Source organism: Scyliorhinus torazame, chromosome 12 (assembly GCF_047496885.1).
Source record: "Scyliorhinus torazame isolate Kashiwa2021f chromosome 12, sScyTor2.1, whole genome shotgun sequence".
NCBI classification, from domain to species: domain Eukaryota; kingdom Metazoa; phylum Chordata; class Chondrichthyes; order Carcharhiniformes; family Scyliorhinidae; genus Scyliorhinus; species Scyliorhinus torazame.
Genome location: NC_092718.1, coordinates 22,202,039 through 22,326,493, shown reverse-complemented (window position 1 = coordinate 22,326,493; position 124,455 = coordinate 22,202,039). Strand labels below are relative to the sequence as shown.

At 48.8% G+C, this 124,455-nt stretch overlaps 1 protein-coding gene and 1 long non-coding RNA gene across 2 annotated transcripts; one reads left to right on the top strand and one right to left on the bottom strand.

The window, feature by feature from the left end:
- Positions 1 to 3,215: 3,215 nt before the first annotated feature.
- On the bottom strand, positions 3,216 to 79,355 carry LOC140387431 (uncharacterized). Its single transcript, XR_011933862.1, has 4 exons — positions 79,222 to 79,355; positions 48,583 to 48,984; positions 9,978 to 10,218; positions 3,216 to 3,915 (listed from the first exon to the last, which is right to left on the bottom strand). It is a non-coding gene; the product is annotated as an uncharacterized lncRNA (long non-coding RNA).
- Positions 55,904 to 85,564, top strand: gnrhr4 (gonadotropin releasing hormone receptor 4). Its single transcript, XM_072470530.1, has 4 exons — positions 55,904 to 56,033; positions 60,104 to 60,817; positions 81,244 to 81,448; positions 82,072 to 85,564. The coding sequence occupies exons 2-4, from the start codon at positions 60,266 to 60,268 to the stop codon at positions 82,590 to 82,592; spliced, it is 1,278 nt and encodes a 425-aa protein (XP_072326631.1). The 5' UTR covers positions 55,904 to 56,033; positions 60,104 to 60,265; the 3' UTR covers positions 82,593 to 85,564.
- The last annotated feature ends 38,891 nt before the right edge of the window (positions 85,565 to 124,455 follow it).

Sequence of the window (124,455 nt, the reverse complement as noted above, 5' to 3'; positions counted from 1 at the left end):
ATATTAAGAAAGAAAGAAATGGTAAAAGACAGTTAAAATGAAATGGGATGAAAACAAATGGGTCGAGGTGGGGTAGAGCTGATCATCTGAAGTTGTTGAATTCGATGTTCAGGCCTGAAGGCTGTAGCCTGCCTAACTGGAAGATGAGATGTTGTTTCTCCAGTTTGCGTTGAGATTCACTGGAACATTGCAGCAGGCCGAGAACAGACATGTGGGCATGGGAGCAGGGTCTTTTGTTAAAATGGCAAGCAACAGGAAGGTCAGGGTCCTGAATGCGCACAGACCGAAGATGCTCAGCAAAGCGATCACCCAGTCTGCGTTTAGTCTCTCCGATATAGAGGAGTCCACAACGTAGATATGTCTACGTTGGATTATCCCAAGGCTCAGGATCGAAGGCGTGTGCCCGAGAGACCTCACAGTTTGCCGTTTAGTACTGATCCACACAAACGTGGACCAGGTGTAACGGCACCTGTGGGATCTCCCAGGACACTGGACGCCCCCAGGTGGCCAGGGTCCGGACAGGGTGGTACCCTGACATTGTTGCTGTCACCTGGGCAACCTGGCAGTGCCACTCGGGCACCCTGGCAGTGCCACCTGGGTATTGCTAGAGTGCCAGGCCAGCAGTGCCCTGGCGCCAGGTTGCTTGGGCCCGGGGGTGCCCTGCCCTTATGAGGTGGGTTGAGGGAGCTTTGAGGACCCCCTAAGAAGTAAATTGGGGCATTGGGGGAGTCCGGAAGCCATGGTGGGAGATTGAGAGTTCTGGGTGGCATTTAGAAGTGATGCCCCAATCTCTTCCTGTACTGGCGAGCTTATTGAATGTAAGTGAGGCCTTGGTGGGGTGTTCCTCACAGAAGCCCAAATAAAAACAAAGTGCTGTTTGATAGCAGGGTTGTTCTCAACGCTGCAGGTGCCCAAGGGTTCAAATCCCAGCAAAGCATGTGCTGGAATTTAACTTCAGTTAATAAACCTGGAATATAAAACTAGTCTCAATAATAGTCATCTTTAAACTATCATCAATTGTCATTTAAAAAAAAATTAAACTCAGTTTCACTAATGTCCTTTAGGGAAGGAAATCTGCCACCCTTACCCGGTCTGGCCTACATGTGACTCCAGATCCACAGCAATGTGGTTGACTCTTAACTACCCTCTGAAATGGCCCAGTAACCCACTTAGTTCAAGGGTAATTAAGGATGGGCCATAATGCGGGCCTTGCCATTGACTCTCACAACGCAAGTTTTTTTAAAAATGAGTTGTGTAGCTCAGATCTGGAGTTTGAAAATGGAGAATTGGTCAGTGAGAGAAAGGTTTAAGATGAATGTTGCGACCGAACAATACAAAGTAAGTGGGCTAGAAGAATTAACATTTCACCAGCTCATGATGCTATGAAGAGGTTCAGACAGCACATTCACCCATCATTGGTGATACCCCATTCAAGCGCACTGGTTTTTCGATTCATATATGAGGCATTAACCGGTTATCAATCACATTTACTGTTTGTGGGACCTTGTTGTGTAAATTGACTGCCATATTTTGTGATATTAAAAACAATGGCTGTGCTTCAGTGGTATTTCCAATGGGACAACTGGACAATATGGAAAGTATTATATAAATGCCAGTCTTTCTTAATGATCAAAACTGTTCATATTTCCGTATAAAGCAGATCTCCCGCCCCATCATTACAATTGCCAAATCCGGACGGAGGCTGGGAATTTCTGCCTTCCTCATCCCACGGGGTGGGTTTTCTGCTGTTGGAAGCAGGTCACCATTGGCCATTGGGGTCCCCAGGGCCCAGCCGATGGGCCACGGAAAGTGTCATCCTTTTCAGCGAGACCGGAAGATTCCGATGGTGCCGACCGGAGTAACCGGGGAGCCAGAAAATCCCGGCTAGAGTCGTTAATCTCAGAAGCTGAAAAATAAATATTTCACAGAACCCAGATTCCCTAGAGTTGACTTAGATGATTTTTTTCCCTGACATATATCGCTTTGCATTTGTCAAACTTGCAACAGAACCGTGAGCCCTCGCATGTCAATGTGAAAAATCATCTTGCAGGGCTGCTGTTCTTTCAAATGATAATCGTTTGCATTGGGCTCAATTCCAGTTCGACGTGGCACCCAGATAGAATTATGTTGCCGCTTCTCACTCTCTCCGCCCTCCCTTTATTCAAGATTCTTGACACCATTTCTGACTCTAGTTCTTCCCCAAGACCTGGACAGAGTGAAACTCCTCAACTCCTCTGTTCTCTCTCCTGTGCCATGCAGGCTTTCAATACCCAAGCCTGGTGTCACTCAATCGAGGTGGAATTTATTAATGATCTCCCCCAAGGAGAGTTTGGAGACGGGGGGTGTTTAATCGTGTGGTGGGGAAGCCACCAGTTTTCCACGTCTGCCTCGACTAAATCCAAGGCGGGGGTGGGGGGAGGTTCATGACCTGCCACCATTTGAGGCCCGTAAGTGGGCAAGTAATTGAAGGATCTCATCTACTGCCGCTGGTATTGAACCAATGTGTTTGCTTGTTGGTTCCTGGGGAGGGTGTTCCTCAGTGCTGGGTGGGATGAGGCATCAGGAAGTGGGAAGGCCCACTGACAGCCACAATGCTACCTTTGCCTCTGACCCTGCCCTCTCCAATGACCCCCAAACCACAACCCCGACCTGCTCTGACTCACCTGAGGCCTGGTTCCCATGGTGATCCTTTGCCTCTGGTGGACGCTTTTCCAGCAGCTATCATGGGTCCCCTGGCAGTGCTAATGGCGTTGCACAGCTGGCAGCTCTCAGTGGGCAGGATTTCCATTCCCAGTGTCCTTGACTGCAAGGGAGGCACAATGTTGACTGCTGAACCTGCCTGACTGGTGCTTAATACGGCAGGCCTTTCCCTCCCAGCTATTGGACAAGACTCTTGTTGCCTGAATTCAATTAACTAATAGATAGAATTTACATCCTACACACCCCCTATTCTTTCCCTACTTATTAATGTCCTGCACTGTGACAGCCATGGCTCATTCAGTAGCTCCCTTGCCTAGAAGCTGGTGGGTTCTCGGCCCAATACAAAAACTGTAATCCGGGCGAAAGCTCCAGTGCGGTACTGATGGAATGCTGCACTCAGGAAGTGCTGTATTTTGGAAAAGATATTAAACTGAGGCTCCATCTGCCCTATCAGGTGGATATAAAAGGACCCATGCCATTATTTCAAAGAGCAGGGAGTTATTCCCAATGTTCTGAACAATATTTATTCTTCAGCCAACTTCACAAAAAAAAAATTTGTGGGAGCTTGCTGTGCACAAATTAGTTATCACGTTTACTAACTTACAACAGCAATTCATAGGTTGCAAAGTATTTTGGGGGCATCCTGAAATCAGGAAAGGTGTTACAGAAATGCAAGTCTCGCTTTGCCTTTGCTGGAATTCTCATCAACAAATTTTCTGTCAACATCTCCGAGCAGAATTCTCCCAAGTGGGTCTAACTCCTGTGGTGGGGGCGGGGCATGAGGAATATTTCCACTGCAGAGGCCAATAGGAAAGTATGCCATTTCTTCCAGCCCCCGACCTCATTAATTATGCAGCCGGAGAGTTTAGAGGCGGATTCCGTGGTGGGGCGGGTTTGATTGCACGCGTCACGCCATCATATCTGGGTGTCATATTTAACAGGCACACAATGTCACTGAACCACCGCTGAAGAAAGAAGATGGACCTCTTGAAGAAGAAGACGGATCTCCTGGAACACTCTGAGGCTGCAAGTTGACCTCCTCGATGAAGCTGAAAGTTCCACCCGATGGATGCTCCCCTGACCCGCTGCTGTGGCATTTCACGAACCTGGGTCACTGGCAGCCTCGATCCCAAACTCCAGAGGCAGCCCCAGGCATTCTTCAGGTAAGAAACAAAAACAGAAAATACTGGCCAATCTCAGCAGGTCTGACAGCATCTGTGGAGAGAGAAGGGAGCTAACGTTTCGAGACTGGGTGATTCTTTATCAAAGATGGAGAGAACTGGAAATACAATGCAATTTATACTGTTGTGAGTTGGAGGGGTGGGGGGGGGGAGCATGGAACAGTGGGGCTGGATAGAGTGCCAGCGATAGGTGGAGATTGACAAAGATGTTGTGGACAAAAGGACAAAGGGAATGTGAATGGTGGTGACAATGACTAAGAAGAAGAGGGCTGATAGTGGTACATTAAGAGATCAGAATGTGTTAATGGCAGAATAGAGGTAAGCGGTGTGTCAAAGGACAACTTGGAACTGGGAACAGATGGCCCCAGTGGGGTTGGGTGGGATGGAGGGAAAGGGAGACAATGGTGAGGGAAAAACGGGTCAGTGGGAGAAATGAAAATATATTGATAGAAATAAAAATGGGGTGAAGGTGGAGGAGAGAGTTCACAGTCTGAAGTTGTTGAACTCAAAATCCGGAAGGCTGCAGTATGCCTAATTGGAAGATGAGGTGCTGTTCCTCTAGTTTGCTCTGGGCTTCACTGGAACATTGCAGCAGGACAAGGACGGACATGTGGATATGAGAGCAGGCCGGTGAGTTGAAATGGCAAGTAACAGGAAGGTTTGGATCCTACTTGTGGACGGAGCAAAGATGTTCTGCAAAGTGGTCACCCAGCACTTCAGTAAATCCACATAGCTTCTCAATGAGTTGAGGATTTCGGTCTCAACCATCAACTTACGTAGTGAATTCCAGACACCCACCACCCTCTGGTGAAAAAGTTGTTCCTCATGTTCCCTCTAATCCTTCTGCCAATCACCTAAAATGTATGTCCCATAGTAATTGATCACTCAGTTTGCGGAAACAAGTCTTCCCTGTCTACTCTGTCTAGGCCCCTCATAATTGTGTACACTGCAATTAAGTCACCCTCTAACCTTCTCTGTTTTAGGGAAAAAGACCTAGCCTATCCAATCTCTCCTCTTGCTGCAATTTTCAAGGTCAGACAACATTCTTGTAAATCTCCTCTGCACTCTCTCCAGAGCAATGGTGTCCTTCTGTAATGTGGTGACCAGAACATAGAACATAGAACATAGAAAATACAGCACAGAACAGGCCCTTCGGCCCACGATGTTGTGCCGAACCTTTGTCCTAGATTAATCATAGATTATCATTGAATTTACAGTGCAGAACTGTACACAATTCCAGCTGTGGCCTAACCACCATTTTATATAGTTCCATCATTACATCCCTGCTTTGGTATCCAATGCCCAGTAAGGGAAAGAATTCCATATGCTTTCCTGACCACCTTGTCCACCTGTCCTGCCATCTTCATGGACCTTTGGAGATGCACTTGAAGATCACTCACTTCTTCAACCCCTGTCAATATCCTCCCGTTTATTGGGTATTCCCTTGGTTTGTTTGCAAACCCCCCCCCCCCCCCCCCCACCTACCACCGCCACCAAGGCATCATCTCACACTTTTCCAGGGTGAATTCCATTTGCCATTTCTCTGCCCACCAGACCAAAGCATTGAAACTCTGGCGTCAACAGCTACCTTCTTCACTATCAATTGCACAACCAATTTTTCCCAATTATGCCATTCACATTTAAGCCTAAATCCTTAATATATACAATAAACAGCAAGAGCCCCAAGACTGAGCCATGTGGACCACCACTGTTTTCCCTTTGCAAAAACATCAGTTGACCATTCCCCTTTGATTCCTGTCACTGAGCCAATTTTCGATCCAACCAGCCAGTTGTGTCCCATGAGATCTCACTTTTCTGACCAGTCTGCCATATGGGACCTTGTCAAATGCCTTACTGAAATCCATGTTGACAACAGCCACTGCACTTCCCTCATCATTCCTCCTTGTTACTTCCTCAAAAAACTCTCTTAAGTTAGTAAGACCCAATCTTCCCCTAACAAAACCATGTTGGCTATCCCTGATCAATCCGTACCCTTCTAAGTGACAATTTATCCTGTCTCGCTGAATTGTTTCCAATAATTTGCCCACAATTGAAGTCAGACTGACTGGCCTATAGATTTATGGTCTGTCCCTCGCACCCTTTTAAAATAATGATTTGCTCTTATAGCCGCAGTATTTATATGGCTAGTCCAGTCCAGTTTCTGGTCAATGGTAGCCCCTAGGATGTTGACATTGATGATAATGCCACTGATGTCAAGGAGGGATGGTCAGATTATCTTTGTTGGAGATGGTTCTTTACCTGGCACTTGTGTGGCACAAATGTTACTTGCTATTCATCAACCTAAACCTGAATGTTGACAAAGTCTTGCTGCTCATGGACATGGACGACTTTGGTATCTGACGAGTTGGGAATGGTGCTGAACATCATTCAGTCAATAGTAAACATGCCCACTTCCAGTGTTGAGGTCAGAGGCCGTAGAGGGAAGGTCATTAATTTTTTTAATTATTCATTCCTGGAATGTGGGCATCACTCGCATGGTCACCATCTCTTCCCCATTCCTAATGGTCCTTGAAAGCAGTTAAGAGTCAACCACATTGCCATGGGTCTGGAATCACATGTAGGCCAGCTATGGATGGCAGATTTCCTTCCCTAAAGAACATTAGTGAACCAGATGGGCTTTTAAAACAATTGCTGAATGTTTTCATGCTTACCATTACTGAGACAAGCTTTATAATCCACTTTTACGAATTGAGTTTACATTCCACCAGCTACCGTTGTGAGATTGGAACCCATGTCCCACAGAGCATTCGCCTCGCCTCTGGACTCTCGTCCAATGACAATAATCAAACTGTTTCCCCCAAGATGAAGCAGCTGATGATGGTTGGGCCAGGGACACCACCCCGAGGAACTTGATCTGCAACAATAACCTAGGACTTATGTTTATACATAAGCAGCAGTGTTTCCGACATTACAAACAGTGACCACACTTCAGATGTAATTCATTGGCTAGAGACAATTTTGGAGTTCCTGAGGTTGTGGCAGGTGAAATGCAAATCTATCTTGCTTTACTCCTTATCATATTGAAACCAAATAGGGTTAGGGTTAGTAGTAATACCCCTTACAGGACCCACAGGGTGGGTATGATTATCTTCCCCATGCTCCTTGTAGAGGATGAGCTCTCCGCTAGGGGTGGGGTATGTTGTTAATCACTAATAAGAGGTCGGCCAGTAAGGGGAGATCTACCCAATTCCATACATATCGTTCTTGTAAATGAACTTTGTTCCTTATTTTACTCAGCGTGGATTCCCTGTCCTTATTAAAGTTGGCCTAATTTGGTGTGAAGGGCTTTGCTCCCATTTCCTCCAAGATGTACGCTTATTGGAGCCAGTTTCAAAAAGGTCTGAAAATGAAAGCTTTACAGTTTTTACACTCAGACACATCAGCTAATGTTTGTAGCTGGTCATGTGAGAGTACCTTTAAGAAATGGGTGTTTATAAATGGGTGTGTATATACATATCTGTAGTGAGAGTACCTTTAAGAAATGGGTGTTTATTACTGCAGTGATGTCAGAGAGTGGGTGGAGCTGGGCTGTCTGTCAGCTTTTTACTTTCGTTTTAGGCTGTTTGCTGCAGGGTGTGTTTTAGTTTCGTTTTCAGAGCTGGATAGCTGCAGTCACAGCCACAAGGTGTATGAATCTCTCTCTGTAATCTAAAGACTGTAAATCGATCCTGGTGATTTAAAACTAATAACAGTAGTGACTTTAACCTGATGTGCTTCTGGTAAAAGGTGTTTTAAGTTGTATGGATGTTAAAAGGAAAGCTTAAAGGATTACTTAGTGTTGTATTCTTTGGGGGTTGTATTGGAATTAATGGTTGCTAAGATGTTCACTGTATGTTTTAAAAAGGTTAACTTGAGTTCATAGAATAAACATTGTTTTGCTTTAAAAAATACTTTTCCATTTCTGCTGTACCACACCTGTAGAGTGGGCCGTGTGCTCCCCATACCACAATCTATTAAAAGTTGCGGGTCAGGTGAACTCCATGATACACTTTGGGGTTCTCTAAACCCTAGCCCATAATAAGCCCCACAGGCCTGTACTTGTAGGAGGAGCTCCACAGACAGCACATGGGAACTGCTTCTTGTCTGTCCATCTATTTCTACTACAGGTTCCATTCTCCCAATGACTGATTGCAAAATCCCGTTTTCAAGGGCGACTCCATCAGTCCCAGTGCAAGCTGGTTTTGATTACTTCCTGAAGCATAGCTATTGGAGGAAGACCTCAGGGCTTGAATTTCCTTCAAGCTGCTGCCACTCCACCAATGAGGGAGATAGAGAACCTAGTGGAGTGGTGCAATGACAACAATCTATCCCTCAATGCCAGCAAAACTAAAGAGCTGGTCATTGACTTCAGGAAGCAAAGTACTGTCTGCACCCCTGTCTGCATCAACAGGGCCGAGGTGAAGATGGTTAACAGTTTCAAATTCCGAGGGGTGCACATCACCAAAAATCTGCCCTGGTCCACCCACGTCGATGCTACCACCAAGAAAGCACAACAGCGCATATACTCCCGCAGGAAACTAAGGAAATTCAGCATGTCCATATTGACTCTTACCAACTTTTACAGTTGCACCATAGAAAGCATCCTATCTGGCCTGCATCACAGCCTGGTATGGTAACTGCTTGGCCCAAGACGCCAAGAAACTTCAGAGAGTCGTGAACACAGCCCAGTCCATCACACAAACCTGCCTCCCATCCATTGACTCCATCTACACCTCCCGCTGCCTGTGGAAAGCGGGCAGCATAATCAAAGACCCCTCCCACCCGGCTTACTCACTCTTCCAACTTCTTCCATCGGGCAGGAAATACAAAAGTCTCAGAACACGCACACAAAAGTCTGAGAACACGCACGAATGTTAATGTATTAAATTGTGTACCTTGTGTTGCCCTATTATGTATTTTCTTTTCATGTACTTAATGACCTGTTGAGCTGCTCACAGAAAAATACTTTTCACTGTACCTCGGTACACCATTCCCCTTTGGGCCAGGGGCTGGTTTAGCACAGGGCTAAATCGCTGGCTTTGAAAGCAGACCAAGGCAGGCCAGCAGCACGGTTCAATTCCCGTAGCAGCCTCCCGAACAGGCGCCGGAATGTGGCGATTAGGGGCTTTTCACAGTAACTTCATTTGAAGTCTACTTGTGACAATAAGTGATTTTCATTTCATTTCATTTCACATGACAATAAACAAATCCAAATCCAAAATGTTAGGGTCATCCATCATTATGTCAAAATTATGTTGTCTGTGGATTGGGCATGTAGATCAGTAGTTAGCGGTGTTCAGTGAGTTAAAGCATCTTGAGTTTGGGAAACAAAGAGTTAATGGGGTCTCGCATTGAAGTGATACCACTGGTCACCCGAGTAACAGATTTAGATGTGGGCAGTGATTGGTTAGACATTGATGCGTCATTGAAAGCATTGGACTGGCACAGGGGCAGATACGAACGTTCAGTTGCTTAAATGGTGCAATGCAGTCAAATGTTGAGAACAGCAAAGTCACCTGAATGGAATTTGTCTGCATCAAGTACCTCATGGTAATGCAAGACGTTTTCTTTGAGCTTGAGGGCTGGCACTCGTGGGCCAGAATCTGAGCGGATAGAACTTTGGGTAAAGATCAGTATTTGTGGGGAAATAGTTTCTGTAAAATACTGATTTTAGCATATATGCCAGTAAACTAAGGGTTAATATATTTATACAGAGAGCCACTAGAGGGAGCTAGTCTCAGAGGTATATAAGAGAAGATGCAGAGCCTTGTGGGACAGAAGGTTGGAGCAAGTGGCAGGAGCTGAGCTAGGAGTATTGAAGATAGTGAGAGAAGTTAATGAGTTAGATGTTAGATGAGTATAGTTTATGTGTGTTTAATCAACTGCTAGTTCTTAGGGATATGTGTCAAATCCAATTGTAGTGTTAAATAAATAGTTTTGTTAGTTTACAAGACTCGTTGTTCTCTGATCAACACTACACATCAAAGTCATCTGGATAGAGCAAGACAGCGAACAACACTCAGGTGGTAATCAGAGACTGGAATGAACAAATCAGCTAAACGTTTTTTCGTGTCAACCCTCACAGTCATATCTTACCAAGCGTAATTTTGATGAATTCATAAGTGCAGATTCCTTGACTATGCTAATAGTCAGGAATATATCGTAGAATATGATTCCCTCCTCTCCTGAAGATGGAGACTCATTTTAGATTGGTGTTCCGGGGCACCAGCAATCCTGTAGTATTTCCCTTCAGTGTTTATTCTTGACCGGAGTCTAAATGTAAGCATTGGCATATGGAGGCACCAGGGCAGAGCTGAATATTGGGCGATGGTTTTCTCTGTAACAGATTAGTAAATCCACATATAAAGTAAAAACAAGGCATAATGAGAAAAATTAAATCTCCCCATTGACTTTCCCAATATCCACAGGTATACCTGCTAACAGAATTAGATTGCACTGTAATAATCTAAAGTTCGAGCCTCAGTTGACTTGATTTCTCTTGTATCTGGAGAACACGGAGGCCAACCTTGTTTCATGTTGTCGTCAGCTACCTCAGTGCAGAGATTGTACATGGGAGAACTGGGAGTTTTGAAAGTATGAAGAGGCCCTTTTCTCCAGAAAGGAGAAGGCCGAGTGGTGACCTGATAAGAGATCGTTAAGATTATGAAAGGGCTTGATCTAGAAAAATGCCCCACTCATGGAGCAAAGCAAAACATCGAGCCACAGATATAAGATAGCCAGTGGTAAATCTATTAGAGAATTCACGATCAGGAATTAAAGAAAGGCAGAGTTTCATGAAGGGAAGGCAGATGCTACATGTCCTCATCGGAATGTGAAGTGGAATTGTGATCACTGGTTTACTCATTAGTTGCTTCCTCAAGGGGTCCCACCGGGGCGTCCCGTTGCCTTAATTATCTGCTCTGTGGCCAGTTCGTCAAACTTAATTATGAATCTCCATGTTTAACCTGCTTTCTTTACCCAGAGAGTGGTTAGAATGTGGAACTCATCATGCCAAAGAGTGGTTGAGGTGAATAGCATAGATACGTTAAAGGAATGCTGGGTTAACGCATCAGATAGAAAGGAAGAAAGGTTAGTGGCGATACATTAAAATGAAGTTGGCTGGGAAGGGACTTGTATGGTGTCGCAACATCATCATGGTGGAATAGCCTGTTTTCTGTGTTGTAAATTCTATGTAACATTACGATCCCAGTTGATGTTATAACTAAACAGGAAGATCCAAAAATGACTCCAAAGACTGTATTTGACTTTTTTTTAGGAATCGTGGAGGAACAGAATCACAGTCTTAACAACAAGTAAAAAAACATTTAAACGTGAAAAGTTGGGTTATTATACAATACTCCTTCACTCCCACCTTAGTTTAACAAATACATGCCGATTTTATGTTTAATATGTATACGGACTTCCGGTTGCGGCCATGCCCGGGTAGGTCGCACGTTCGACAGCTCCCGCCGAGATCGGACATGTGGGCCCGTTAACGGACCTTTAGTGGCACTTTGGCGGCGATCCCCAGGGGGGACAGCAAACGCTGGTGAGGCTCCCCCCAGCGCTGTATGGAGTGGACCAGGAGTTGGGCAGCAAAGAAGGCTGGATCGGTGAAACGAGGGGAACGGACGCGAAACAACAAAATGGCGGCCGCGCGGACCAGGAGGCATGGGCTCAGTGGTCGCGGGAGCAGCAGGAGTTCCTGAGAAACTGCTTCACAGAGCTCAAGATGGAGATGCTGGCCCCCATGAAGGCTTCCATGGAAAGGATGGTGGAGACTCAGAAGATGCAGGAGAAGGCGATCAAAGAGGTGGAAAAAAAGGTCTCTGAAAGTGAGGATGAGATCTTGGGCTTGGCGGTCAGGGTGGAGGCGCACGAGGCCCTGCTCAAAAGATGGCAGGAGAAACTGGAAGACCTTGAAAATAGGTCGAGGAGGCAGAACCTGCGAATCCTGGGCCTCCCCGAAGGAGTGGAGGGGTCGGATGCGAGCGCATTTGTGACCACGATGCTGGGGTCGCTGATGGGCGCGGGGGCCTTCCCGCGGCCCCTGGAACTGGACAGAGTTCTGGCAAGGAAGCCTAGAGCGAACGAACCACCGAGGGCTATGGTGATAAGATTCCACCGCTTCATAGACAAGGAACGTGTCCTGCGGTGGGCAAAGAAGGAGCGAAGCAGTAAACGGGAGAACTGTGAGATTCGAATTTACCAGTACTGGGGAGCAGATCTGGCGAAGAGGCTTGCGGGGTTCAACCGGGCCAAGACAGCCCCCCACAACAAAGGGGTGAAGTTCTGGCTGCTACATCCGGCGAGGCTGAGGGTCACGTACCAAGGCCGGCACCACTATTTTGATACGCCGGACGAGGCGTGGACATTCATTAGGAATGAGAAGTTGGACTTGAACTAATGGGCAGCTGCACGTTGTTGGAATGCCCGGGTGAAGAGGTGTAACCGGGTGCTGTCCTAATGTAAGATTGGAAGCAGAGTGTAAGTTGTATGGGGGTTGGGGAGGCGGCTGGAGGGGGCTATGTTATGTTGGTTTGTCCCGTTCTCTTTTTGTTTTTGCCCTCGGGGTCCTTTGCCAGTTCTCTGCTTTCGCGGAGCCACGCCGCAGAAGGGGGAGATTGGCCCGTCAGTTAGGGCAGCTCGCCAGGTGGGGGGGGGGGGGGGATCGTTCGTTGTTCGGGGCAATGCCCGGAGTTTGTTCGTTGTTTTCCTTTTTTTTTTTCCTTTTGTTTTCTTTGTCTTGTTACACGGGAAGAATGAGGTGGATCTCTCTCTCTTACCCTGTGGAGAGGGCAGGTTGGGGGCCCGAAGAGGGAGACAACAGTAGGATTGGAGGTAGAGGCGGGAGCGGCTGGGGTCAGCATGGGTCAGCTGACTTGCGGAAGTGCAATGGGGGGAGAGTTAGTGTTAAGCGGGGGCTTGACATGGGGGATTGGGATTGAGGGGTTGGGTGGAGGGGGGGGGAGGGGGGGATGCTGCTTTGCTGGCTGAAGGGGAGCCAACTTTCGGGAACAGACGGAGAGCCTCCGGCGGGAGGGCTTGAGTGAGTGGGGGAAAAAGGAGATGGCTAGTCGGCAGGGGGGGGGGGGGGGTGGTCAACTCCCCAACGAGGCTGATCACGTGGAATGTAAGGGGCCTAAACGGGCCGGTCAAAAGGGCCCGCGTGTTCTCGCACTTAAAGGGATTAAAGGCAAACGTAGCCATGCTACAGGAGACGCACTTAAAACTCGCTGACCAAACTAGACTGAGGAAGGGATGGGTGGGCCAAGTGTTCCACTCGGGGTTGGGCGCAAAGACCAGGGGGGTCGCAATCCTGGTAAGCAAACGGGTGGCATTTGAGGCGGGAAGTATTGTGGCGGACAAAGGGGGCAGGTACATTATGGTGAGTGGTAAGCTACAGGGGGCCCGGGTGGTGCTAGTGAACGTTTATGCCCCAAATTGGAATGTCGCGGAATTCATGAGGCGCATGCTGAGTAAAATACCGGACTTGGAGTCAAACAATTTGATAATGGGCGGGGACTTCAACACAGTCCTGGACCCGGCTCTGGACCGGTCTAAGTCCAGGTCGGGGAGGAGGCCGGAAGCGGCCAAGGTCCTGAGGGGTTTCATGGACCAGATGGGGGGGAGTGGATCCGTGGAGATTCGCTCGGCCAAGGGCGAAGGAGTTCTCTTTCTTCTCCCACGTCCACAAGGTGTACTCTCGGATTGATTTTTTCGTGTTGAGCAGGGCGCTAATCCCAGGAGTGGAGGGGGTAGAGTGCTCGGCCATTGCGGTCTCGGATCATGCTCCGCACTGGGCGGACTTGAGACTGGGGGTGGAGAGAGGGCAGAACCCTCTCTGGAGATTGGACGTGGGACTGTTGGCGGACGAGGAGGTCTGTGGGCGGATTAGGAGGACCATCCAAAACTATGTGACAACAAACGATACGGGAGAAGTAACAGTGAGTACGGTCTGGGGGGCCTTGAAGGCAGTTATCAGAGGGGAGTTAATCTCTATCAGGTCCCACAGAGAGAAGAAGGATAGGGCGGAGAGGGAGAGGTTAAGGGGAGAGATACTCAGGGTAGACAGGAGGTACGCGGAGACCCCCAAAGAGGGGCTGCTAAAGGAGCGCCGGAGTTTGCAGGCGGAGTTTGACCTGCTGACCACAGGGAAAGCAGAGGCACAGCTGAGGAAGGTGAAAGGAGCAATATATGAGTATGGGGAGAAAGCAAGTAGGATGTTGACGCACCAACTTCGAAAGAGGGAGGCGGCCAGGGAAATTGGGGGAGTTAGGAATAAGGGGGGTAACATGGTCCTGAGCCCGGAAGAGATCAACAAAGTCTTCAAGGAGTTCTACTGTAAGCTGTATGAGTCAGAGCCCCCGGAGGGGAGGGAAGGGGTGAAGCAATTTATAGACCGATTGAGGTTCCCAAGGGTGGACGAGGAGCTGGTGGAGGGATTGGGGGCCCCGATTGAGCTGGAGGAGATAGTTAAGGGCTTGGAGAATATGCAGTCGGGCAAGGCCCCGGGACCGGACGGCTACCCTGTAGAATTCTACAAGAAATTCTCAGAGCTGCTGAGCCCACTCCTACTAAAAACCTTTAACAAGACCAAGGGGAGGGGAACCCTCCCCCCCCCCCGTCGATGTCGCGGGCTTCGATCTCGCTCATCCTTAAGCGGGACAAGGATCCGTTGCAGTGTGCGTCCTACAGGCCGATATCGCTCCTAAATGTGGATGCCAAACTGCTGGCTAAGATCTTGGCCACCAGAATAGAGGACTGTGTCCCGGGGGTGATTGACTAGGATCAGACAGGGTTCGTCAAGGGCAGGCAATTGAACATGAACGTGCGGAGGCTCCTAAATATTATTATGATGCCCTCAGAAGGAGGGGATGCAGAAGTAGTAGCTACAATGGATGCATGAGAAAGCCTTTGATCAGGTGGAGTGGGAGTACCTGTGGGAAGCGTTAAGTAGATTTGGATTTGGTGAGGAATACATAGGGTGGGTCAAGCAACTGTACCAGGCCCCCGTAGAAAGCGTGTCCACGAACCGACTGAGGTCGGTGTATTTTTGGCTGCACCGAGGGACAAGGCAGGGGTGCCCCCTGTCCCCGCTGCTATTTGCCCTGGCAATTGAGCCGTTGGCCATGGCGTTGAGGACGTCAAGAAACTGAAAGGGGCTGGTTCGGGGCGGGGGGGGGGGGAAGAGGAGCATCGTGTTTCGCTCTACGCAGACGACCTGCTCCTGTATATTTCGGACCCACTAGAGGGGATGGGGGAGATCATGCGCATCCTAAAGGACTTCGGGAGTTTCTCGGGGTACAAGTTGAACGTGGGGAAAAGTGAGCTATTTGTGATCCTTGCGAGGGGCCAGGAGGAGAGACTGGGGGAGCTCCCGCTCAAGAGGGTGGCGAGGAGCTTTCGGTACCTGGGTATACAGGTGGCTAGGAATTGGGATGCCCTACACAAGCTCAATCTATCTTGGCTGGTAGTGCAGATGGAGGGAGACTTCAATAGGTGGGACATGCTCCCGCTTTCCCTGGCGGGTAGGGTGCAGGCCGTGAAAATGACGGTCCTTCCCAGGTTTCTGTTCGTCTTCCAGTGCCTTCCCATCTTCATCCCCAAATCTTTCTTCAAGCGGGTGAACAGGATTATCACGGGATTTGTGTGGGCAAACAAGATCCCGCGAGTTAAAAGGCTGTTCTTATTGCGCAGCCGGGGGGAGGAGGGCTGGCACTGCCGAACTTCTGCAGTTATCACGGGGCGGCTAATACAGCGATGATTAGGAAATGGGTCATGAACGAGGGAACGGCATGGAAGCGGCTAGAGGTGGCGTCATGCGAGGACACCAGCTTAGGGGCACTGATAATGGCACCGCTGCCGTTCTCGCCGGCACGGTACGCTACAAGTCCGGTGATGACGGCAGCGGTGGGCAAGATAGACGGAGGGTTTCAAAGTTGGCATAGGGTGGGTATCAAAAGGATGGGGGACCTGTTTATAGATGGGACTTTTCCTAGCCTGAATGCGCTAGAGGAGAAATTTCGTCTGCCCCCTGTTGCTAACTTTGCCTTAGTTTAATTACTCTGTTTTATCACCTTTGCTCTTGAGTCGCCAGGTATCTTTATGATACAGCCACGTGGTTCAAGTCCGAGTAATGATCAATAATCCAATACACCGCTTAGTAAGATTTAAATCAAAGCACATTTATTATACACAGTAATCGCTACTCATGCACAAATTCTACGTCTAAGCTACTTCTACAGCTAACAGGCGAATACTTAACTTGGAACTGGCCCACCAGGTCAGGGAAACAAATGGCCTTTCTATCGGGTTCTGAGCCTGCGGGATTCGAAGTTGGTACAGATTGGTAGCTAGGAGCGCCTATCTCGTAGCGAGCGTTGAAGTAAGACTTACAGTTTTGATCGGCTGCTGAAGAGTGAAGAGAGCTGGAAAAGAGCGCCTTGAACTTGGGGCTCAATTCTTATAGTCCCCAGGGGCTTCCCGCCTTTCTGGGTGGACCATGTACCTGGTCCCAAGTGATTGGACTTTGTCCCAATCACTTGGTTCGATTTTCTCCAATGCTGGAGCGGTTCCCTGATCGATGGGTGGTCTTGAGGTGGTCGTTCACCTCCCTTTGTGTAGGCTTCTGCTGGCGCCGAGGAGTCTGGTTTTGCTTTATGTGTCTAAATGTTGCTTATTGTTCCTGGGGATTGCTCATTAGTATGCAGATGGCTGGTGTTTTGTTATGCTGATGGTTGCTGGTATCGATCTTGTCTGGCCTTTCCAGAGGTAAATACACAGCCAACCTGCAGCTGCTCATTTTTGTCCTGTTGGCTGACTTTCCCATCAGCCTTTGCCGTTCAGCATTTTGAATCGGGAGTTGGCCATTTTAAGTGGCTACACCCCGGGTAATGCCTTTAGATACCTCCAAGTCCGAGCTTTTCTGAAGAAACGGGTGGTGGCATTCCTGCTACTCCCCCCCCCCCCCCCCCCGCTACACCCCCCTGCTACTCCCCCCCCTCCGCTACTCCCCCCCCCCCCCGCTACTCCCCCCCCCCTCGGCTACACCCCCCCCCCCTCGGCTACACCCCCCCCCTCTACTCCCCACCCCTCCCGCAGGATACAGGACAGGATGGTCTCTGGCATCTGGGTAGGGGAGGGGAAGGTGTCAGACATATACCAAGAACTGCAGGAGACAGAGGAAGTCTCGGCGGAGGAGCTGAAGGACAAGTGGGAGGAGGAGCTGGGCGAGGAGCTGGATGAGTGCCAGTGGGCTGATGCCGTAGGCAGTGTTAATTCCTCCTCATCTTGTGCCAGGCTTAGCTTAATTCAGTTTAAGGTGGTCCAGCGGGCACACATGACGACAGCGAGAATGAGCAAGTTCTTTGGGGTGGAGGACAGGTCTGCAAGATGCTCAGGGAGCCCAGCAAACCATGTCCATATGTTCTGGGCATGCCCGGCGCTTAAAGAATTCTGGCAGGGCTTTGCAAAGGCAATGTCCAAGGTTTTGGACGCTTGGGTAAAGCTGAGTCCGGAGATTGCGATACTTGGTGTGTCGGAAGATCCGGGAGTGCAGGAAGCGAAGGAGGCCGATGTCCTGGCCTTTGCCTCCTTGGTAGCCCGGAGACGGATCTTGTTAATGTGGAGGGACTCAAAGCCCCCGAGTGCAGAGACCTGGGTTAGTGACATGGCTGGGTTTCTCAGTCTTGAGAGGTTAAAATTTGCCTTGAGAGGGTCCTTGCTGGGGTTCTCCAGGCCGTGGCAGCCATTCCTTGACTTTCTGGCAGAACGTTGAGCAATCCGGGGGGGGGGGGGGGGAGACAGGTGGGGGGGGACAGGTGGGAACAGTGTATGGAATGTGTACTCTTCTTTTGTAAATGGACTATAACCACCTGTTTGTTAAATTTTCTCCTTTTTGATATTGGCTATCATAGAATCAAGAATCATAGAATTTACAGTGCAGAAGGAGGCCATTCGGCCCATCGAGTCTGCACCAGCTCTTGGAAAGAGCACCCTACCCAAGGTCAACACCTCCACCCTATCCCCATAACCCAGTAACCCCACCCAACACTAAGGGCAATTTTGGACACTAAGGGAAATTTATCATGGCCAATCCACCTAACCTGCACATCTTTGGACTGTGGGAGGAAACCGGAGCACCCGGAGGAAACCCACGCACACACGGGGAGGATGTGCAGACTCCACACAGACACTGGCCCAAACGGAATCGAACCTGAGACCCTGGAGCTGTGAAGCAATTGTGCTATCCAAAATGCTACTGTGCTGCCCCCCAAAATTTATGTAAAATTTTGTTTAAGAAATACTTGAATAAAAACAATTTTAATAAAAAAATATGTATACGAAATGCATCTGAAGCTGCAGTGGTCTCATGAAAACAAAAAATCCCTTTTAAACACACAAGATTACTGTGGTCAAATACACACATTCCACTCTGAACCCAAATTATTGTCTTTGGATTTCTCCACAGAATTCCCTCAGATGATGATCACATGGCAGTTTCCAAACTTCACTCCCCAAAACACACTTTAAAATCTTCTCTTACTTTTTTCCCTTAGCGGTTTGCATTCCGAAACCAGGTTTTACAAATGGCACTTTTAAACAAAGCTTCAGCCCCACTTTTAACAGGGAACCCAGACCAGGATTTTACACCAACCCCATTATGCCTTCTTTGTCTTGACTGCTGTGCAAGCTGCTCACAATTGCATTAACTCCAGGTTCCCAGACTGTATTAAAATGGCATCAGACATTTGATTTACCTTTGAAGGCTGCTATCCCACTTTAATTCTGGTTACTGCAATTGTCTTTTTAACTCAGAAAATTTTGTTTAGTCTTCCTCGAGTTATTTTGAACCATACCTTGGTCTCTGATCACTTAACTCCAGACTTCTTGGACACTTCTCTAGTTTTCATAACCAATTGAACTTTAGATTTTCAGAATCTGTTTTCTTTACCATTATTCCATAGTATGGATTTTCTTCCAGCGAAGCTGAAAGAGATGCTCCCTCTGTAAAATTCTAAACCAACTGCTTCTTGCAGAGCTGTGAGGGCTGCATTGTCTCTCACTACCGATCTCCAGCTTCCCACAAATTAGTTAAACTAAGACTTAAAAGCTTCTCTACCTTACAAGGCACCAGTTCCTAAGCAACTTCAACTGATTTATTTATTTTTCACACTGTAGCCCTCTCTAAGCACAGTAGAAACACAGTTGGAACTTAAGCAACCCCCATACATACGTTTGTCTAGCATGAATCTACCTATAGGTTTTACCCTTCCAGCCACCGAAACATTAAATTAAACCCACTTAAAACTATACCTTATTTTTAATTGGTATCAATACAAATATAAATCCCTTAAAACTACCTATATTTTCCTAACAGTGACTTGGAATGACTTGGTCAGTCTAACTGACAGTGGAGTGGTTACAATGTATTTATCTGCTGAACCACTAATTGTATGACTTTATTTTTCATATAATTGGATAAGATTATAACAAAATTGATTTCATAGCACTGCAGCCAGTAACTACATACGATGCACTTTTTAAATGCATCCTGTCGACAACTATATAGATTACAATTAATTTTGCAGAGATGCTCTGTAGCTTTCCACTGTGTCAAGAATTAAATGCAAAATTCAGTAAAACCTTTTAAAACAAAGATGTTCTCCCAGTGTGGTGAATTGAAAGGTCAGGGAAAACTGATATGTTTTATTCATGATGGAATAAATCAGTTCCATACGCAGAAGCTGTGTCTACTTCACTGGATTGGACCAGTATAATTGTTGGGATGAAGACACACTTGATGCTAACCAATGGGAAAGGGTCAGATAATAAGGTTGTTATGCATACTGAGAGGTGATTATTTCTATGAAACTCCATTCAAAGCATTATCTCCTTGATAACTATGTTAACGTTTTGGTTGGCTCTTTCACAACGGGTAGTCCTGATCATCAGGGCAGTGTTTATCACTGAGCTGAACCCTATTCTCCCACTCTTCAAAACGTTATGGCATGCTAAGCTTATTTTGTCTTACCTTTTCCATAAGACCATAAGACATAGGAGAAGAAGTAGACCATTCGGCCCATCGAGTCTGCTCTGCCATTCAATCATGGCTGATATGTTTCTCATTCCCATTCTCCTGCCTTCTCCCCCAACCCCTGATCCCCTCATTAATCAAAAACTATCTATCTCTGTTTTAAAGACACTCAGTGATTTGGCCTCCACAACCTTCTGCGGCAAAAAGTTCCACAGATTCACCACCCTCTGGCAGAAGAAATTCCTCCTCATCTCAGTTTTGAAGGATCGTCCCTTCATAGAACATACAGTGCAGAAGGAGGCCATTCGGCCCATCGAGTCTGCACCGACCCACTTAAGCCCTCGCTTCCACCCTATCCCCGTAACCCAATAACTCCTCCTAAACTTTTTGGTCACTAAGGGAAATTTATCATGGCCAATCCACCTAACTAGCATGCCCTTGGACTGTGGGAGGAAACTGGAGCACCCGGAAGAAACCCACGCAGACACGGGGAGAACGTGCATACTCCGCACAGACAGACAGTGACCCAGCGGGGAATCGAACCTGGGACCCTGGTGCTGTGAAGCCACAGTGCTAGCCACTTGTGCTACTTCAGTCTGGGGCTCTGGCCTCAGGTTCTAGTTTTTCCTACTAGAGTAAACATCTTCTCCATTTCCACTCTATCCAGGCCTCTCAGTATCCTATAAATTTCAATAAGATCCCCCCCCCCTCATCCTTCTAAACTCCAATGAGTACTCAATCGCTCCTCAAATGACAAGCTCTTCATTCCAGGGATCATTCTTGTGAACCTCCTCTGGATCCTTTCCAAGGCCAGCACATCCTTCCTTAGATATGGGGCCCAAAACCGCTCACAATACTACAAATGAAGTTGGACCAGAGCCTTATACAGCCTCATAAATACATCCCTGCTCTTATATTCTAACCCACGCAACATGAATGCTAACATTGCATTTGCCTTCCTAACTGTCAACTGAACCTGAGCCTTAAGAGAATCTTGAACGAGGACTCCTAAGTTCCTTTGTGCCTCTGATTTCCAAAGCCTTTTCCCATTTAGAAAATAGTCTATGTCTTCTGACCAAAGTGTATAACCTCACACTTTTACACATTGTATTTTATCTGCCACTTGTTTGCACACTCTCCTCGCCTGTCCAAGTCCTTCTGCAGCCTCCCTGCTTCCTCAATGCTACTAATCCCTCTGCATATCTTTGTATCATCTTCAAACTTAGCAATAATGCCCTCAGTTCCTTCTTCCAGATCATTAATGTATATCGTGAAAGGTTGTGGTTCCAACACCGACCCTGAGGCACACCACTAGTCACCGGCTGCCATCCTGAAAAAGACCCCTTTATCCCCACTCTCTGCCTTCTGCCAGTCAGCCAATCCTCTATCCATGCCAGGATCTTACCCTGAAAACTATGAGCTCTTAACTTATTTAGCAGTCTCCCATGGGGCGCCTTGTTATTCCTAATGTTACTGGCTAGCCTTCCTTCATATTTGATCCTCTCTTTCCTTATTTCTCTCTTTGTTAACCTCTGTTTGTTTTTGTAGCCTTCCCAATCTTCTGACTTCCCACTACTGAGGGCATTTAAAAGTTTATTGGATAAACATATGGATGATAATGGCATAGTGTAGGTTAGATGGCTTTTGTTTCGGTGCAACATCGTGGGCCGAAGGGCCTGTACTGCGCTGTATTGTTCTATGTTCTATGTTCTATGTACACTTTGCCACATTGTAGGCTTTCTCTTTTGCTTTGATGCATTCCCTAACTTCCTTTGTCAGCCATGACTGCCTAATCCCCCCTCTGATAACCTTTCTTTTCTTTGGGATGAACCTCTGTACTGTGTCCTCAATTACTCCCAGAAACTCCTGCCATTGCTGTTCTACTGTCTTTCCCACTAGGCTCTGCTCCCAGTCGATTTTCGTCAGTTCCTCCCTCATTCCCCTGTAGTTACCTTTATTTAACTGTAACACCTTTACATCTGATTCTACCTTCTTTCTTTCAAATTGGAGATTGAATTCTACCATATTATGATCACTGCCTCCTAAGTGCTCCCTTACTTTAAGATCTTTCATCAAGTCTGGCTCATTACATAACGCTAAGTCCAGAATGGCCTGTTCCCTCGTGGGCTCCATCACAAGCTGTTCCCAAAAGCCCTCCTGTAAACATTCAATGAATTCCCTTTCCTTGGGTCCACTGGCAGCATTATTTACCCAGTCCACCTGCATATTGAAGTCCCCCATGATCACTGTGACCTTGCCTTTCTGACATGCGCTTTCTATTTCGTGGTGCATTTTGTGCCCCCAGTCCTGACCACTGTTAGGAGGCCTGTACATATGGTTTTTTTGCCTTTGTGGTTCCTCAACTCTACCCACACAGACTCCACATCATCTGACCCTATGTCGTTTAGTGCTATTGATTTAATTTCATTTCTAATTAACAAGGCAACCCCGCCCCCTCTGCCAACCTCTCTGTCTTTTCGATAGGTTGTGAATCCCTGGATGTTTAAATGCCAGTCCTGAACCCCCTGCAACCATGTCTCTGTGATGCCTACCACATCATACCTGCCAGTCACAATCTGGGCCACAAGCTCATCTACCTTGTTCCGTACACTGCGCACATTTAAATATAGCACCTTTAATTCTCTATTGACCGTCCCTTTTTGTTTTCTTAGTGTGGTGGACCTTGGTTTACTGAGCCTTTCCATACACTGTGTCATATTTTGTGGGATGGGGACAATCGTAACCACTCTTGAGTTTTGTCTGTTCGTGTTTTTTTTGTATTCCTAAGCTGCTACGCTTCCCACTGATTACTTCACCTCTTGGTTCCCTGACTTTCCCTTCCCCCCCAATCTTTAGTTTAAAGTCCTATTGACCACCCTATTTACTCTTTTCGCCAGAACACTGGTCCCAGCTCGGTTCAGGTGGAGACCATCCCAACGGTATAGGTCCCCCCTGTCCCAAAATTGATGCCAGTGTCCCATGAAAAGTAACCCCTCTTTCCCACACCACTCTTTCAGCCACGTGTTAACTTCCCTTATTCTTGCCTCCCTATGCCAATTTGCACGTGGCTCGGGCAGTAATCCGGAGATTATGAAACTTGAGGACCTGTTTTTTAATTTGAATCCTAGCTCTTTATAATCTCTAAACAGGTCCTCTTTCCTAGACTTGCCTATGTTGTTGGTACCGACATGGACCACAACAACTGGATCCTCCCCCTCCCTCTCCAATATCCTTTCAAGCCGGTCAGAGATGTCCCGCACCCGAGCACCGGGCAGGCAACATACCATGCGGGACTCTTTATCCTGCTCACAAAGGATACTATTTTTCCCCCTGATAATAGAATCCCCTACAACTACAACTTGCCTATTTACTCCCTCCCCTTGAATGGCCTGCTGAACCATGGTGCCTTGGTCAGCTGACTCATCCTTCCTGCAGCCCTGTTCACCATCCACACAGGGAGCAAGCGCCTCAAACCTGTTGGACAGGGTCAAGGGCTGAGGCTCCTGAGTTCCTGACTGCTGGTTCCCTTTACCTGCCTGACTTGCAGTCACACCCTGCTGTCCCTGGCCACTGGCAGGGTTTAAACTACTTACTCTGACAGGTGTGACTGCCTCCTGAAACACAGTGTCCAGGTAAGTCTCCCCCTCCCGGATGTGCCTCAGTGTTTGAAGCTCAGACTCCAGCTTATCAACTCTGAGCCGGAGCTCTTCGAGCAGCCAACACTTACTGCAGATGTGGTCGCTGCAGCTCGCAATGGGATCTGCCAGCTCCCACATCAAGCAGCTCAAGCACATCACCTGACCAGCCATCTCTAATTAATTAATTAGTTTAATTTGAGTTTACGAGTTTAGCTGTGTTTTTTTTTTAAATTTGGGGCAGATTTGCTATCAACCAATCAGATCACAGCTTCCCTCTGACGTCACTTTTGGAAAAAAAACAGGAAGTTACCGTTAGGTTTTTATACTCACAGAGACTGCTCCTCCTCCGCTTGCGTCTGGCTTTTATACCCGCCAGTGCTGCCCCCTAGTGATCTTTCAATTTCCCATTAACCCCTTATGTACATACCCATGTAAAGATCACTACAACAGCATTTGGAGGAGATGGGTTTTATAGCTGTCATATGATGAAGAGGAGAAGATTTTCATCTTGCTGCCTGGGAAAAGTTGGTACAATGAATCATTCATGGAATTGAAGTTCAAGTGGTTTCTATAAGGGGCGGACACTGCTTAATGCCAGTTCCATGCCGAGGGACTAAGTTCAAAATCTACCGCATTGTTTTTGGAAAAACACTGAGGAAATTCAGCATCCAATAAATTAAACTTTCCTTAATTTCCACCTTGCCGTGCCTTCTGAGGATGTGCTCCCAATAGTGCCTTCAGCAGTTTGTGGGCTGGATTCTCTGATTTTGAGGCTATGTCCGGAGAAATTGTCTGGTTTTATGACAAAAAGATCGGCAAGGCCCCAGCACCGATGCTCCGACCGGTGAGAGGCTAGCAGCTGCGCCACGTAAATCGCACGACCTTCCGGACATAAACGCCTGGAGAATTGCCAGGTCCGTTGCCGAGCATTCACACAGTGACGACCCGCAGCGGTCGCGCCATGCAACATGGCGCCGGCCGCCCTCGGACCCGACCTGCCAGATACTACCCCCCTGGATACGCCCTCGCCACCCCAGGCCGCCCCCCACTAGTTGCCCCCAGCTCTCGCCGAAGCCCCACCGGCCAGCAGCATGGCTCCCCCCCCCCCCCCCCCCCGACTGTGGCAGCATTGGACACAGTCCGCAGCTTCCACGCCGGGTTCAAGGAAACTGAGAGCCCACATGTCCCACGCGGGCGGGAACTCAGCCCATCAGGGGTGGAGCATCGGGGGAGGGCCTTCAGGTAACGTCCTGAGGCCGTCCCTACGGCTTGCGGTGTACTCACCGATGACGCCGTTTTGGAGGGGGCGAAGCATCTGAAAACATGTGCCGATCCCGATTTGGTCGTAAACAGGGATTCTCCGCCCAATCGCTGATGAGTCGGGCAACAGAGAACCCCGCCCTGTATCTCTACCAAGGGGCTCATCCTATGGTGTAAGTCTAGAAAGCAAGCCTCAAATGCACCAAACAGCACCACTAAAGACCAATCTGTTCTTATCCTTGCCCGTCGGATACACGTGGGAATTAATGGTTGGAGGAAATCAGGAGCTGGAAGCCTGACCGAATTCCTCTTCTCCCTCACCAGGGGTGTGAAGGTAAATTGTTGGGCCCGTTTGTTGCCTCATCTGATGTAGTATAATGGAGCATGTTGGACTAAGTCGTGTAAAGGGTTAACTACAATAGCCTGTGGTGCCATAGAAGGAAGTGACATGTACTCGTGCTCTGGGAGAGAGTCCAGGAGAAAGCAACAAGGAAAGGAGCGAGTGTAAGGGTTTGGTGATCTTGCTTGCTGAACGTCTGGCCGATTACGGGTAATGGAAGTCACGCCTTTGCTCCACACCACCCACAAATTTGGTGAGTGCTCCCTCCGTGAAACATGGTGCCTTCCTGGCAGCCAGCTCCCCTCTGACTGGACTTGGAACAGGTGCTGGGGAGGCGGTTAAAAGGAGCGTCCCATTAACGGAGATTTAAGGTTTCCCGGGGTGAACTAAACAGGCAAGAAGCCAAGAGCGGCGAGTTAAACATGGGGAAAAAATATGTTAAGGAGGCTGAATATGAGTTTTCCCGCTGACGCCAATGGGATTCTCCCTGGTTTTAGCACCGAGACTGACACTTGGAAACAATATCAGAAAATTCCACCCTTTATCTGAAAGGCTTTTCCTTCTTGAAAGTTGATCCGTCAGGAATGAGGAAGTGAATATTAGGCTCCCAACGTCTGCCTGTTTGAAACAAGTACGAAGTCTTACAACACCAGGTTAAAGTCCAACAGGTTTGTTTCGATGTCACTAGCTTTCGGAGCGCTGCTCCTTCCTCAGGTGAATGAAGAGGTCTGTTCCAGAAACACATATATAGACAAATTCAAAGATGCCAAACAATGCTTGTAATGCAAGCATTAGCAGGTGATTAAATCTTTACAGATCCATGGCACTCGACTCATCGATCGACAGTTCCAACGCGCTTAGCGAAAAACCGGACCGACCTCCTCAGAAGACAAACATCAATGACGTGTTGAAGGCTGTGAAGAAGATGACGTAGTTTCTCCGCTCCGGGGAAGTACTGGACGACGAAGGGTATTCTGTCGGTTGTGTCCCATGTTTGTCTTCTGAGGAGGTCGGTCCGGTTTTTCGCTGTGGCGCGTTGGAACTGTCGATCGATGAGTCGAGTGCCATATCCTGTTCGTACGAGGGCATCTTTCAACGTCTGTAGATGTCTGTTACGCTCCTCCTCGTCTGAGCAGATCCTGTGTATACGGAGCGCTTGTCCATAGGGGATGGCTTCTTTAATGTGTTTAGGGTGGAAGCTGGAGAAGTGGACCATCATGAGGTTATCCGTGGGTTTGCGGTAAAGCGAAGTGCTGAGGTGACTGTCCTTGATGGAGACGAGTGTGTCCAAGAATGCAACTGATTTTGGAGAGCCTTCAACACGTCATTGATGACGATGAACATCTTGCCAAGGTCATCCCCACACCCCCACTACTTGCCTTCAAACAACCGCGCAACCTCAAACGAACCATTGTTTGCAGCAAACTACCTAGTCTTCAGAACAGTGACCACGACACCACACAACCCTGTCATGGCAATCTCTGCAAGACGTGCCAGATCATCGACATGGATACCACTATTACACGTGAGAACACCACCCACCAGGTATGCGGTACATACTCGTGCGACTCGGCCAACGTTGTCTACCTCATACGCTGCAGGAAAGGATGTCCCGAAGCGTGGTACATTGGCGAGACCATGCAGACGCTGCGACAACGAATGAACGGACATCGCGCAACAATCACCAGGCAGGAATGTTCCCTTCCAGTCGGGGAACACTTCAGCAGTCAAGGGCATTCAGCCTCTGATCTCCGGGTAAGCGTTCTCCAAGGCGGCCTTCAGGACCCGCGACAACGCAGAATCGCCGAGCAGAAACTTATAGCCAAGTTCCGCACACATGAGTGCGGCCTCAACCGGGACCTGGGATTCATGTCACATTACATTCATCCCCCACCATCTGGCCTGCAAAATCCTACCAACTGTCCTGGCTTGAGACAATTCACACCTCTTTAACCTGGGGTTATCCCATCTCTGGATCTGTAAAGATTTAATCACCTGCTAATGCTCGCATTCCAAGCATTGTTTGGCATCTTTGAATTTGTCTATATATGTGTTTCTGGAACAGACCTCTTCATTCACCTGAGGAAGGAGCAGCGCTCCGAAAGCTAGTGACATCGAAACAAACCTGTTGGACTTTAACCTGGTGTTGTAAGACTCCGTACTGTGCTCACCCCAGTCCAACGCCGGCATCTCCACATCATGTTTGAAACAATACTGACACAGTATAGATGTAGCCTAACCCTGTATCTAACATTTACCAAACTCCATGGATAGGGTAAGACATCTGACCAATAGAACATAGAACTTAGAAAATACAGCACAGAACAGGCCCTTCGGCCCACGATGTTGTGCCGAACCTTTGTCCTAGATTAATCATAGATTATCATTGAATTTACAGTGCAGAAGGAGGCCATTCGGCCCTTTGAGTCTGCACCGGCTCTTGGAAAGAGCACCCTACCCAAACTCAACACCTTCACCCAACACCAAGGGCAATTTGGACATTAAGGGCAATTTATCATTGGCCAATTCACCTAACCCGCACATCTTTGGATTGTGGGAGGAAACCGGAGCACCCGGAGGAAACCCACGCAGACACGGGGAGGACGTGCAGACTCCGCACAGTCAGTGACCCAAGCCGGAATCGAACCTGAGACCCTGGAGCTGTGAAGCAATTGTGCTATCCACAATGCTACCGTGCTGCCCTTGAGAACAAATAAATCTACACTATATCATTTAACCGTAATCCATGTACCTATCCAATAGCTGCTTGAAGGTCCCTAATGTTTCCGACTCAACTACTTCCACAGGCAGTGCATTCCAATAGTGTACCCTGTGTGTATTACCATATCATAGCTAGCCCGTGAGTGCTTGATAGAACAGTTGAGAGGGACTTCATTTTGGCCAAAACCAAAGTTGTATCTAATGTTCGTACTGGATTCCTGAATTGCGAGATTTTATGATTTCTCTGTAATAGCACCATCTGCCTTGACAAACACAAGAACAGGCTGTTCTATTCATTTGTTGCCACAAAGAGAAAACGTATGGAGGTGCCCACACTCTGCATCCTTGGAAGACACGATGAGGGGTTTATTAAGCATGTTGCTCAATACAATCAAGATAGTGGTCTACTCAAAGCCCATGCAAACACTCTGCTGACGATACTACACATCACGTAACGCAGAACCAGCAGGAACGTATTCTCTGATTTAAAATTTTTTTATTTACGGGATGTGCACATTGTTGGTTAGGCCAGCATTTATTCCCCATCCCTAGTTGCCCTTCACAAGGTGGTGGTGAGTTGCCTTCTTGAACATCTGCAGTTCTTGAGGTGCAGGTACACCCATTGTGCTGTCAGGGAGGGAGTTCCATTATGCTGCCCCAACAACAGTGAAGGAACGGCGATATATTTCCAGGTCAGGGTGGTGAGTGACTTGGAGGGGAACCTCCAGGTGATGGGATTTCCACGTATATGTTGCTCTTGTCCTTCCAGATGGTAGTGGTCGTGGGTTTGGAAGGTGCTGCCTAAGGAACCTTGGTGAGTTACTTCAGTGCATCTTGAAGATGGTACACACGGCTGCCACTGTTCGTCGATGGTGGAGGGTTTGAACGTTTATGGAAGGGGGAGCAATCAAGCGGGCTGCTTTCTCCTGGATGGTGTTGAGCTTCTTGAGTGTTGTTGGAGCTGCACTCATCCAGGCAAGTGGAGAGTATTCCATTACACTCCTGACCTGTGCCTTGGAGATGGTGGACAGGCTTTGGGGGGCCAGGAGATGAGTTACTCACCTCGGATTCCTAGCCTTTGACCTGCAATGGTGGCCACAGTATTAATGTGGCTAGTCCAGTTCAGTTTCTGATCAATGGTAACCCCCAGGATGTAGATTGTGGGGGATTCAGTGATGGTAAATGCCATTGAATGTCAAGGGGCGGTGGTTAAATCCTCTCTTGTAGGAAATTGCCTGGCACTTGTGTAACTTCCCAATTGTCAGCCTGAGCCTGGATATTGACTGTGCAGCACTCCCTCCAGTGCTCTAGTCCTGGAGTGGGACTTGAGTCCACACGTTTCTGACTTAAGAGGCACGAAGGCCACCAACTGAGACATAGCTGAAATGTAAAGGAAAGAAAAATCAAAAATGCGAACAGTACGTTTTGGAAAGCTAAAATGCAGCAACACGTCATGACCAACAAAACATTCTGCCTCACCACTTCCTACTCCATATTAAGCTGATCTGCTCCAAGTAATTCATCAAGCTTGGCATTGAATATCTTCAAGGTGCTGGGGTTTCTGAAGTGCTTGTTCCATTCACAAGCAGTCGAGGACTAATCAAATGAATGTATTTTCACAAAATGTATTGCGCAGTCAAGACAACAATGTTCTTGGGTTTACTTATTTTATTCTCCCTGTAATTTTCTCTCCTTTTCTGTTAACCCTGCTGGGTCCTCCAGGCTTCCCTAATGCAGAATATCTCACACAACTTTGTCAGTGAAATGAAATGAAATGAAAATCGCTTATTGTCACAAGTAGGCTTCAAATGAAGTTACTGTGAAAAGCCCCTAGTCGCCACATTCTGGCGCCTGTTCGGGGAGGCTGGTACGGAATTGAACCGTGCTGCTGGCGTGCCTTGGTCTGCTTTAAAAGCCAGCGATTTAGCCGTCATAGTGGGTATTATGTGGCTATCTATCCATGGGACTGCATTGAAAAGGAAAGACCAGTATTTCTATACCAATTTTATATATATATATCAATTGTATTGGTGGCACAGCAGGACAGTGGTTAGCACTATTGCTTTACAGCTCCAGCGTCCCGGGTTCGATCCCCGCCTTGAGTCATTGTCTGTGCGGAGTCTGCACGTTCTCCCCGTGTCTGCGTGGGTTTCCTCCGGGTGCTCCAGTTTCCTCCCACAAGTCCCGAAAGACGTGCTTGTTAGGCAATTTGGACATTCTGAATTCTCCCTCTGTGTACCCGAACAGACGCAGGAATGTGGCGACTAGGGGATTTTCACAGTAACTTCATTTGTTAATGGAAGCCTACTTGTGACAATAAAAGATGATTATTATTATTGTAAAACGGTCACATCTTCAGGATATCCAAGGTACTTTTTAAAAATAAATCTAAACTACCCTCTTATTGACTGACCTGATTAACACTACACCCCTGTATGCTTCACCCGATGCCGTGTTGTGTAGTTACATTGTGTACCTTGTGTTACCCTATTATGTATTTTCTTTTCTTTTCTTTTCATGTACTTATCTGTTGATCTGCTGTTGAGCTGTTCTGATTTGTAGAGCTGATCTGTTGAGGTGCTCGCAGAAAAATGCTTTTCACTGTACCTCGGTACACGTAACAGTAAACAAAATACAAATACAAAGCACCCAATTCATTTTATTTTCAATTAAAAGGCAATTTGGAGCGGCCAATCCACCTACCCTGCACATCTTTGGGTTGTGGGGGCGAGACCCACGCGGACACGGGGAGAATGTGCAAATTCCACAAGGATAGTGACCCGGGGCTGGGATCGAACCCGGGTCCTCGGCGCCGCGAGGCAGCAGTGCTAACCGCTGCGCCACCGTGCCGCCCCAATATCCAAGGCACTTTACAGCTGGTAAGTCAATGTTATAATGTCAGAAACGTGACAGCCAATTTGCATGCAGCAAGATCCCACAAACAGAAATGTGATAATGATCAGAAACTACTTGAGCAATGTTTGGTTGAAGCATAATTGTTGGCCAACACACTAGGATGAACTCCCCACGACCAATTTCCCTGCACTTGTTCACTGCTGCACTGAAACATCAGTCTCGTTTTCTATGCTCAAATTCCTGGAGTTGGACATGAACACAAAACCTTCTGAGGTGAAAACCAAGGCTTATTTGACCCTGGACGCGATCTAGAAGGCTAATTCCTGCACTTCAAGCAGAGAAACCGTGCTTGCATCAATCATGAGGAAGTGGAAGGACATTGTAACCATAACTTGTGAGCCCATTCTCCCTGTCAGTATGGTTCCCCGCTGGAAGTACCACATTGCAGACTTAGCTCAATATTCCATCTGATCGTGTTCAGGCCCTGACTTTCTTTATTCATTTATGGGATGTGGATGTTGCTGGGTCAGCATTTATTGCCTGTGTCACCAGACCACGTAAGGATGACAGATTTCCTTCCCTAAAGTGGGCATGAATGGAACAGGTGGGTTTTTATGATAATCATCAATGGTTTCATGGTCATCATTAGACTTTTGATTCCTGATTTTTATTGAATTCAAATTTCACCTTCTGCCCTTGTGGGATTCGAGCCCAGGTCCCCAGAGCATTTCCCTGGGTCTCTGGATTATTAGTCCAGTGGCAATACCGCTACCCCACTGCGTCTCCAAGAGTTATAGAAGGCATTTTAACCTATCCACCCAACAAACATTTAGCAGTTTCACAGTGGGCCACTGGCTTAATATCTTGTCCAATTTTACTCCCCGATTGAAGTTCTTGGAGGATAATATTGCGCTTTGTACAAACATTCTACTCCAAAGTTTCCTACTTGCCAGATCGGCTTAAAATTAACAACACCAATGTGATTAACTCTTAACTCTGAAATGGCCAACATACCACTCAGTTACAGGTGGCTACCCGCTCAAGAGCAATTCGGAATGGACAGTAAATGGTGGCCTTGCCAGCAACACTCGCATCCTAAAAATACGTTTTTTAAAAAATACTTCCCGCATATCACCTCTTTCATGGCGCTGTGAGGTTGCCTCACAGCAATGGTAAAGTGTCGCCGTGACCTAACTCTCAATCTCAATTGTCAGGTCCCTCCATGGCCTCACCCCCACCTCTCTCTGTCATCCCCTCTATAGTGATCTCTGTATATGAATATACATGATCAATGTATGTAAATGAAATGAAAATGAAAAAAAAATGAAAATCGCTTATTGTCACAAGTAGGCTTCAAATGAAGTTACTGTGAAAAGCCCCTAGTCGCCACATTCCGACGCCTGTTCGGGGAGGCTGTTACGGGAATGTAGTACAGTCATTTCAACACTAGATGTCTCACTATCAGGTGGCATAAGAAAGACTTTCCCGCTCTTTCTGGGAGAGTGTGCTTCAGGAGAGTGAACATACAAGACCTAGAATATCTAGAGAGAGAGAAGTTATAAGTTATTTCATTATTACATTGTTAGTTAGTTATCTTTATTGTATTTTATTTCTTTTACTAGTTGAGTATTAAGTACAAAGGACTCACAGAATATTATTCATATTACTCATTAAATTAGTTCATGTTTAAAAGAAGACTACTGTTTACTTCATCAACTCGGCTGGTTCAAAGAGTAATATATAACACATCCGGCCTCCGAGGTATCGGTGCTCATCTAATTCTGATCTCTAGAGTTCCCTGATTTCAGTCACGGTGGCAGACACTTCAGCTGCCTCGGTCCCAGGCTCAGAAATTCCATCTCTCAAATTCTCAACATCTTCCTTTAAAGATGCTCATTAGAACCTATCTCTGTGACCAGGCCTTTGGTCATCTTTGCCCGATGTGGCTCCGGGCCAGAGTTTAATGAAGCATCTTGCGGGGTGGGGGGGTGGGGGGGTTGTTACTTAAAAGGTGTGAGAAAATGGCAGCTGTTGCTCACGTCAAACAAAAGGCTTGCGACCAAGCGGCATAAATTCGCGCAAGTAATAATTTACTTACGTTCTCTAATGACTGTGGGCAGATGTTCTCAAAATGTAATTGCAGTTGCTAAGCTCCGACCGACATTTGAGTTCAATGGGTTGGCAATCAGTCAGGCTGAACTTTCTGATTTGCAGGAGGTGGGACACTCCACAGAACAGGATGTTTAGAATTCTTCCAATGCGCTCAGAACATACTTTACCAATAAAGCGCTATCATAAAAAAGGAAAAGTAGGCTGAAATATCAGTAATGTATGAAATATTTATGCACATGACAGAATTCAATTCCATTAATCTCTTCAGTTATAAATGGGTTTGCTCCATGAGGTTAATAAATATGCTAATGCAGCAGGAGATTAATCTCCATTGACTCCAGTGGCTAAGCTTATTTTTCATAAGAATTGCCCCACACTCTTCAGTTTTCACCTCTCTCTGGAAGGCAATTGATACCTGCTGAGTTATAATTTCACTGGCACTCTATTCCTCAATGACCACTATTTGCATGTGAACCTAGAGCATTTCCTTTATTACACTCTGACCATGAATGACTGTTTAGATTTCCCCCACCCCCGTCTTACACAAAAAAAACATGAAGCCCAATTGTAAGGCCACACATGGCAGTAAACAACTGTCATCAGCTAAATCAGAACCAGGACCCTGCCTCCCTCTGGTCTATTTGGCTCAGTTTCACAGTCAGTGGGTCACTACAAGGAAACCTCAGAGTGGCTTTTCAATGTAATGCACTCCACGCTATATGGATAAGATGACTGTGGCTGTGAGGAAAGAGAAAAAACAACATAATTTACGAGTGTCTGTGCCTTGGCAATGGACCCTGACAATCTATTATCCTACGGGTATTTTTAGACATGACCCTCTCTCTATGTTGTGTCACCATGAGTTCCCGCACTGTTTCTAGAGGCCCCCTCTGCACTAATGTCAGCTGTCAGCTCCACCAACGTGAAAATGTTTGATTCATTTTCAATGAGGGAATTAAAATTCCCCGTCTATCGTTCACCTGTAACCTTACATCAGGATCCCTGCTACAAACTAGTACTTGGTGTTGAAGAGTTGCTCCTGCTTGCATTCCTGAGCAGGTTGCAGACTTAGGTTGACACTAAAGAGACGATAAAGTAAGAGAGGAAGACTTGCATTGATATAGTACCTTTTATGAGCTCAGGATAAATGCACTTTGCATTATTTACAGGGCACGATCTTCCATTGGCCGGCGGTGGGGTTTCCTGGTGCAAAGATGTGCAGGTGAGGTGGATTGGCCATTCCGAATTGCCCCAATGTGGGGACGGAGTGGGGGATTGGAACCAGGTAAGATGCTATTTCAGAGTGTTGGGGCGGATATGATAGGTCGAAAGTCCTACTTCTGACTGTAGGAATTGCATGATAAACCATACGATATAGTAGCAGAATTACGCCTTTCGGCCCATCGAGTCTGCTCCGCCATTCAATCATGGCTGATATTTTTCTCATCCCCATTCTCCTGCCTTCTCCCCATAACCCCTGATTGCCTTATTCATCAAGAACCTATCTACCTCTGTCTTAAACACACTCAGTGATTTAGCCTCCACAGCCTTCTGCGGCAAAGAGTTCCACAGATTCACCACCCTCTGGCTGAAGAGGTGGTGCCTGTGAGAGCTGGGAGTGTGACCAGGAGGACTGGCCTCAAGTGCAAAAAAAAGATCAACGACCGACACCGGCAGCTTGAGTGAGTAGACTCCAAAGCCCACCTCCCCCCCGAGGACCTTCCGCCCCAATGGGATCGTCCACCACCTCCTCTTCATGCAACTGTCTACCCTCCTTCCGCCCCCCACCCCCCCCCCCCCCCCGACACCCACCACAGTTAACCACGCGTGTGTCTAACGATGCCCTCTTTGTGTTTCCTCAGGAAAAGCTCTTCCACAATCGCCAGAGAGGGAGCAGATTGGCCTGGGTGCCGGACATAAGAATCCTCACGACCTTCAAGGAGCAGGCCCTGGAGGTGACCGGAGTGGCTGAGGACATGGCGGTCACCAGGCGGAGGGTGGGGGATGCTGCAAAGATCCACCCGGAGGACCTGTCAAACGCGGGTTGTCATTGCCTTACTGACCTGCCCGTCCCTCCCACACTTGTCCATGCTCCCACAGGTCCTCCAGCTGAACTGCTGGCCCATCCTGGGCGGCCCCCTCTCCAGCCTCCCATGAGACCACCTCAGAGGAGAGTTCCGAGGATGCCACCATAATAGTCGCGTCACAGCTGTCATCCCCACCCTCCACCAGCGCAGATGCACACACCTCGGTGGGACATGTTAGTGGGCAGGCTTCTGGGGCACAATTTGGTGAGCACCACAACGCTGCTGATGTACATCAGGTGGAGACAGAAACCCCCTCGCGAGACAGCAGTCGGAGGGCTGCTGGGTCCCAGCCTGATGCTGAACCTGTGGAAGGGGTCATCACAGAGCTGATGGAGACATTAGGGTGCGGCCGGGATATTCAGATGGAGACGTCACTCCAGCAGATCCATAGCAGCTTGGAGGAGTCCCAGAGGCTATGGGCACAGGAGATGTCACTGGCAATGCGTGGCACCAAGGCCAACACTGCCAGTGTGGTGACCGCGGTGGAGAGCCTGGTGCAAAATGTCGGCACCATTAGTGAAGGTGTCCAAGGCATCATGCAGTCGGTCACGGCTATGGCTGAGGGTCTCAGCCATGTCTGCCTTGCTGGGGAGTGTGACCCAGTATCAGGCTGACTTTGATCAGGTTCTACAGGACATGTCCCGCTCCCAGATGGGCATAGCCGAGGCACTGTAGAGTTTGTCCCAGTCGCTGAGGAGCATCGCCGAGGGCGTCAACGCCATGGTGTCAACCATGGGGAACCGCCAGGGCTGGCAGAGCCAGATGATGCAGGGGCAGCCGGGGCTCGAACCAGCTGCCCCTCCGTCTCAAGATGAAGCCCAGGCCCTATGGACACCGAGCGGGAGGAGGGGGCGCCAGGTGGCAATCCCTGTCCCATAGAGTGGCGACGGTGGCCACCAGCGTGCCCGAATTCTGATGAGGCCGCATCTTACAGCCAGCAAACAGGACAGGGTGGCACAGCTGTGCATGTGCCGCTGACAAGTGAGCCCAGAGGACACCCGCCAAGGACATCGAAGGCCATGGGATGAGGTAAACAGCTGGCTGCCTCCACCTCAGATGTGCATCCTAGGGACACACCTAGATGTAGTTGTAGAGCTAGGAGAGCCAAACACATCGAGGATCACTGAGGGTATTGGGGGTGGGGGCGGTAGGTAGGGGTTGAGGGGGGTGGGGGAGCGGCCATCACCATCGGGACAGTGGAGAATTGTAAAACATAATAAACACCCTTGTACACAACCAGTATGATGCCTCTGTCACTTTCTTCTAGTATGGGGCCCGACCTTCAAATACAGCCCACCTCTCCAAGCTACCCCTCCCCTCCCCGTAGCACTCACCCATCCTCCAGCCGTGTCCCCGGAACTGTGTCTCACCCCCCCCGGGTGTTTGGATGTCGGCTGCTGCGTGTGTGGTGATGTCTCTGGCAGTGTTCAGGCACAGTGTCCAGGCATCAAGGTGTGATTGGGATGCGAGGCAATGACTCCCACATGCTACATGGCCCACCCACCCACGGGAATCCACTTGGGTTGTGTGAAGGGTTCACGTAACCACGATTGCCAAATCCCTATCAGCAATAGCCTACACCTGCATGGCCAGAAGCCTCAGCAGTCGGCGGGGGTTATGTGTTGTTGGGTGGGGACAGGGTTTGCCCCCTGAACTGTAGACACAATTCAGGGGTTGACATGGTGGTGCCACACACGGTTGCCCCCGGTTGCCCCCCCAGCACCTTCCCCCCCCTCACCCTCCAATGGCGATCCACTCCTACAGAATGTCCCCTGCCCCCAGCCGTAGGTCCCCCAACACCTGCGGAGCACTGTGGTGGCAAGCCCAGCACCCCCAGGCTCTTTGCCTGTGAGAAAAGATCGCTACTCACCTCCTCGGCTTCCTGACCCACAGACTGCAATAAGTAAGGATAAACAACAACACGTCCTCCACCATAGTCCTCAATACCAGTGCCCGCAAGGCTGCGTACTTAGCCCCCTACTATATTCCCTATGCACACATGACTGGCAAACTTCAGCTCCCACTCCATCTACAGGTTTGCTGATGACACGACCGTACTGGGTCAGGTCAAACATCGATGAGTCAGAGTACAGGAGGGAGATAGAGAACCTCCGTGGAGTGGTGTAATGACAACATTCTCTCCCTCAATGTCAGCAAAAGTAAGGAGCTGGTCATTTACTTCAAGAAGCAAAGTGACATACACGCCCTTGTCTGTATCAATGGTGCCGAGGTGGAGATGGTTGACAGTTTCAAATTCCTAGGTGTGCACATCACCAACAGTCTATCAAAGACCCCTCCCACCCGGGTTATTCTCTCTTCCAACCTCTTCCATCGGGCAGAAGGTAGAAAAGCTAGAGAACGCTTACCATTAGATTCAAAAACAGCTTCTTCCCTGCTGTTATCAGACTCCTGAATGGCCCTCTTATGGATTGACCAGATCTTATGGACGGAGCTGATCTTTCTACGCATCTTCTCTACAGTTGTAGCATTATAGCATCGGGCAGCACGGTAGCATTGTGGATAGCACAATTGCTTCACAGCTCTAGGGTCCCAGGTTCGATTCCGGCTTGGGTCACTGTCTGTGCGGAGTCTGCATATCCTCCCCGTGTGTGCGTGGGTTTCCTCCAGGTGCTCCGGTTTCCTCCCACAGTCCAAAGATGTGTAGGTTAGGTGGATTGGCCATGATAAATTGCCCTTAGTGTCCAAAGTTTCCTTTAATGTTGGGTGGGGTTACTGGGTTATGGGGATAGGGTGGAGGTGTTGACCATGGGTAGGGTGCTCTTTCCAAGAGCCGGTGCAGACTCGATGGGCCGAATGGCCTCCTTCTGCACTGTAAATTCTATGATTCTATATACTGTATACTTCACCCGCTGTACTGTATCCTCATGTATTTATTGTATATTTTATGTTTTCATGTATGGAGCAATCTGCCTAGACTGCACACAGAACAGGCGCTACACAAGAAGTGGGCGGGAAGACTCGAAGACCTGGAGAACAGGTCGAGGAGAAATAATCTGAGGATCCTGGGTCTCCCAGAAGGAGTGGAGGGGGCCGATGCCGCGGCATACGCGGGCACGATGATCGGGGCGATGATGGGCGCGGAGGCCCCTTCGAGGGCGCTGGAGCTGGACGGGGCGCACCGGGTGCTGGCGAGGAAGCCCAAGGCAACTGAGCCGCCAAGGGCGATGGTGGTGAGATTTCACCGGTTTACAGACAGAGAGAGGCTCCTGAAATGGGCATAGAAGGAGCGGAGCAGCAAGTGGGACAATGCAGGGATCCGAATATACCCGGACTGGAGCACGGAGTTTGCCAAGCGAAGAGCGGGTTTCAACCGGGCCAAAGCGGTGCTGCATCGGAAAGGAGTGAAATTTGGAATGCTGCAGCCAGCGCGACTGTGGGTTACACACAAGGACCAACACTACTACTTTGAAACGCCTGAAGAGGCGTGGACCTTTATACAAGCTGAAAAGTTGGACTCTAACTGAGGGTTTGTGAGGGTGGGGGGTGTTTGAGGGTTGAAGTATGATGGTTGTATATAGGGGGTCAATCACGCGCAGGAAATGTTATATGGGCTGGGGGAGAGAGACAAGGCCGCGACAGGAGCTGTGCCAGAGGGGGCGGGGCAGGCTTTGGAAAGCACGGGGGTTTTTTTTTCCCGCGTGCGGGAAGAAAGGCGGGAAGGGGAACGAACGATTGATTGGGAGACTCCCATACGGGGGGGTCAAAGGGATGGCGGGGGAAGCCGGGGTCAGCAGATGTCAGCTGACTTACGGGAGTGATATGGGGGGAGCAAAAAAGCTAGACAGGGGTCTGGGGGGGGGGGGAAGGGAGAGGGGAGGGGGGGGGAAGAGGGGGAGGGGAGGGGGAAGGGGGGGGCAAAAGGGTTGCTGCTGCACTGGCCGAAAGGGAAGGGGAGACAGAAGAGGTGGTCGGGTCGGAGGTCCCCCGGCTGGGGGACTGGAGGGCGAGGGAGACGCGGACACGGGACTGGCCCAGAAAAGGAGATGGCTAGTCGGCAGGGGTGGGGGATGGGGGTGGGGGGGGGGGGGGGGGGCTGTGTGAGAGCCCCTCCAATCCGGCTGACAACGTGGAACATGAGGGGCCTGAACGGGCCGGTGAAGAGGGCCCAAGTGTTCACGCACTTGAAGGGACTGAAGGCAGACGTGGTCATGCTCCAAGAGACACATCTGAAGGTGGCGGACCAGGTCAGGTTAAGAAGGGGATGGGTAGGACAGGTATTTCACTCAGGACTGGACGCGAAGAATAGAGGGGTGGCAATATTGGTGGGAAAGCATGTGTCATTTGAGGCCAAGACTATCGTAGTGGATAATGGAGGGAGATATGTAATGGTGAGCGGTAGGTTGCAAGGGACGTGGTTGGTGTTGGTAAATGTATACGCCCCGAACTGGGATGATGCTGGATTCATGAAGCGCATGTTGGGGCGCATTCCGGACCTGGAGGTAGGAGGCCTGATAATGGGAGGGGACTTCAATACAGTGCTGGACCCAGCACTGGACCGTTCCAGATCAAGGACAGGAACGAGGCCGACGGCGGCCAAGGTGCTCGGGGGGTTTATGGATCAGATGTGGGGAGTGGACCCGTGGAGGTTTGCAAGACCGCAGGCCAGGGAATTTTCTTCCTTCTCCCACGTGCAGAAAGCCTACTCCCGGATAGATTTCTTTGTTCTGGGCAGGGCGCTCATCCCGAGGGTGGAGGGGACGGAGTATTTGGCCATAGCCGTTTCGGACCATGCCCTGCACTGGGTGGAAATGGGGCTGGGAGAGGAGAGGGACCAACGCCCGCTGTGGCGGCTGGATGTGGGATTGCTGGCAGATGAGGTGGTGTGTGGGAAGGTGAGGGGGTGTATCGAAAGGTATTTGGAGGCCAACGACAACGGGGAGGTGCGAGTGGGGGTGGTATGGGAGGCGTTGAAGGCGGTGATCAGGGGAGAGCTAATCTCCATCAGGGCTCATAGGGAGAAGACAGAGGGCATGGAAAGGGAGAGGTTAGTGGGGGAGATTTTGAGAGTGGACAGGAGATACGCAGAGACCCCGGAGGAAAGATGACTTGGGGAAAGACGACGGCTCCAGACGGAGTTTGACCTGTTGAACACGGGGAAGGCGGAGGCACAGTGGAGGAAGGCGCAGGGGGCGACCTACGAGTACGGGGAAAAGGTAGTCGGATGCTGGCACACCAGCTCCGTAAGAGGATGGCAGCGAGGGAAATAGGGGGAATCAAAGATGGAAGGGGAGCCACGGTTCGGAGTGTAATGAAAATAAACAAGGTATTCAAGGCCTTTTATGAAGAGCTGTACAGATCCCAGCCCCCAGGGGGGGAAGAGGGGATGAGACGATTCCTAGACCAACTGAGGTTCCCGAGGGTGGAGGAGCAAGAGGTGGCTGGTTTGGGAGCACCAATTGGGTTGGAGGAGCTGAGCAAGGGTTTGGGGAGTATGCAGGCGGGGAAGGCCCCGGGGCCGGACGGGTTCCCGGTGGAGTTCTACAGAAAGTACGTAGACCTGTTGGCCTCGCTACTAGTGAGGACCTTTAACAAGGCAAGAGAGGAGGGGACCCTGCCCCCGACAATGTCGTAGGCGACAATTTCCTTGATTCTAAAGCGAGACAAGGACCCACTGCAATGTGGATCGTACAGGCCGATCTCGCTCCTCAATGTGGACGCTAAGTTATTGGCAAAAGTGCTGGCCACGAGGATTGAGGATTGTGTCCCGGGGGTGATTCATGAGGACCAGACGGGATTCGTAAAGGGCAGGCAATTAAACACGAATGTGCGGCGGCTCTTAAACGTGATAATGATGCCATCGGAAGAGGGAGAGGCGGAGATAGTGGCAGCTATGGACGCGGAAAAGGCCTTTGACTGAGTAGAGTGGGAGTACCTCTGGGAGGTGTTGCGTAGGTTTGGGTTCGGGGGAGGGTTTATCAGCTGGGTTAAGCTCCTTTACAGAGCCCCGGTGGCGAGTGTAGTGACGAACCGGCGGAGGTCGGAGTACTTTCGGCTGTACCGAGGAACGAGGCAGGGGTGCCCCCTGTCCCCCCTGTTGTTTGCATTGGCGATCGAACCCTTGGCCATATCACTGAGGGAGTCTAATAAATGGAGGGGGGGTGGTCCGAGGGGAAGAGCATTGGGTGTCGCTATACGCGATGACCTGTTGCTGTATGTGGCGGACCCAATGGAGGAGATGGTGGAGGTCATGCAGACTCTCAGGGAGTTTGGGGAGTTCTCGGGCTATAAGCTCAATGTAGGGAAGAGTGAGCTTTTTGTATTACAGGCAGGGGACCAAGAAAGAGGGATAGGGGACCTACCGCTGAGGAGGGCGGTGGGGAGTTTTCTGTATCTGGGGATCCAGATAGCCAGGAGTTGGGGGGCCCTACATAAACTGAATCTGACGAGGTTGGTGGACCAAATGGAGGAGGACTTCAAAAGATGGGACATGTTACCACTCTCGCTGGCGGGTAGAGTGTAGTCGGTCAAAATGGTGGTCCTTCCGAGGTTTTTGTTTGTGTTTCAGTGCCTTCCCATCGTGATCACCAAGGGCTTTTTCAAGAGATTAGGTAGGAGTACTATGGGGTTTGTGTGGGCGAATAAGACCCCGAGGGTAAGGAGAGGGTTCCTGGAACGCAGCAAGGACCGAGGAGGGTTGGCGCTGCCAAACCTAGGGAGCTACTACTGGGCAGCAAATGTGGCGATGATCCGCAAGTGGGTTATGGAGGGAGAAGGGGCAGCATGGAAGAGGATGGAGATGGCGTCCTGTAAAAGAACGAGCTTGGGGGCGTTGGTGACGGCACCACTGCCGTTCTCGGCAGCAAAGTATACCACGAGCCCGGTGGTGGCGGCAACGTTAAGGATCTGGGGCCAGTGGAGACGGCACCGGGGTGCAGTGGGAGCCTCAGTGTGGTCCCCGATCAGGGGTAACCACTGGTTTGTCCCGGGGAAGATGGACAGGGGGTTCCAGGGCTGGCATCGGGCGGGGATTAGAAGAATGGGGGACCTGTTCATTGACGGGACATTTGCGAGCCTAGGGGCACTGGAGGAGAAGTTTGAGTTACCCCCGGGAAATGCTTTTAGATATATGCAGGTGAGGGCCTTTGTGAGGCGACAGGTCAGGGAATTCCCGTTGCTCCCGGCACAAGACAGTTGTGTTATTCAAAGATGCCAGACAATGGCTAGGAATGCGAGCATTAGCAGGTGGTTAAATCTTTACAGATCCAGAGATGGGGTAACCCTAGGTTAAAGAGGTGTGAATTGTGTCAAGCCAGGACAGTTGGTAGGATTTCGCAGGCCAGATGGTGGGGGATGAATGTAATGCGACATGTATCCCAGGTCCCGGTTGAGGCCGCACTCATGTGTGCGGAACTTGGCTATAAGTTTCTGCTCGGCGATTCGGCGTTGTTGCGTAGCCTGAAGGCCGCCTTGGAGAACGCTTACCCGGAGATCAGAGGCTGAATGCCCTTGACTGCTGAAGTGTTCCCCGACTGGAAGGGAACGAACGGACATCGCGCGAAAATCACCAGGAAGGAATGTTCCCTTCCAGTCGGGGAACACTTCAGCAGTCAAGGGCATTCAGCCTCTGATCTCCGGGTAAGCGTTCTCCAAGGCGGCCTTCAGGACCCGCGACAACGCAGAATCGCCGAGCAGAAACTTATAGCCAAGTTCCGCACACATGAGTGCGGCCTCAACCGGGACCTGGGATTCATGTCGCATTACATTCATCCCCCACCATCTGGCCTGCGAAATCCTACCAACTGTCCTGGCTTGAGACAATTCACACCTCTTTAACCTGGGGTTACCCCTATCTCTGGATCTGTAAAGATTTAATCACCTGCTAATGCTCGCATTCCTAGCATTGTTTGGATTCTTTGAATTTGTCTATATATGTGTTTCTGGATCAGACCTCTTCATTCACCTGAGGAAGGAGCAGCGCTCCGAAAGCTAGTGACATCGAAACAAACCTGTTGGACTTTAACCTGGTGTTGTAAGACTTCGTACTGTGCTCACCCCAGTCCAACGCCGGCATCTCCACATCATGGCTTTTAATGAAGTATGGCAGCAAACTGTATTTTTACGATGCGCCTCGGTGCAGTCAGCATCTTACCCACGCTGAAAAATTTGCAGTTTGCTGACATTATTCAGCTTTGTTCCTTCTACAAAGAGGTTTTTGCAGGAAAATAGTGGGCATGTCGCTAGTTTGCTTTCAGCTGGTTATTATTAGATCTCCCATTATCTGGCGTTTCAGCGCTCACTGACAACACAGAGCTGCAGAAGCAGTCCTCTTCAAAGAAAACTTGTGTTTGCTTGCAAAGAGGAAAAGCTTGAAGAAAAGTTATATTTGATAAAACTGGCTTGCATATTTCCCAGAGGAAAGTTGTTCATCACAGGGTCGCCCAAATTGAAAATATCTGAATTCTTTGTCAATCTTGTATTTTCCGCTGGAATCCTTTACACCACAGCCTCATAATCAATTAGACAATCGCCCCCTCAACTCGAGTCGCCAGTCTTTCTCCCTCCATCACAGCCCTCCTCATCTTACTCGATTTTATCAATATGATTATGGTCATTCCTAATGTACAGGAGCTTCAATACATTGTTTATTCATTACAACGTAGTGGGTAGCGCAACCCATCATCATGTGAACCTGTCCTCTTTCCTCAGTTCCTCATCGAGGGAATAAATATTCCTTGAGGTCAATTATAAATAAAAATTCGCCCTTTCACTCCCCGACCCTGAAAATTGGACTGGCTTACCATTCTCAATCTTCATTCCTCTTTCAATCTGTCGGGTATGATTTATCTCATTGCCTCCTCTATTCACTTCGATCAGATGATGTGTGGCACTACGAGCCTTGGCTCTTCATCAAGAATATGGTTTCGAGAACCAGACAATCAGGTGGTTCCACTAATTTCCAATGTTGGACATAATTCTCTTTCAAGAAAAAACAATAGTTGAGCACCTTATCCTATCACCTTTTGAGGTCTGGCTCAAAATCAATCTCACTGCAATGGGTGGTTCTGCACTCAGGGTCTCAGGTGAAATAGTTTTCCTTTGACCAAAATTCTAGTCACATTGAAAAAACTGTTCCTCGCCTTTCTATGCTTTGATTACTCCATGATTGGCATTTTCGTACAGGGTTGCCACAAGGAATGGTTGGTCGCACATTGGCTCGGACACACATCCGAACAAAATGGAACACTCTCATTGTTGCTTTGATTTCGCTGAGCCTTGCAGTTATGTAACGGCTGAACACACCTCTCAGAAATGTTGCTTGCAGGGGCTGGTTTTGCACAGGGCTAAATAGCTGGCTTTTAAAGCAGACCGAGGCAGGTCAGCAGCGCAGGTACCAGCCTCCCCGAACAGGCGCCGGAATGTGGCGACTAGGGGCTTTTCACAGTAACTTCATTTGAAGCCTACTTGTGACAATAAGCGATTTTCATTCATTTTATACGGATCGGGTTGTTTAGTATTTCTGCTCAAGTCAATAGGAAAGGAAAGCGAAAGGATGGCCAGGAAATTAGTTGACTAAAAGAAGGCCTGAAGAACAAGCTATGTTTGCGGAGTTAACAAAAATACCAGGTAGAATAGAAGCAAGACTTAGGGAACTGGGAGCAACATCAAACAATCATAAACAAGGTAACAGAATGCCTTGAGATAGAGTCGGCAAATGGAAAGAAGAGGAAAGTCAGAAAAGTAACTGAAGGTTAGAACAAAATGGAGAGGATGAGATGGAATAATAGAGAATGGGGATGAGAAAAATATCAGCCATGATTGAATGGCGGAGCAAACTCGATGGGCCAAGTGGCCTAATTCTGCTCCTATGTCTTATGGTCTTATGATAAGAGGCAGAATTATAAAATGTGCATTTGACGGTGTTGTGAGGGAGCAGAGAGGTGGTGATGTAGGCGTGGTTACTTTTGAGTGGAATCAACTCAAGGGTGTAGTGGTATTGTCACTGGATTAGTAATCCTGAGACCAAGATTAATGCTCTGGGGACTCGGGTTCGAAATTTGAATTCAATAATAATCTGGAATTAAAAGTCTAACGATGACCATAACACCATTGTTGATTGTCGTTAAAAAAAGCCCACCTGGTTCACTAATGTCCTTTAGAGAAGGAAATCTGTCGTCCTTACCTGGTGTGGCCTTCGCGTGATCCACAGCAATGCAGTGCACATTAAATTCCCCTCGGTATGGCTGTAGTCAAATACACTCTCCATTCTGACCATCAAGTGAATGACTGTATATTCCTCCGGATGGTTGTCGCATGAGAGTTTCCAAGCTCCAATCCAAAAAAACATGTTTTAAATTCTTTGTTCATAGTAGTCCTTTCTATTAAAGCTTTAAATTCTGAAATCCAGTCCACATTTTCCAAATGACACTTTTAAACAAAGCTGCCTCTCTACTTTTAACACTGTATACAGTCCAGGATTTTACACAAACTCCTTTAGAATTTCTTTGTCTTGGCTGCTTTGCAAACTACTTACAATTCCTTTAACTCTCGATTCCCAGGCTGCACTAAAATGACATCAAACATTTTGGGCGCGATTTAATGGAAAGGTTTATGAGTGTGGTGGCAAGCAGGAACTGCCGCGAGTTTCTGGATGCGTGACCTGGTGAGGCCGTCACCAGTTTCAAACATTAATTGGATCAATTAACACGGCCCCAAGGAAATTCACGTCGCAGATGATGGTCCTGCTGGCTGACTCGCCGGGACCGCACCTGTTAGCTCCCTGCCACTCAACGGGATGCAGCACTTAGACCGATCCCGCAGAGCAAACCTCACACAGCTCACAACCATGCCATTGAGGAGACCAGCCCTACGGTTGCCGACCTGGCCAGATTATAAGACATGGTTGAGGGATGCCCTATTCCCCCGAGGGGCTAGGAGGATCAGCCACAGGGCAGCCAGTGTTGCCTGGGAGGAGGTGGCAGAGGCTGTCAGCTCAGGGAGCATCATCAGGAGGACTGGCACCAGCTGCCGTAAGTAGATCAACAACCTCCACCGGGCCGCACGGGTGGGTTGGCACCGGCCCAACTATCACCTTCTCCCAATGACCATGCACCTGGCACCGACCCCGGCCAGCACCATACCATGCCCCGGCCCACCCATGTCCAGCATAACCCTCCACCCTCCTAACCCCCCCCATTCCCCCCATCCCCCCCAACCCGTCCCCATCCCTCCTCCTAGTTTGCCCACAACAGATTGGAGAGGGCCCAGACTGGCGCCGGAGTGCGAGACATCAGAGTCTTCAACCCCTATGAGGAACAGGCCCTGGAGATCCCGGGGTGGCCGAGGGCATATTGGTCACCGATGTAGAGGTTAGCATACAGCGCAGATGTGAGGAACCATCAACCCCTGCCCAGATGGCCTGTCCCACGTAAGACTGACCCATCCGTCCCACAGACCAAATGGATCTCTATCCGTCGGTGCAAGTCCATCCAGGGTGGTTTCCCCGTGCCTCCTCCCCCCCCCCCCCCCCGGCTTCCCATGAGAACACCTTGGCGGGGAGCTCCAAGGAGACTACCATATTCGTAGCACATCTGTCATCCCCACCCTCCACCAGTGCAGAGACTCACACCTCGGTGGGCGACAATAGTGGTCAGGCTTCTGGGGGACGCTTGGGTGCGGCCGTGATATTCAGAGGGAGATGTCAGCAACACTCCAGCAGGTCCATAGTCAATTGGAGGAGTCCCAGAGGCTACGGGCACAGGAGATGTCGCCAGCAACGTGTGGCACTGAGGACAACACTGCGAGGGTGGCGACCGCAGTGGAGCGCCTGGTGCACGTCAAAATCATGAGTGGTGGTGTCCAAGGCATGGCTCAGTTAGTGATGGCCATGGCTACGCGCCTCGGCAGCATCACCGGCTCACTGGGAGCCGTGTCCGCGTCCCAGTATGAGGCGCTGCGGAGCATGTCCCAGTCTCAAGTGGGCATTGCCGAAGCACTCCAGACGTAGGCTGGCATTGCCGGGGCGCTCCAGTCACTGAGGAGCATCACCGAGGGCATCAACACCGTGCTGCAGACATTGGGGAGCCGCCAGAGCTGGCAGACCCAGATGGCACAGGGGCAGCCAGGAGTCGAGCCAGTTCCCCTGCATCCCAAGGTGAACCTCAGGGCCCCATGGACACCGACTGGGAGGAGGTGATGCTGGGTTCATAATCTTTATTGTCACAAGTAGGCATACATTAACACTGCAATGAAGTTACTGTAAAAAGCCCCTAGTCACCACATTCCGGCGCCTGTTCGGGTACACAGAGGGAGAATTCAGAATGTCCAAATTACCAAACAGCACGTCTTTCGGGACTTGTGGGAGGAAACCGGAGCACCCGGAGGAAACCCACGCAGACCTGGGGAAAACGTGCAGACTCCGCACAGAGTGATCCACGCCGGGAATCGAATCTGGCACCCTGGCGCTGTGAAGTAACTGTTCTAACCGCTGTGCTACCGTTTAACTACTGTTCAACCCGGAACCACCCTACTGAGTGGCGACAGCGGCCACCAGATCCCCCGTGTTCCACCCCTCTTGCAATGGCGCGTCTCAGAGTCAGCCCCCGGAACAGGGTAGCACGCGGCATGTGCCAGTCAGCCAAGGCCCTCCGACCCCATGGCCCTCAGAGAATGCCCGCCAGGGGCATCGAAGTTCACAGGATGTGTTAAGCAGCTGGCTGCCTCCAATCCTGATGTGCATCCTGGGCACACACCTGGACTCAACGGTAGAGCTAGGAAGGCAAAGCACATCGAGGATCACTGAGAGGGCACTGGGGGGGAAGGGGAAGCGTGGATAGGGGGAGCTGAACGGGAAAATGGGGGAGGGTGGGATGAGTTGGGAATGGATGGGATGACGGACAAAGCCACATCCTATTCGAAGCAGGTGAGGATGAAGGCCTTTCTGGCCCCCCGGGCTTGCCGGACCCTCACTACTACCGCCTATCCTCCATCTTCTGGCTGGTCCTGCAGGTCCTCCCCGGGCTCATCCTCCAACCCCTCCTGGTCCGGCACCTCTGCGTCCTCCTCCTCCGAGCTGGCTGCATGATCCTCCACCTACAGCACGCCGCCCCACTGCTGTGCCAGGTTATGAAGGGCACAGCAGAGCACTACGAAGCGGGCGACCCTCTGGGGAGTGTACGGCAGGGCACCACCAGAGTGGTGGAGGCATCGGAAATGCATTTTGAGGACTCCGCTGCATGGCTCAATGATAGCCCCAGGTGGCCAATTGGACCTCGTTGTATCGGGTCTTCCCATCGGTCACTGGCCTCCCTACTGGCGTCATTAGCCAACTCCTCAGCGGGTACCCTTTATCTCCCAAGAGCCAACTGGTCATCCTGGGGTGGTCCTTGAAGAGGCTGGGGATGTCCAACTGCCTCAGGATGTAGCTGTCATGCACACTCCCTGGGAAGCGTGCACACACATGCATGACCTTCATGTGATGATCGCACATGAGTTGGATGCTCAGGGAGTAGAACCCCTTCCTGTTAATGTAGGGCACTCTCAGTGCACGCAAGGCGACATGCATGCCATCCACTACCCCTGGACCTGGTCCATGTCAAAGTTTATATAGTTCGCTGCCCTGGAAAACATTGTATCTGTGACCTGATGGTTGCACTTATGGGCTGTAGCTTGTGAAATGCCACACAAATACCTGCTCGAACTCTGGAATGACCCTGAGGCGTAGAAGTTCAGGGCTGCGGTGACCTTGATGGCTGCTGGGAGCATGTATCCTCCTCCTCCACGAGGTGCCAAGTTCATGAGGACATGACACATTGTCCCCTTGCTGATGCACACGCTGTCTGTCACATGTTCAAAGGACCAGCGACACCTGTGCACCTTGGGCCATCGCCGGCCTCCCTCTCTGGGCCCCTCCCTCGCCTGATGGGTGGTCGGTTCCTCAGGATGTGGGGGGGACTACTGCACATGGGCCGCTGCCTCCAGTCTCTATCGGCGCTGCTACCACCGTCTCCTCCATGTCTGTCCACCTGGCCTGCCAGCAGCACCGCGAGGGCAGCTTCGCGGGGTCCAAGATATCATCCACCTCATGAAATATCTGTAAGGAATTGAAGCGGGTGAGAGACTGACAACTAGCGGTTTCTGCTACCGCAGGACCCTCCAGCCCCTCATTGCTTCCCCCTCCCCCACATCCCCTGCCATCCAACACACCCTGCTCACACAGCCTTGCCGCAGCGGGGGTCTCTGGTCACCGGGCCCCAGACCCTGTACCCTAGACCCTCGCATGTAACGTTACCTGGACCAGGTGCCAGTCTCATCCCTGGTGCACACAACCACCCTATGGTCACAGAAATGTCCCCGGTAGTGGGGCCCAGCCCTTAGGTGTTTGGATATTGGCTGCTGTGGTGTTGCTTCCTGCAGTGTTCAGGCACAGTGTCCAGGCATCATGATTGGGATGCTAGGCATAGCTCCTACATGCTACATGTCACGCCTACCTACGGGAATCCACTTGAAGGGGATTGAAGTGCTCACTTAACTACGTTTGCCAATCCCTATTAGCAATAACCTTTAGTCGCGTGGCCAGAGGCTTCCAGGGGTCAGTGCCCCCCCCCCCCCGAGGCTCCCCCATCACCCGCCCCGAGCACGGAGGCAGCAACCCCAGTGCCCCTGGGTTCATTGCATAGGCGCCAAGATGGTTGCTCACCTCTTCGGATCCCCACACGAGCTATTCCACCAGCTTCACGTTTTTAAAAGGTGTGCTAATCAGCGCCCACGTGACCACCTGCTGTGGAGGCGGTTAGATCACGGGAGATGGTTAGATAGTGATTATTGGTTTTTCACTATGCTACGCCGAGATCTAGATTATGCCAATGGGAGCAGGCTGGTGAGATTGCAAACCAATCAGCGCCCTAAGCAGTTCTCAATTTTGGTCTGTCCCGCAATCTAATGGCCACGTTGTACTCTCACTCAAGCACGACACGGCCGTAAAATCACGTCCTCCGTCTATCTCTCAAGTCTGATGGCTCACTTTAAATTTACTGCAATTGTCTCTTCAGCCCAGAACACTTTGTTTGCTCTTCCTTGAATTCTTCTAAACAATACCTTGACTCTATGCTCCTAACTTCAGTTGTCTTATACATTGGGCATGATCTACTAGCCGCGTTGTGCCCAAACAGGAGTGGAAGGCGTCCAATAGATGCCGGTAAAAGTCTCGCATGGACTTCCCATCAGACAAGACACCTCGCGAGATACACCCAGGTCTTGCAAGGCGTCATGATAAAGGTCCCGCCCACAGTGGGGGGGCCAAGCTTCACATGCCTAAGAAGATTTTAAATCCACTGAGGCATGCTGACCCAGGATCTGTTAGTCTCCTGGCAAATATTAGCCTCTCCAGCGCGTTCCCAGCCTGGATCCCAGCTCTCCTGGGTCACGTGAGGCCCCTGGGTGGTAAGGGACAGGGCAGGATGGACCCCTGACCCTCCCCCTGGAATGCTGGCACCATGGCACTGCCAGGCTGGCACTTTGGCAATGTCACCCCGGCACTGCAAAGGCAGCAGAAGCACTGCCAGGGTGCCAGTGTGGCATGGCCAAAGATCAGGGCTTGAGGGGGACTATGCCCATGAAAGTAGGGTAAAAACGTGAAGCTGGTGGAGAGCTAGTGTGGGGATCCGAGGAGCAAAGTAATCATCTTGGCGCCTATGCAATGAGCCCAGGGGCACTGGGGTTGCTGCCTCAGTGCTCGGGCGGGTGATGGGGGGTGCAGGGTGGGTATGAAGGGGCCTCCAGAAGGTTGGGAGGGTGAAGGGCAGTGATCCTGGAAGAGGAGGACCCAAAAGGGGGTGAGGGAAGGCAAGAAGTGGGGTGGCCTTAATGACCCCATAACAGGGTGTTATCACTTGGTGGGGGTGTGGGGTACTGCCCATATGTATGGGGGTGTGACATTGCCTGTGGATAGGGGGTGTGGCTGACCCTCAAGCCCACCTAGAGCACAGGGCACCCATTCAAAATGGTGTCCCGATCTCTGAGGAGCCAGTCTGACCACTGAATTCAGCTCCCCAGTGATGGAAATAATCCTAAGAGTGGGCCTGCTGCTTCGCTGCCTCACGGCGTCGAGGTCCCAGGTTCGATCCTGGTTCTGGGTCATTGCCCATGTGGAGTTTGCACATTCTCCCCGTGTTTGCGTGGGTTTCGTCCCCACAACCCAAAGATGTGCAGGGTAGGTGGATTTGCCACGCTAAATTGCCCCTTCACTGGAAAAATGAATTGGGTACTCTAAATTTATTTTTTTAAATGCTAAGAGTGGGCTAGCCCAGTGAGAGATTCCCCAGGGCCCAGAAAAGTGACTATGTTTGGTTTGATAGCGGTGAGGAGCTCGCAGATGGGGCTGACGGGAAACTCCCAGCAAAACCCGCCACAGGTGATACTTTTCCGTTAGATCGCGCCCATTATTTCTGTTCCAATGTCTGAGTTATCTGGATTGTATCTTGTTTCTCAGGAAACCTGCATCTTTGCAGCTTCCCTGTCCTGTCCAGCTTCTCCTGACTGTGTTCAGAGAAGATCACTCCCTAGTGTCCTGTCTCCAACTGCAATACATCTAGCTAAGACGGAAACTTTAAAAGCTTTTTCTCTTAAAAGGGCCTCCAGTTGTGAAGCAACCCCTGCTAGTTTTGTGTTCTTCACGCTGTAACCTTCACTAGAACAGCTGGAACTTAACCAACCCCCACACATACAAACACCTTGGTCCAGCATGAATCTAATTATAGATTTTACCCTTCCAGGCAGAGAAACATTAAATTAAACCTACTTAAAACTATATCTTATTTCTAATGTTTACCAATACAAATATAAATTCCTAACACAGCCTGTGAGTCAGTGTATCTTTTTACATATGTGAACATGGTAACTCCAAATGTGATACGGCCAGGAATTGAATTGAAACCTTATCATTGTATTTAGCTCACTGGATATGATCTCCTAGACTTCATGAAAGTGGCATGGTAATCATTGCACTGGACTGTGCCTTAGATTTCAAAACTACAGAAGTTTTATTAACAAGATAAGCAACATGTAAGGCAGTGCAATAGATGACAGTAATTTACAGAACATATCCTTTCCACCTTGTGCACGGAAAATACAGAGAAGGAACCTTCTTTTAATGCCGCTATTAAGACCAAACCCTGGACAATAACGTGATTACTTTCACTTATCCTCCCTTTTCCTTGATAGCTTCGGCAGAGCTGATGAACCGAAACACGTTAGCTGCCACTCTTTAAAGTTCACACCAGCAACAAAATAAATTGAAAATATACCTTGCGGAATCAAACCTATCTGCCAATCAAGCAGCAATTGTGATGCCATATATATGTGCGATTCCAGTGATCAACTGTTGGAGTGACAGCATTGTCCATCTAATGTGTCAGACCCAAATCCATTTGACACGCCGCTCAAAATTCCTTTTGACTTAATGGACCGTACCCAGAAGTAAAGCATTATTTGCGACGGGTGGTTAATCATTGGAGTACATTTGGTCCTCGCAATATGTTCAAACAAAATATATTTGGACGGGAAGAGAGGTTTATTTATTTAACTGTAGATAAATACCAGGGAACTAGAGAAAAAACAAAACACTACAGATCTGGAAATCTGGAACGTAGAAAAAAAGATAGTCAGGCATAGCATCCTGCAATCAGTCACAGAGTGACCTAAGACAGAGGGAGGTTATCCACCCTACTGTATCTGTACTGGTGCTTTGATATAGTTGTCTCACTGCCAGTTCCCCATCGCCCTGTATTTTCTTTCCACTTGAAGTACTTATCCAGTGCTCTCTGCTGGATGATGCTTCTGAATCTGCTCCTGTCACCCTTTCAGGCAACGCATTCCAGTTCGCAACTCACTCGGAACCAGTGCAACGAGGCCACTGATTATTTTGCCAGTCACCTTAACTTTCTGTCCTCCCGTTACTGATGCTTTTGCTACAGTGGAGACAGGTGACAAATTAACATTTCGAGCCCCTCATCACCTCTAAAAGATATCGCAGGTGAATCTCTGCACCTTTCCCTCCCCCTATCAGCCGAAGGAAGGTTATGCCTGAAACCTATGAACAGACATACGAACTGGGAGCTGGAATAGGCCATTCAGCTCCCCCGAAAATAAGATTCAAGGAACTAGTTATTGGAACAAGGAAATGGCAGAGGAGTTAAACAGTTATTTTGTGCAGGACTTTATGGTGGAAGATACTTCGAACTAAAGAATACGGAGGAGGAAGTAAATACCATCACCACCACTAGAAAAGTAGTCTTACACACACTAATGGGGCTATAGGCAGATAGGTCTCCCTGGTCCTGATGACTTGCATCCTTGGATCTTGAAAGCAGAAGCTTGAGACGTAGTGGATGCATTGGTTGTAATTTTCCAAAAATCCTCGGATTCTGGCGAAGTACCAGATGATTAGAAAACTACCAATGTGACACCCCGCTCCAAAAAGGGAGGGGTAACTATAGGCTGATTAGCTTAACATCTATTGTGGGAAAAATGTTGGAATCAATTATTAAGGAAGTAATAGCAGCATATTTGGAAAATCAAAATCTAATCAAGCAGAGTCAACATGGCTTCATCAAAGGGAAATCGTGTCTGACTGATTTATTAGAGTTTTTCGGGGAAGTCTCAAACAGAGTATATAGAGGGGAACCAGTAGATGTGTTGTATTTGGACCTCCAGAAGGTGTTCGACGACAACGTACCTCACAAAAGGTTGAGTCATAAGATAAGAGCCCATGGTGTTGGAGGTGGTATATTAGCATGGATAGAGAATTGGCTAATGGGCAGGAAACAGCGAGTGGGGATAAAGGGTTCATTTTCAGGTTGGTGACCTGTGACCAATGGGGTTCCACACGGATCAGTGCTGGGACCACAACTGGTTACAATATATAGTAATGACTTGGAGGAAGAAAGCGAATGTACTGTAGCCAAATTTGCAGACAACACAAAACTGGGTGGAAAGGCAAGTTGGGAGAGGGATACAAACAATTGGCAAAGATATATTGATCGGTTAAGTAAGTGAGCAAAAAGTTGGCAAATGGAGTATAATGTAGGAAAAGTTGTTGAAAGGGATAACAAAAGAACGGAGTTTTGTTTAAATGGAGAAAAACTTCGGAAAGCTGCAACACAAAGGGACTTGGGGATACTTATGCACGAATCACAGGAAGCTAGCACATAGTGCAGCAGGAAATCAGGAGGGTTAATGGAATGTTCACCACTATTTCAAGGGGGTTGGAGAAGAAGAGTTGGGAAGTCTTGCTGCAACTATACAAGGTACTGGAGAGGCCACATCTGGAGCACTGCGAGCAAAGAACAAAGAAAAGTACAGCACAGGAACAGGCCCTTCGGCCCTCCAGGTCTGTGCCGACCATGCTGCCCGACTAAACTAAAATCTTCTACACTTCCTGGATCCGTATCCCTCTTTTCCCATCCTATTTATGTATTTGTAAATGTCACTATCGTCCCTGCTTCCACCACCTCCTCCGGCAGCGGGTTCCAGGCACCCACTACCCTCTGTGTAAAAAACTTGCCTCGTACATCTCCTCTAAACCTTGCCCCTCGCACCTTAAACCTATGCCCCCTAGTAATTGACCCCTCTACCCTGGGGAAAAGCCTCTGACTATCCACTCTGTCTATGCCCCTCATAATTTTGTCGACCTCTATCAGGTCGCCCCTCAACCTCCGTCGTTCCAGTGAGAACAAACGGGGTTTATTCAACCGCAGTGGCGAAGTTTATTCTTTAGTTTATTCAAACCGAGTCTATTCAAACAATGTGGCAGTTTTGGTCTCCTTATTTAAGGAAAGATATCAATGGGCTGGAATCCCTGGTTCCCGGCTACGTGTTTCTCGGCAGTGCACCATCCACTGGGGGTGGGATTCTTTACTCCCTCCGCTTGTCCCCGGGATTTTCCATTGAAGCCAAACCACGCCACTGGGAAACCTGGGGACAGGGGGGAGGGGGTTGCTGTCAGAGGGAACAGAGAATCCCAACGCAAGAAAAATTCCGGCCATTATTTCATCGGAGGAGGTTCAGAGAAGGTTCTCTGGGATGATCCTCGGGATGGAGGGATTGTCTTATGAGGAAAGGTTAAACAGGTTGGGACTTTACTCATTCGAATTTAGAAGAATAGGAGGTAATCTCATTGACACATGTAAGGTTCTTAAGGGGCCTGACAAGGTAAATGCTGGAGAGGATGTTTCCTTTCATGGAGAGAGTCTAGGACCAGAGGGCACAGTCTCAAGATAAAGGGGTTCCTAGTTAAGACTGAGATGAGTTGTGAAGGTTGTCAGTCTTTGGAACACCTTGCCACAGGGAGCTGTGGGGGCAGAGTCCATGAGTATATTTAAGGCTGAGATAGATTCTTGATCAGTAAGGGAATCAAGGGTTACGGGTAAAGGGCAGGAAAGTGGACGTGCGGAATACCGGATCAGCTCCAATCTTAGTGAATGGAGGAGCAGGCTCGAGGGGACGGACAACCTATTTCTTACAGTCTTAGGAGTTTTGTATATTCTGAATGCAATATGGAATGTGGTATTAACCGCAATGTAAACAGCCTGGGCGTAGATACTAATCATATAGATGTAGCATCTACATTTATCAATACAACTGTGACAGATTCTCCATATCCCTCAGCCTGGACCGCTCAGCAAAAGCCCAACAGCCCTAATAACCTTAGGTTCTGAGGGTTGGGGTAAGTGTTTCACTGAGGGCAGTGTGTGTTTGGCTTCAAAATTAGATGAAGGGAAAGTGGGCTTTGTCAGCAGTGGGGGGGGGGGGGGGGGCGCTCAGGGATTGGGAAGGTTGGGGAGTGATCAGGTCTCCCAAAACCTGGCTAACATGCTGAGGAATCATGACTGGTGTCAAGGAGAGAGGCTAGATGCAGGGTTGGGACGGGGGGCGGGGGCGGGGGGATGTGTTCTGCAGTGCTGTTCACTGTGTGTGTGTGTTTGAGACGCACTGTCGGTCTGATCCTCTCACGCTGCACTCCCTCACTGCAGCCAGCCAGCCTGACCTGAGCACCGAGTCTCTGTCTCCGACACCTGCTCTCCCCACTGCAGCAAAGCTCAGCATCTGACCATCTCGTCTCTCACTTTTCCCTCCCATCGCACGGTAAGAGAGCGTTAAGCGGGATATAAAAGGAGAAGGGGGGATTTTATTTTTTGAAGTGAAGAGCGAGTTAATTGAAGAAGTGAGGGGGGAGAGGGGGGATAACGCCATCGTGCTTTTAAACGCATGTAAACTTTTCAGTTATTTTCTAACCTTGTATTTTATAATTCCGTGGCAGTAAATTGACTGGACAGATACATTAACTGACTACAGTGGTGTATTCGTGCCTAGATTGGAGACAGCTACACTTCCTCAGACCATTGAGTCTCAGCCTTCAATGTTAAATAGTCCCACTACCCCATCTGTATAAATAGTGGGCTAATCGGTAACTTGTCTGGGCGCGACTGAGTTAATTGTCATGTAATAATGGTGATTAGATCCTAGCTCTAATATACCCTCCATAAATCCCTCTGCCTCTCTCCCTCTTGCTTTATGCAGCTTCTTAAAACTACCTCATGGACCAAACCTATGATCACCACATACCCACTTTGTGTTTTCTGTGGCTCTCGGGGTCAAATGTTGTCTGTTCGTGTCCATAAACCCCACTGGGACATTTTACTCTGCCAAAGTTGCTATTTAAATGCAAGTTGTTGTTGTTACACATTGGATTCTCCAGTTCCCCCGGCCGCGTGTTTCTCGGGGGCTGCACCGTTCGCTGGCGGCGGGATCCTCTACTCCCGCCGCTTGTCAATGGGATTTCCCATTGAAGCCACATGGGGTGTCCCGTTGCTGCCAGGAAACGAGATTCCCAACGGTCGGAGAATTCCGGCCCAGAGCTGTAACCTCGCCAGGAAAAGTTTGGATGGATTCATTAGGATCTCCTCTGACTCTCAGCAGTCCGACTGGGCAGTGCGGTAGCACAAGTGGATTGCACAACTCAAGGGTCCCAAGTGCGATTCCCGGCTTGGGTCACTGTCTGTGCGGAGTCTGCACGTTCTCCCCCCCCCCCCCCGTGTCTGCGTGAGTTTCCTCCGGGTGCTCCGGTTTCCTCCCACAGTCCAAAGACGTGCAGGTTCGGTGGATTGGCCATGATAAATTGACCTTAGTGACCAAAAATGTTATTGGGTTACGGGGATAGGGTGGAAGTGAGGGCTTATGTGGGTCAGTGCAGACTCGATGGGCCGAATGGCCTCCTTCTGCCCTGTATGTTCTATGATGTATCCTAACTGATTTCCCTCCTATTTGGTCACCTCTTGTTCTTCCTTCATTGCTTGATTTGCGTCTCAGAGGATATTTTTGCAGCCAGCATCATCCCCAATCGCTTTAACTTTCACCATCCACGATTTTACTGCTTGTCCTCTAAATCCATCCCTTGCTCTCCTTGTTGATTCTCAAAAGTTGCTACGGTCCTCTTTTCACTCCTGAAGCCCCTTACAAACCTCCCATTGTGCTGCGACTTTCCTCAAAGGGCTGCTGTCTACAAGAAAATATGATGAATCGCCCCCATGTGTTATTCTCATCCTCAACAACATTCTTGACCCAGAATCTAATTTAGCCACAGGGTCAAGTTAGAGAAGCCGGGGGTCCTTCTCCTTAGAGTGAAATTGATTGAGGGGAGATTTGATAAATGTGTGCATTATGACAGGTTTAGGTTACGGTAAGCAAAGAAAAGAAAAGCTATTTCTGTTGACTGAAGGTACAAGGACGAGGAGCAACAGATTGGGGATGAGATGTCGAGTGCAGGTGAAGAAGAAGTTTATTTTAATGCAGTGAGTGGTCATGACTTGGAACTCGCTGCCTATGACGGTGCTGGTAGTGGAGATGTTCGATGATTCAAAAAGGAAATTGGATGGGCACTTGAAGGAAATCACCTTGCAGGACTGAGGGGACAGATTGGGGAAATGGGGTTGATTTGATTGTTCCACAAAGAACTAGCACAGACTCATAGAAATCATAGAATTTACAGTGCAAAAGGGGGCCATTCAGCCCATCGAGTCTGCACCGGCCCTTGAAAAGAGCACCCTACTTAAGCCTACAGCTCCACCCTATCCCCATAACCCCACCTAACCTTTTTGGATAGTAAGGACAATTTAGCATGGCCAATCCATCTAACCCGCACATATTTGGAGGAAACGGAGCACCCGGAGGAAACCCACGCAGACACGGGGAGAACATGCAGACTCAGCACAGACAGTGGTCCAAGCCGGGAATGGAACCTAGGTCCCTGGCTTTGGGTCAAATGGCCTCTTTCTGTGCAGTTATGTTCCTTTCACCAAGCTTGATTATTTCTCGAGCCCTCATTTATTCCATCATATGCTTTGTTTATTTCATTGCATGATCTCCATTCCTCAGTTGCTGTTGTTTCATCATTGTTTAATCATTGTGCTGCTACTTTTCAAGTGTTTCTTCAAAAACCTGGCTTTGTATAGCGTTAGGATCCAAAGATAAATTTCAGTGAGCTTATTGAATGAGATACTCCCTTCACCCTATCCATGGAGTCGTGTCAAGATTGCTTGGATATGTTGCTGTCTGATTTTTGAAGTTTCTCCCCTGATTTTCTTCCCTTCCTTTGATGGCGATCTGACCCATGCTTAGATATGATCCCATGGAACAAGAAGTTGATTTTTGCTTGAGTTAGCCATGGCTCAGTGAGTTAGCACTCCTGTCTCTCAATGCAAATCCCACTTGAGAGACTCAAGTACAAAATCTAAGCTGATACTTCTGTGCTGCACTGTTAGAGGTGCTATCTTTCAGTTCAAGATGTTCGCCTGCACTCTCTGGTGGCCATAAAGATCCCTATGCCCTGGCTGATATTCATCCCTCAATTAACATCACTAGAACATATTTTCTGGTGTTTATCATATTGCTGTTTGTGGGATATTGGTTGCACGCAGTTTGGCTGCTGTATCAGTGCCGCTACCTCAAAAGAGGCTAAATAGGCGTCAAGCATTTTGAGGTTGCGAAAGACTCCTATACATACAGGCAACTCTTTCCTTGAGGAATGGCACCTTTGGTGAAGTTGTTGACCTACAGGGAAGGGTATATGGAATTAGGCATCTCTCTGAAACTTCCTCAAGTAACCTATTTATTGTCAGGCTTGATTCTGTCTCCATCTGACCACCATATTCATGCACACCTTGCTGAAGTCATGAGGGGGGAGAACCTGACCGTGCTTGCAGCAACACTGAGTCTAATTCTAGCAATGCTATCACTGAAAACAAGCCTGCAGGTACAGCAAGCAGTTAAGAAGGCAAATGGTATGTTGGCCTTCATTGCAAGAAGGCCATGGTGAGACTGCACCTGGAGTAGTATGCGCAGTATTCTGGTCTCCCAGCCTAAGAAAGGATATACTTGCCATGGAGGGAGTGCAGCGACAGTTCACCAGACAGATTCCTGAGATGACAGGATTGGCGTATGAGGAGAGATTGGTCCGACTGGGCCTATTTTCACTTGAATTTAGAAGAATGAGAGGGGATTTAATTGAAATGTATAAAATTCTGACAGAATTGGACAGACTGGATGCAGGGATGTTGTTTTCTCTGGCTGGTGGTTGGGGGTGGGGGGGGGGGGGGGGGAGTGGGGGGCAGGGTGGCGGGCGGTGTGGAACAAAGGGATCACAGAATGGCCCATTTAGGACTCAAATGGACCATTTAGGACTCAAATGAGGAGAAATCTCTTCACTCAGAGGATGGCAAACCTGTGGAATTCTCTGCCACAGAAGGGTGTGGACGCAAGTTGCTAAATATATTTCAGAAGGAAATAAATAGATTCCTAGACTCTAAAGGTGTCAAGGGGTATGGGGAGAGCGCAGGTGTATGGCACTGAAATTGAAATGAAAAATGAAATGAAATGAAATGAAAATCGCTTATTGTCACAAGTAGGCTTCAAATGAAGTTACTGTGAAAAGCCCCTAGTCGCCACGTTCCAGCGCCTGTTCGGGGAGGCTGGTTGAGGATTAGCTGTGATCATATTGAATGGCGGAGCAGGTTCGAAGGGCTCCTGCCCCTATTTTCTATTTTTATGGTGACTCAGCCTGAGATCTGCTTTATAGCAGAGACAAGTGGTCATGATCTATTTTGCCTCTGTCCACATTTCTTGATTCAATGTGTCATGTACTTCTCATTTGCTTGCAGGTTGGATTGGGGCACTTCCTCATCTTAATATTGAAGCCAAACAATATGTGCTTTTCCAGTTTTAAGAACCACAGGACCACCCACCAGTCACAGAAGAATTCCGACTGTGTTTGATCCTGTCCAACAATACCTTATTAACTGCTCGACAGTATAGCATTGAGGATGAATGCAAGTTCTGAAGATGTTATCAAGCCTTTCCTAGGACAGATTCTCCTCTGTGACTACAATGGGACGTGTGAGGACACCTCCTTGGGGCATACTTGCAACAAAAGCTGCACCCGTCACTTTCAGCTGCCAGTCTTCTCCAGCGCAGCTAAAGTTAGAGTGGGGATCACCATTCTTGTTTTCACTGTTTCTGCTGTCTGCAACCTGGCCGTGCTCTGGACGGCCACCCAGAATCGCAAGAGGAAATCTCACGTCAGAATTTTGATCCTGAACCTGGCTGCCGCAGACCTCCTGGTGACTTTCGTCGTGATGCCGCTGGATGCCACCTGGAATATCACGGTGCAGTGGAAGGCTGGGGATCTCGCCTGTCGGCTGCTCATGTTCCTGAAGCTGATGGCTATGTATTCCTGTGCTTTTGTCACTGTGGTGATTAGTGTAGACCGTCAGTCTGCTATCCTAAATCCTCTGAGCATCAGTGAAGCCAAGGTGAAGAATAAGATCATGTTGACAGTAGCTTGGATATTGAGTGCCATCTTGTCCATTCCACAGGTAAGAGCGAATTAGTCAGTGAGCGTGCAGGTCGCTTAATATTTGCCCCTCTGGTTTCATCCTGGGGTGGTCCATTGCAACGCAAATCTGGACTGATTAAGCAGCTGCATTCAGTTGCCAGAGGCTTTGAGTCCGACAACTACAAAGGGCATTTTGTGACACCTTAGTGCTCTGTTACGTCATGGAGATCCCACTAACAGAAGAACAGAATTCGTGAATGCCCAATCAAAATTCTATTCTAAAACTATTGACAAAACTGACGTAAATGCAGCAGAAGCAGTTCAGAGAAGGTTTAACAGACCGATACCATGAACGTGTGGGTTGGCTCAAGAGGAAAGGTTGGAGAGGTTAGGTTTGTATCCATTAGAGTTTAGAAGAGTAAGAGGAGACTTTAAGATCCTGAGGGGTATCGACAGAGTGGATGTGGAGAGGATGTTTTCTCTTGTGGGAGAATCTAGAACTCGGGGTCACTGTTTAAAAATAAGGGATTGTTTCTGTAAGATGGACAGTTTTGAGTCTCAAAAGGCAGGGGAAGCAGTCTTTGAATATTTTTAACGCCGAGCTCGATAGATTCTTTTTAAAAAAATAATTTTTATTAAAGGTTTTCATAAAATATCAATAACAAAATAAGAAAGAAAAACGAACCCAACAGGGGTAAGTACAAAACACAATCTAAAAAAGCAACCCCCCAAACCCCTCCCCCCCCGTACATAAATAATAAATTAACATTAACACCCCGACTTAAGACAACAGGTGTATACACCCCCTCAGACCCTTCCAGTGTAAATAACATAAACAAAAATAAAGTAAACCCCCCCACCCCCCACCCCCCCCACCCCCCGAGCTGCTGCTGCCATTGACCAATGTCTAGCGTTCTGCCAGAAAGTCTAAGAACGGTTGCCACCGCCTAAAGAACCCTTGTACCGACCCTCTCAAGGCGAATTTCACCCTCTCCAATTTAATGAACCCTGCCATATCGCTGATCCAGGATTCCACACTTGGGGGCCTCGTACCTTTCCACTGAAGGAGAATCCTCCGCCGGGCTACCAGGGACGCAAAGGCCAGAATTCCAACCACTTTCGCCTCCTGCACTCCCGGCTCCTCTGCCACCCCAAATATTGCGAGCCCCCAGCCCGGTTTGACCCTGGATCCTACCACCCTCGACACCGTCCTCGCTACGCCCTTCCAAAATTCCTCCAGCGCTGGGCATGCCCAGAACATATGGGTGTGATTTGCTGGGCTCCCTGAGCACCTAACACACCTGTCCTCACCCCCAAAGAACCTGCTCATCCTTGTCCCGGTCATGTGTGCCCTGTGCAGCACCTTAAACTGTATGAGGCTGAGCCTCGTGCATGAAGAGGAAGAGTTCACCCTCCCTAGGGCATCTGCCCACGTCCCCTCTTCGATCTCCTCTCCCAACTCCTCCTCCCACTTACCAGGTGATGCAGGAGGAGGAGGAGGCCTCGGTGGTGGAGTTGAAAGGTAAGTTTCCGAGATCTTCCCCAATCCCACCCACCCCCCCGAGAGCACCCTGTCCTGTACTGTGTGTGGCAGTAGCCGTGGGAATTCCACCACCTGCCGTCTGGCAAACGCCCTTACCTGTAAGTACCTGAAGGTGTTCCCCGGGGGGAGCCCGTACTTCTCCTCCAGCTCACCCAAGCTCGCGAACTTCCCGTCCACAAACAGGTCCCCTAACTTTCGTATGCCTGCCCTGTGCCACCCCGAAAACCCTCCACCAGTTCTTCCTGGGGCGAACCGGTGGTTCCCCCGTAATGGGGTCCACGCCAAGGCCCTAACTTCCCCCCTATGCCGCCTCCACTGCCCCCAGATTTTGAGGGCCGCCACCACCACCGGGCTCGTGGTATACCTCCTTGGAGGGAGCGGCAGCGGCGCCGTTGCCAGCGCCCCCAGACTCGCACCAAACAGGACGCCGTCTCCAGCCTCTTCCATGCAGCCCCCTATCCCTCCATCACCCACTTGCGCACCATTGTCGCATTGGCGGCCCAGTAGTACCCACAGAGGTTGGGCAGCGCCAGCCCCCCCCTATCTCTACTCCGCTCCAGGAACACCCTTCTCACCCTCGGAGTCCCTCGCGCCCACACAAACCCCATTATACTCCTGTTAACCCGCCTGAAAAAAGCCTTCGGGATAAACACGGGGAGGCACTGGAACAGGAACAAAAACCTTGGGAGCACCGTCATTTTGATTGACTGCACCCTACCCGCCAGGGACAGCGGCAACGCGTCCCACCTCTTGAACTCCTCCTCCATTTGCTCCACCAGCCTTGTAAAGTTAAGCCTATGCAGGGCCCCCCAGCTCCTGGCCACCTGGACCCCCAAATATCTGAAACTCCTCTCCGCCCTTTTTAGTGGGAGCTCGCCAATCCCCCTCTCCTGGTCCCCTAGCTGAACTACGAACAGCTCGCTCTTCCCCATATTGAGCTTGTACCCCGAAAAGTCCCCGAATTCCCTAAGCATCCTCATTACCTCTGGCATTCCTCCCACCGGGTCCACCACATACAGCAGCAGGTCGTCCGCATAAAGCGACACCCTGTGCTCCTCCCCACCCCGCACCAACCCCCTCCAGTTCCTCGACTCTCTCAGTGCCATAGCCAGGGGTTCAATCACCAGTGCGAAGAGCAGGGGGGACAGGGTCACCCCTGTCTCGTCCCTCGGTGCAACCGAAAGTACTCGAACCTCCTCCTATTTGTGGCCACACTCGCCATCGGGACATCGTACAACAGCCTAACCCACCTGAAAAACCCCTCCCCAAACCCGAACATCTTCAGCACCTCCCACAGGTACCCCCACTCTACCCTATCGAAGGCTTTCTCAGCGTCCATCGCCACCACTATCTCCGCCTCCCCCTCCCTCGCCGGCATCATGATAACGTTCAAAAGCCTCCGCACATTCGCGTTCAACTGTCTCCCCTTCACAAACCCCATCTGGTCCTCATGGATGATCTGCGGCACACAATCCTCAATCCTCGTGGCTAAGACCTTCGCCAGCACCTTGGCATCTACATTTAGCAAGGAAATCGGTCTGTAAGACCCACATTGCAGGGGATCCTTGTCCCGCTTCAGGATCAAGGAGATCAGTGCCCGGGACATTGTCGGGGGTAAAGCCCCCCCCTCCCTTGCCTCATTAAAGGTCCTAACTAACAGGGGGCCCAACAGGTCCATATATTTTTTATAAAACTCGACCGGGAAACCGTCCGGCCCCGGTGCCTTCCCCGCCTGCATGCTTCCTATCCCTTTGATCAGCTCCTCCAGCCCAATCGGGGCCCCCGGTCCTGCCACCAGTCCCTCTTCCACCTTTGGAAACCTCAATTGGTCCAGGAAACGGCCCATACCTCCCTCCTCCCGTGGGGGCTCGGATCGGTACAATTCCTCGTAAAAGTCGCTGAAGACCCCATTGATGCCAACCCCACTCCGCACCACGCTCCCTCCCCTGTCCTTAACTCCCCCGATCTCCCTAGCTGCGTCCCGTTTCCGAAGCTGATGCGCCAGCATCCGGTTTGCCTTTTCCCCATACTCGTAGACCGCCCCCTGGGCCTTCCTCCACTGCACCTCCGCCTTCCTGGTGGTCACCAGGTCGAATTCGGCCTGGAGGCTGCGCCTCTTCCTCAACAATCCTTCCTCAGGTTCTTCCGCATACCTCCTGTCTACCCTCACCATTTCCCCCACCAGCCTCTCCCTCTCCCTCCACTCCCTCCGCTCCTTGTGGGCCCTGATGGAGATCAGCTCTCCCCTCACCACCGCCTTCAGTGCCTCCCATACCATCCCCACTCACTCCTCCCCGTTGTTGTTGGTCTCCAAGTACCTCTCTATACTTCCTCGGACCCGCTCGCTCACCTCCTCGTCCACCAACAGCCCCACCTCCAAGCGCCACAGCGGGCGCTGGTCCCTCTTCTCCCTCATCTCCAAGTCCACCCAATGTAGGACGTGGTCCGAAATGGCTATTGCTGAATACTCGGTATCCTCTACTCTCGCTATCAACGCCCTACTCAAAATGAAAAAGTCGATTCGAGAATAAGCCTTATGGACATGTGAGAAGAATTAAAATTCCCTAGCCCCCGGCCTTGCAAATCTCCAAGGGTCCACCCCTCCCATTTGGTCCATAAATCCCCTCAACACTCTAGCCGCCGCCGGCGTCCTACCCGTCCTAGACCTGGAGCGATCCAGTGCCGGATCCAACACCGTGTTAAAGTCTCCCCCCATTATCAGGCCCCCCACTTCCAAGTCTGCGATCCGACCCAACATACGCCGCATAAAACCCGCATCGTCCCAGTTCGGAGCATACACATTGACCAGTACCACCCTCTCTCCCTGCAACTTACCACTTACCATTATGTACCTACCGCCATTATCTGCCACAATGCTCGACGCCTCGAATAACACCTTCTTTCCCACCAAGATCGCCACCCCTCGATTTTTGGCATCTAGCCCCGAGTGAAACACCTGGCCTACCCACCCTTTCCTCAGTCTTACCTGGCCTGCCACCTTCAGGTGTGTCTCCTGGAGCATAACCACATCCACCTTCAGCCCCTTCAGGTGCGCGAACACGCGGGCCCGCTTAACCGACCCATTCAGTCCCCTTACATTCCAGGTTATCAGCCGGATTAGGGGGCTACCCGCCCCCCCTCCCCCGCTGACTAGCCATGACCCCTCCTCGGCCAGCCACGCGCCCGCACCCCACACCCGGCCCGTTCCCCACAGCGTCATACCCCCGTCTTGATCCACCCCACTCGCTCCAGCTCCTCCTTGATCTTAGCAGCAGCAACTCGATTCCCCCCCCCCCCCCCCCCGGCTAGGACCCATCCTAGCTGGTTTACTCCCCCCATTGCACTTCCGCAAGTCAGCTGACTCCTGCTGACCCCGGCCACTCCCGCCTCCCCTTCGACTCCTCCCATTGTGAGGCACACCCTCCTCTCCCGCTCCCCATTCACAGGCTCTCCCCCCTCCGATCTAAGTGCGGGAAACAATCCTCGCTTCCCCGCCCCGGTCCCGTCCCCCCCAGTCTTCGGCGCGGGAAAAAAATCCCGCGCTCTCCCCCTACCAGGCCCCGCCACCAACCAAAACAGTGCCCAACCTGCCCCATCCACCCTCCCCAACCCGAAAGAGAAAAACACAGAGAAAAAGAAACCCAAAACAATGCAAAGGCCCCCCCCCGCAGCGAACCAAAATTCGGCATAACATATCCACCGCAGTCCCCAATCGCCCATCCCGACCCTCAGTCTGTGTCCAGCTTCTCGGCCTGAACAAAGGCCCACGCCTCCTCCGGAGACTCAAAATAATGGTGCCGGTCCTTGTAGGTAACCCACAATCGCGCCGGCTGCAACATGCCAAACTTCACCCCCTTCCTGTGCAGCACCGCCTTCGCTCGATTGTACCTGGCCCTCCTCTTCGCCACCTCCGCACTCCAGTCCTGATATATCCGAACCTCCGCGTTCTCCCACCTGCTGCTCCTCTCCTTCTTGGCCCACCTGAGCACACACTCCCGATCGACGAACCGATGGAACCGCACCAGCACCGCCCGCGGAGACTCATTAGCCTTGGGCCTCCTCGCCAACACTCTATGGGCCCGTTCCAGCTCCAGGGGCCCCTGGAAGGACCCCGCTCCCATCAGCGAGTTTAACATGGTGACCACATAGGCCCCCACGTCCGGCCCCTCCAGCCCCTCCGGGAGGCCCAGAATCCGCAGAATCTTCCGCCTCGACTGATTCTCCATCTCCTCGAACCGCTCCTGCCATTTCTTGTGGAGCGCCTCGTGCGCCTCCACCTTTACCGCCAGGACGAAGATCTCGTCCTCATTGACAGAGATCTTTTGTTGAGCCTCTCGGATCGCCACCCCCTGGGCCGTCTGTGTCTCCAGCAGCTTATCAACAGAAGCCTTCATCGGCTCTAGCAGGTCCTTTTTAATCTCTCTGAGGCAGCGCTGGATACCCTCCTGTTGCTCCTCCGCCCACTGCCTCCACGCTGCCTGGTCTCCGCCCGCCGCCATTTTGTCCTTCTTTCCTCACTTCTTCTGGTCCACCACCACCTTTTTTGTCACCCCGCTCCTAGTTAAAGCCATATACTGACGGGAAACTATTATTAACTCCTTCCCACACCGGGAAACGTTGAAAAAGTGCCCTTGGGGGCCCTGAAAAGTGCCCAAAAGTCTCGAGAGGGAATCCTTTTGGCAGTGTTCGCATCACCAATCTGCCCCAAAATGTCCGTGGAAACTCCTGAAAAAGGTCTAAGTGTCCGTTCCAGGTGGGAGCTGCCGAATGCGTGACCTACTCCTCCATGGCCGCTACCGGAAGCCTCGTCCCCGCTTCTTCAGTGGCCCTGGTGAGATCTTTTCACAGTTGTTCCCTCTGCTGTTAGAATTCACTTTTGATAAAGGTCCTCAGGACTGTTTGCAGCTTTAAGCTTGCCCTTCCCCCGCTTGCATGCTGCAAACTGCTGCAAATGCTGTTTATCCTGTTGCAGCCAAATCTTCCACTGCTTCTGCCGGGCCTGGCAGCCAAAAGACACAACACTCCTGGGGGACACTGTCAGGGGAGTGTTGCAGTCCTCTTGCCACACCGGGAAATGTCAAACAAATGCCGTGGGGGCCCTGCAAAAGAGCCCAAAAGCCCGTTCCAAGCGGGAGCTACCGAATATGCGACCTAGCTCTGCATAGCCGCACCCGGAAGTCCGAGCTCGATAGATTCTTGATTAACAAGGGAGTGAAAGGTTATCAGGAATGTGAGGCTGAGCTCACAATCAGATCAGCCACGATCTTATTGAATGGCGGAATAGGCTCGAGATGCCGAGTGGCCTCCTCTTGATCCTAATTTGTATGTTCGTATTCCGTGATTCAATTCTTAGACCAGTCAGCAATGATGGTCCTTCATTACTTAAAGGGGGTGTGACAGTAAGATTTCCATTGGCAACACCATCCAATTGGCCCATGTGATATTTGGAGTTTGGGTTTAGTTTCTATCGTTGTGCTTTTCCACAAGGCAGCATCCTGCACAATCAGCTTGAGACTGAGAATCTTGCAGGCAAGGCTTGTTCGATGTTGACAATCCTGAGTATATAAGACAGATTGGGAAAAGAAAAGTGTATATGTTTTTTTAAGGGCCTCTCTGTCTTCATGAACAAACGTTTATGGTTTAAAAATTAAATGGGTGTGAAAGGATGAGAGAGATGGTTAAAGGGGTAACACGTGATTTTCCTAAAGCAGATGCAGCCTGACGTAGGCTATGAACTTGTTTTAAACAATTGTTTTTTCTTCAGTGCATCTCAAAGCGAAGGGCTAAGTACTGGAGAACAGAACACTTGGGTCCTCATGGCAACAGGGACAATAAGCTCAGGGCCAAGCATTCCCTACTTTGATGATGCACAGGTTTACTCACCATAAAGAATCCCTAGACTCGTTGCAACACGAATTAGCTGCAGACTGAAGTTCCTTCCTTCTATGGTACTTAAGCCCACTACTTCATCCGTGTGATATTCCTCTATTTGCTACGTTTTCCGTCCATTTTCCCCGCTCCATGGGATGAAAGGGCTGAAACGACCCAAGTGTCACTCATGCAGTCACATCGAAAAGAATTTCATTTCATCAGTTTATGTTGGATTTGGACCTACAAACATTTGAAATAGGAGCAGAAGTCGGCTATTCTGCGGCACGGTGGCGCAGCGGTTAGCACTTTTGCCTCACGGCGCCGAGGTCCCAGGTTCGATCCCGGTCCTGGGTCACTGTCCGTGTGGCGTTTGCACATTCTCACCCGTGTCTGTGTGGGTCGCACTCCCACAACCCAAAGATGGGCTGGGTAGGTGAATTGGCCACGCTAAATTGCCCTTTTAAAAAAAGTTGCGATTAAAGTAAATCTTTAGGGCGGCACAGTGGAGCAGTGGTCAGCGCTGCTGCCTCACGGCGCTGAGGACCTGAGTTCGGTCCTGGCCCCAGGTCACTGTCCGTGTGGAGTTTGCACATTCTCCCCGTGTCTATGTGGGTCTCACCCCCACAACCCAAAGATGTGCAGCGTAGGTGGATTGGCTACGCTAAATTGCCCCATAATTGGAAAAAAAGAATTGAGTACTATAAAAAAATTTTTAGAAGTAGGCAATCGACCCCGCACTGCCATTAAATAAGATCATGGGTGATCTGATTGTGTTGAGTTCCACATTCCCCAGCTATCCTCGATAATCTACGATTCCCTTTCTCAACAAGAATAAAGGACCTATGTTATTAAAACATGAAGAACAGGAGTAGGCACATTTCTGCCCTGTCTCCTTATTCTCATGTCCTCAAAATGAAGAGTTAAAGATCTAACCATTTGCATCATGCATTCTGTCCCCGAGAAAACAATTTGAGCTGAAGTTTTGACATTTTTTTTAACAAAGTCTCTTCTTTGAATGAAGCATGCAGAATTGAAAATACAAATTGTTCAGAGACTCAAACGACCTTTCCGACAGTTTGCAAAGAATCAAAGAAAATGCAGCAGAGAAGGAGTACCTAGGGTAGGCTGAGTTAGTGTAAGAGGTGGTGCACTGAGCATTGATTTAACCGCCGTGAGAAGGCTCTTGTGTTTTTGGATCAAGAGGAGAAAGTTCGCCAGAAGCATAATCGATACAGCGGGAGAAGACAGACTACAAGATGAAGAGAGAGATTGCAGGCTAGAGTTGAGGAAAGGATCACTCAGCAGATTCTCATTTTTGTACCCCTTCATCCTGTCCAGGAGCATTTCGAAATGTTGGAAAAGCTTTCCCAGATTAAAGAGCAGCATTTAAGCCTTGGCCAGGCTTGAGTTATCCAGAGAGATATTGTAAAAAAAGAAGTGTTACCAAAGCAGGCAGACTCCAATTTAATCAGTGAAAGGGGCTTACACAATATCGATGGAAAATTTACTTTCTGGTGTTCAGGTCAAACACCCAGATTACGCCTTAAAAAAACGAGATTAGACATTATATCGGACTCAGTATTAATGTCATTCGTAATGAAAGAGTCATCTCCGCCTCTGTTCTCCGTTTAGCGACACTGGAATCGCAAATTGCGATTGGGTGGAGAATCAGACGTCAGGTGAATATCATAGCATCGCAGAAAAGTTACAGCATAGAAGGAGGCTATTCGGCCCATCTCGTACGTGCAAGCCTGAGGACACACCGGTGCTCTTTCTAATCCACCCTCCTGCACCCAGGCCATAGCCCTGTATCTTAGAGCAGTTAAGGTGCAGATCCAGGTACCTTTCAAAAGAGTTTGGGGTCTCTGCCAATCCGGGCAGCGAATTCCAGATTCCCACTATCCACTGTGTAAAAAATGTTTTCCTCTTGTCCCCTCTACACTTTCTGACTCGTAGCTTGAATCTATATCCCCTGGTTCTAGAATTCTTCACCGAGGGAAACAATTTTATCCTGCCCACTCAATCGCTTCCCCTCGTAATTTTGCACAGCTCAATTAAGTCACCCCTCAGCCTTCCTTGTTCCAAGGAAAATAACCCCAACCTATCCAATCTCTCCTCGAGGTCTGTGGTAGCCGGCCAACGGACCGTCATGCTCCGGTGCCTCGATGAGAGGGTGAACGCATTCCATGCCCTACACCGGCATGGGCATACAAAACATACAGTAGCATGCATTAACCTATCATTAACAGGCTTGACCCAGTACTGTTCGGCCTCCCTCGATGCTCTGCGCCCGCAAGGTGGAAGTGACGGCAGCATGGTTCATTTGTGGTTTTGAAAAGCGAGGACCGGGTGCCTTGGCTGCTGAGGGAGAGAGAGAGGAGGTGCCAAAAGTGTCTGAAATTGCAATAGGCTGACATTTGTGCCCTGGCTCGGGGGTGTCTGCCAGGGCCGGGTGGAGTAGCGGGGCATGACCAGGAGATGGACCATGGGCTTGGGGTCTCCCCCAGGACCGGGGTAGCTGGCCACAGAACACCATTGCCGTGACCTGCAAGGCAGCCGTCTGTCTGCGCACTCCGCTGATTGCCCGCTATGTCGGTAAATGTGCAGAGCGCCACTGGCCGTATGGGTGCTCACCCCCAGGCCACCCCCCCAGGAACCCTCAGACCCCAGCTGACCCACCAACGGGATGGGCATGGTCTGGCGCAGCCAATGGCCCACCAGGTATTGGCACCCCTCAGTTCACCCAACCAAGGTGCTGCCCCTCTGCAGGGGAAGAGCAAAGCGGACCATGCACCGTGGCATTTGGAACCACCCTGGCACACTGCCCCTACTGGGGCGGATGCCCCATCAGTGACACTATCAGCTTTCCCACCCCACAGGACCACCAGCCGTCACCGAGCTCTGCCTGCCCACTGCACCTCCTGCTCCCATCCACCCCACCCCCAGACAGGTAAGCACAACCCACAGCACGTGGCAGCTGTGGTCCCAATAGGTGCCCACCCTCCTTTGCCGAGCCCCATCTGCAGGCGCTCCCCACATTTGTGCCACCAAGCATGGAGCCAGACGGGTCACGCCGTCGCACTCGGCGTCACGCCGGTGCTGGCCCTTCCGGGGCAGCGGATTCCGCTACTTCCGATCGGTCCAACGCCAGAGTGCTTCACGCCATTTTTGATGCCAGCGTCGGGTCATTGCGCCGATTTCGGAGAATCCTGCTGACAATGTTCTGACCTCACTTCTTCCTGTGGTAATGAATTCCACAGGCCGACCACTCTCTGGGTGAACAAATGTCTGCTCATTTCTGTCCTAAATGGTCTACCCCGTATCCTCAGACTGTGACCCCTGGTTCTGGACACACCCACCATCAAGAACATCCTTCCTGCATCTACTCTGTCTAGTCCTGTTCGGATTTTATAGGTTTCTATGAGATCCTCCCTCATTCTTCTGAACTCCAGTGAATATAATCCTAGTAGCGCATTAGTGAGGGGGAGGCAAGTGGTTAGTGGTATGTCGCTGGACTAATCATCCAGAGATCCAGAGTCGTACTCGGGGGGACCCCAAGTTCGAATCCTGCCAAGGCAGATGGTGAAATTTGAATTCAATAAAAATCTGGAACTAAAAATCCAAAGGTGAACATGAAAACATTGCCGCAAAATCCCATCTGGTTCACTAATGCCCTTTAGGGAAGGAACTCTGTCGTCCTTACCTTGTCTGGCCTACATGTGACTCCAGACCCACACCAATGTGATTGACTCTCAAATACCCTCAGGGATGGGCAACAAATTTTGGCCCAGCCAGCGACGCCCACATTCCATAAACAAATTTTTAAAAATTAGTTTGTATTGCATGATAGTCCTTCTTGTTGTGTGTTTTTCTTTTAAGTTAATAAATATTCTTTATTAATTTACAAAGCGACTGAACTATTCCTCCCTGGTTTGCATATTTTTTTCTCACAGTATACCAAATTCAAAATATACACCACTGAGAACCAATGTTCCAAGTTATCCTTCTGAGATTTGGGATACCCTCACATTTAACATCTGCGGAGTTCTTAACAAAATTGAGGGAACTTTAGCAAGATTTTGAAAAGCATTAAAACATTTTTTTGAAAAGCCAAATCTAAGGAGTTGGTGAGTACATTACAATTCGGGTTACCTGCAGGGACTGGTGCCGAGGAAATGAGGGATACGAGGAGAGTTAGATGCTTTCATCGCAATAAACTGGGCCATACAAAATCCTGATTCTGTGGGGCTCTTAGCACACCATAAAGACTAAAAAGGCGGGATTCTCCCACACTTGGCGGGATGGCCCGACGCTGGCACCAAGAACGGCGCAAACCACTCCGGCGTCGGGCCACCTGGAAGTGGCGGAATCCTCCGCACTTCCGGGGGCTAGGCCGGCGGCGGACGGGTTGGCGCCGAATCAACCGGCGCCGAAGGGCCGCTGTGGTCCCGTGCATGTGCAGAACTGCCGGCGTGTTCTGGTGCATGCGCAGGGGTATCTTCTCCGCGCCGGCCATGGCGGAGCCCTACAGAGGCCGGCGCAGAAGGAATGAGTGCCCCCATGGCAAAGGCCCACCCGCAGATCGGTGGGCTCCGATCGCGGGCCGGGCCACCGTGGGCCCCCCCCCCCACCCCCCCACCGGGGCCGGATCCCCAGCACCCCCCCCCCCCCCCCCGCCCCCCCGAGGACTCCATAGACGGCCTCCAAACCAGGTCCTGCCGAGTAGGACCGTGTCCATTTCACGTTGGCGGGACTGGGCGAAAACGGCCGGCCGCTCGGCCCATCGGGGCCCGGAGAATTGCCGGGGGGGGGGGCGCTGCAACTGCACCCGACCGGCGTGGCGTGATCCCGGCCCTGCCCAAAAAACGGCAGCTGGCATCGGAGTGGCGGGGTGGGATTCACGCCGCCCCCTCCCCGGCGATTCTCCGACCTGGCGGGGGGTTTGGAGAATCCCGCCCAAAATGTCTGAAATTCAATCCATGGTCTTTGGTGACATCTGCAGCGGTGAAATTGAGAGTTCAACAATTGACCTCCGCACCGCAGGTTATACAGTGCGAGTGAGTTAATGCCATCTGTCTTTACTATTTGAAAATTGCAGACTTTAAGCTGAATTTTCCCAAACAAATGACATAACGTGATTTTCGGTGTGAAAATCGATGCGATTCCTGTGGCCTCATTGGGGCTCAATCGAGCATTTCAGCTGCATTTAAACGGCTCTGAAGCACTTGATCTGATTCAAGTCAGGATGATGGCAGCTGGCAAACCAGTGTCTGGGTCAGGATTTTTCCAAGTGCATGTCGCGACCCGCAGGTAGGCCATGGAGCAAACAGTCGCGCATTTCCCGATCGCGTGAGAAGCGCCTCTTGGCCGTGACTGGCACAAATAACCTCTTACATGGTAGCTCATGAGAAAATTCCCCATACTATTTCAGAGAGATTAATTCCCCCTGCAACATTAGACATGGCTCGCACAGTTCTAGAGGAGAAGTCAAGCTGAAATGCATCTCACTTAGTGATAACACAGTGGCTCGCCGAATTTGTGACATTACTGAGAATTCAGAAACCCAGCTTATTTCTCATTTAAAGTCAGCACAGAAGTTCTCAATACAACTGGATGAAAGTACATTTCAGATTGTGCAACCTTGCTAGTTTATATTTAGGTATGCTTGGCACAATGACATTGTTGAGGATTTGCTGTGCTGTCTGACATTACCAACCAGCACGATTGATGTACAGATTTTGAAAGCATTGAATAGTTGCGTGGTTGGAAAGTACGGGCTGTACTGAGTTCATTGCAAAGCAATGGGGCAGCCAACATGACTGAGAAAAACAGCAAAGTTATAATAAGGATAAAGGAGGCAGCTGGACACTGTTTAATCTCTCCTCATATGTCAACCCCCTCATCCCCGGAATCAATCTGGTGAACCTCATCTGAACTGCTTCCAATGCCACCACATCCTTCCTCAAATAAGGAGACCAAAACTGGACACAATATACCAGATGTGGCCTCACCAACACTCTGTACAATTGTAACAACACTTCTCTAGTTTTATACTCCAGTCCTTTTGCAATAAACGCTAACATTCCATTTGTCTTTTTGATTACATGCTATATCTGCATACCGACTTTCTGCGATTCATGGACAAAGACACCCAGATTCCTCTGTCCAGACGCATTATGAATCTGCTTTCCATTTAGATCATAACTTGCCTGACTATTTTTTCAGCCAAAATGGATAATCTCACACTTATCCATATTAAACTCCATCTGCGAAATTTTGGTCCAATCTCCTAGACTATCTATATCCATCTGTAAAATCTGCATCTCCTCTTCACTGCCTGATTTTCCACCTATTTTAGTATCAACCACAAATTTTGCGATGTTACACTCTGTCCCTGCTTGCAGATCATTTATATAGATTGTAAACAGTTACGGTCCGAGGATTGACACCCGGCTAGTTACAGTTCGCCAGCCAGAGACGGACCCATTTACCCCAACCCTCTGCATTCTGTCAGTCAGTCAATCCTCAATCCAGTCTAGTACTCTACCCCCAATCCCCTGCGATCTGACCTTCTGGATCAAACTTTTATGTTATGTTTCGCATTACATTCATCCCCCACCATCTGGCCTGCAAAATCCTACCAACTGTCCTGGCTTGACACAATTCACACCTCTTTAACCTGGGGTTACCCCATCTCTGGATCTGTAAAGATTTAATCACCTGCTAATGCTCGCATTCCAAGCATTGTCTGGCATCTTTGAATCTGTCTATATATATGTTTCTGGAACATACCTCTTCATTCACCTGAGGAAGGTGCAGTGCTCCGAAATCTAGTGACATCGAAACAAACCTGTTGGACTTTAACCTGGTGTTGCAAGACTTCTTACTGTGCTCACCCCAGTCCAACGCCGGCATCACCACATCAAACTTTTATGTGGCACCTTGTCAATGCCTTCTGGAAATCTAGATATACCACATCCACAGGTTCTCAATTATCCACTTTGCTGGTTACATCATCAAAGAACTCAAGCAAGTTTGTCACGCATGACTTACCCTTCATAAAACCGTGCTGACAATGGTGGATTGAGCTTTCTCTTTCCAAATGTTCAGTCATCCCCTCCTTAATGATTGGCTCCAGCAACTTCCCCACCACAGAGGTCAAGCTAACCAGTCTATAGTTTCCTACTTTTTACCTCTCTCCCTTTTTGAATAGAGATGTCACATTAGTGTGCTTCCAATCCACCAGGACTCTTCCAGAATCCAGGGAATTCCAAAATATCATAACCGATGCACCCATTATCTCCGCTGTCACCTCCCTTAATACTCTAAGGTGCAGACCATCAGGTCCTGGAGGCTTATCTGCCTTTAATACCGTTGGTTTGTTCAATACCATGTCCTTAGGGCGGGTTATTGCACCAAGTTCCTCTTCATTAACTGCAGGGGCGGGATTCTCTCAGCCCGGGCCGGAGAATCGCCACGACCGGGGCGAATCGAGCCACGCCGCCCCGGCACCGGGATGCGATTCTGAGTGGAGAATTGGCACCATTGGCACCGGCGCAGTCGGCACGGCGCCAGCCGGGAGCCGCTCTACGGGCCCCCCCCCGGCGATTCTCCGCCGGGATGGGCCAAGCGGCCGTACCAAAAACCCGAGTCCCGACGGCGCCATTCTATCCTGGTCTTACCCGGTGGGATCTCGACGTGGAAGGATCCGGGGATGGCCTGTGGGGTGGGTCCGACCCTGGGGGGGCCTTCGCTGTGCCCTGGCCCGCGATTGGGGCCCACCGATCGTCGGGCCAGCCTCTCGGGCTGAGGGCCTCCTTTGTTCCACGCCGGCCCCTGTAGCCCTACGCCATGTTGCGTCGGGGCTGGCGCGGAGAAGGGAGACAACGCACATGTGAGGAAATCGCAGCGGTCCCACCGCGCATGCACGGACCGGCAGCGCCCATCTGATGCCGGGATCGGCAGCTGTAGCAGCGTGGGTCACTCCAGTGCCGTGCTGGCCCCCTGTATGGGCCAGAATTGCTTATCCTGAGGCAATGTTGACGCCGCCGGGAAACGCAATGGCGTTTACGACAGCATCAACACTTAGCCTCAGGATCAAAGAATCCTGCCCCAGTTTTTGGAAAATTTTAATTATCCTCTACCGTGAAAACAGAGGCAAAATATTGGTCCAGTGCCTCCGTCATCTCTGTGTTCCCCATTATTATGTCATCAATATCGTCCTCTGAAGGGCCAACATTTACTTTTCCTCATATACTTATAGAAGGTTTTAGTAACTTTTAGTGTTTTCTGATAGTTTCCTTTTGTAGTTCATCTCAGCTCTTTTGATTTTATTTTTAATATCCTTTTGCTGAACCTAAAGTTCTCCCAATCCTCCAGTTTACCACTAGCTTTTGCAGTATGGTATGCCCTAGTTTTTGCCTTTATGTCTTCTTTGACTTCCTTGTTTAGTTATGGAACATTTTCTCCCTTTCACAATTCCGCTTCTCTCAGGAATATACTTCAATTGAATGGTACTTAATATATCCTAGAACATCCGTCATTGTTCCTCAACTGTCCTACCCTCAATTATTTGTGTCCAGTCTACTTGGGCCAACTCTTTCCTCAGGCCTGTATAATTCCTCTGCCCAATGCTGAAACTCTAGTATGGCACTCTGTCTTCTCTCGCTCAATCTGAATTTAGAATTCTAGCATGCTGTGATCACTTCTTCCAAGAAGATTCTTAACGACAAGACTATTTCTCAACCTTTCTTTGTTACATAATACTAAATCTAAAATAGCCTGCTCCCTGTTTGGCTCAATAAAATATTGCTCCAAGAAACAATCCCTCATACACTCTATGAAATCTCTCTCGAGGCTACCCTTGCCAATTTGATTAATCCAGTCAATATGCATGTTTAAATCACCCATGATTACCGTTCTGTCCTGCTAACATTCCCTCATTATTTCTTGGTTCATTTTACACCCCCAATTTGGAAATATTGCTTGGGGGCCTGTGAGGAGATTTTCCCATTGTTTTTTATTTCCACTCAGATCGATTCAACATTTTGACCTTTAGTGCCAATATAATTTCTTAATACAGCCGTGATGTTACCTTTAACCAATAAAGCATCTCTGCCTCCTGTTCCATCCTGTCTGTCCTTTTGGAATACTGAGTACCCTTGGATATTCAACTCCCAGTTTCGGTCCTCCTGCAACCATGTTTCAGTCATCCCCACCTATTAATACCCATTTGTCTCTATTTGTGCCGTCGGCTGATTGACCTTATTCTGAATACTGCGTGCATTTAGGTACAAGGTTTTTAAATATGTCCTACTGATTTGTCTTTCTCTTGTAGGATTTTCTTGTGCACTCCACTTTTCACACATTGGGACCTCCTTTATTAACCTCTGATAACACTCAGCCTCATCCCCAACTTTCACTCCCACATTCACCTTACATTTTGATTTTTTTATGTTTCCTTTCCCCTCCGTAGTGGTTAGATTGGCCCAGCCTGGTCATAGCCATGTGTTTACTTCCCTAATTTTCTCATCCCTAAGCTAATTTGCACATGGTTTGCGCCGTAATCCAGAGGTTATAACCCTTGAGGACCTATTCTTTAGTTTTGCTCCTAGTTCCTGATAATCCCCAAACAGGTTCTCATTCCTAGTCTGGTCTATCTTGCTTGTCCCAATGTAGACCACAACAACTGGATCCTCCCCCTCTCACGCCAATATACTTTCAAGCCAGTTAGAGATGTCCCTCACCCTGGGACCAGGCAGGCAACATACCATGCGGGACCCTTGGTCCTGCTTACAAAGGATGCTATCAGTTCCCCTAATTATAGAATCCCCTACAACCACTACTTGTCTTTTATCTCCCCCCACTCGAATGGCCCCCTGTACCATGGTGCAGTGGTCAACTAGCTCATCCTCCCTACAGTGCTGTTCCTCATCCACACAGGGAGCAAGTACTTCATACCTGTTGTACAAGGCCAAGAGCAGAGGCTCCTCCATTTCTGATTTCAGGATCTCTCTACCTGCCTCACTCGCAGCCGCACCCTACTATCCCTGATCACTGGCCGAATTTAAGCTACGGGGTGTGACCGCTTGCTGAAACAAAGCATCCAGGTAACCCTCCCCCTCCCGGTTATGCCGCAGTGTCCACAGCTCAGATTCCAGCTCATAAATCCGGAGACAAAATTCCTCGAGCAACAAACACTCGCTACAGATGTGGTCTCTCCAGCTCGCAATGGCATCTGCCAGCTCCCATATCGTACAGCTTCACCACATCGCCTACACAGCCACAGCTAACTATTCAGTTAGTTAATTCGTTTTGCAGTCTTTCCTTCAAATTTAACATAGATTTCCTACCAGTCAATCAGGTCACAGATTTCCTGGGACATCAGTTTTTCTCAGCTTTATGGAATCCCCAATACTCACCAGAGCCCTTGGAGACTCTTCTCCGGAGACTAGGCCGCAAATCCCCAAGGTAGGTTACTTTATAAACTCACCCCTCCGATGCTCCACCCTCCGAGACTGCTCTCTGGAGACTAGGCCGCAAATCCCCAAGGTAATAATAATCTTTTACTGTCACAAATATGAAGTTACTGTGAAAAGCCCCTCGTCGCCACATTCCAGAGCCTGTTCAGGTAAGCCAGTACGGGAATTGAACCTACGCTGCTGGCCTTGTTCTGCATCACAAACCAGCTGTCTAGTCCACTGAGCTAAACCAGCCCATAATAATCTTTATTGTCACAAGTAGGCTTACATTAACACCAATGCAGTTACTGTGAAAAGCCCCTAGTTGCCACATTCCGGCACCTGTTCGGGTACATGGAGGGAGCATTCAGAATTCTCAGCTGGTACGGGAATTGAACCTGCACTGCTGGACAGGTTCTGCATCACGGACCAGCTGTCTAGCCCACTGAGCTAAACCAGCCAACCTGGTAAGTTTCTTTATAAACTCACCCCTCTGATGCTCCACCTTACAAGACTGCTCCTTGGAGACTTGGCCGCGAATCCCTGAGGTAAGTTACTTTATATACTCACTATTCCGATTCTCCGCCCTTAGAGACTGCCCTCTGGAGACCCTCGGTCTCTTTCACCTTCGAGCTCCTTCTTTGGATGGTGCAGCCTCCACCTTTTCAGCCTGCCCTACAGCCCCTTGGTCTCTTGGCACTGGGTTCTCCCTGGGCACTGCTGCTCGTTGCTGCTGGAGTCTGCACTCCTCCAATACTGTAGTTAGCAGATTTGCCATCTCCATTGGCACCATACCGATATCTCTCAGTAAGCTGCAAGGAATGAGAGAGTGAGGGGCAGTCAGGTTGGTGTTGCAACTTCAGTACCTCCCCTCACACATTGATCTGCCGATCCCGAGAGCAGCCAGCCCTACACCTTATCCAGTGGCTACTGGTCACTCACATCTCAGGTGTCCATCCATCTCTATTGTATGACCAGCCCCGGTCAATGCCCTTGCTCCGTCAGAGTCACCGTCTGGCTGTCCCCTTCCTGTTTAATTCCTTTGATCCCATTTATTTTATTTTATTTTATTATTTTGTTCCATGGACCCATTATTGGGATGTGCTTTAAGCAGAAGATTCAAACCTGAAGCAGTCTGCTTCCAGGACACTATTCACAGGTTTTGTATTTTGGAGAGGAGAAACCAGACTCCTCGGCACTGAGTGGATCTTAGGAACCAGCTTTGGAGGGACTTGGTTCGATTGATTAACGAGCATCCAGTCGATTGCCCAGGGACAATTCTCTGCCTGACAACGGTCAGTGATAGGTTCCCGCCTGATGCTTTCTGAAAGAACTGGGCAGAAGTGTTTGGACCTTGGAATTGAAAGGAACTCTCTCTACCCTCCCCCTCCACCCCCCCCCCCCCCACCCCGCCCCCCTTGCTGAAGCGAAAGAACTGCACTATTGTTCTGAAAGCAGTGAGTGCCTGGCATATCCTTTGCTGTAAACCTGAAATGATGCGGAGTCTGCAGAGCAAGTCGACAAACTTGCCAGAGAAAACCATCTCAGCCCAGGAAGAAGTACCAAAATGAAAGCTTGAACTTCAGAAAGACATTGACTGCATCAAAGATCCTTATCCTTTAATTTTTATTAATATTTTCTTTCCCTTTCCACCACCCTGTCCCCTATGTGTTGTTTGTCTTTGTGTTTGTGCAGAGATAGTGGGACTAGTTAGAAAGTGGGGTTGGGGAAGGGGTAACAATCAGTTACATTTTCTGTCTGTTTGATTGTAATACTGTATCATAGAATTTACTGTGGAATAGGAGGCCATTTGGCCCATTGAGTCTGCACCGGCCCTTCGGAAGAGCACCTCACCTAGGCCAACACCTCCACCCCATCCCCGTAACATCATCTAACCTTTTTTTGGACACTAAAGGCAATTTAGCACGGCCAATCCACCTAACCTGCACATCTTTGGACTGCGAGAGGAAACCGGAGCACCCGGAGGAAACCCACGTAGACACGGAGAGAAAGTGCAGACTTCACACAGACAGTGACCCAAGCCGGGAATCGAACCTGGGACCCTGGAGCTGTGAAGCGACAATGCTAACCGCTGTGCTACCGTGCAGCCACACTGTACATAATAAAAGGTTACTTGTGTTTTAAGTTACAAACCTGGTGACTGCCATTAATTGGAGCTCAACCAAGGACCTCGGGGTATTTTAAATAAACTCTAATTTCACCTGTGTTTCGACTCCGGGTCAAGTGGGGCTGGATTTGGCCATGCACCAGCCCAGGGGATTGTGACATAAAGAATAATCAACTTTTGTATATTGTAAGTGTCAATGCCTCATGTGTTGTAAAGAACTGTTTTTTTACCAAACTTCAGTCATGATTGGTCGCAATTGATTAGTCATTTCTTTCCTGTGACATATTTGGTGATAGCTTTAGCAATTATTTAAAGAGGTTTCTGACAACATGTACAAAGATGCATTACAATTAATACGACACAGAAAGCAGCAATCCATAAAGCATTCATTTTTACTGAGGCAGTTGGGGTGCCTGCGAGCAAGATGGAACACTGCATTAGCAACTTCACTTTCTCTGTTACAGATTCTCCTGTTTCACACTGTGAGTATTACTGAGCCTCAGAACTTCACGCAGTGCTCCACGATGGGGAGTTTCAAAGCACACTGGCAGGAGACCTCATACAACATGTTCACTTTTGTTTTCCTGTTCCTCGTGCCATTGGTGATCATGATATTTTGCTATAGCCGAATCCTAATGGAGATATCAAAGAGGATGAACAAGGGAAATTGTAAGTTGAATATTTAGATATTTACTGTGTTAAAATTAAGGTGGCCTGCTGTAACTCATTCTTTCTCAGAATGTCAAACCTGTGGAATTGTGTAGATCCTTCCGTCTTTCCTAGCTCCCACAATTTGCAGACTTTTTGATTCAATCCACAACTTGTTGATTTACTTCAGTTGCTCCCTTATATGATTGATCTTATTGGTGGCCTGTACTCAGTCCTCGGAGAATATTTTACATATTCCCAATGAAAATGTTGTTTCTCTTCCAGCACATAGTGGTGCCCAAGACAGATATTACCAGTTCCCAGAATGAGTTTTACCTGGAACAGGTCCCAAGCCTGCCACCAAAGGCTTATAGCTTGAGGGGCGCCTCTCCACATCAAGCATGGCTACCAGGAGTCTCTCCCACACTTACTATCTGCTGTTGGCGTGTTGGACGGTTTTTGCAGGTTGATACTCAATGTGTTTCCCACGTTATGAATGCACCTTCCTTGGCCAACAAGTCCTGGGGTGGGACTTGAACCGGGAGCCTCTGGCTCAGAGACAGGGGCACTACCGACTATGCCACAAGGCCTCCCTCGATGATGGTGCTGTAGATCATATTATTCTGTTTTGTGTCCTCTTCCAGTGTCATCAAAAGAAGTGCATTTAAGGCGATCAACGAACAACATACCAAAGGCACGGATGAAGACTTTGAAAATGAGCATCATTATTGTAACCTCCTTCATAGTTTGCTGGACCCCGTATTACCTCCTGGGACTCTGGTACTGGTTCTCACCAGAAATGCTTTCAGAAGGAAAGGTCTCTCAAGCATTGAGCCACATACTCTTCATTTTTGGCCTCCTCAACACAGTGTTGGATCCCATCACCTACGGACTTTTCACCATCCCTTTCCGAAGAGGCTTGCAACGCTGTTGCCATTCTGCGAAGATGGCATCCAATTCAGATCTCAATTCTACACTAACTGGATCATTCCGATGTTCTGCATCATCCTTTCGCCTCAGGAGGTTAACTGCCCTTGCTCAAGAAGGTCAAAGATCGATTCGGGAGACTGAACCTCAGAGCAGAGACAATTGCTGCAGCAATGGTTATCCTGATGTGCACAGGGATGATGCCAAGAAAAGCATCAACAGGAGTGCAGAAGTCTGATTACAATCACCATGCAATATTGCAATACATGTCAGGACAGTTGCAGTACTGCAAGTAATGACTTAGGTGGACATATGCATGATTTAATTTTTCCAGTTCTCCCAATGGTTTTCCTTTTAACTTTTTTCTTTCCAATTTTTTTCAAAACTAAATTGCTTCTCTATCTGCAAAAACTAGAAACAAAGCTAATTGTTTTCTCCATTGATAGCACCATTGATATCACATAAAATACTTGTATTCAGACAGAATGATTGCCAGAAACACAAGACCATAAGAGCAGAATTAGGCCACTCGGCCCATCGAGTCTGCTCCGCCATTCAATCATGGCTGATATTTTTCTCATCCCCATTCTCCTGCCTCCTCCCCATAACCCCTGATCCCCTTATTACCAAGAACTAAACATCTCCAAGTAATTTCAACTCTTGAAGACATCAGACAATGTGAAATCTTTTAAAGCCTTGAAATTCCAAATGTTTGGGTTGGCTATCTTGCAGAACACCATGATAGCTACTTTTAGCTTCACTGATTGAGGAAGGATAATATATGTTGGAACTTCTTGATCAGAGAGGAAGACCTGACAGAGGAGTGTTGAAGAACGGAGAAGCTTCAGGACTCCAGCCAACCAACATCTATGGAATTAGATTTGCTGACCTGTGGCAACAGGGCATCAGCCTCTGCAGCAAACACTGACTCTTCCGACATGTTTAATGGATTAGATTGATTGTTGAAGTTGGCGACGAGTACAGAGATATTGAGAGGGCAGGAAAGGGACCTTTGTTATTAGTGAACAGAATGACAAGTGGAGGTGCATATGTGCTGAATATCCTTTTCTTTATTTATGAACTTTTAACTTTTACTTCTACATCTGGGGACTTAACAAGGAACGGAAAAGGCCTGAATGCTCAGTCACAACAGGGCCTCGGGTTGATTTGGTTTAGTTGACAACAGCAGACTGAGATTCGCATTACAAGACTGTTTTATTGCACTCGTTCTGAGATGACTACACATTGTGATGTATTACACACAGTGTACAGAATACAAGATGCACTGAATATGGCATTATGATATATTACATACACAGTGTATAGAGTACAAGATGCAGTGAATATGGCATTGTCATGTATTACACATGTAGTGTACAGAATACAAGATACATTGAATATGCTGAAAAATGTTCACAAGCAAACCTTGAATTTAGCTTGTAGCCCTGAATGATGGCGGCTTCTTGCTGATTTTGTAGCTTATGACTTGTAGTTGCATGGCTACCTACCTTAGTTTTCCTCAGTTTCATTAAATGCGCTAGTGTTAATGTTATTGCTGCCGAAGGATAAGCGGCAAGATATCTCAGTTAACCCACAGGTCTTAACACCTGTTCTACATGCAGTCCTGCAATCTGCACTGATGCAAATCAGGCCTCCAACTCAGTCACTGTCCAAAACCAATCCCTACCACCCATGATTTACTGACTGGGCTATAAGCCTATTGTGAGAGTGTGCAGGAACTCAGTTCAGCATGTCCCATGCAAATGAGATCCTGGTGCAGAAGTGTCTGGTTTCTGGATTAGCTTCACGCAGTGGTAAACCTAATTATGCGCAGTGTCAGCTATAGATGACTTTTTTACAGACAGAATCTGTTAAAAAGGACCGAATTGGGGATTTGGGGCTTCTTTTTGGAGGGGTTAGGGTTTAATTTTGAGATGATGCTGGAGAGGGAAGTACATAAATATGTGAAAAGATAAATATCAAAAGGGCATGGGGAAAAAGCTGTGAAATGGGACAAAGTGGCTCGCCCTATATGGGCAAGCACAGACACAAGAGGTAAAATATCTCCAGTTGTGCTGTGGAGAATTCAATAGTTCTAAGTAGATTTGCACTGTAGACAAAGTGGACTGAATGGGTAAAAAATGCTCCTATGTACTCCTGTGGTGTTCACCAGAACAGATACCAGTGAGAGATTTTAAATCCACATAATGGAGTATTGGTAGGTTCTGAAAGTCTGAAAATGAACCCCAATCCAATCTGAATGCACATAATTTTGATTTAAGTGGTATTGGTTTAGTGGGTGAAGACAACGAACCTGCTCTAAAAAGGTGGATCAGTAATTTAAATGCACTTAATTGGTAGCATACCTTAAATTTTAGCAGATTTATACATTTAATGGTTGCATGCTGGGTTTCCAAGACCTCAGAAACAAGGCAACTCAATGGAGAAAGGATCAGGTTAACCTAGCAGATACGTGCTTTTACAGCACTTCTTGTGGGTCAAGAGGAGTAGCATTAAGAGTGCCCCTAACAATTTCATCCCTGCAATCTCTCTCCTAAATGAATTCAACCTGCTCAATCCTGAAATCTCACCCATCCCCTCATCTTCCCCCAACCCATCTCTCCTTCCATCCCTCTCTCTTCATTCCACCCCCAAACTGTTGGTCATCTGGTGCAGGTCTAGACCGCCACTCAGCCTCTGCAAGGCTCCCAGTTGCTGGGAAACAGCATAAAAAGAATCAACTGATGCCGTGCTACTAAACTCAGCCAGTCCTTGGGTTTCTCGACCACTCTGATACTCCCCCATTGACACCTCATAATTTGGGGGGGGGGGGGCAGAGGTTTTCTTCAAATCATTTTCTCCTGTTCCGTTTCATACACAATCTGCACTTTCATCTTTCTGATGCATTTTGTGAAGTAGCAGTGTGAATAATTATGCTTTCGCAACAATTTACAGACTATAAATAAACATCACACAACTGTAACAACCTATGTACGGTTGAATAAAATGGGAAATACAATCTCACATTTGCAAAATCTTGCCTCACCCACATTTACAAACCCGGCATAAAATGTTTTGCGTTGATACAAATTTTCTTTTTTACTTGTGGAAATGAGTTGTGTCCTTCATTGCTTCGTTTTTCTGCAATTAATGGTTAATTGAATTTACCCTGGCTTTGTAAATGAAGTATTGCTTTTCCTCAATATAGTGCCAAAATACTCATTTAATAAAATGATGCTTAAATGTATTTGACCTTGTGTACATTATTCTTATGTGAGAATTCTGTGGCAGCCTTCAGAAGATGGTTTGTGCCTTATTGGTCAGTCCCGTGCCAAGCACTGTCTGGTGTGACCCACGTGTCCCACTCTGGCATATTAAGCCTCTGCCGCATTTGCTCTGCTGAGCTTTCTGTTTCCACTCGCCTCTTCCAATGCTCTTCCAAACAGTCAGCCTCCAGAGGTCATGTTCATCAGTGACTGTTTCCCCAGTTGCCTGCATCAATCTAGCCATCATCAAATCCCACTTGCAGGTGTCCTTGAAGTGAAGGGCATTGATGAGGTCACACCTCTGTGTGTTTGCACGTTCTCCCCGTGTCTGCGTGGGTTTCCTCCGGGTGTTCCGGTTTCCTCCCACGGTCCAAAGATGTGCAGGTTAGGTGAATTGGCCATGCTAAATTGCCCTTAGGTTAGATGGGGTTGCTGGATTACGGGGATAGACTGGAGGTGTGGGCTTAAGTAGGGTGCTCTTTCCAAGAGCCGGTGCAGACTCGATGGGCCAAATGGCCTCCTTCTGCACTGTAAATTCTATGATTCTACCTGGTGTACTGTGTGCAGTTTTGGTGTCCTTATTTGAGCAAGGATGTTCTTGCTATGGAGCAAGTGCAGCGAAGGTTTACTAGGCTGATTCCTGGGATGGCGAGACTGAGGAGAAACTAAATCAGTTAGGATTAAATTCATTGGAGTTTAGAAGAGTGAGAGGGGATTTCATAGAAACTTATAAAATTCTAACAGGATTAGACAAAGTAAATTCAGAAAGAATGTTCCCAATGGTGGGGCAGTCCAGAACTAGGGGTCATTCTTTGAGGATAAGGGGGAAATCTTTTAGGACTGAGGTGAGGAGAAATAGCTTCACCCAGAGAATGGTGGATCTGTGGAATTCGTTACCACGGAAAGTAGTTGAGGCCAAAACGTTGTGTAAGTTTCATCAAGAAAGAATTAGATATAACTCTTGGGGGCTAAAGGGATCAAGAGATATGATGGGGAAGGTGGGATCAGGGTATTGAACTTGATGATCAGCCATGATCATAATAAATGGCAAAGCAGGCTCGAAGTGCCTAATGGTCCCCTCTTGCTTATTTTCTATGTTTCCACATGGTTGTGAACTTCAAGCAGGTCATGACCCAGTGTCTGTTCACTGTACAGAAGGTCCTGGGGTATACTGCCGTCATCCATCAATGTGGCGTGGCTGGGTCAGCGCAGATCGCCACTGGATTACTGATGAGAATTATGTGCCATAAATTGTCTCCAGTAGCAATTGCCCAGATATCTCAGTGGGTAAGTGTTCAGGTCAAGGTCACATCTGACGACTGGGGAAGACAGTAGTGTCAGCAGAATTGCTGGGCAGAACACACACCGGTGAATCAGAGGAGACTGCAATGCATTCTCACGAAGGTAACATTGTCGAATCCCTTTCGACCAGCAAAGTCCTTCCTCCCCTGATTGAGCAGCAGTGTCAACTTTGAGAGTACAGAAACTGCTGGCTCGAGCTGAAAGGGAAAGGGACACGCTGATATTGAGCCGGAGCCGGCAATTATTGATCGGCCATGAGCTTGAAATATTCATGAATTCCCAGTGAAGTAGCAAATGACCTCGATACAAATGCAAGTGTTGGCTGTCCTCTGGTAACATTAAACTGCCAGCCCCCAAAATGAAGCACTTGAGTGGAATCTGCCAGAAGTATGAGTTAAATCCAGGCTCTAAGTTGCCAATTTAATAACAAAATTGCCTTTCTTTTCTCATGAGCTTAATTAAACCTTGAATATAACAATTTATGCCTGCATCTGACACACAAAGTGATTTAAAATCAATGGCTTTCCAAATTTACTCAGTTGTGGGACCCCTTTTCAAATGGATTAGTAATCATGGATATTCCCCATTTAATAATAGATAATACTCCGAACGAAGTTCGGGGCTTTTCACAGTAACTTCGTTGAAGCCTACTTGTGATAATAAGCGATTATTATTATTAATATATTATTATTAATGTGAGGATTCTGCACGTGAAGATTGTTTTAAAAGGCTTTTGAGGAAGCAGGAATTTATTGCAGCTGTCAGCGAAATCAGTGCCTGGAGGAATATAAGTAAATTCCCCTCTCTTGAATAGGGTTGAACTCACCTGGCGCCCGCCTTGGTAACTGGGTAGTCTACCAGTCGATCTTCATGCCACACTCCGCACTTCTTCATCTGCACTTCCCTCCTCGGTGGGACAGTCAGCCCCCCCCCCCCCCCCGCACACACACACAGCAGTGATTGTCAGCCTTGGAGGATGTCGGGCAGGGGATTTGGTTACCCTGGGGAGTTCCCCTTGGGACAATAGCCAAAGAACTTTCAAAACATGAGGGAGGGGCCTAAGTCAGGAGTGTACATAGAACATAGAACATAGAACAATACAGCGCAGTACAGGCCCTTCGGCCCACGATGTTGCACCGAAACAAAAGCCATCTAACCTACACTATGCCATTATCATCCATATGTTTATCCAATAAACTTTTAAATGCCCTCAATGTTGGCGAGTTCACTACTGTAGCAGGTAGGGCATTCCACGGCCTCACTACTCTTTGCGTAAAGAACCTACCTCTGACCTCTGTCCTATATCTATTACCCCTCAGTTTAAAGTTATGTCCCCTCGTGCCAGCCATATCCATCCGCGGGAGAAGGCTCTCACTGTCCACCCTATCCAACCCCCTGATCATTTTGTATGCCTCTATTAAGTCTCCTCTTAATCTTCTTCTCTCCAACGAAAACAACCTCAAGTCCGTCAGCCTTTCCTCATAAGATTTTCCCTCCATACCAGGCAACATCCTGGTAAATCTCCTCTGCACCCGCTCCAAAGCCTCCACGTCCTTCCTATAATGCGGTGACCAGAACTGTACGCAATACTCCAAATGCGGCCGGACCAGAGTTCTGTACAGCTGCAACATGACCTCCCGACTCCGGAACTCAATCCCTCTACCAATAAAGGCCAACACTCCATAGGCCTTCTTCACAACCCTATCAACCTGGGTGGCAACTTTCAGGGATCTATGTACATGGACACCTAGATCCCTCTGCTCAGCCACACTTTCAAGAACTTTACCATTAGCCAAATATTCCACATTCCTGTTATTCCTTCCAAAGTGAATCACCTCACACTTCTCTACATTAAACTCCATTTGCCACCTCTCAGCCCAGCTCTGCAGCTTATCTATATCCCTCTGTAACCTGCTACATCCTTCCACACTATCGACAACACCACCGACTTTAGTATCGTCTGCAAATTTACTCACCCACCCTTCTGCGCCTTCCTCTAGGTCATTGATAAAAATGACAAACAGCAACGGCCCCAGAACAGATCCTTGTGGTACTCCACTTGTGACTGTACTCCATTCTGAACATTTCCCATCAACCACCACCCTCTGTCTTCTTTCAGCTAGCCAATTTCTGATCCACATCTCTAAATCACCCTCAATCCCCAGCCTCCGTATTTTTTGCAATAGCCTACCGTGGGGAAACTTATCAAACGCTTTGCTGAAATCCATATACACCACATCAACTGCTCTCCCCTCGTCTACCTGTTCAGTCACCTTCTCAAAGAACTCAATAAGGTTTGTGAGGCATGACCTACCCTTCACAAAGCCATGCTGACTATCCCTGATCATATTATTCCTATCTAGATGATTATAAATCTTGTCCCTTATAATCCCCTCCAAGACTTTACCCACTACAGACGTGAGGCTCACCGGTCTATAGTTGCCGGGGTTGTCTCTGCTCCCCTTTTTGAACAAAGGGACCACATTTGCTGTCCTCCAGTCCTCTGGCACTATTCCTGTAGCCAATGATGACATAAAAATCAAAGCCAAAGGTCCAGCAATCTCTTCCCTGGCCTCCCATAGAATCCTAGGATAAATCCCATCAGGTCCCGGGGACTTATCTATTTTCAGCCTGTCCAGAATTGCCAACACCTCTTCCCTACGTACCTCAATGCCATCTATTCTATTAGCCTGGGGCTCAGCATTCTCCTCCACAACATTATCTTTTTCCTGAGTGAATACTGACGAAAAATATTCATTTAGTATCTCGCCTATCTCTTCAGACTCCACACACAATTTCCCATCCCTGTCCTTGACTGGTCCTACTCTTTCCCTAGTCATTCGCTTATTCCTGACATACCTATAGAAAGCTTTTGGGTTTTCCTTGATCCTTCCTGCCAAATACTTCTCATGTCCCCTCCTTGCTCGTCTTAGCTCTCTCTTTAGATCCTTCCTCGCTACCTTGTAACTATCCATCGCCCCAACCGAAACTTCACACTTCATCTTCACATAGGCCTTCTTCTTCCTCTTAACAAGAGATTCCACTTCCTTGGTAAACCACGGTTCCCTCGCTCGACGCCTTCCTCCCTGTCTGACCGGTACATACTTATCAAGAACACGCAGTAGCTGATCCTTGAACAAGCCCCACTTATCCAGTGTGCCCAACACTTGCAGCCTACTTCTCCACCTTATCCCCCCCAAGTCACGTCTAATGGCATCATAATTGCCCTTCCCCCAGCTATAACTCTTGCCCTGCGGTGTATACTTATCCCTTTCCATCATTAACGTAAACGTCACCGAATTGTGGTCACTGTCCCCAAAGTGCTCTCCTACCTCCAAATCCAACACCTGGCCTGGTTCATTACCCAAAACCAAATCCAACGTGGCCTCGCCTCTTGTTGGCCTGTCAACATATTGTTTCAGGAAACCCTCCTGCACACACTGTACAAAAAACGACCCATCTATTGTACTCGAACTATATATATTTTCCAGTCAATTTTCCAGTGTGGACTGAAGGAGAAGGAGGAGAAGCCTTTGTGAAGGCGGGGAGGGAGGAGAGAGAGAGAAAGAGAGTAGGACTGCAGCCAGGAGCTGGAGCAGCAGTTTAAGGCTGGTGTGACAGTGCTTCGAGGAGCTGAGTCCACAAGTAAGGATGACCGAGGAGACCTCTGATGGTGCTGGAGAGCTGGGAAGTGGCAGAGGGGAGCGACCAGGTGAACAGCAGCTGTGGACCTAGGTGGACCACCTGAACAGCATCTCTGGGTTTGAGAGGAGGGGAAGACTCCCTTTGTGCCCAGGGGACCAAATAATTGGGTTTACTTGGTCAGGGGAAGTTAGCAATTAGAGCTCCACCAATGGAACTCTGCTATCCCACTGACTAGGGATCAGGAGGTATGCTCTCAACAATATCTGATTGGATCTGGAGCATCGGCCCTGAGCATTCACTGTAAATAGGTCCTTTAAGCTTTTTATTGAGTTTACACATTTTATTTTAAATAAATTTAGAGTACCCAATTATTTTTGTTCCAATTTTAGGGGCAATGTAGCGTGGCCAATCCACCTAACCTTTGGGTTGTGGGGGTGAAACCCACGCAGACATGGGGAGAATGTGCAAATTCCACACGGACAGTGACCCAGGGCCGGGATTCGAACCTGGGTCCTCAGTACCGCAGTCCCAGTGCTAACCACTGCACCACATGCTACCCTGAGTTTACACAGATTTGATGCCAGTTGACTGAAGGAACACTGTTTTATAACCCTGACCTGGTCCATGCGCTGGTCATCAAGAGAGAAGATGTAGACACTGGATGCACGAGGGAATGCAGGGAATAACTGCACCTGTTGTGAGGTGACCGAATTCTGGGTTTGGGGAGACATATTGGAAATCCTGAACTTTTAAGCACGGTAGCACAGTGGGTAGCACTGTTGCTTCACAGCTCCAGGGTCCCAGGTTCGATTCCCGACTTGGGTCACTGTCTGTGCGGAGTCTGCACGTTCTCCCCGTGTCTGCGTGGGTTTCCTCCGGGTGCTCCAGTTTCCTCCCACAAGTCCCGAAAGACGTGCTTGTTAGGTAATTTGGACATTCTGAATTCTCCCTCCGTGTACCCGAACAGGCGCCGGAATGTGGCGACGAGGGGATTTTCTCAGTAACTTCAAAGTCACTGTCTGTGTGAAGTCTGCACGTTCTCCCCGTGTCTGCGTGGGTTTCCTCCGGGTGCTCCAGTTTCCTCCCACAGTCCAAAGATGTGCAGATGTGCAGGTTAGCTGGATTGGCCATGCTAAATTGCCCTTGGTATCCAAAAAGGTTAAGTGGGGTTACTGGGTTACGGGGATAGGGTGGTGGGGTAGCCTTGAGTAGGGTGCTCTTTCCAAGGGCTGGTGGAAACTTGATGGGCCGAATGACCTTATTCTGCACTGTAAATTCTATGATTGCAGTGCTAATGTAAGTCTACTTGTGACAATAAAGATTATTATTATTATTAAAAGGCCATCTTATTGAGCTGCATAAGTTATTCAAAAGGGAAATCTGGCCAATAATTTTAAGCTAAATTGTGGGAATAAGTAAATGGTTCAAGTCATAAAAGGAAAATTTAGAACTAATATTAGGAACCGAGAAGGAGAGGAATCTGGACACAAAATGAGCTTCCAGATGCATGAAAATGGTCATAATGCGGCAATCGTTGAAGGAAGAATTCATTGTGGCACCAGGAGTACATAGGGATCTTTCAGAACAGCTGTGCAAATAGTGCGATACGGTGGCGCATTGGCTAGCACTGTGCCGAGGACCCAGGGTCGCTCCCGGCCCCAGGTCACTGTCCGTGTGGAGTTTGCACATTCTCCCCCTGTCTGTGTGGCTCTTATCCCCACAACCCAACGATGTGCAGTGTAGGTGGACTGGCCACGCTAAATTGCCCCTTGATTGGGAAGAAAAATAGTTGAACAAAGATAGGACAAATGAAATTCGCTTCTGTGACTATTTTGTGATTGAGTGATGGGAATTAAGCACAAAAATCGTGCTCACCTTCGAATGCAGTACTGAGAGTGTTCCATTGTCAGAAATATTGATATTCGATGTGGATTAATCTAAGGCCACTCCTGGGTGCTCAAGTCGACATAAAAGAAGACAGGAGATTTCAGTGTCAAGGCCATTTACCTTTCAACAGAAAAAAAAACAGATGTTCCTTTACAAGTGACATTTTGCTGGCTGCTGTATGGGTTTGTCTACAAGATCACAATTCAAAAATAATTACTTGTCTGTGAAACTCTTTGAGACATTGAGGGTGTAAAAAGCACAATATCAATAAAAGTTTTTCGTTTCTAAGCATGGGACCTGCATTGGCACTGAGCTAAAAATAAACTGTTGCGGTGAAGGCATTCAGTGAATACAGATGCTGGAAGATTGGTTAGCTAGATTAGATAGTTAATGGTTTGGGTAATCTGTTAAATAATAGCCTGAGGCGCTTTCTGTTGAAAATTTGTTAATGTTCTCTTCACCTACCTTCCGATGCTGAAAACCTGACTCATGCTAAAATAAAGTTCCGAGGCTGTGAACATCTTTACAATGCCTGCCACCAAGAAAGAAGCTATTCTGCGTGAACAGCCGATGACGGAATAAACACAGAAAATGCGGGAGATACCAACACATCTGGCAGCACCTGTGGAGAGAGGATTCTCCATTGGCTGACGCCGAAATCGCGGAAAGAGGAGGATTTAATTTTGATTTAGTCCTTCTGCAAGTGCATTCAAGTGTATAATTAGCAATAAAGTTGAATTTTGGACACCTCCAATCAACTGGACAATCGGCCCTAATTAGAAGATAGAATGAGAGATCGTACGCATGGTTTGGGGCCGCAGGTCCAGCAGTCCCCTTCCTGTCGTCTCCCGCTCCCGGCGGCTTTGTGCGGCCCTACTCCTGGCAGCGGGGGGAGTGGGGGGAGAGGAACAGAAGACACAGTGTTGGACAGTCCGACTCATGCAGCCCAGGGGGTGGATACCTGATGGTCTCAGTGGCCAGGGAGGCCGATATGGCTTCAGGCATGTGGTGCAGGGTGGGGATTTGGCTGCACTCCGGGCAATGCTTTCAAGCATTGTGAAAAAGACAAATTAAAGGCTCTGTGCCTTAATGCACGGAGCATTTGCAATAAAGTGGATGAACTAATCGTGCAGATAGATATAAATGGGTATGATATAATTGGGATTACGGAGACACGGCTGCAGGGTGAACAGGGATGGGAACTGAATGTCCCAGGGTTTTCAGTATTTAGGAAGGACAGGCATAAAAGGTGGTGGCATGGCACTGCTGGTTCAAGAGGAAATTAACACAATAGTGAGAAAGGATATTAGCTCTGACAATGTGGAATATGTATGGGTAGAGTTGAGAAATACCAAGGGACAAAAAACATTAGTGGGTGTCATATATAGACCCGCAAACTGCACTGATGAGATTGGGAATGGCATTAAACAAGGAATTAGTGATGCATGTAATAAGGGAATATCGGTGATCATGGGTGATTTTAATTTTCACATAGATTGGGCAAATCAAATTAGCCACAATGCCATAGAGGAGGAATTCCTGGAGTGTATACGGGATGGTTTTCTTGACCAATATGTGGAGAAACCAACTAGAGAGCAGGCCATCTTAGACTGGGTACTGTGTAATGAGCAGGGAATTATTGCCAATCTGGCTGTACGAGACCCCTTGGGGATGAGTGACCATAACATGTTGAAATTTTTTATCAAGGTGGAGAGTGAAGTAGTTGATTCGGAGACTAGGGTGCTGAATCTTAATAAAGGGAACTATGAGGCGTGAGTTGGCCTTGATTGATTGGGGAGAGTTATTAAAGGGATGACAGTGGATAGACAGTGGCAAACATTCAAGGAACGCATGGGGGAACTACAGCAACTGTTCATTCCTGTCTGGCATAAAAGCAAAGGGGCTAAGAGGGCCAATCCATGGCTTACAAAGGAAATTAGAAATAGTATCCGATCCAAGGATTGGCCAAATAAAATAATAAGTCTGAAGATTGGGGGCAGTTTAGAATTCAGCAAAGAAGGACAAAGGGATTGATTAAGAAGGGGAAAGTATAGTATGAAAGGAAGCTTGCAGGGAACATAAAGACTGACACACAGATATGTGAAGAGAAAGAGATTGGTAAAGAGAAATGTAGGCCCACTGCAGACAGAAACAGGGGAATGCATAATAAGGGAGAAAGAAATGGCTGAGCAATTAAATACATACTTTGGTTCTGTCTTCACAAATGAGGACAAAAATCAGGGGCAAAATTCTCCGTAATCGGCGCGATGTCCGCCGACCTGCGCCCAAAACGGTGCAAATCAGTCCGGCATCGCGCCGCCCCAAAGGTGCGGAATCCTCCGCATCTTGAGCGGCCAAGCCCTAACCTTGAGGGGCTAGGCCCGCGCCGGACTGATTTCCGCCCCGCCAGCTAGCGGGAAAGGCCTTTGGTGCCCCGCCAGCTGGTGCGGAAATGACATTGCCGGGCGGCGCATGCGCAGGAGTGTTAGCGGCTGCTCATGGCATCCCCGCACATGCGCAGTGGAGGGTGTCTCTTCCGCCTCCGCCATGGTGGAGACCGTGGCGAAGGCAGAAGGAAAAGAGTGCCCCCACGGCACAGGCCCGCCCGCGGATCGGTGGGCCCCGATCGCGGGCCAGGCCACCATGGGGGCACCCCCCGGGGCCAGATAGCCCCGCGCCCCCCTCCAGGACCTCGGAGCCCACCCACGCCGCCTTGTCCCGCCGGTAAGAGAGGTGGTTTAATCCACACCGGCGGGACAGGCATTCTAGCAGCGGGACTTCGGCCCATCCGGGCCGGAGAATCGCCGGGGGGGGGGGGGCTGCCAACAGGCGCAGCGCGATTCCCGCCCCCGCCGAATCTCTGGTGCCGGAGAATTCGACAGGTCAAAGAGAAGCATTGCGCAGGTCAAACAGACACAGCCTGAGTGAGACACATCCAGAGTGGGAATTTGGAACTTGGTAATTTGGTGTAGTGAGGTAATCAGGAAAGGTAAGTGGTAAGTCTAATTCTGCTGTTTATCAGTCAAAAGTGCAGTGTGTAGATTAGTGTCTGATTGGCTGAAGCTGCCCCCACCCTAATTGCTGAGAGGCAGTTATCTGTCAGTCACCTGAGGCCTGTTTAGGGGCACAAAGGTGCACATTGTATTCATCTCTTTGAAATTTAAGTAGTATGAGTCATCCTGGTCAGCTGAAGTCTGTATAAAAGACAGACAGAAAGCGCACTCAGTAAGCGTTGCGCAGGTCAAAGAGACACATCCAGAGTGGGAATTTGGAACTTGGTAATTTGGTGCAGTGAGGTAATTCGGTGCAGAGTGGGAGCAGGTGCTTTCTCCCTACTGTTTTGTTCTCTCTCTTTCTTCTGGCCTGTAACTTTTAATCTGCAGGGAGAGACCAGAGAGCATCTGAGACCGTCAGAAGGTAAGTAAGTGATTTTTACTCATTTTTACTTTTATTACCTTTTCAAATTGTGTGTGTGGGGGGGAAACTGAAGTGACATCACAGAAAAGCTGTTACCTGATTGGCTGGTTGGGAATCTACACTAAATTAAAAAAATTAAGCATTAGTAAACTAATTAAACATAATTACTTAATTATAATTTAGAGGGGTATCTAAGCCAGAGATCGGAGAGTACTGTATTTAGCTTTCACATTTATAGTAGAAATCTAGTGCTAGGAAACATATAGTTAACAGTAACTTTTTAAAAAAACTTTTAAATTTAATTTACTAATTAATTGACGCAATGTCAGTTAGAGGGGTGCAGTGCTCTGACTGTGAGATGTGGCAGGTCCGGGAGGCTTCAAGCGTCCCGGATGGCTTCATCTGCAGAAAGTGCACCCAATTGGAGCTCCTCACAGACCGCATGGTTCAGTTGGAGCACCAGTTGGATGCACTTAGGAGCATGCAGGTGGCAGAAAGCGTCATAGATAGCAGTTATATAAATGTGGTCACACCCAAGGTGCAGGCAGAGAAATGGGTGACCACCAGAAAGGGCAGGCAGTCAGTGCAGGAATCCCCTGTGGTTGTCTCCCTCTCGAACAGGTATACCCCTTTGGATACTGTCGGGGGGGATAGCCTATCAGGGGAAAGTGGCAGCAGCCAGAGCAGTGGCACCACGGCTGGCTCTGATGTTCAGAAGGGAGGGTCGAAAGGCAGAAGAGCAATAGTCACAGGGGACTCTATAGTCAGGAGCACAGATAGGCCCTTCTGTGGACGTGAAAGAGACTCCAGGATGGTATGTTGCCTCCCTGATGCCAGGGTCCAGGATGTCTCCTAACGGGTAGAGGGCATCCTGAAGGGGGAGGGCAAACAGGCAGAGGTCGTTGTACATATTGGTACGAATGACATAGGCAGGAAGGGGCATGAGGTCCTGCAGCAGGATTTCAGAGAGCTAGGCAGAAAGTTAAAAGACAGGACCTCGAGGGTTGTAATCGCGGGATTACTCCCTGTGCCACGTGCCAGTGAGGCTAGAAATAGGAAGATAGAGCAGCTAAACACGTGGCTAAACAGCTGGTGTAGGAGGGAGGGTTTCCATTATCTGGACCACTGGGAGCTCTTCCGGGGCAGGTGTGATCTGTATAAGAAGGACGGGTTGCATCTAAACTGGAGAGGCATAAATATCCTGGCTGCGAGGTTTGCTAGTGTCACACAGGAGGGTTTAAACTAGTATGGCAGGGGGGTGGGCACAGGAGCAATAGGTCAGAAGGTGAGAGCATTGAGGGAGAACTAGGGAATAGGGCCAGTGTGGCTCTGAGGCAGAGCAGACAGGGTGAAGTTGCTGAACACAGCGGGTCTGGTGTCCTGAAGTGCATATGTTTTAATGCAAGATGTATTACGGGTAAGGCAGATGAACTTAGAGCTTGGATTAGTACTTGGAACTATGATGTTGTTGCCATTACAGAGACCTGGTTGAGGGAAGGGCAGGATTGGCAGCTAAACGTTCCAGGATTTAGATGTTTCAGGCTGGATAGAGGGGGATGTAAAAGGGGTGGCGGAGTTGCGCTACTGGTTATGGAGAATATCACAGCTGTAGTACGGGAGGACACCTCAGAGGGCAGTGAAGCTATATGGGTAGAGATCAGGAGTAAGAAGGGTGCAGTCTCAATGTTGGGGGATTACTACAGGCCTCCCAACAGCCAGCGGGAGATAGAGGAGCAGATAGGTAGACAGATTTTGGAAAAGAGTAAAAACAACAGGGTTGTTGTGATTGGAGACTTCAACTTCCCCAATATTGACTGGGGCTCACTTTGTGCCAGGAGCTTAGACGGGGCAGAGTTTGTAAGGAGCATCCAGGCGGGCTTCTTAAAACAATATGTAGACAGTCCAACTAGGGAAGGGGCTGTACTGGACCTGGTATTGGGGAATGAGCCCCACCAGGTGGTAGAAGTTTCAGTAGGGGAGCATTTTGGGAACAGCGACCACAATTCAGTAAGTTTTAAAGTGCTGGTGGACAAGGATAAGAGTGGTCCTAGGGTGAATGTGCTAAATTGGGGGAAGGCTAATTATAACAATATTAGGCAGAAACTAAAGAACCTAGATTGGGGGCGGATGTTTGAGGGTAAATCAACATCTGACATGTGGGAGGCTTTCAAGTGTCAGTTGAAAGGAATTCAGGACTGGCATGTTACTGTGAGGAAAAAGGATAAATACAGCAATTTTCGGGAACCTTGGATAACGGGAGATATTGTTAGGCCTCATCAAAAAGAAAAAGGAGGCATTTGTCAGGGCGAAAAGTCTGGGAACAGACGAAGCCTGTGTGGAATATAAGGAAAGGAGGAAGGAACTTAAGCAAGGAGTCAGGAGGGCTAGAAGGGATTATGAAAAGTTATTGGCAAATAGGGTTAAGGAAAATCCCACGGCTTTTTACACGTACATAAAAAGCAAGAGGGTAGCCAGGGAAAGAGTTGGTCCACTGAAGGATAGGCAAGGGAATCTATGTGTGGAGTCAGAGGAAATGGGCGAGGTACTAAATGAATACTTTGCATCAGTATTCACCAAAGAGAAGGAATTGGTAGGTGTTGAGTCTGGAGAAGGGTGTGTAGATAGCCTGGGTCACATTGAGATCCAAAAAGACGAAGTGTTGGGCGTCTTGAAAAATATTAAGGTAGATAAGTCCCCAGGGCCTGATGGGATCTACCCCAGAATACTGAAGGAGGCTAGAGAGGAAATTGCTGAGGCCTTGACAGAAATCTTTGGATCCTCACTATCTTCAGGTGATGTCCCGGAGGACTGGAGAATAGCCAATGTTGTTCCTCTGTTTAAGAAGGGTAGCAAGGATAATGCAGGGAACTACAGGCCGGTGAGCCTTACGTCAGTGGTAGGGAAATTACTGGAGAGAATTCTTCAAGACAGGATCTACTCCCATTTGGAAGCAAATGGACGTATTAGTGAGAGGCAGCATGGTTTTGTGAAGCGGAGGTTTTGTCTCACTAATTTGATAGAGTTTTTCGAAGAGGTCACAAAGATGATTGATGCAGGTAGGGCAGTGGATGTTGTCTATATGGACTTCAGTAAGGCCTTTGACAAGGTCCATCATGGTAGACTAGTACAAAAAGGTGAAGTCACACGGGATCAGGAGTGAGCTGGCAAGGTGGATACAGAACTGGCTAGGTAATAGAAGGCAGAGAGTAGCAATGGAAGGATGCTTTTCTAATTGGAGGGCTGTGACTAGTGGTGTTCCGCAGGGATCAGTGCTGGGACCTTTGCTGTTTGTAGTATATGTAAATGATTTGGAGGAAAATGTAACTGGTCTGATTAGTAAGTTTGCAGACAACACAAAGGTTGGTAGAATTGCGGATAGCGATGAGGACTGTCAGAAGATACAGCAGGATTTAGATTGTTTGGAGACTTGGGCGGAGAGATGGCAGATGGAGTTTAATCCGGACAAATGTGAGGTAATGCATTTAGGAAGGTCTAATGCAGGTAGGGAATATACAGTGAATGGTAGAACCCTCAAGAGTATTGAAAGTCAGAGAGACCTAGGTGTACAGGTCCACAGGTCACTGAAAGTGGCAACACATGTGGAGAAGGTAGTCAAGAAGGCATACGGTATGCTTGCCTTCATTGGCCGGGGCATTGAGTATAAGAATTGGCAAGTCATGTTGCAGCTGGATAGAACCTTAGTTAGGCCACACTTGGAGTATAGTGTTCAATTCTGGTCGCCACACTACCAGAAGGATGTGGAGGCTTTAGAGAGGGTGCAGAAGAGATTTACCAGAATGTTGCCTGGTATGGAGGGCATTAGCTATGAGGAGCGGTTGAATAAACGTGGTTTGTTCTCACTGGAACGACGGAGGTTGAGGGGCGACCTGATAGAGGTCTACAAAATTATGAGGGGCATAGACAGAGTGGATAGTCAGAGGCTTTTCCCCAGGGTAGAGGGGTCAATAATAGGGGGCATAGTGAGAGGGGCAAGGTTTAGAGTAGATGTACGAGGCAAGTTTTTTACGCAGAGGATAGTGGGTGCCTGAAACTCGCTACCGGAGGAGGTGGTGGAAGCAGGGACGATAGTGACATTTAAGGGGCATCTTGACAAATACATGAATAGGATGGGAATAGAGGGATACGCACCCAGGAAGTGTAGAAGATTGTAGTTTAGTCAGGCAGCATGGTCGGCACGGGCTTGGAGGGCCGAAGGGCCTGTTCCTGTGCTGTACTTTTCTTTGTTCTTTGTTCTTTGTTCTTTGGTGCTGGGAAAACTGATGGGATTGAAGGCGGGTAAATCCCCAGGGCCTGAGAATCTGCATCCCAGAGTGCTTAAGGAGGTGGCTCTGGAAATAGTGGATGCATTGGTGGTCATCTTCCGGGATTCTATAGACTCTGGAACTGTCCCTACAGATTGGAGGGTAGCTCATGTCACTCCGATATTCAAAAAGCGAGGTAGAGAGTAAGCAGGGAATTATAGACCAGTAAGCCTAACATCGGTACATAGAACAGTACAGCACAGAACAGGCCCTTGATGTTGTGCCAAGCCTTGTCCAAAACCAAGATCAAGCTCTCCCACTCCCTGTCATTGTGTTGTGCTCCATGTGCCTATCCAATAACCGCTTGAAAGTTCATAAAGTGTCCGATTCCACTATCACAGCAGGCAGTCCATTCCACACCCTACCCACTCTCTGAGTAAAGAACCTATCTCGGACATCCCTCCTATATCTCCCACCCTGAACCTTGTAGTTATGCCCCCTTGTAACAGCTACATCCACCCGAGGAAATAGTCTCTGAACGTCAACTCTATCTATCCCCCTCATCATCTTAGAAACTTCTATTAAGTCGCCTCTCATCCTCCTCCGCTCCAAAGAGAAAAACCCGAGCTCCCGCAACCTTTCCTCGTAAGGCCTATCCTCCAAACCAGGCAGCATCTTGGTAAATCTCCTTTGCACCCTTTCCAAAGCTTCCACATCTTTCCTATAGTGAGGTGACCCGAATTGCACACAATAGTAGGGAAGGTAGTGGGGAAAATACATGAATCCATTATCAAGGACTTTATGGCGGAACATTTAGAAAGCAGGGCAGGATCAGTCAGAGTCAGCATGGATTTATGAAGGGAAAATCATGCTTGACAAATCTGTTGGAATTCTTTGAAGAGGTAACCAGTACAGTCAACAAGGGGGAGCCAGTCGATGTGGTATATTTGGACTATCAGAAGGCGTTTGACAAAGTCCTGCATAAGAGATTATTGTGCAAAATTAAAGCACATGGGATTGGGGGAAATGTATTGAGGTGGATGGCAAACTGGTTGGCAGAGAGGAAATAAAGAGTAGGGAATAATAGGTCCTTTTCAAATTGGCAGGCAGTAACCAGTGGGATACCACAGTGATCAGTGCTGGGACCCCAGCTATTCACAATATATCTGAATGATTTGGATGAGGGAACAAAATGTAACATCTCAAAGTTTGCAGATGATACCAAATTTGGTGGGAGGGTGAATTGTGACGCGGATGCAGGGATCCTACAGCAAGATCTAGACAGGTTGGGCGAGTGGGCAAACCAATGGCAGGTGCAGTAAAATTTGGATGAGTGTGAGGTTATTCATTTTGGAAGCAATAACAGGAAGGCAGATTACATCCTGAATGGTAGTAAATTGAGAGAGGGGAGTGTGCAGCGGGACCTGGCTGTCTTTGTGCACCATTCGCTGAAGGTAAGCATGCAGGTGCAGCAGGCGGTAAAGAAGGTGTGTTGGCCTTCATTGCAAGAGTTTTCAAGTATGGAAGCAGGGATGTGTTACTGCAATTATACAGGGCCTTGGTGAGGCCACACTTGGAGTAGTGTGTGCAGTTTTGATCTCCTTCTCTGAGGAAGGATGTTCTTGCTCTTGAGGGAGTGCAGCGAAGGTTTACCAAACTGATTCCATGGATGGCAGGACTGTCATACGAGGAGAGATTGACTAGGTTGGGATTGTTCTCGCTGGAGTTCAGAAGAATGAGGGGGGATCTCATAGAGACTTATAAAATTCTAACAGGACTAGACAGGGTAGATGCAGGGAAGATGTTACCAATGATAGGTGTGACCAGAACCAGGGGCCACAACCTGAGGAATCAGGGTAAACCTGAACAGAGATAAGGAGACACTTCTTCACACAAAGAGTGGTGAGCCTGTGGAATTCATTACCACAGGAAGTAGTTGATGCTAAAACTTTGAATATATTCAAGAGGCGGCTGGATATAGCACTTGGGGAGAATAGGATCAGAGGCTATGGGGAGAAAGCAGGATTAGGCTATTGAGTTGGATGATCAGCCATGATCGAGATGAATGGCGGAGCAGGCTCAAAGGGCCAAATGGCCTCCTCCTGCTCCTATCTTCTATGTATCTATGTATCTATAACATAATGCACTCCTTTTTTAAAATAAATTTAGTGTACCCAATTATTTTTTCCAATTAAGGGCCAATTTAGCATGGCCAATCTAGCGTGGCCAATCCACCTAACCTGCACATGTTTTGTGTTGTGGGTGTGAGACCCACGCAGAAATGGGGAGAATGTGTAAACTCCACACGGACAGTGACCCGGGGCCGGGATCGCACCCGGGTTCTCGGTGGCATGAGGCAGCAGTGCTTACCACTGCACCACCGCGCTACCCGGGATATTGCACTCTTAATCTTTTTTTAAAATAATCTTTATTGTCACAAGTAGGCTTACATCAACACTGCAATGAAGTTACTGTGAAAAGCCCCGAGTCGCCACATTCTGGCGCCTGTTCGGGTACACGGAGGGAGAATTCAGAATGTCCAATTCGTCTAACAGCACGTTTTTCGGGACTTGTAGGAGGAAGCCGGAGCACCCGGAGGAAACCCACGCAGACACGGGGAGAATGTGCAGACACCGCACAGACAGTGACCCAAGCCAGGAGTCGAACCTGGTACCCTGATACTACGAAGCAACAGTGCGAACCGCTTTGCTACCGTACTGCCCATCATTAATCAATCTGACAACCTTGACAAGTGTGAGCATGCTATTTGAAAAGGTGGGCATCACTAAAATCCATGGGACATGCAATACTAACACAATAAACAAGATTTCCTTGAACTAAATCGCTGAAAGTGCACTGTCACAGAATTTCTATGGTGCGACTTCTAAACAAAGAACAAAGAACAAAGAAATGTACAACACAGGAACAGGCCCTTCGGCCCTCCAAGCCCGTGCCGACCATGCTGCCCGACTAAACTACAATCTTCTACACTTCCTGGGTCCGTATCCTTCTATTCCCATCCTATTCATATATTTGTCAAGATGCCCCTTAAATGTCCCTATCGTCCCTGCTTCCACTACCTCCTCCGGTAGCGAGTTCCAGGCACCCACTACCCTCTGCGTAAAAAACTTGCCTCGTACATCTACTCTAAACCTTGCCCCTCTCACCTTAAACCTATGCCCCCTAGTAATTGATCCCTCTACCCTGGGGAAAAGCCTCTGACTATCCACTCTGTCTATGCCCCTCATAATTTTGTATACCTCTATCAGGTCTCCCCTCAACCTCCTTCGTTCCAGTGAGAACAAACCGAGTTTATTCAACCGCTCCTCATAGCTAATGCCCTCCATACCAGGCAACATTCTGGTAAATCTCTTCTGCACCCTCTCTAAAGCCTCCACATCCTTCTGGTAGTGTGGCGACCAGAATTGAACACTATACTCCAAGTGTGGCCTAACTAAGGTTCTATCCAGCTGCAACATGACTTGCCAATTCTTATACTCAATGCCCCGGCCAATGAAGGCAAGCATGCCGTATGCCTTCTTGACTACCTTCTCCACCTGTGTTGTCCCTTTCAATGACCTGTGGACCTGTACTCCTAGATCTCTTTGACTTTCAATACTCTTGAGGGTTCTACCATTCACTGTATATTCCCTACCTGCATTAGACCTTCCAAAATGCATTACCTCACATTTGTCCGGATTAAACTCCATCTGCCATCTCTCCGCCCAAGTCTCCAGACAATCTAAATCCTGCTGTATCCTCCGACAGTCCTCATCGCTATCCGCAATTCCACCAACCTTTGTGTCGTCTGCAAACTTACTAATCAGACCAGTTACATTTTCCTCCAAATCATTTATATATACTACAAAGAGCAAAGGTCCCAGCACTGATCCCTGTGGAACACCACTGGTCACAGCCCTCCAATTAGAAAAGCATCCCTCCATTGCTACTCTCTGCCTTCTATGGCCTAGCCAATTCTGTATCCACCTCGCCAGCTCACCCCTGATCCCGTGTGACTTCACCTTTTGCACTAGTCTACCATGAGGGACCTTGTCAAAGGCCTTACTGAAGTCCATATAGACAACATCTACTGCCCTACCTGCATCAATCATCTTAGTGACCTCCTCGAAAAACTCTATCAAGTTAGTGAGACACGACCGCCCCTTCACAAAACCGTGCTGCCTCTCACTAATACGTCCATTTGCTTCCAAATGGGAGTAGATCCTGTCTCGAAGAATTCTCTCCAGTAATTTCCCTACCACTGAAGTAAGGCTCACCGGCCTGTAGTTCCCGGGATTATCCTTGCTACCCTTCTTAAACAGAGGAACAACATTGGCTATTCTCCAGTCCTCCGGGATATCCCCTGAAGACAGCGAGGATCCAAAGATTTCTGTCAAGGCCTCAGCAATTTCCTCTCCAGCCTCCTTCAGTATTCTGGGGTAGATCCCATCAGGCCCTGGGGACTTATCTACCTTAATATTTTTTAAGACACCCAACACCTCGTCTTTTTGGATCACAATGTGACCCAGGGTATCTACACCCCCTTCTCCAGACTCAACATCTACCAATTCCTTCTCTTTGGTGAATACTGATGCAAAGTATTCATTTAGTACCTCGCCCATTTCCTCTGGCTCCACACATAGATTCCCTTGCCTATCTTTCAGTGGGCCAACCCTTTCCCTGGCTACCCTCTTGCTTTTTATGTACGTGTAAAAAGCCTTGGGATTTTCCTTAACCCTATGTGCCAATGACTTTTCGTGACCCCTTCTAGCCCTCCTGACTCCTTGCTTAAGTTCCTTCCTACTTTCCTTATATTCCACGCAGGCTTCGTCTGTTCCCAGACTTTTAGCCCTGACAATTGCCTCCTTTTTCTTTTTGACGAGGCCTACAATATCACTCGTCATCCAAGGTTCCCGAAAATTGCCGTATTTATCTTTCTTCCTCACAGGAACATGCCGGTCCTGTATTCCTTTCAACTGCCACTTGAAAGCCTCCCACATGTCAGATGTTGATTTGCCCTCAAACATCCGCCCCCAATCTATGTTCTTCAGTTCCCGCCTAATATTGTTATAATTAGCCTTCCCCCAATTTAGCACATTCATCCTCGGACCACTCTTATCCTTGTCCACCAGTACTTTAAAACTTACTGAATTGTGGTCACTGTTACCGAAATGCTCCCCTACTGAAACACCTACCACCTGGCTGGGCTCATTCCCCAATACCAGGTCCAGTACCGCCCCTTCCCTAGTTGGACTGTCTACATATTGTTTTAAGAAGCCCTCCTGGATGCTCCTTACAAACTCCGCCCCGTCTAAGCCCCTGGCACTAAGTGAGTCCCAGTCAATATTGGGGAAGTTGAAGTCTCCCATCACCACAACCCTGTTGTTTTTACTCTTTTCCAAAATCTGTCTACCTATCTGCTCCTCTATCTCCCGCTGGCTGTTGGGAGGCCTGTAGTATACCCTCAACATTGTGACTGCACCCTTCTTATTCCTGATCTCTACCCATATAGCCTCACTGCCCTCTGAGGTGTCCTCTCGCAGTACAGCTGTGATATTCTCCCGAACAAGTAGCGCAACTCCACCTCCCCTTTTACATCCCCCTCTATCCCGCCTGAAACATCTAAATCCTGGAACGTTTAGCTGCCAATCCTGCCCTTCCCTCAACCAGGTCTCTGTAATGGCAACAACATCATAGTTCCAAGTACTAATCCAAGCTCTAAGTTCATCTGCCTTACCCGTAATGCTCCTTGCATTAAAACATATGCACTTCAGGCCACCAGACCCGCTGTGTTCAGCAACTTCTCCCTGTCTGCTCTGCCTCAGAGCCACACTGTCCCTATTCCCTAGTTCTCCCTCAATGCTCTCACCTTCTGACCTATTGCTCCCGTGCCCACCCCCCTGCCATACTAGTTTAAACCCTCCCGTGTGACACTAGCAAACCTCGCGGCCAGGATATTTATGCCTCTCCGGTTTAGATGCAACCCGTCCTTCTTATACAGATCACACCTGCCCCGGAAGAGCTCCCAGTGGTCCAGATAATGGAAACCCTCCCTCCTACACCAGCTGTTTAGCCACGTGTTTAGCTGCTCTATCTTCCTATTTCTAGCCTCACTGGCACGTGGCACAGGGAGTAATCCCGCGATTACAACCCTCGAGGTCCTGTTTGTTCTCTTTGTTCCTTGGCATTTTTAAAGTGAAGAATATGTGAAGGTATTTCAATAATAGGTGTATAGAAAACCAAGGCAAGTTACTTCAGATGCTGGAAATCTGAAATGAAAATAGAAAATAGGAAGGGTTATCAACATAGAAAAGACAGCACAGAACAGGCCCTACGGCCCACGATGTTGTGCCAACCTTCGTCCTAGATTAATCATAGGTTATCATTGAATTTACAGTGCAGAAGGAGGCCATTCGGCCCTTTGAGTCTGCACCGGCTCTTGGAAAGAGCACCCTACCCAAACTCAACATCTCCACCCAACACCAAGGGCAATTTTGGACACTAAGGGCAATTTATCATGGCCAATCCACCTAACCTGCACATCTTTGGACTGTGGGAGGAAACCGGAGCACCCGGAGGAAACCCACGCAGACACGGGGAGGATGTGCAGACTCCGCACAGACAGTGACTCAAGCCGGAATCGAACCTGGGACCCTGGAGCTGTAAAGCAATTGTGCTATCCACAATGCTACTCTCTGGAGATGCCACCAGACCTGCTGAGTATTTCCAGGATTTTTTGGCTTTAAAAGCTTTGCATTTATACAGCACCCATAATCACAAGGCATCTTTACAGTAAATTCATTTGAACTGAAATCCAAAGTAGGAAACTGAACATCCTGTTTGTTCACACAATGAATCAGCAATATGATAATGGAATAAATACGAGCCAGGAGACACAAGGAACAATTTTGCAAAATACTGCCATTGGATCGTTCACATTCAACTGAGGATAGATGGGACTTCTCTTTAACATCACATTCAACAAGTCATTATGACACAGAAGGGGAGGCCATTTGGCCCATTGAGATCATGCCAGTTCACAATGCAATTATCAGGGGCTTCTTTAGCACACTGGGCTAAATCACTGGCTTTTAAAACAGACCAGCAGCATGGTTCAATTCCTGTACCAGCCTCCCCGAACAGGCGCCAGAATGTGGCGACTAGGGGCTCTTCACGGTAACTTCATTGAAGCCTACTTTCATTTCATTTTTCATTTCATTCAAGCTATCTCCGGAACTGTAGCTTCACAGCGCCAGGGTCCCAGGTTCGATTCCCCGCTGGGTCACTGTCTGTGCGGAGTCTGCACGTTCTCCCAGTGTCTGTGTGGATTTCCTCCGGGTGCTCCGGTTTCCTCCCACAAGTCCCGAAAGACGTGCTGTTAGGTGAATTGGACATTCTGAATTCTCCCTCTGTGTACCTGAACAGGCGCTGGAGTGTGGCTACTAGGAGATTTTCACAGTACCTTCATTACAATGTTAATGTAAGCCTACTTGTGACAATAATAAAGATTATTATTATAACTAGGCAAGTTTATTTTCCGTAAGTGTTCATCATCCCTGCTTTGACCCTTAGGCAGCATGTTCCAGGTCATGACCTCTCACCCTGTAAGAAAGTCCTTCCTCACATTCCATCGGCATCCCTTGCCCTGAACCTAAAATCCGTGTCTCCTCATCCTTGTACGATCAGCAATTGGGAACAACTTTTCTATATCTACCTTAATTAAGTTTGTGACCAACTCGTACACCTTGTCAAATCTCCCCTCAATGTCCTTTACTCCCTGAACAATCCCGATTTCTCCATCCTAACCTGATAGCTAAAATCCCTCCTCCCTGGAATCATTCTGAAAAACCTCCTCTGAGCCCTCTCAAGGATGTTCACATCCTTCTTTTTTTTTATAGGTTTAGAATATCCAATTATTTTTTTCCAATTAAGGGGCAATTTAGCGTGGCCAATCCACCTAGACTGTACATCTTTGGGTTGTGGGAGCGAAACTCACGCAAACACGGGGAGGATGTGCAAACTCCACACGGATAATGACCCAGAGCCGGGATCGAACCTGGGACCTCGGCGCCATGAGGCAGCAGGGCTAACCCACTGCGCCACCGTGCTGCCCCACATCCTTCTTTCAGCGTGGTAACCCGAAGTGAATGTTGAGCCAAGAGAGACTAAGCGGATGACAAGCCGAGTCAAAGAGATAGGATGTAAGATGTTTACTTTAAAGGAGAAAGTTGTAGAGGCAAAATGTAATAAATGCTTAACTTGCTCACATATTTTATTGGAAATGGGTTGACCCTCCTGTAAAGGTGGTAGAGGGAGAAATTGGTTATGATTGGGATCTTTAAGCGATCATTGATAACAGAGCCAACAGCAATCACTATCTTGAGGATCTTCTGCTGCACTTTAATTTCTCTCTTAATCTGGACACCATGAAGCAAAGCCTCTGGCCCCTCATTGATTTTCTCAGCTCTGGGTGATACACTTCAGACAAGGACAAATATCATCGCTTGCTGTTCTGAAAATGTAAGCTTGCAACTACCTTTGAGTAATGCTACTGTCCAAATGTTTGATACATTCAAAGCACATTCTTCTTTCTGCTATTAGACAGCTGCTGTTAAACTAGTGGGGTGAGAGGAAGTTAATAGAAGGTTTACTAAGATAAAACTTAGTGACAGTCAAATCCAGGCTATAATTTTTGCATTTAGATTTATTAGCACAGGATCCTCTGATGACCCAATTGTTCATGCACCACAGGTTGAGCCAACGGAGAGCAAGTAGGTTCCAAGTTTGATTCCCGATAAGGAATATACGAAGAGGAGAAGGCCATTCAAACCTTTGAGCCTATTCCACCATACAAGTAGAACGTGGCTGATCCATGTCTTAACTCCAAACCGCAGCCCACCCCCACCCACTCCCTGACCCCCTTCCCAGCCTCAACAGCTTTTTCTGAGAAGATAGCTCTCAAATTTCCATTACCCTTTGAGTGAAGGAATGATTCCTGCCACCGCCTATGGACAACTTAATTTTAAGATTATGCCCTCTCATTCTTATCCACCCCACTGGAGGTAATCTTTATCCATTTTATCACTTCTTCGCTTATTAAGATTTTAATTTGGTAATGGGTTGAAAGGTTATGGAGAGCGGGCAGGATGGGGGAGTTAAGACAAAGATGAAGTCAGCCATGATCGAGTGGCGGAGCAGACCTGATGAGCCAAAATGGCCTAATTCTGCTCCTATATCTTATGTCAAATACCTCTATTTGATTGTCCATGCAACCTATTCTCACAATTTAACTCTTTCAGTCCTGGCCAATATCATTCTGGTCAATGTATGCTGTACCTCATCCAACGGCAATATGTTGAGTTAATTGATATCAGTCAGTATGATAGTTCTGATGATGTAACCAACATCAGTGTACGCAAGGCGAGGAAAATCGGCCCAATATCACACTCTCGGACAATTTGAAATCATGGCTTGTTGGAAAGGAGGGATGAAAGATGACAGGAATAGGCGGTACCATTCCCCATGGCAATTAACCAACTGGTTAGATTTATAGTCCTGACATTTACAATCATGCGAGGAGGGTTCAGGAGAGCAAAGCTGGAGTTGTAAGGACCTGCTGAATTTAACGGTAGGTCCATATCAAGCGATTGTTTCTTCCATTTCCTGCCTAGTGGGCAAATGGGCAGGTTAGCCAGTGATGAGAAGGGAACACCAATAGCTAAGGATTCTCAAAGACACTTCCGGCAATTAGGAGCGGGGTTGATGGGAGCGTTGGGGGAGGGGGGGGGGAGGAGGAGTATAACATTTGCGGCTTGTAGGATGACATAGGATAGGGAAGGCTAGCAATTTTGGAGAGGGTGGGATCATCCGCGATAAGCTATTTTATTCTGTTCAAAGGATGTGGGCATCGCTGGTTAGGCCATCACTTGTCCGTGTCTAAAGGGAGAGAGCGGGCATGATTAACAGAGGCAAGGTCAAATGCATTCCCTATTATTTCATCTCTCAGCCCCTCCTGCCTGTTCATCTTGGAGACATTTAATATTGAGGCCAATAATTCCTCAAAAGGATTTAATGGCTTTACCATATGTGATGTTTCACAGATTTCACAGAATTTACAGTACAGAAGGAGGCCATTCGGCCCATCGAGTCTGCACCGGCTCTTGGAAAGCGCACCCTACCCAAGCCCAGACCACCCTATCCCCTTAACCCAGTAACCCCACTGAACCAACACTAAGGGCAATTTTGGACACTAAGGGCAATTTAGCATGGCCAATCCACCTAACCTGCACATCTTTGGACTGTGGGAGGAAACCGGAGCACCCGGAGGAAACCCACGCACACACGGGGAGAACGTGCAGACTCCGCACAGACAGTGACCCAGCTGGGAATCGAACCTGGGACCCTGGAGCTGTGAAGCAATTGCGCTAACCGCTATGCTACCGTGCTGCCCAAAGTTCTGAGAACAGAACTAATATTACAGAGAGTTAAGGGATTCTAATTACTGAATAAGTCAAAACTTGAAAACAAAATTGTAATGTGCCAGGAACTCAATTTATTTCTATCAAGCATTATTACTACAATATTGAGGTAATATGTTACATGAATTAAGGAGCAAGACTAAATTAAAGATGGTGGTGAACGTGGTGCATTATAACTAAGTTAAACATTGGTCTCTTGTTGCTCATCATGTACTCGATATGTAATTATATTTTCAGCCTGAGCCTTTCAGCTCTTTGCTATTGTGATCTCAGATTCTGCAGAGACCAAATTCCCCCCTGTGTGTTTGTTGCTTGCTCTGTTTGTCCCCACTTATTTTTGTATAGCAAGGAATATGGAATTGCATCTCGCTTTATGGCCCCAAGGGGATTGTAAAACAGTTGCAATTCAGGGCCGGCGGGGAGAACATAGTCTCCCTAATAGAGAACCAGCCCCATGTTCTCCCTCTGGTACTGAACCGGACCTGACTTGCACTCAACCTGGGAGCACAAATCAGGAAGCGATTCGCAACCCTTATCCATGCAAAGATATACATGGCGAGGATTGCGAGGGATTCCCTAAGAAATCCCACGATCGGGCCACTATATTGAGTAGCCGGCCCGATAGCGAGGTCCCGATGTTGGCCACCCCTCCCCCTGCATCGCAATTCAGCCCCCCACCCCCATATCACAAATCAGCACCCCATCCCGGGATCTTCTGGGTTCCCCTCCTTCCTCCAAGTACTAGGGTGACCTGACCCCCCCCCCCCCTCCCCCCCCCCCCCCCCTCCAAGAGAGCAGTCCAGAGAGAGGCAGTGGGAAAAACTACTCACTTAGGCAATACGCCAGCTGGCTCAGACAGAGGAAGAACCACATGTCAATTCCTGGAATGAGAAAGCAGTGAGATATGTTTGAACCCTTCAGATCCTTGGGCTGCAAGCCATTCATTCATTTCCCTTAGTGGACTGTGATTGACAGCTTCCACACACACACTGCTGTGAGCCTTGCTTCATTCATGGTTCATTAACTCTAAAGTGCTGTAACCACGATGTTTACAAACATCAACCACTTCAAAGAGAGTTAAGCGTATTCCAAAATCCCCCTTCAAGCTTGAGTAATTTTGAAATGATCAGCTGCAAATTGACAGCACTTACCACTCCAAAATGCAAGCTAGATGGGTCACCAGCTTGGCTACCCCTGCTCACCTAAATAATTATGGTACATTCCACTGATGAGTTTAAATTGGGCCTTGTAGGGCGGCACGGTGGTGCAGTGGTTAGCACTGCTGACTCACGGCGCTGAGGACCGGGGTTTGATCCCAACCTTGGGTCACTGTCCGTGTGGAGGTTGCACATTCTCCCTCTGTCTACGTGGGTCTCACCCCCACAAACCCAAAAAGGTGTGCAGGAGGGTAGCTTGGCCATGCTAAATTACCTGATAATTGGGGAAAAAAATGAGTGCTCTAAATTTAAAAAAATAATAAATAAAATAATAAATTGAGCCTTGAGACTCTGTATTATAGCCCACCATTGCTGAGTGTGACTGGAATTGAGCTCAATTTGAGGAAACACTGGATGAGCTAAAAATCGATACCAAGGCGATATTAAGAAAGCTGACAGCACTTAAAATTATTATTCATTGACTCTGTCTATACCTTCTACTGCCTTGGTAAAGCAGGCATCATAATCAAAGACCCCTCCCACCCAGGCTATTCACTATTCCAACCTCTTCCATCGGGCAGGAGATACAACAGATTCAAAAACAGCTTCTTCCCCGCTGTTACCAGACCCCTGAATGACCCTCTTATGGACTGAATTGATCTCTCCACACATTTTCTCTACTGAGTAGCACTACACTCCTCTATGCTTCACCCGATGCCTTCTGTCTGTGTATTTGCATTGTGTATTTATGTATGCCCTATTTTTTCATGTATGGAATGATCTGTCTGGACTGTACGCAGAACAGTAGTTTTCACTGTACCTCGGTACATGTGACAATAAAACAAATCCAAATCCAATTAAGTCACCAGGACCAGATGGGACACATCTGGGGGTTTAAAAAAAATATTTAAGGGAATGTGTAAATATTTAATGGAATGTAAGAGCCATGAGTCTGGACTCACATGTAGAGCAGACCAGGTAAGGATGGCAGATTTCCAGATTGATGCACGATCAATTGTATAAAGACTCAGTTTGGATACAACTGTGGCTTATCACATTCACCCCCTGTTAAAAATGAGTCCTGCGGGGTGGTGGACAACTATATACATTAGTGAATTTATGTACAGTGTTTTATTAGGAGACAAAAAAAGTGTCTTTTGAAAGTCCGGTGCCAGTTAGAGATTCAACCGGTCTGGTGCCTTGATGTTCCACTGGGAGCGACATAACAGTGGCGGCAATGTCGATGCTGGCGACATCGGTGCTGGCCTGATGTCAGGTGAAATCCTCTTCATCCTCTTGCAGGGGGAGGGAAAGGATGGATGGTCCAGGTAGGGTTAGTGGTGGGAGCACCAGGAGAGGGGAGGGTGGTACCGGGCCGGAGAAGTGTGTATGAGTGGAACCTGCTGGTGCCAGGTCCCTGAGGGAGACAGTATCTTGGCGGCCATCGGGGTATGCCACATAGGCATACTGGGGTTGGCATGGAGCAAGTGCACCCTATCCACCAACGGGTCCGCCTTGTGGAGTCGGACGTGCCTACGGAGCAGGACCGGTCCTGGAGCTGGGAGCCAAGTCAGGAACGTCACCCCGTAAGTGGACTTCCTGGGGAAGGCAAAAAGGCGTTCACGGGGTGTGTTATTCATAGCGGTGCACAGCAGTGACCAAATGGAGTGGAGTGCATCAGGGAGGACCTCCTGCCAGCGAGAGGCTGGGATGTTCCTGGACCGTTGGGCCAGTTGGACGGCCTTCTAAACTGACCCGTTCTCCCTCTCTATCTGCCCGTTTCCCCGGGGGTTATAGCTGGTCGTCCTACTGGAGGCGATACCCCTGCTGAGCAGGAACTGACGCAGCTCATCACTCATGAATGAAGATCCCCTGTCACTGTGGATGCCGTCAGCACTAGTACCACATTAATGACCCAGACTTGAATGTGCAGGACACAGTTTCAAAACTTGCCGATGACACAGAAATTGGAAGTGTTATGACTGTGAGGAGGATAGCGATAGACTTCAAGAGGACAAAGATTGTTGGAATGTATGGCCAATGTGACAAATGAAACTTAATGCAGAAAAGTGAAATGATACACTTTGGTAGGAAGCAAGAGGAGAGGCAATATAAAATAAATAGAACAATTCTAAAGGGGGTGCAGGGACAAAGGGGCCTGAGAGTAAATGTACACAAATGCTTGAAAGTGCTAGTGCAGGTTGAGGAAGTGGTTAATAAGACAGTGCTAGGTAGATACCATTGTTGTAGCTGTACTGGAACAGCTTGGCTAGGGTTGTAGCAAGTTCTAGAGTACAAGCCCATAGCCTTTCCAGTATCCAGTGCCTTCAGCCATTTCTTGATATCACGTGGAGTGAATCGTATTGGATGAAGACTGACATCTATGATGCTGGGACCTCCGGAGCAGACTGAGATGGATCATCCACTCGGCACTTCTGGCTGAAGATTGTTGCGAATGCCTCAGCCTTGTCTTTTGCGCATATGTGCTGGGCTCCTCCATCATTGAGGATGGGGATATTTGTGGAGCCTCCTCCACCAGTGAGCTGTTTAATCGTCTACCACCATTCACGGCTGGATGTGACAGGGCTGCAGAGCTTAGATCTGATGCGGTTGTTGTGTAATTGCTTAGGTCTGTCCTGGCACGCTCTCCTGCACTCTTCATTGAACCAGGGTTGATCCCCTGACTTGGTGGTAATGGTAGAGTGGGGGATATGCAGGGCCATGAAGTTGCAGATTGCGGTTGAATATAATTCTGCTGCTGCTGATGGCCCACAGTGCCTAATGGATACCCAATCGTGAGTTGCTAGTTCTGTTCGAAGTCTATCCCATTTAGCACGGTGGTAGTGCCACACAACACGATGGATGGTATCCTCGATGTGAAGATTAGAATTTGTCCACAAGTACTGAACAGTGGTCACTTCTACCGATACTGTCATGGACAGGTGCATCTGCAGCAGGCAGATTGGTGAGGGTGAGGTCAAGTATGTTTTTCCCTCTTGTTGTTTCCCTCACCTCCTGCTGCAGTCCCAGTCTAGCAATTCTATCCTTTAGGACCCGGCCAGCTCGGTCTGTGGTGATACTACCGAGCCACTCTTGGTGATGGACATTGAAGTCCCCACCCAGAGCATATTCTGTGGCCTTGTCACGCTCAGTGCTTCCTCCAATGGAGGAGTACTGATTCGTCAGCTGATGGTGGCCGGAACGTGGTAATCAGCAGGAGGTTTTCTTGCCCATGTTTAACCTGAAGCCTTCATGGGGTCCAGAGTCGATGTCGAGGACTCCCAGGGCAACTCCCTCCCGATCGTGCCATCGCCTCTGCCGGTTCGACAGGACATATCCCAGACTGGTGATGGTTGTATCTAGGACATTGTCTGTGAGGTGTGATTCTGTGAGTATGACTATGTCAGGCTGTTGTTTGATTAGTCTGTGAAACAGCTCTTCTAACTTTGGCACAAGCCTCCAGATGTTAAACTTTGCAGGGTCAACAGGACTGGTTTTGCCATTGTCATTTCCAGTGGTCCAGTCGGTTTCATTCCTGTTTTGTGTTTTCGTAGCATAGCAACTGAGTGTCTTGCTAGGCCACTTCAGAGGGCATTGCTGTGGGTCTGGAGTCACGATGTAGGCCAAACCAAGGATGGCAGATTTCCTTCTCAAAAGGAAATTAGTGAACCACATGAGTTTTTACAACAATCGATCCATGGTCATCATTAGACCTTTAATTCCAGATATTTTATTGAGTTTAAATTCGACCACCTGCCGTGGGATTTGAACCCAGGTCCCCAGATTATTCTCCTGGATCTCTGGATTACTAGCCCAGTGACAATACCACTGCGCCACCGCCTCCCCATGAGTGGTGGAATAGGAATAGGGCAGCACGGTAGCATTGTGGATAGCACAATTGCTTCACAGCTCCAGGGTCACAGGTTCGATTCCCGGCTTGGGTCACTGTCTGTGCGGAGTCTGCACATCCTCCCCGTGTGTGCGTGGGTTTCCTCTGGGTGCTCCGGTTTCCTCCCACAGTCCAAAGATGTGCAGGTTAGGTGGATTGGCCATGATAAATTGCCCTTAGTGTCCAAAATTGCCCTTAGTTACTGGGGTTACTGGGTTATGGGGATAGGGTGGCGGTGTTGACCTTGGGTAGGGTGCTCTTTCCAAGAGCCGGTGCAGACTCGATGGGCCGAATGGCCTCCTTCTGCACTGTAAATTCTATGATAATCTATGACTAACCGTATTGTATTACGAGAGAGTCAGTGCAGATTTGATGGCCTAATTGGCCTCCTTCTGTATCGCACTAAGCAACAACTCCGCTGTGTAAATGATTTGTAACAACATTGCTAGAAAGCCTAGTTTAATAACTCTGTAACCTACTGGTTATGGTAATCAATCCTTCCCAATTAACTGCTCAGGATTGAAGCTGCTGAATACTGATGTCCTTATTATTTATTGTTTGCAGCACTCCAACATGGTTGGAAATATACACCAGTATATAATATGTTGTTACACAAATAGGTTGCAATAGATTTTTTGTATTTTTCAAAGTAGTAGAGGGTACAAATTTATTTTAAATTTTAAATTAATTAAAGTATTTGGAAAATAAATATATTTACACAGAGGATGAAATTCTCCAGAAAGCCATGTCCGTAAAACCCTTTGAAAGGTACTGCTGGAACTCAGTTGAAAAGAGGAGAATTAAAGGGCACAGGGAGAAAGTAGGAGTTGAGACAGATCAAGTGATAAAAAGCATTAGCACAGATCTGTAAATAGCCTGTTTCTGAGATCTAACATTTCTGTGATTGTGTAAATATCACAATCAACCATCCTGGCAAGTCTTGCTACAGTTGTATAGAACCTTGGTAAGGCCACACCTGGAATATTGCCCACAATTTTGGTCGCCACACTACCAGAAGGATGTGGAGGTTTTGGAGAGGAGCAGTTTTTTTACACAGAGGGTGGTGAGTGCCTGGATCGCGTTGCCAGGGGAGGTTATGGAAGCAGATACATTAACGCCGTTCAAAAGGCATCTTGACAAACACATGGATAGGATGGGTATAGAGGGATACTGCACAAGGAAGTGCTGAGGGTTTTGGCCAAGGTTAGTGTAGCGCACAAAGACTCCGTGAGACGAATAGAGTGAAGTCGATGAGGCTTTATTAAGCGTGTCTGTTCCCCCGCAGCTCGATAGTAGAATGGCCTGCGGGGGAGGACTCCGGCTTCTTATACTCCGCCTTCAGGGCGGAGCTAGAGGTCAACGGCCAACCAGGACCCGGGATCTGTCAGCCAATGACATTAGGGCTTCCAGTCCCACATGACCCCTAATACATACTACCACATTCACCCCTTGTCAAAAATGAACCCGGCGGGGTGATGCTTCGCATGGTGGTAAGGGTTTACAGGGCTGGTCCTGGGAGGGAAAAACATTCATATGGCAATACAGTATGTACAATTTTGTCCTGTTTCAACTATTTACAGAAGGTATCGGGAGAAAAGCAAAATGTTCTTGTGAAAAGTCCATATATTGATTTAGATCGACGCCACGAGTCGGTCGGGCGGTCTGGTCGTCCGTGTCGATCGCCTCGGCCCCGGTGGTGGTGGTGGTGCTTGTACCGGTGTTGTCGTCTCCGGGAGCCTTACGGTTTCAGCTTGGGCTTTACCCTTGGTCGGGCCTGAGGGGAGGGGAACCGATCATCCTGGGAAGGGGGCGGTCGCGGGGTGCGGCGGTGGCAGGAAGGGGGGGGGGTTGGGTGACTGGTGTCGGGGGGGTGTGTGTGTTGCCGGCGGGCGCCAGATCCCGCAGGGAGACCGTGTCCTGTCGGCCGTCGGGGTACTCCACGTAAGCGTACTGCGGGTTCGCGTGGAGGAGGTGAACCCTTTCGACCAATGGGTCCGCCTTGTGTGCCCGCACATGCTTACGGAGCAAGATGGGTCCTGGGGCCACCAGCCAGGTCGGCAGCGACGTTCCAGAGGAGGACCTCCTAGAGAAGACAAGGAGATGCTCGTGAGGCGTTTGATTAGTGCTCGTACATAATAGCGACCGGATGGAGTGGAGAGCGTCCGGGAGGACCTCCTGCCACCGTGAAACTGGGAGGTCCCTGGACCGTAGGGCCAGTCTTCCAGACCGTGCCGTTCTCCCTCTCTACTTGCCCGTTCCCCCGGGGGTTGTAGCTGGTCATCCTGCTTGAGGCTATGCCCTTGCTGAGCAGGAACTGGCGCAGCTCGTCACTCATGAAAGAGGACCCCCTGTCGCTGTGGACGTATGCGGGGCAACCGAACAGTGTGAAGATGGTGTTCAGGGCTTTAATGACTGTGGCCGCGGTCATGTCAGAGCAGGGAATGGCGAATGGGAAGCGGGAGTATTCGTCCACCACATTAGGAAGGTATGTGTTGCGGTCGGTGGAGGGGAGGGGGCCCTTTGAAATCGAGACTAAGGCGTTCAAAGGGGCGGGAAGCCTTAATCAGGTGCGCACCATCCAGCCTGAAAAAATGCGGTTTGCATTCCGCGCAGATGTGGCAGTCCCTTGTGACTGTACGGACCTCCTCTAAAGAGTATGGGAGATTGCGGGACTTGATAAAGTGGAAAAACCGAGTGATTAGTAAGTTTGCAGACGACACAAAGGTTGGTGGAATTGCGGATAGCGATGAGGACTGTCAGAGGATACAGCAGGATTTAGATTGTCTGGAGACTTGGGCGGAGAGATGGCAGATGGAGTTTAATCCGGACAAATGTGAGGTAATGCATTTTGGAAGGGCTAATGCAGGTAGGGAATATACAGTGAATGGTAGAACCCTCAAGAGTATTGAAAATCAAAGAGATCTAGGAGTACAGGTCCACAGGTCATTGAAAGGGGCAACACAGGTGGAGAAGGTAGTCAAGAAGGCATACGGCATGCTTGCCTTCATTGGCCGGGGCATTGAGTATAAGAATTGGCAAGTCATGTTGCAGCTGTATAGAACCTTAGTTAGGCCACACTTGGAGTATAGTGTTCAATTCTGGTCGCCACACTACCAGAAGGATGTGGAGGCTTTAGAGAGGGTGCAGAAGAGATTTACCAGAATGTTGCCTGGTATGGAGGGCATAAGCTATGAGGAGCGATTGAATAAACTCGGTTTGTTCTCACTGGAACGAAGGAGGTTGAGGGGCGACCTGATAGAGGTATACAAAATTATGAGGGGCATAGACAGAGTGGATAGTCAGAGGCTTTTCCCCAGGGTAGAGGGGTCAATTACTAGGGGGCATAGGTTTAAGGTGAGAGGGGCAAGGTTTAGAGTAGATGTACGAGGCAAGTTTTTTACGCAGAGGGTAGTGGGTGCCTGGAACTCACTACCGGAGGAGGTAGTGGAAGCAGGGACGATAGGGACATTTAAGGGGCATCTTGACAAATATATGAATAGGATGGGAATAGAAGGATACGGACCCAGGAAGTGTAGAAGATTGTAGTTTAGTCGGGCAGTATGGTCGGCACGGGCTTGGAGGGCCGAAGGGCCTGTTCCTGTGCTGTACATTTCTTTGTTCTTTGTTTGTTCTTTGTTGACCCCCGGGTGGCAGAGGTCCTCGTGGAGGGTTTGGAGGCGGTTAATTTGTGCGTTGGCACATGTGCCGCGGGATAGGGCATCGGACGGCTCGTTCAGCTTTCCGGGACGATACATAATCTCGTAGTTGAAGGTGGAGAGCTCGATCCTCCACCTTAAGATCTTGTCGTTTTTGATTTTGCCCCGCTGTGCATTATCAAACATGAAGGCTACCGACCGTTGGTCCGTGAGGAGAGTGAATCTCCTGCTGGCCAGATAATGCCTCCAATGTCGCATAGCTTCCACTATGGCTTGGGCTTCCTTTTCCACTGAGGAGTGGCGGATTTCTGAAGCGTGGAGGGTTCGAGAGAAAAAGGCCACTGGTCTGCCCGCTTGGTTAAGGGTGGCCGCTAGAGCTACATCGGAGGCGTCGCTCTCGACCTGGAAGGGGACGGACTCGTCGATGGCGCGCATCGTGGCCTTTGCAATATCCGCTTTGATGCGGCTGAAGGCCTGGCAAGCCTCTGTCGACAGAGGGAAGGTCGTGGTCTGTATTAGGGGGCGGGCCTTGTCTGCGTACTGGGGGACCCACTGGGCATAGTATGAAAAAAAACCCAGGCAGCGTTTCAGGGCTTTTGAGCAGTGCGGGAGGGGAAATTCCATGAGGGCGCGCATACGTTCGGGGTCGGGGCCTATTATCCCATTGCGCACTACGTAGCCCAGAATGGCTAGCCGGTTGGTGCTAAAAACGCACTTGTCCTCGTTGTACTTGAGGTTCAAGGCTTTGGCGGTCTGGAGGAATTTTTGGAGGTTGGCGTCGTGGTCCTGCTGGTCGTGGCCGCAGATGGTTACATTGTCGAGATACGGGAACGTGGCCCGCAACCCATGTTGATCAACCATTTGGTCCATCTCCCGTTGGAAGACCGAGACCCCGTTTGTGACGCCAAATGGGACCCTTAGGAAATGGTATAATCGCCCGTCTGCCTCGAAGGCTGTGTACTTGCGGTCACTTGGGCGGATGGGGAACTGATGGTAGGCGGACTTGAGGTCCACGGTGGAGAAGACATTATATTGGGCAATCCGATTGACCATGTCGGATATGCGGGGGAGAGGGTACGCGTCTAGTTGTGTGTACCTGTTGATGGTCTGGCTATAGTCGATGACCATCCTTTGTTTCTCCCCTGTCTTCACTACTACCACCTGTGCTCTCCAGGGACTATTGCTGGCCTGGATTATGCCTTCCTTTAGTAGCCGCTGGACTTCGGATCGAATGAAGGTCCGGTCCTGGGCGCTGTACCATCTGCTCCTAGTGGCGACGGGTTTGCAATCCGGGGTGAGGTTCGCAAACAAGGACGGGGGTTGCACCTTGAGGGTTGCGAGGCCGCAGATAGTGAGTGGGGGTATTGGGCCGCCGAATTTGAATGTAAGGCTCTGTAGATTGCACTGGAAATCTAATCCCAGTAAGGTGGGGGCGCAGAGTTGGGGAAGGACGTGTAGTTTGTAGTTTTTGAACTCCCTCCCCTGCACCGTTAGGGTAACTATGCAGAAACCTTGGATCTGTACGGAGTGGGATCCTGCAGCTAGGGAAATCTTTTGTGCGCTGGGATAGGTGGTCAAGGAACAGCGTCTTACCGTGTCGGGGTGGATAAAGCTCTCCGTGCTCCCGGAGTCAACTAGCCATGGTGTCTCATGGCCGTTTATTAGCACCGTTGTCGTCGTCGTCTGGAGTGTCCGGGGCCGAGCTTGATCGAGCGTAATTGAAGCGAGACGTGGTTGTAGTAGTGGAGTGAGGTCCGTTGTTGCCGTCCAAGATGGCGTCAGGGATGAACAAAATGGCCGCCCCCATACATCGCACATGGCTGGGGGGTCACAAGATGGCGGCGGGGGTGGACAAAATGGCCACCCCCACGCGTCGTACAGGTCTGGGGTGGTCCAAGATGGCGGCGTCCTTCCTCCCCTCGTGGTGGCCGGGACCCAAAATGGCGGCGTCTGCGGGTCGCACATGGGGCGCTGGGGGGGGGTTGGGGAGCGTTAGGACCACGCGGAGCTCCCTCATCTCCGGGGACAGCGGTGGTCGGGACCCAAGTTGGTAGCGCCGGCGGGTCAGACGTGGGGCGCGGGGGGGGGGTTAGGGGGGCGTCAGAGACGCGCAGAACTCCCTCTTCTCCGTGGAGAGTGGTGGTCGGGAACCAAAGCGGTAGCATTTGGTCATACATGGGGTGCGGGGGGGGGGGGGGTTTGGTAGTGTAAGCGGCGTGCAGGGCTCCCTGTTCTCCCGGGACCGCGGTGGTCGGGACCCAGAGCGGCTGCACCTGCGGGTCGTACATGGTGCGCTGGGGGGGTTGGGGAGCATAAACGGCTTGCAGGGCTCCCTGTTCTCCCGGGACAGCGGCGACCTCGCGGGACAGGCACACAACCGCGAAATGGCCCTTTTTCCCGCAGCTCTTGCAGATAGCTGCGCGGGCCGGGCAGCGCTGTCGGGGGTGTTTCGCCTGTCCGCAGAAATAGCAGCGGGCACCCCCGGTGCGACTTGGCGTTTGGACCGCGCAAGCCTGTGGGGTGTCCGGGAGGGGGGGGTGGGTTTGTCGCGACGGGTACGTACGGAGCCCAATGGGCTGCCGCGCGGTCGGGGCCGTAGGCGCGGGTATTACGCACGGCCACGTCTAGGGAGGCTGCTAGGGCCCGGGCCTCTGAGAGTCCTAGCGACTCTCTTTCTAGAAGTCTTTGGCGGATTTGGGAGGAATTCATACCTGCCACAAAAGCATCGCGCATTAACATGTCCGTGTGTTCATTTGCGTTCACCGAAGGGCAGCTGCAGGCTCGTCCCAAAATCAGCAGCGCGGCGTAGAATTCGTCCATCGATTCTCCGGGACCTTGCCGTCTCGTCGCGAGCTGGTAGCGAGCGTAGATTTGGTTAACTGGGCGGACATAGAGACTTTTCAGTGCTGCGAACGCCGTCTGGAAATCCTCCGAGTCTTCGATGAGGGAGAAAATCTCCGTGCTTACCCTCGAGTGCAGGACCTGTAGTTTTTGGTCTTCTGTGCGCCGGCCGGTGGCCGTTCTGAGGTAGGCCTCGAAACAAGTCTGCCAATGCTTGAAGGCTGCTGCCATGTTCACTGCGTGGGGGCTGATCCTCAGGCATTCCGGGATGATCCTGAGCTCCATAGTCCTTTTTAGGCACGCTTAATAAATTGTAGCGCACAAAGACTCCGTGAGACGAATAGAGTGAAGTCGATGAGGCTTTATTAAGCGTGTCTGTTCCCCGCAGCTCGATAGTAGAATGGCCTGCGGGGGAGGACTCCGGCTTCTTATACTCCGCCTTCAGGGCGGAGCTAGAGGTCAACGGCCAACCAGGACCCGGGATCTGTCAGCCAATGACATTTGGGCTTCCAGTCCCACATGACCCCTAATACATACTACCACAGTTAGTATCATGACGGGTACAGGCTTGGAGGGTCGAAGGGCTGGTCCCTAGCTGTGTTGTTCTTTGTTCTTTGTGTAGAACTGTCCAAGAGGATTCAGTGACCAACTATCAGTAACAAGAGCCCTGACTGATGTCTCCCCTTTCCCTCACCAGGTCAGTAGTGTCAACTCTATTCAGTCTGCTTTGACAAAGTAATACATTCAAATTGCTACTGGGGCAATTGATTGATGTCCTGTTACATTGCAATTATCAATAGCCTTGGTCTTGTAGCAGTTGACCTTAGCCTGGCACAGGAATACCTAAGGTTCAGAGCCCCTTAATCACATTAAGGGTAAAGACAAAATTTAAAGAGATTAATCAAAGCCTAGAAATGCCTGAGGTAACTGGTACCACTGACAATAGTCAAGAATAGACGCTGATCCTGAAAGCATAAAGGCCTGTCAGTCATAATTGTGAGGATGACAATGTCATGAAGAACCCGATTGAGAGGAACGAGGGCAAGAGGATAATGGCGCACCATTATTTTAAGGTGTCAGTTGGAGTTCCAGAGCTGCCTACAAAAGACACCAACTAATTCAGCAGTGCCTGAATTTCACTGCACAGAGCTCCAGCTTGATAAATTAGTTATAATTTAAATTATGATGAATTTCAGCACCACTGTGGTTTACGGATTTTGTTATCTGTCAGCTAAACTCAAAAGGATTTCCTGGTAATGCACTTCCTTGTTGAGCAAATCATTTTTGTTTGAATGCATGTTTTAGCATTTCCTCGAAGCTCAAATTTCAAAATCTCAGCTTTGTTTTTATATCACTTTATAGTCCTGTCTCTGTCGATCTCTGGAACCCCAACCTCACACAGACAAAGTTTCCATTACTTTGATTCTGCCCTCCCTTTCACCACTTTGTCTCACCATTGATGGCTGGGTGTTTATCTGCTCTGGATTTGTTCTCTAATTCCTCTTTAAAAACGGTCTCTTCCACCAAGCATTGGTCACCCCTCCTAATAGTTGGCTGTTTCTTTTTTCCTCATGTCCCTACAAAGTGCTTTGTGGCTGTTTTTTCAATCAAACTTGTGTTATATAAAGGCAAATTGTTGTTAAAAATGAAAATAGTATTTCACAAAAATAAACTAATAAGTAAAACCCCAATTTTTACTTTTTGCCTTCAGCTACTGGGGAAGGAGCAGGACAATGGGACCAACTGGACGCTCTTTCGAAAACCCAGCATAGACTTAATGGGACAAATGGCCTCTTTCTGTGCTGTATTATTCTTGATGTGGAGATGCCGATGTTGGACTGGGGTGGGCACAGTAAGAAGTCTTCCAACGCCAGGTTAAAATCCTACAGGTTTGTTTCGAATCACTAGCTTTCGGAGCGCAGCTCCTTCCTCAGGTGAGTGACTCAGGTGAGTAAAAGCTGGAATAAAAATTAAAATGTAAATTCTCAGCGGGACAGGCAACATCAGAGGAGAGAAAAGAAGTTAACCTTTGAGGTCAATGATCTTTCACGAGAACAGTGGGGTGATAGAAATGAAACAGTTTTTAAGACAGTACAAAGAACAAAGAACAAAGAACAAAGAAATGTACAGCACAGGAACAGGCCCTTCGGCCCTCCAAGCCCGTGCCGACCATACTGCCCGACTAAACTACAATCTTCTACACTTCCTGGGTCCGTATCCTTCCTATATTTGTCAAGATGCCCCTTAAATGTCCCTATCGTCCCTGCTTCCACTACCTCCTCCGGTAGCGAGTTCCAGGTA

Excerpts from the sequence above, each read along its gene's own strand:
- gnrhr4 (XM_072470530.1), top strand. The coding sequence starts at position 60,266 with ATGAATGCAAGTTCTGAAGATGTTATCAAGCCTTTCCTAGGACAGATT. Across the intron at positions 60,818-81,243 it reads CCATCTTGTCCATTCCACAG|ATTCTCCTGTTTCACACTGT; the intron begins GTAAGAGCGAAT and ends TCTCTGTTACAG. Across the intron at positions 81,449-82,071 it reads GAGGATGAACAAGGGAAATT|TGTCATCAAAAGAAGTGCAT; the intron begins GTAAGTTGAATA and ends GTCCTCTTCCAG.